This window comes from Sander lucioperca, chromosome 6 (assembly GCF_008315115.2).
Source record: "Sander lucioperca isolate FBNREF2018 chromosome 6, SLUC_FBN_1.2, whole genome shotgun sequence".
NCBI lineage: Eukaryota > Metazoa > Chordata > Actinopteri > Perciformes > Percidae > Sander > Sander lucioperca.
The window spans coordinates 3,074,614-3,195,450 of NC_050178.1; the positions used below are offsets into that span (position 1 = coordinate 3,074,614).

Genomic DNA, 120,837 nt, shown 5'->3' on the forward strand with positions numbered 1-120,837 from the left:
CTGTGCCAAGAAATGCAGCTATGCCATGCGAAGGGAGGAGAGAAGACAGTAAGCTAGACTGCAACATGGATGTAAATAATGCTAGATTTAAAATGCTTTGTTTTACTGTATTAGACCTCAAGGATACACACAATGTGTTTTGGTGAGTAAAAAGAAAAATCCAGAGATGAACCATTAAGTATAATCTCACAGAGCCGCTAGCATGGATGTAGACTCTCATGCTACGTCATATGGGATGGATAGTAGATGGGGCAAGATTCCCATTAGGGTTAAAATACTTTAATGTGATTACATTGAACGACAGTCTTCAGCTGATGTTAGGCATCTATATTTGTTTTTTCTTTTCAGGGACTGCTGTATTAGTAAATGCCAAGTCGAATATATCTGAGCTTTCAGATTAATCCGTTTTCCAAAGTATGTTTTTATATTCCCAAATAGAAGGTGTATTTCAAATTTGTCAATAATCTATTGATTATATTATATATTTGTCAATATGTTGCATTATTTGGCTCTCTGTTAAAAAACAGACACAACACAAACTCACCCGTACACATTCACACATGCCCAGTCTCACAAACACAGACATGTTATGTTTGCCCATACAAACATGAAGAGAAAGCTGCCTAGACAAATTCCTCTTAATGGAAAATTCCAGTTTTTCATTTTACCAGGATGACTGGTGATGCCACAGGCTCAGACATGCACCACAGACAGCGGATGAGTATGGAGATGGAAGGAAGGCTCCATCCTTATGAATCTGTCCTTTGAGTGAATCCCTCTAATCAATACACGTAAGTGATCTGTGTATTGTGTTTCCCTGCTTTTACAAGGGAGACGTTTTGGTTCAAAGCCGGCCTTGAGGGTTTTTCTCTGCCACCAACGTTCAAACTAAGCAACACTGAGCTAAAGTGCTCACTCCACTTTTCAAAGATAGTGTTAATAATGAAAGCATTGAGTCTTAAAGGGAAATAGGTTACCACTTAATTATTGTCCTGTGTGGTCAATATTATTGTATCACTGTACTGTTGTGATAACAAACCCTGTTAATTTGTGCAGCAGAGGCAGAGACCTGACGGCCCATTAATCTGGAAGTTAATCAGCTGGACTCCTCAGCAGAGGCAGAGCTCATCAACATGGAGTTAATAAAATGGCTTTTTAATAGCACATCTCCCTTCTCTGTACACAACCAGGCCATGCTTTTTTTGACACTGTGAAGAATTAAGTGCTGGTAGTTTGTTAATCATGTACTGTACGTCTTCATGCTGCATGCCCAGCAGAAATTATAATACTGCTTATGCAGTCTTCTTATACATTAATTGAGTTGGGAACATGATCAAATGAACACACACACATAAGCAGTGGGAGTTAATGCCTCGCTTATTATACACATAAGCATGGAAATCAAAATCAATCTGTTTCAAGACGAAGCAAAGAAATACATGTATCACATTAAGAGTTACAATAGCAAGCTGCTATGGAAAAGAGAACACATCAGTTTGCATGTGCTGCATCTGAAGTTTTAGACCTTCGTATACTATATCTGAGTATAGAGCTGGAAAAATTGTGAAAACTTCATAATAACAAGCTGTGTCCCAAATCCATACTACATGCAATTCTATACTACAAACTAATCGTCATAGTACACAATTTTAGCAGTTAGTATCCTACAAAATATCACTACACTTTACCATTTTATACCAGCAGGAGATGATACAACATGTGACATCAGTTTTCAACTGTGATTTTGGAAAGCTACTGCCAGTTAAAGGTACATTATGTAATATGCATTAAAATGTCTTAAAACGACTATACCTGTGTTATATATTTTGTTGACTTGTGTACTTACACTATCCCAAATGTTTCCAACAATTTTCAAAGCCAGAGAAATGTGTAAATTTATTTCAATGACACGGGATGTTTTGTTTAGTCACCTTTCAGTGGCGTCATATAACCTTTGACCCCTCTAGTTACTCTAACTTCAAACAAATCCAATCAAGAAAAACGTAATTATGTTGGGGGAAACCGCAACTATTTCATTAGAATGACATGAATAAACGTTGCTAAACGTTACTAAACGTAACGTGAATAAAACTTGAATGGGTAAACATGTCCGTGAACAGATGCTTTCTAATCTGCGATGGTGTTTAACAATGAAAACTAAAACTCCCATAATTCCACGCAACTTTACAACGTCATCAAAAGTCCATGTTTACCATTCATTGTTTTGATTGCAGCCAGCAGCTGGTCAGTTTAGCTTAGCATAAAAACTGAAAACAGGGCTAAACAGCTAGCATGGTTCCTTCAGAAGGTAACAAAATCCACCTACGCAGCACCTCTAAAACTCACTAATTAACACGTTATATCGTGTTTGTGTAATTCATAAAAAAAAAAAAAAAAGCTTCCCCTTGTTTTCAGTATTTATGCTAGGCTAAGCTAACAGTCTGCTGACAGCAGCTTCATTTTTAGTATAGACAGGATAGTGGTATCTTTCTTCTAATCTAACTCTCCGCAATAAGACAAATAAGTGTGTTTCCTTAAAATGTTGAACTGTTCCTTTAAAGTGTGCTGCTTTGAGACAATCAAAGCAAATCACAAAATGTCTTCCGAGCATCATTTTGAGACAAGCAGATGTGTTATTTATCTAGAAGACATCTAGAAGACTTCAGGATTCATGAACCTGCAGGTTGTTTGTCTACTTGAACCCACTGAACTTCTATACTGTCCAGAGATGCCAGCCTGGTATGTAGGCCTAAGCAAAAGTGTTTTAAATCAGAAGCAGAATCCAAATATGTCCTCTTTAAAACGTTATCTGTCTGTCTCCAACTTACCATTTCACCTCTGTCCCATCCTGCACCCTTCCCTCTCTGAAACACTGGCAAAAATTTAACAAATAAAAAATGCAGTCTCATCCAAGCAAATTCTGATTTTACAAATTATTTCCAGTGAAGTAAGCCTAACAGATGTTCACACACACACACACACACACACACACACACACACACACACACACACACACACACACACAGACATATATAGACACACACGGGGGGAGGTAGGGGCGTGGGTCCTATTATAGTCGACTGCATAAATGCACTTGATGCAAGTTATCTTTCTGATAAGTGGCAGCTGTGGCATTGACTCTAATCCTGTCTAATGGACTGGCTGAATGGGTTTCTTTGCCACTCTGTCATATATTTGGGTGCCCTGTTTCTGTTTCCCAAAGTGGGTTCCAGTTTTGTGGTCAGCCCAAGGGTTTTCCAGGGTGTCCCCAGAGAAAATGAAGACCGGTTCAGTTTCACTGTTGTTCCTCCAGCACAAGATAATGTAGAGGGGAAAAAAGATGAGATCATTTTTCTTGTAACCACAGCAGACATTTAATTCAGGCATGCTTGTGATGAGATTTTCTTGGGGTCTCTGACTGGGACATGTAGTCAGGTGCCTGTCTGTTTGTATAAATAAGTGTGATGACACCCGGACAGAGGAAATTACAGTGCAGGAGAAAACAGCAATCATCAAGAAAGCATCTGTCCTAACAGTCCCATCAAAGACCACACTCCAGCAAAAAGTGACAATGATTGTATGTCCTGGCTCAGAAGCTAGGGGAGGAGGAGTAATCTGGACTAGAAAGTGGAACAGTTAAGCGGACTATGAGAGAAGTTATGTTCCATAAGAAGTAGGCTACTCTAATGTCACATTACAGGAAATAACTGCACCGTGCAAACATTGCAGTAGGCTACGCATGACGCAGGTGTTTGCTGAAGAAAAGTTTGAATGATCCGTAGCAAAACTCTGCGGAAGCGGCGACAGAGGTGCAAAATAACACAGACTGGATCATCTGTGACAGTGATCTGTGCGATGGAAACTGGTGAAGGGAGAATCGGTGTTGGTTACTTCACCTGCCTGTGTTGTTTCTGATCAAATTCATATTTTTCCAATGCTGTTTGGAAAGGATGAATGTTTTTTTACTTCGGGGTGTTCTTCTCTGCGCGATGTTGCAGCGGAGCAACATGCAAATTGCTGTACCTGCCACAGGTGAGTTGATAACATAAGCTACAATACAGACATGAAATAGAGCAGGTACCTGGCCGAATAAAACATGAACAATAAACAGACCTGATAAATAGGCAGGTTGCGATATCTTGCTTCTTCAGGGTTACGTTAGTCAAATTTGATGTTTTGTAAATGGAGTCTGGGTTGAAAGTTAAACCTTCAGAAATAACGTGTTTTCCCCTTAATGGTAATAGTCACCTTTTACAAAGTCACTATTTTACAAAAACTTACAAGTTTTTTGTAAAATATTTAGACATTGATGTTAATAAATGTTTGATAAAGGATGAAGAAATGTTGGTTATAACGAGCAATGGCATTTAGCAACAAGCCAGACTCATTGCCGGTTTAAACAAGTTGACACATGGGCAGTGTTGTCACGGAGAGCTATTGTGTGGTGGTGCATTGCAGAACAATGTTTCATTAGGCCTGTGTCTTTCTATATGGCAACAGTTTATGATCTAATCAATATAATGGTCTGTAATAATAATCATAATGAGTGTAATCACCGTTATAGGCTACAATATGAAAAGTCACAAGAAACACACGGTTCTATTTGTCTTTATTGGATCACATATTTATAGATACTGCACTGCAGTAGTTTTTTTTTTTAAGTAGGCTACTTGAGTATAAATAATGCTACTTTATACTTATTTTAGGCTACTTATTGTATTGTACTTGTTACTCGACTACATTTATCTGACAGCTGCAGTTACTAGTTACATGATTTTACATACAAAACACATAATCACTGTATAAAATATGATGCTGTGAAAAAGACTATCACGCCATCATGCAACCATTTTTTCAATGCAGTTATAGATGAAACTACCTAACAGTATATAAAGTAGCCTACTTAAATCTTGCTTCAACTAGCTAACATATTAAAGCAGCATCAATAATCCAATAATAATATAGTGTATAACACTCAAAGGGGGCATGTTTCTGCTGTTAATAGTTCTGTGCTTTTATTTACCATTTTGAATGCTGGACTTTTACTTCTAATGGTCTATTTAAAAAAAAAAAAAAAAAGAAGTAAAAAGTAAAGGATCTGTGTACTTCTTCCACCACTGCAGGTAATGGGTTTAAACTGAAAAGAAGCCAGTTGGCTGAAGTTGTTTTTGTGACTTACTATGGAACAAATGATCAGTGTGTATTAACTGAAACAAGCTACGGAAAATGTCATCTCGTCCAAATTATGACACCACTGGAGATATTACAGCCAAATTGGACCTCAACCAGTTTATAGAAACATATGCAAGTAAACAGTGTGTCCACCAGCACTAGTCCGCCATAAAACATTTTCAGCTGAGTGTGACTGCCTGAGTGAAATGTTTTAAATAAGGTTTCAAAATTATTGTTATGATATCCTATATCTATGATGTTATAAGGTCCTAGTATGGGTTAAGCTCCAAACCCCTGAATCATACATTTCCCAGCATCTTTTTGTTAGACCCTCCCTGCCTGATAAACACCCATGTCTTTCTGACTCCATGACCCCAGTTTGTAACACAGGGTTTCTGTTATAATTATGTCAGCCTAAGATGAGATAACTCTGATGACATCACTGTGACATCATCAGGGTTATTTTCTCAGAGTGACATGGTCCCGCAGAGCCACTGAAGAAAAGACTAGTTTTACAAACATGTAGTGCCCCTTTAAAGGTGCACTATGAGTTCCAGCACAATTTCATTTTTGTCTCAAATCGTAGGCATCTCTCCTTGATCCACTAGCTGCCAGCCCCCTGAATACACTGTGAAAAAGCCCGGTCTCGTGAGACAACACAGGGGTCGTGAACGTCAAACAAACACTAGAGGCACAGGCTGTGCACCAAAATACAACAAACCACATTCCAGCCAATCACGACAAGATGGTTGGGGGAGGGGGTGGGGGTTAGTGACAGTTAAGGCCGTTTTACACGACCAGAGGGCGCCACTCCGACAAAGCGGAAACAGGAAGCATGAACGAGCTTGAGAGCAACCGGATGCCAGGACTCTCAGAGTGACTGCAAGTCTCTCTTGTAAAATTACTGGGTTAAGATGAGTTATTTTATGGCGAATGAAAGGCTTGATCGACCAAGTAGGTCATCGAATCAAATCGAAACATTGACGTGAGGGGGCGAGCTTGCTCTGTTTTGTTTGAAATTGACTTTGACATAGAGGAAGTTGAGGTACTTCAGGTGGCCACAGCTAATTAAAAGTAAATATTTTACTTAATAGCTAAGTTAGACACCCCCCAAAAAAAACTTTTAATTAATTTCAGTTTCACTTTTCTGCAGAATATCTGTAAAAGTTTAAAAGGCAGCAGAGCAACATACAGTTTATGTGTAAAATGTTTTAGATCAGCAAGAGTTTAGAAGTAGCCTGCATTGATTTTGATCCAACACAGGCTGGGTAGTCTGTCTGTTTGATGTTGGCACATTTTAATATTGCACTCAGTAAACTTCACAGAAAGCATTAACATATTTTCATTCATCTGTGCAACTCTGCAGTGTGGCATATGGCCTTGGCACAGCTTAAAACCAATTAAATGACAGATGACATGCTCAAATCTCTCTCCCTCTCTCTCTCTCTCTCTCTCTCTCTCTCACTCACACACACACACACACACACACACACACACACACACAAATACATATTCCCATGTATTCTTCTTTTGAGGAATGCAAAGATGAAGTAGTTCCTCTACATCTCCATCAACAACTCTAATCTAACCATCTCCCCTCATCTTTCTGTCTCGTTTCTCTGTTCTCTGTCTCATTTTCCCCTTTCAGCTTCTCCCCTTTGTCACCATGTATATATTCCTCGTTTCCCCAGCACAGCTTCTCTTGTTCTCTTAGTAGGTTATCTGTTTTATTAAGACGTTGGCTAACACCTCTTCGTCTGATTGCGCTGTTCTCCCTCATTTCCTCCCTGCCTGTTTATTTTCCTACAGCTTTATTTTCTGCCTACCAATAAAAGTTTAAGGATTATGGACCACTGCTGCAATAAAATAATGGGTGTCTTCTGTGGAAGAACTGCAAATGGAAAAGAGTGTGAAGGATATGGAAGGAGTGAAGCAATAAATCAGATGTGTACATTATGTAGGCCTTGTAGGGAACAATTAAGGACTCTATTTGTGTTGAATTTATTCTCATATAGCACACACATTTAGTCTGATCCTTAGTCAAGAATCAGATTAAATTATTCTAAAAACGAATGTCAGTGTAGTCATATAGATTACCGGCGATATAAGACCAATATTTCATGAATGACAGGCACCAAATGTACCAAAAGTCAAATGCAGTGAGCAAGATTATTAGGAAACACTCAGTGGTCTCCAGGTATGTGTGTGCAGGATGGTGCTGTGGGTAGAGTTGATTCTTGTCATCGAAAAGGATTCCGTAAAGGGGACTTTTTGATGACGAAATGGAGCATAATGGCTTCTGAGAAATGAAAGTTTAACATGGGGAAACCAGTATGTGTTCATTCAAGTGGAGAGATCCCAATATGTGGGATGTGCTTTCTCTTCTTCTCTCTGCACTGCTGTTTTTTGTCACTGATTTATCCACAATGTAAATCTCACTCTGGTTTCATATGATAAATTGACTCCGGTGATCCAATTCTCTTTATTCCTGGCTATCATAAATACTCTACTATAGCGGCATTTAAAGTATTTCTCAAGGCAATATTTTTCGGACATGTTTTGAAAATGTTTGAGCAGATTGTTCTCTGGATTTCAGCGTTATGCATGAAACAAGACAGCTCCTATATCTGTTATTGCCTTTCATTCTTATTCCAAGGACAGCAATAGCATATGTGAAAATAAGATGAGTCTTGCCTAAGATACCATAAATCAGTGTCCCTTTTTTATATGGCTGAGATAATATGGTCATGATGGGATGATTCACCACTGGAAATGTTACGCTTAAAGATGTTTCTAGTATCTTTAAGCGAAGGCACCTAATAAGTCACCACATTTTATGAAAATTCCATGTTAACCATTAACTAAAAACTTGCTCGTCTGTGCCTTGATCAAATGTCTTAAAATGGGGGAATAGAAGCTCTACTTTAAAGCTGCGATTACCAATATATTAATGGATCAAATACATTTTTCACATACACAAAAGTGTATGCAAAACGTGTTTGCTTGTAGTGACGAACTCAAAGAGAATTATCACCTGACTGCAGTTTTAGCATCTTTCAGCTCATTGTTTTGGTTTTCTGGCCCATTATTTTATTGCCTGATATCAGACAAAATCTTCAACTCATTATACTCTGTTTCCATCTTCAGTCTGAAATTGCGTCCACTCTAACCAATTTCTGTGGGGGGAGGGGGATTTGATTTTTCCTAACCAATAGAGACTACCGTATCTGCCTGAATCTAACCTCATTTTAAGTCGACACTGACACTGAGCCATGCCAACATCCTGATTTAGTGAAGTAAAAGCAAACTAAGATGTGGGGCGATGTTGAGAAGATGCTTGACAACAGCTTGACAACAGCTTGACTACGTCATTAGTTCCGCCCGTGGCACTCATTGGCTAATCATTAATCCCCCCGCAGCGCTTATTGGATCGATTGCTGTTTCAACCGAGGAAACCGCTTTTTTATGTCATGATGTCCAGAAGAATCAATCAACTTGGTGGAGTGGGCGGATTCAAAGGTCTGGACCCAGGCAAGCTACTTTAATGTTTTGATTCACTCTCCCCACTCTCATCAGCGCCATTCTCAGTCCCTTTCAGCAGCTGTACTAAAAGCTCTAAAAAATGTTGTAGCCAAAGACCTAAAACGAGAATGAATATTGGACTTACATTAGCTAGTTGGCCAGAAACAAGACTCCAAATGAATCCTTATGTTACTCTAGATATGCAAATAATATCAAGTACACCATATCAACATAAAGGTGATAATATGTCAATTTTGTGTCGACAGCTTTGTTCTGCTGCCCCCAAGTGGCCAAAAAATATTGAAACAACATTAACAACCTTCCTTTTTTTCCTTCTGTTGTGCACAGTGTTAAACTGCTGTGAAGGGCATATTCTCCTTCTGCTGGACTCTTCAGGAAGTATAGCAAACTACGAGTTCTCACGCCTGTTGCACTTCGTCACCGAGCTGCTTCGCCCCTTCTCATTGGGACGTGGGCACGTAAGAGTCGGACTGCTGCAGGTGGGCACAAACCCTAACCTGGAGTTTGGCCTGGACGTCCACAGCAATCAGAAAGGTCTGCAGAAAGCTCTGCGGAGTGTCAGCCAGCTGCAGGGAGACACCAACACTGAGGCAGCGCTCAGGGTGGCACAGCAGCTTCTGACAGAGACAGATGAGAACGTGCCAAAGATTCTGCTGTGGCTGACGGATGGTGTGCAGCCTGGAGACGTGGACAAACCGATGTCGGAGCTGAAGGCGCAGGGAGTTTCTGTACTAGCTGTGTCTACAGTACATGGCAACTACCAGGTGTTACAACGTGCAGTGACACCTCCACTGGAGTCTCACCTCTATTCTGTGGACATAGATAACATGGACATCATCACTGAGGACCTGAGGGAGGCCATTATCAGTATGTGTGTGTGTGTGTGTGTGTGTGTGTGTGTCCGTGGTTGAAATATGAGGTTTAGCACAGTAGAAGCAGTAGTTCCATGTCAGATTTTAGAAAGTTATTTTTAGACAGAAACAGTGATTTTTACATGTTTTCTCACCCTGCCTCTCTATCTCTCCTCTCCCCTCGTTCTTTCCTCTCGTCTTATGTTATCTAAAGAAATTATTCGTGCAGAACGGCTGCGCGTGGTGCACTTGACTTCCCACAGTGCTGTGCTGCAGTGGCGTCCTGTTCTGAGCGCTGACAACGGTCACTATGAGCTCTCGTACGAATCTAGGTGGAAAACGGACACTGAAACTAGACGCATTCTCCCAGGCGACTCCAGCTGGGTAGAGCTGACCAAACTGCAGCCTGAAACCACCTACACAGCTGCCCTCCGCCCAGAGTCCAACCAGAGGCTGTTTAACACACTCTCTGTTAACTTCACTACACTTCCTGGTGAGAGGATTTAAATACTTTTATTATCCTGTAATGCACTTAAAAAAACATACTGGATTCATGACACAAAAAAATGGAGAAGAAAAAAAACACTTGCTGTTATTGTTCATTTTGCATAATCTTCCTCAGTTTCCTGGAGTTTTCATAGTTGTCATCAAATTGTAGATGTTAGAATTTTCTCTTTTTTTACAGAAACATAGCACAAAACTGGAGTCATTCGAGTTTGTGTCAAAGAGGGATGATGGTTTGTTTCTAGACAACCGATATCCATGCCATGAAAGAGCGTTTTACCTAATTTCTTACTGTTAAAGTTTGTATTAAATGTATTATTATTTAATTTGTTGCAGCTAGTCATCGTCTCACCTGTGTCTCTTGTCACCCCTCTGCCTCATCTCCCCTCAGATGTTTTAAGCCCGACAGTCGTCTCTGTGTCAGACTCTGGGCCTCGTCAGATCCGTGTGAGCTGGGGTCCCCTGCAGCTGGCTCGAGTCCAGAGATATACTGTTGAGTATGGAGCTATTCCAAGCGGACACGTCCACACCGTTACATTACCAAACCAGCAGAACTCTACCTTGCTGCTCGGCCTGGAGCCGGGCACTTTGTACCTGGTCACAGTCAGTGCTCTGCATGTGAATGGAAAAGAAAGAGCCATGTCTGTAAGAGCATGCACTCAAGAGGGTACGTATTCAGTTATTGTATTTGTATACCATGTTTTTATGTCTGTTTGTGTCTTTCAGATGTTCTTCCTTTTACATAATTTTGTTGCCTTTGGTTAAAAGCATTTTTTCTGTTTATTTGTCTTTATTTAAGGTTGACCTTTAGAGTTCATTTGTGAATCATTCCTACTTTTTGAGGCTGCATTAGCTTTACTTGACCAGGATGTTTAAATCTTTCGATCGCCTTCCTCTATGTTTTTTTATCCTGCAGCAGCTCTGCCAGCTCTGGCCGACCTTCAGTTGACCACAGTGGAGCGTCAGGAGGTAAAGGTAACGTGGAAGGCCCATCAGGAAGGTTTGAAAGGCTACTGGCTGAGCTCCCACAGCTCCTCCTCGAAGCCCTTCATCGCCTCCGCGTACCTGCCTCCTACCTCTCGTTCAACGCGTCTCACGCGCCTCGCACCGAGCAGTCGAGTGTGTGTGTCCCCGGTCTATGGCTGGGGCCGAGGAGACGGGTTATGCTGCACTGCAGAGAGGCACACACGTTGGCTGAGCTGAATATTATTAACTGTTTTTTTTTCTTAATTCCTGCAATTATGCTCATACATAGCAGGTTTGGTTCATTAAAGGGAATCGTAATTTCTCATTTGTCTTTCTCTTCGGTCTAATAGAATCCAGCCAGTGGGGTTAACAACCAGAGTCTGCAGCAATCAGGCTGCTGGAGCAAAACAGTTTGTGAAATTGAGCATTTTAAGTGCTGGATGCACCAGATATCTTGAGCAGGACTGAATTATAAATAATAGTATTATCAAGTTAAAATGTTCATCTTAAAATGAATTTAAGTGACAGAAAAGGCTTTATCACATAACACCAGCCCTCTGTCCTCACAGTGGTTAAGCAAAATTGGGCATTCACTTGTATTACCAACTTAGCAGGAAGGTTTCCCACCACAGCATCACACATTTGTTCCAACACATCAGTTAGTCAGACACATAAACAACTGCAGAGTGTGCAGGTAGGCAGCATTCACAGTTTGTGTGAGGAACTATTGTACTATTGTTATTAGCAATTATTAGTTATCATAATGATTATCAGTTTGTAATACCAGCCTACCCTTAAATTACCCTGTTACATAATTACAGGTGTAATTACTTGAAATTATATGTAAAAGGTTCTCTTCTCTATGCAAGTATTCAAAGTTCTTATAATGCGATAAATGTAAAGTTTTGGTTACAACGCCTGAAATAAGATAAGCATGAGAAAATGAATTGAGGCACAATAAACCACAAAACACTGTGTAGAGCTAAAGCTATAAAAATACAAGTGCCCTGATAAGCTGAGAAGCTGAATCAGAACCCTGATAATCAGGCAGAATTGCTTTTCATTTTCACTTCATTATTCATTTTAAATTGGTGAAAAGAAGATGATATGTGACCATTAATTCAGAGGTCTGGAACCAAACAGGTCATCTTAACCCTCAAACAAATGTACTTATTTTTCTTCTACTAGTTTTCACGTGAATGTTGAATGAACTTATAACAGCCTGAAGCTGAAGACGCTTTGAATGCCAAGTTAGAGGACTACGACCTTGTCTGTTAATGTTTTGCTCAGACTAGCAGCGCTTTGAAACTTATAAAAGCAGTGTTCTCTTGTGAAAACAATCCAAATGTATTACCATAAAAAAGGTTGTGTTACACACAGTGGACACACAAATTGAACTCATCAGTGCAAAGTTATATATATCCATTTTTCTCTTGGTTTCACTAAGGGATGGACATTTAGCAGTTACATCATGTGTCACACTGGCAGCGCACAGTAAAATCAGACAGGTGTGTTTCTGCGTTGCCATCAGCAATAAAACACAGAGACAATGTGGTGCTTGTGAAGCATGAAGATGATTGTTGTATTTTATGTTATCGGCTCTTCAGATCAGAGTGAATTCTATACTGTATCTGCATCCTGTTTCTGTACTTTCTGTGTTTAGTGCTTATAGTGAATATGTACTGTGAATACATTTTTAATTATTTGTATTGTATTGAACTTTATATGCTACTGAATTTGGGGTCATGTATATCTGGTAAAATGTTTCTTTGGTAAAAGAGAAAAAAGATTCTATTAAATCTTCTATTATATTTGCACACTGTCCATAAGCATTTTGATTTTTTTTAATTGGGGGAGAGAGATAGAAAGAGAGAGAGAGAGAGAGAGAGAGAGAGAGAGCGAGAGAGAGAGAGAGAGAGAGAGAGAGAGAGAGAGATATTCTGTATGAAAACACAACATTTTGTCTTCTCTGGAATTTAGTTGTTTATGGGACCATCTTGTGGCTGTTGGCTGCAATCAAAAACTGCCAACAGAGGCTTTTGCCTTTATTCATTTTTGATAGGGGCGTATTTAGCCTTAGTGGAAATTAGGCCAAATTGGATTGCTGATAACCCACCCACAAGCAAGCTCGTACATGCACATAAACAAAAAGGCTTCCACTTCCCAGAGGATGATGGCGAAACGAATCAAGTTACAAAGACAGCACATTTCATTAAGGGAAGCTGATTAATCTCCTGTGTTTCATTACCATGCACCTCGAGCTCCCCAAGGCATAAAACATTGTGTTGCTTCTTGGTTTTCTGACGGCCTAACAGAGATTGTCTCATCAGATTGGAGCACAAATACACCTCAGCTGTCAGTTTTTTGTTGTGATGACCCACACAGTAGGATAATCTTCTTTCATTAGCCCCATGAGGTAGTGTCCTAGGTTAGTGACTGCACCTGCAAAGATCCAGAAGCTACCAGTGGGGTGATGTGCATAATATGTTGGCAACATGCTGGATGAAGAAAGCTGATTTATATTTGTCTGACATACATTAAAATGAAGATGGAACATGCTTTAAGACTTTACTCCAGCTGTTAAAACTTCATAGACAAGGTTGTTGAGACAATGGCTTCAAAGAACAACACTATAAAGGAGGCTGGAGACACCAAGCTTGTGGGGATGGGACTTCCTGTCTCTGCGCCCTCTGTGCAAAATGCCTTATACACAATCCTGGTGATGCTGGGCATCCTGGGTAATGCCACCGTTTTTGTGGTGATTGGTAAGAGTGTAATAATGGACCGTGGTGGGGGACGTACCTCGGACATCATTATCATTAACATGACACTGTCTAACCTGCTTGTGTCTCTAATGAGGAACACGCTGCTTGTCATATCAGACATGGGAGTCAAGGTATGTGGTCTTTAAGATTAATAGTTTTTAAGATTGACAGTGAGTCACAATTTCGTTGTTTCAAAGGGTATGTTGATTTGACTTCTTTTGCACTAATGATGCCCTTTGAAGGGAGCCGGATCTTATGGTTCAGTTCCTTTCCGGCTCATCGTTCTTTTTTTCTTTTCTTTTTTAGGGGGCCGGGGTTACTAGGTTTATCTAAAAAATAATCACTCTGATAATGATAGGGTAAGATTTGGATCAGATTCAAACTTACACATCCCACTAATATAATTTCACTTCAAATGTGTGGACTAGATTTAGCAGCACTAAATTACTCGTATTGTCAGATCTAACATTAATGATCTGCATTTTAAACATTACACAAGCACCATATCCCTCTGCTTTGTCAGTGAATTTATTACTTTGAATTTGAAGTTTGTGTTTGCCACAACAAACCATAGTTGAAAACTGTAGTAGACACAAGGTGACCTCTTTGTGTGTGCGGGAGATAAGTGTGAGTACAGGATATTAGTCTGGAAAAGTTCAAAATTTGTGAATATGCATCCTTCTTTTCTTTTACAGATTTACTTATCCAAAGGTTGGTGTCAGTACTTCATGGGTTTCTGGGTGTGGCTGCGATCGGTCAATGTTTGGTCAACACTCTTCCTCAGTGCGTTCCACTTCCGGACACTGAGGCGTGTGGCTCCTACTATTGCGTGCCAGGGCATTCCTAAGACACTACTGCTGAGTCTGGCGCTCATCTGGTTTCTCAACTTTATTTACTCCATTCCTGCTCATATATTTTCCACTAATGGGGGCATTAACACCACAGAGGTGAGAGTTTGCTGCAACAGGAGGCTACATTATCTTAAGTTAAAGGACCACACCTGTGGTTTTTAATGTTTCAGCCTATTTTCTACAAATCATGTAGCCTACACTTTACATCACAGCTCATTTTGCACACCATGCTAGGAAATGTGCATGTTTCGAGGCTGGTTCCATTCATTTCTGTACGGGATGAAAATCAACTTTGCTTTCATTGTGTGACCCATCCCATTATCATGACATTACCTTAGTAATGTAATGTAATGCTGACTATAAAAGTAAGCTGCATTACCACACAATGATAATGTAAAATTGACAAAAAAATAGTGCAGACTTGATGTTAAATTAGACAACTATTATGTCTATATGTCTGTATAGCATGCGTAAAAATGTAACATTGTAAAGGAGTTTGGTGTTAAAACACTGGTATGGTCCTTCAAAGTTTAGAAATGTTTTGTGATAAGGAAAATACAAGTAAAATTGCTTAAACAACAAAGATTTGATGTAGAACAAATAGGGTTACACTTCAAAAAAGTTTAATTTGTGGATAGTTTAGTTTAGTTTATTAGTAATACCAACGGAACTTAAGCCGCAGCATCAATCTCTCCCTTTATAAGTTCAGTTCAGTCACTTTATTATCCCAAATGGGAAACTTGATATGCAGTCAGGAGTGAAAGATAACAATAAACACATTCAAGCAACATACAAATAGAGGCAACAATACAAGACATGAGTACAAAAAAGGTTTCCTGTATGTAATACACACAACACAATTTATCACCACTGGAACAATCTCTAAAAACCAAACAAAGTACTACATTACATGTGCAAATTAAGCTGAGTTATTGCACATGGGACAAAGGAGTTTTTACCCTTATTGCTCTTGAACTGAGGTACTGAGGGGAGTATTTCAAACTGAGAGTGAAGGGGGTGGTTTGTACAGTCTAAAATAGACCGGGCCTTGCGAAGAACTTGCTGGTCAAAGATAACCATCAAGGGGGACTGTGGAAAACCATCACCACAAATCATCACCTTACCAGCCACCTTTACAATATGGCTGAGGTGGTTTTTGTCCCTGATATTCAGGTTACCGTACCAAGCAATCAAGGCAAACATAAGAGCTGATTCAATAAAAGATTTATAAAATAAGGACATCATTTTCCTATCTACATTAAAAGTGTTTAACTTCCTAAGGAAGTACAAACGTTGCCGTCCCTTCTTACAGGCTGCATCACAATTCACATCAAACTTCACGTTTTTATCGATGACAGTTCCCAGATACTTGTACTCTTCAACAAACTCAATTCCAGTTCCCTTAATGAAAGTCTTAGATGGTGGGAGGGATACTTTCCTAAAATCAATGACCATATCCTTGGTTTTTGTGGCGTTTAATTGGAGAAAGGCCTCATCACACCATTGGACAAACTCATCCACCACTGGCCCATGCTCAGATTCATCTTTACGGAGCAGGCTAATGATGACCGTGAGGTTGAAGAGGTGCGCTGTTCTGACAGAAAGCCATTAACCCTAACCCTCTGAGATCTACATGTTAAAAAAATCTACAACCCAGCCAACAAAATTTACATCAACATTAAAATAGGTACGCAGTTTCCGAGCTAAAATATGTGGTTCGATAGTATTAAAAGCTGAGTGGTACAGAAAGTACTGAAATCGGCCTTTTGTAGACTAGCAATACCACGGTGTATTCATCTGAAGCAAGAGGCCTGCATTTATGCTTGACTTCAAACAGATCAGCAATAAAATATTTGTCGTTGTCCCTTTTCTATTGATAGAATTCCTCTCCATTAATAGCTGTGTGTATCTATGGCTGTGTGTATGTTCCACCCTTTTTCCTCCAGCCTCACTCATCTTTCTTCCTCTTCTTCTCTCAGACCCTGATGCTGGTGAGCAGCACAACTCGCCCCCTGCTGGGCTGTGTTTGGAAATTTCCCTCCAGTGCCCATGGCCTGGCCTATGCCACCACATCTATTATCATTAATGAAGCAATTCCCATAATCCTTATGGTCTTTACCAACCTGGGCTCCTTTTTCACACTCTATACCTATGGCAGGACGCAGAGTTCGGGAAAGGATGCACCTTTAATAAAACGGGTGCCTGCTGAGAGACGAGCAGCCAAGGTGAGGAAGAGGAGGGTGGAAGGGGGAGGCTTTGTGGTTGTGAAAAGCTCACTGAAGCCATGTTTATCATGTAGATGAGCTGTGGATAGGTAAATGAAAATGTTAAATCTACAGCAGACCTGAGAATTAATTTATGGAACAGCCATCAATTGTTTCCATTTTTTTGGAGAAACAAAAAAATAAAAACTTACAGTTGCACTTTCACATGGCTCTTTGTAGTTTGGCTTATTTAAAGCTAATGTACTCACACTTCTTGCTGTCCGGATATTGCATCGTCAAGGTTGAAATCAGCTAAATGACATGTAATGTAATGTAATGAGTCAATTTGAGAATATTTTATCAGTTTCATCTCCCTCCCATTCTTTGCGTTGTGTGTTTCAGGTGATTCTCGCTCTCATAATGCTCTTCATTGCATCCTGGGGAACCAGCGTTATTTCTGTCAACTATTTCAACTACAGCCGTGGATCATCTGTGGAGTTTCTTCTGGTCATTGCTCGTTTTTCCAACACTACCTTCATTGCCATGTCACCTGTTTTTCTGGCAGTTGGCCACCGTCGTCTGCGTGCTTTCATCAAGTCTTTGCTCTCTCACTGACAGAAGCTCTGTGCAGCTCACACAATACTGCTAATCATAACTGCTATTTGCATCAACTCCCCTAAAAAAACATTTAAAGGAGGTTCATGGTTAAAGGTATCAATATGTGATGTTTCTAAACTTCAACATTGTGATGTGTGACTGGAGTTGGACTGATCGACTCAATAGAGAGGCAAAGTGCTAAAAAGCAATTAAGGTTACAAGGATTTGTGCAACATTGCCTCATTTATTCAATATGTAGACAGGGCTGACAGATGATGTGATGGCTTTATTTAACAGTCTAAACAAATGGTCAAAATAAAAAAAATTTAAAAAAATCTACCAAAAGCACTTCATTTAGCGCTACATTTTATTTGGAAGCGTTCACTTGGAAAGTTTTTTTTGTAGGCTCCTAAAGCCTAGTGATACATTGGATGTGATGCTAGCTTAAACTCAAAGGATTAGAATAGGATCTTCTCAGTTCAAAAGAAACAACAAAGAATCAATGATACATTGGATTGGATGAAATTGTTTCAACAATAAAACAAAATCAAATCACCTGCTTGATTGCACTGTAATTATTTCTGAATTATAACATACTGTGTTTCAGTTTGACTTGCATTAAATAGCTTGACATATCTCAAAATAAGCATAAATAAACAGTTCTGTCCAGAGGAAACATGCAGTATGGTGCCTCTGGATTCAAATGAATGATACATCCGTGCTAATTTGGGTATACATTTTAGTATTTTTTCAGTACTTTAGTATCAATGCAGTCACACTTTCCATCATTTGTTTGCCTTAACTTTGTCCTTCACTTTTATGACCTTATTCCTCTCTTTTTGAACACTAAAAACAGTTAGTTTCCCTTTCTTTCTTTTAGTCTTTGGGGATTTACCCACTTCTTCAGTGTCTTCCCTGTGACATTTAAGAACTTTAAACCGCATCAGGATCATACTCATGATTCTCCTCCTTAGCTTGCCATGTCCCAGGGCCACCACCATGGGACTGAATCCTACAAACAGCGAAGCAGAGAATTGAGCCACAGCTAGTAACCCTTTAGCGTGTTGTCCCCTATCATAGTTGTAGTATGTCACTGCAGCAACCTGTAACGCCCAGCAGATCACGAAGAGCAACACCAGCGTCATGATTACATGAACTGCTTTGCGTTCAGTGGACACATGTTTGTCCAGCTCCCCATGGATTCCTCCTGACTCTGCCCCTGAGGTAACAGCTCGGATGTGTTTTGCCAGAGCATGAAGTGTGGCTAAATTGGTGCAAACCATCAGCACCAGTGGCAACACCTCATTAATTGCAAGCGAAGAGGAGGCGAAGGCTGAGCCCTGTTGGTTGGAGGGGAACTCCCAGACGCAGCCCAGTAGAGGCCTAGTGGCGCAGCTGATCACCATCAGCTCCACAGTGATGTTGCCCTGAACCTGAGTGCTATATACCAGAGCTGGTATTGAGAAGGCCAGGTTTGCCCCCCACACAAGCCCCAGAATGATCCAGACCCGCCGCCTCTCCCTCTGCTGTGTGAGAGGTCCAAAGGCCATGTGCTGTCTCCTCAGGGTGGTGTAGTGGAAGACGCTAAGTGTTAGAGTCACCCAACAGCTCACGCCTCGCCACCACACCCACAGCAGCATGAAGATTCGGCACCAGCCTGGAGACAGAGACACATCCAAGCCCAGGTCTGACACAAAGATAGGTACTGTGCGGAAAATAGAGGTCAGCAGGTTGGCCAGAGACAGGTGCACCAAAATTGTGTCAGAGGGAGGGAGTCTCTGAGACGGAGTCTCAACAGCTGACTGAAACACCTGAGAGAATAAGCAAGACAGACTGAGAATAATCCTACCCTGAACATTCAGCTCAATCAACAAATACTATTCTCCATTTCAACTCACCACATGGATGACCAGGATGTTTCCCAGGATGCCAGAAAAGACCAAGAGCCCAAACAAAATAGCATCTAAAGTGAGGACCTCTGACATAGCATCACCCTTTGCATGGCGACATAGTTAGCTTCTTCTTGTTGACAAGCATGTGTGTAAACATCAGGGCTTCACGTGCACCACTACCGCTGCTGATGCTCCTCATGGCATTTTATATATGCACACAGATAAACAAATAGATTTGTCACACAGAAGGTTTCATCTTTGCTGACCAGGCTTAAGGTCAATTTAACCTAATATGTTGATGCTTTGAGTGCACATGCAGAGGCAAGCATTTTCATGTTTTCTTTCCACATCACTGACCAACTGCAAATGCAACGCTGCCTCTTGACTTGAACAATCGCATCAACAGGTGTGGGTCGCTGTTATTTATTGTGTTTATAACAGCCTGTTGCCATTACATTTTTCATTCTAAATCATCACTTAACTATATGGAAATGCATGTTATGAAGGACCAGCAATCTGCTCTTTTTCTTTTGTTCAGTAGTAATTCTCAATGTTAATAGTTTAGCTAAATGAAAATATAGCTTTCAGACCATCAGATATAATATAAACTGCAGATTTACGCAATGGATTTAACTAATTACCCTGTTCGACCTTTAAGGGCCCAGTGGAGCTTAGTCAATCCCAGTGAAGCAGCATTTGTTTCTCCTATTAGTCAGCTGTTCATTCTCTCCCTTGGTACTCATTGTTTACTGAGTTGCCAAGTTTCTGTCTTGGCACAAGGCAATTATTGCTCATACATGTTTTCCATTGTGCTTGAGATTAAACTTGTTTTTTTATGATCATTATAGGTGCTATTTGTTCATGAGGATTTTATACAGAGAACATGGCTATAATTTCATTCAACAGAAATTACAGTTGGGCCCAGAGAGGTCTTGGTATAATTTAACTTTTGAGGCTGTAGAGTTTCTGTTATCACCATCAGAGGGCTGGATAAAATGACCTGATGATCTCCCATTACAATTCCATACAACAACACAAGCTATCCTCACCCCTTTCTATGTAGCCTATACAACACATTTACTAAAATAAGTTGAACCCATGAAAAACCAGCAGCAACAACCTTCTGTCTCGCAATTGTACAGTACTTAATGCCCCTGTTGTGAAAATTAAAGAATAAAGTGTATTTCTTTGTCTTGTCCATTTCTACCATTTGCACAAAAAAAACATAATATACCGTTCATATATTGGACATGTAAACTCTATTAAATGCCATTCAACCAAAAGTAGGGAGGCATCAGATTCAACTATCAAAACTCGTTGGTTCTTGCAGTGTAACTTCACTACCAGCCATATGAGTACGAATTGTGTTTTTGGAATTTGAACTGTATTTAAAAGCACCACGGCAACTCTAGTTTACAGCAAGCATAATACAATCTAAGGTCAGAAAAAGACATGGCACCAAGATTAAACATTTAAGTGTATTTTAAAAGTCCAATCAGAAAATGTTAGATGTGCTTCTATATTAAAAGGCAATTTTGAGTCAGTTTTGATCTGAATAAAGACTGATTCTGTTCATTTTTTCATGTTAGCAAAACAATGAGTAAAATTGATGATTATAGCCTAGAAGATTAATATTGCTTTACATCTGTTAAAGCTATAAATGATTTATTCATCTAAGCAACATTTTTTCAAACACATTTGTCTCTCTGGGACCCTACTATAAAAGTGAAACTAATACAAGATTAGGAGAAACATGACACACTTTTTAGGAGACGGGTTCTGTGTTTGTCTGTAGGTGTTTTTTGGACAGGTAGGCGTAGCAGCTCTGATCTGCTACTCTTCCTGGATGCGAGAGACCTGCAGGTAAGCAGCATGTGGGATGCAAGTTTTGGTTAAAACCCTCCATCTGTCAGCGTTGTCGGGACCCTGGTTGTTTTCTCCGTTATTGACAGAGACCTGAAGCACTGTGTGGGATGATGACTCACAAACCGACTGTTGATGACTACAACTATCTATTTTGTGCACGCACCCACGCTCCCAAGCACACCGCGGCGCGCGCTCCTCCACGTGCACTCTCGCACAGCAGGAATCAAACCCTTTACGTCAAGCCAGACAGGAAGACGAAAGCGAATCTCATGGCACGATAGCCTGGTCCTCTCTTCCAACCGAAACAAGTAAGTGTTATTTTTTTTAAATGTCTGTGAGTGGAGAGCTGCACGGAGGTGGCATTTATCATCGTTTAGGCTTTATTAACTTTATCCTGCAAGCTTATCATATGCAAGGTCACACTCAAATTTCTTGCTGGCATGGAGCCGCATGACTAAATGTAGGCTAGTCCTAAATGTTGTTTCTGTCTTTCTCTCGCAGATGCATACCCGCTCCTCTCGCCCATGGACGAGCTATCCTTTTTCACACGGATTTTGTCGTGTGCACTGAGGCAGAGCTGATCTTATGGCAGACATCAGCCCGTCTTGTACCATCGCCCATCTGATCCACTGTGAGAGAAAATAATTCGACGAGAGGACGTGAGATGAAAAGCCAAAAACGACCATCACTGCTCGCCTTATCGGCACTCCTGCTCTGCACATTACACCAGACAGCTGGGTCCAGCAGATCTCATCGCAGCAGCACAGCATCATCAACAACAACATCCTCATCAGAGGCTAGAGGCAGGAATAATTTGGGGACCCAAAACTGGCTAAAAACGACAAAGATCAGTTCTAATGGCAATCACAGCCACGAAAGTAGGCCAAATAAGCTAAAAGAGGCAACGGGCCGAGTGAATAGCCTCTCTTTCAACACCAGCAGAGGCAATATGACTACTGTGATAATGGAAAGGTCTGGCAGGGCACCAAACTGGAGCCCGGAAGAAGGGGTGTCACCACTGTGTGCCTACCGAGTGATTGAGGGAGGTATTGGGGGCCAGCTGTGTTTTCGACATACACTGTTTGGGTACAAGTGTCACAAGGGAGACTGCAGGACAGTGGTGTCTTTCAGGAATCTGGTGGCAAATATTCTCATCAATGGCAGTGTACTGTTACAGTGGACCCATGAGGGAGAATCCACAATGACTGGCCGAGACGTAAAGACAAAAGAGACTGTCGCTGGTCAGAAGGGCGATGGGGATCCAGGGACAAATTTAACAAGAAAGGAAAGCTCAAACACTGCTTTCAGTGGCCGACGACACAAGCGTGGAGGCTATGAGTTAAGCTGCTGGTGGAATGGAAGCTATACTCAATTTGAGTGTGCTGGTGTCCATCTTGGATCTGGCTGCAGGGACTTTCTCCTGATTGAGCTGCATGAGAACATCCCCTACCGCATCTGCCTGCGCTCCCTGGCCCGCTTCGATCCAGCTCAGAAAGCAGACCAACGGGACTGTGTAGAGTTTACTTTGCCGCCATCTGGGATGCAGGACATTGTGATCGCCATGACAACGGTTGGGGGAGCTATTTGCGTGATGCTGGTCATCATCTGCTTGCTGGTGGCATACATCACAGAAAATATCATGAGCCCCACGACACAGCACACATACTCCTACCGCACTCACACGCATCACTGATGTGACACTGAATCCAAGATGCACTGTTAATAAATAAAATGGCTTACATTTAACTTCCATGATGACCATATCTAATCTCACAATCGTAGCCACTCACTGTCAATAATACTTACTTTTCAATCAGCCACATAATGATATAAACATTCTGTTACAACTGAATTGAAGCACAAACTACTGTGGGTCTGCAAATAACATGCCTTTCTCAACCTCTGCAAGGATGCACTGAACCAAAAGTACTGATAACCTAATGTACATTTACTATTATAGTTTACTGTGTTGTGTTTTTGTTTAAAGTTGTCTGTGATTGAGTCTGTCAATCTGTATGCTGGCAGCTTATACAGCAATACAATTAATGAAATGGCTTGAGCGCATCAGAAACAGCAGTTTTTGCTAAGTGTGCAGCCTGTGAAAGTGTCCAGACTTGTTCTGTCCTTGCTGCGACAATGGAAAATAAAACTTTACTGAATTAAATTTTTCCACTTGACTAAACCATCAAACTGTCTAGTTTTGCTTTTGGTTCCGCATACAGTATTTGTACCATTTTGTGAAAGGCAATACAATCTGGTGTACAATCTCCAAATATCATGCCAAACATCTTTAGTTAGAATGCCTTTATGTCCTGCTGTCAGTGAATAAAGTACCATGAGGTCATTTGTAATACTTTACAGCTGTCCTGTTTTTTTCTCCTTGTGTGTGATAAAGTGTGTGCATGTGTTCGTCCTCACATCCCTGGACAATTTACAAGAATAAAGAACAGACAGGAATTAAAAATATATTGGTATAAACAGACACTAGGTGTCTGATGCAGGTTAATCACTGGGGCTTGATCCCATTATTAAGCTCTTTTTGTTTATGTCTTTCTGGATGGTTAAACAGTATATCGCAATATTGAATGTGTTTTTATTTGAAAATGATGTCATCTCAGGGTATGCATCATCAGATCAGATGAAACAAATAAGTCCAGTGGGAAGAATGTACACAGCAAAGTACAATATGATATAGTAAAACAATACAATTTTGCTGCTAATATACACTGTACAGATGCAGTTAACATCCATATGTATGGTGGGAAACCTTAAATTTATGCATACAAACACAAACTAAACACAAAAATATTGGTATTGAACACAAATTAAAGGGAAAAATATATCATCAAAATACGTTTACGCACTGTGTCTGCTAACACAAACACGATGTCAACTTGTAGGCAATATCAAGGTTATTTTTGTATTTTGCGTTTTTCACGCAGCATAGGCCTATTTACTTACTCATTTGTATCACAAGTGTGCCCCTATTTTTGGAAAATGCCCCGGGTGCCCTCATGGCCAAATTTAATGTAGGCCTAGTAAATAGCCTACCTACCGTATATGTCTTTCAAGGAAAGTCACATTTTTGTTTATTGACGTCACGTCGCCACATTTTTTTCAGCGTGACTAGTAGGAAACCCCGCCCTCAAATGACATCACTGGATAAAGCCGTAGTCGCTAACGGGGCGCCGCCATTTTAACTTCCTGCATCAAAAGAAAGCGAGCCAGTCGCACAGTATTTGTACTCGAAACGTTTTCTTAGTTAGCGTAACAAAAGGGGTCTGTCTTGTTTTTTTTTTCAGGGAGCAAACTAACTACCTCTGTATAGTTTCTGACAGCTTGTGTCGGTTAGTTTCAGCCGGAGAGACGCAATGCCGAGCCACCCGCTGCGTGTAGCGGTTGTGTGCTCGAGCAACCAGAACCGCAGTATGGAAGCGCACAGTATCCTCAGGTAAAGATGAGACGCCGGGAGGAGAACAAAAGGAAAACCACAATGAAGTGAACAAAATCTGCGCGGTATCGAGCCGTTTCCTGAGCCGGTCACGAGTCAAGCCGACACGGTGGCTTGACAGTCCGTCAGGCCTCAACGCAGTTAACAATGGACTCGCTCCTTTTGAGTGTCACACCGGGGCTATGGCGTACTTTCAACGCTTATTACTGACTAGGTTTCAGGTTTGCGTTTGCCTAAAGTAAATATCCACACAGATTTTGTTTTCAAACAGATTCAGGGTTTTCAAAATACCGACCCAAGTTGGTTTTTTTTTTTTTTTTTTTTAATTCTCCCCACATGCTGACTAGAGCGCCCCCCCTGGAGGGAATATTCCGGAAGGGAGCAACTGCAGTCTGTGCAACATTGGGTGGCTTAGCCGCTCTGACCAGTCCCCTTATTCTCACACCATTTAGAAAGGTTGTCTATATTTATTTTTAAACCAAAGGTGTGTGCTGGTCAGGGACTGTCAGACATGTCACACTTGATCTCATTCCCTAAGGCTGTTCTTTTGTCATTGGGAAGCAGTGCACTTCTGTCTAGTACATTATTTACAGACCAAGATAGCCTTGTGGTTAGCTGAAATAAAAAAAATATTTTTTTTAATTGAATGTTTCTGTATTAAGAAAAGGTTAATCTCTTATGTAGCAGGAGACAAGGTGGAATGGGCCTATGCACTTTAGTGTCCAGTGGTGTCCTAATTCAGCCTGTGACATAAAACGGGACCATATTATACATTATGTTTATTACTTGTATGTGAGAAGGCAATTTCAATAGCTGACTTCATTGGGTACATTTTTACTTAAGTTGTGGAAAGACGCTGATAACTGCATTTGGCTCTTTTGTAATGTTTTCTTGTGTCTAGTGTTGATGTCAGAAATGGTATGTAATTTACTGTCTTGTCCTTTTTCGTCTTTGCAGCAAACGTGGATTTGATGTGCGTTCATTTGGGACAGGGTCTCATGTGAAGCTACCCGGTCCTGCCCCGGATAAGCCAAATGTGTATGACTTCAAAACGACATATGTACAGATGTACAACGACTTGGTCCGCAAGGACAAGGAACTGTATCCCCTTCTCACTCACTTTTCCAAACACACTCGCACACGTTTATACTGTATACTGGAAGCCAGATAAGTAGACATGACGTATGTACATGTATCGTGTTTAGATATTTATCTTTTTAGGGGAATTTATGCAAGTGTGATGGCGTTTGAACGGCACAGCAGATGGGACTGCACCGATGGGTAAATCACATGCAGGGATTTTAAAATGTGTTAGATATATTTTGTTATTAAACCTATAATATACAGTGGGTGGAAAAACATCTTGCAATACAACAGTAAGTGCAATTTGGTGAAGATCATAAGTTTTTGCTGAGACCATCAGATTTGAATCTATATTCACTTCTAAAACCCTAGCTTATATTAAGTGTATTTGCAAGGGTCATGTTACCACTGTTGTTCCTCGCTAGTGCAGTTTCCCTATGTTTTTAATATATGAATGTTCCTTTTCTCAATTGATATTTTTGCAGTTTGAGTAACACCAGCAAGTTAGACAAAAATATTGTCTTTTTTCTGATATTCCGGTAGTTAATTGCTGTAACGCTTACACTAAAACTAAAAGGCGAAAGTATCAAACCGCTGGAGAACTCCATTAGCAAAGAAAAACAGTGGAGACAAGTAGAAAACACTGACTGAAAAAACCTAGTGGAACATTTAACAAAAGTTAACAAAAAAGTTTTCCTGGTCAAAGAACTGGCTTTCTGAGTTGCATCTTAAATTTTGAGTAAGATATTGACTATAGTACCCCGAAGTTTAATAAAGTAAATTCAACAAATGAAGATTAATTACTTGTGTTGGTCCTCATTAGTGAGACTATACATGCACATGCCACCAAACAGGATACTCAAAAATCCTTGGACTCCATTACAAAAGCCTGTAATGTCTTGGAGCTGGAGCCTTAAAACCTGTAATAATTTCCATCGTGTTTTCTTTGCACATTTGACAACTGTCAAACTTTGAGTTCATCAAAATTATGGGTTTTATTGTTCCTGTCAATAAGTACTGAGTTGTATTTTTTGGTCTTCATTGATAAACTTCAAGTAATCCATGTCTCCGCTGTCAGTTAGCAGTTTAAAGGTAAACCCGCCCCCTTGGTCGGTATATTTTAAGGCTTAATTTATTCCTGTAATATCTCCAATTTTTCTTTAGATAATTGCTTTGTTTAATTAAAGACTAGGCTAAATATAGGCATATTTTTAGAAGATAAGCATGTCCAAGGGCATCTTGAGTTATTCTCTTTAAATAGGCTTCCTTTGAAAGTCTAGGCTTAAAAGTAGTAGACATGTGCTTCACCAAATTTTTACCTGCTAATATTACTGTATTGCAGGTGTAAATTTTGCCACCCCACGGTAGGTTGTCTGTATTCCTGCATGTCAAAGGTGCTGTGTTACAAATTGTAAACTAGCTGCCCTGTAAATCCCAATGTATTGTGAATAGAATATGTACATACTTGCCTCTTACAAAAGTATTTGTTGTATTCTTGCAACTTTGCATGGATTTCTTAAAAATATAGTCCACTATTATCGACAATTCACCATGGTGGTTGGTCTTTTTTTATTTATAGCCTATATTTGGCAATGTCTTTTAGGGTGGCCATGTAGTGACAGCAAGATGGACTACTTTGGTTACATTTTATAAACATGGAGTAATATAATATATGTATTAAGGACAACAAATGCCGGCTGTGCAGTATCAGAATTGCTTGTTGATAATAATGTTTCACGTTTTACTGTTAGCCCTGAAATGCCATTCTTCTATTTATTTTATTTTTTTCCTTTTCACCAGACCACTTGTATGGTAGTTTTTTCAGACACCACTAGAGGGTGCTGTAGTTTGTCTACTACAAACACTTGATACCGTTCAAGGGTATACCCCACATTGCAAACAAAACATGCAGTCTCATTCAGACTAATGAATATCTTACTGTATCACACAGTCTTGGCAGGCATTGAAATCCTGTCTCTGATAGTGTGATGGGTGTGTTGTATTATCTTGAAGTGTGTCTCTCGCTCCTGCTGTGCTCCTTGACTTCCCAACTCTTTAGATACACACAGAATGGCATCCTGCACATGCTGGACCGCAACAAGCGCATCAAATCAAAGCCAGAGCGCTTTCAAAGCTGCAAGGAGAAGTTTGACCTGGTCATCACATGTGAAGAGAGAGTCTATGACCAAGTTCTGGAGGGTAAGGCTTCTCATAATGAATGTATAATCACTGAAGGGATATAGTTGGTAATTCAGAGACCCTTGCAAGAACACTGCTTTGATACTGCATACTTAACATTTATACCCCACAATAGTTTGTATGCAGACCCAAGTTTTTACTTTTTACTTCACTCTCTCTTTCATCTGTTGTTGCTCCCCAGATCTGAATTCAAGAGAGCAGGAGACTCTACAGCCTGTGCATGTTATCAATGTAGACATTCAGGATAACCACGAGGAAGCCACGCTGGGCGCCTTCCTCATCTGTGAGCTGTGTCAATGTGTGAGTTTCTCCTACTGGGATTCTTAAATGCTGTTGTACAGGCACACTGAGGGCATAGTACAACAAACACTGTTATGACATTGTGGTTTAATGATGAAAAAGTATTCAGTATATCTATCTACTTCAGTAGTATGAATAAAATGTTCTTTAAGCCAACCTAATCTGCCATCCAGTTTATTTCCAAAATGGGGGATTTAGTGGTCTCCTAATGAAAATGCTGCCAATTCTAAAAAGGTGCTATAGGTTCATATATGGTGTGCAGATTGATTTGCGTTTATGCAAGTGAGTTGTGTGGATTCAGGCTGTTTAATGTGCTTCCTCCTCCTTCGCCCCTGCAGATCCAGCACACTGAGGACATGGAGGATGAAATGGATGAGCTCATACAAGAGTTTGAGGAGAAGAGCAACAGGCCTTTTCTTCACACTGTCTGTTTCTACTGATACACAATAGAAATTTGCAATAAACACAGACCCGGATCACAAGCAATCAAACAATATGGACACACACACACACACACACACACACACACACACACACACACACACAAACACTTCTTACTCCTCAGTCATCTACAACACTCTTTATATACAGTCTAAGCCACAACACAATACATGCACATTGTGTGCCTACACACACACATACACACACACACCTTTGGGTCAGGACCTAAAAAATGGCTGCTGGTGATGATGGGTCTTTCCTCTATGCAGAGGACGGACTCGCTGCTCTCGCTCTGCCTTTATTTCTCCGGATCAAGGTCAGGCCAAGGAGGTCCTCCCTCAATCCCAGTCCAGTGAAATCGCTCGACCATGTCTCCTCAGGGAGAGCCATTAACACCCACACCCCTGATCCAACAACTCCTTTACCAGTCCCTTTTGATTTTGTTCAGTACAGCATATTAATGCTGTTTTTTGTTTTTGGCAAATTATATATAATTGTAATTCATTTAAGTCAGATTTTTATTTTTGACCTGGGGCAGTGTAATTGTGTAACTTGGGGTCAGACAGGAAGGGGAGAATGAATTGAACTGAATGCATGTGTATGTGCGACCATGTGTTGTAGATTAGTTTGGATTAAGTTTAAGTGGGTGGGCTAATAATGAATAACCAAACCTAGACCTCTCTAAGGCTCTCCTCCAGTGTGTTTCCAATATAATGTGTTGATTCATATTTAAACTTGGATATGCTGTTTTTCAGGGCGTAGTATTTTTTTTTCTTTTGTAAATGTTAAAGAATTGAAGCATTGTAATTATTTGCAAACTGCGAGCTCAGCTCAGAGTGCCTGATTTTTCTGTATGTACATATGAATCCTCTAAAGAAAGAAACATCTCTAAAAAAACATGTCATAGCTCTTTATTTGCTTTGTGATATTTAGTTCATGATGGTTTCATGCAAAATGGGTATTGTTATAAAAAACTATTAGCATTCTGTTACATCAATTAACCACTATCAAGCTATAACTTGTTCTTTCGGCGGATCCTGTTAGTGGTCGCCACAGCGGATCATCCGTTCCCACCTAACGTACTGTATATGGAAAGATCTGACTATCAAGCGAACCATGTTAACGTTAGCTGGTAGAGCTGTCATGTTATTTTTACGTCTAATTTAATGTTATAGACCTATTTGTGGACAAGCAGGGGCAACTTCGATTATTTTAAAAATATTTTACAGTAACGTGTCCAAAGCAAAGCCAAACATGAGAACTTGGTTTAAATATGTTTGCCTGTTGAAATCATAGACTATTAACAATATATATTTTTTATAATCGAAGTTGCCCTTACTTGTCCATATTCACCAACTTGTAGTTAACTAACTGAAAACCCCAAATTCAACAGTAAATGTTTATCTTGATAGCTTTTATTGTCATTGTACAGAAAAAAATAGGAGGCTACTGTGGTGTCTTAAATAGTAATGCTGTGATGCTGTATGAAGAGGAATCCGCTGACACTGATCTTGATTATAAAAAGGTTTATTACAAGCAAAGATTCAGCATCAATTTTACAAACTCCTGCAGGAAGCTTGGAGAACGACCAACTCAAATTCTTCCAAAAGTCGTTCTGCCTTTCCTTTGTGTGAGCAACGTATATATCTTATGCATTGTATGACCTAACGTGGGAGGGTGTATGTGTTAGTATATGAACTGGCCAATCGTAGCCTGTTATCTGGCACAACTCCAAAAAAGGTATCTTCTGTCTTGGGGGAAACTCTGCTCATGTTAACAGTTTCCAGATGTTCTCAGTAAGTGTAAAGCAAAGTTCATAGGACTCCCTTATAACAAACATTTAAGCAAAGTTTATAGAAAGTTATAGAATGGTCATATACTACACTACTCCTAATCAGTGCAATAAAAGGACAGGGGACAGGAAAATACCACAGAAACAAAAACTTCAGCAAACAAACATCTACAGCCTGCAACAAAGGTTCAAAAATATAAAGTAAAATAAATACAATGTAATTTTGCACTAGGATAAGTGTAATTATTGTATATAACAAATAATTTAGTTTGTTACCTAGGGTTGCGGTATTTCTTTTCCTAGGATGGCGAAGGCATGGCCCGCCCTACTCTGCCTCTGATTGGCGGCTCAATTGGCCTCCGCCATCCTAGGAAACGCTCATTTGCTGCCCGGATGTAGCTACCTCAGCTTTAATCTGCATACATTAACAGTACGTAAATAATGAGCTATAATAGCTGGCCTGGCTTACATATTAACTACTATGAAGTAAGACTTGTAGGCTTTCTTACCTTAACAAACTATTCTGAAAAAAAATATAAACGTTAACGTTACCCAAGCACGTCAGTTTATAAAAAAAAAAAAATGACATTTTCGAATTGAAATAGTTGTGCTGTTCTGCTAACACGTTGCGGTAGCTGATAGTTACCATGGTAACCTATTTTGTTTATTATAAGCAAAACAACAATGATTTCTTAATACCTGACTGGTAAAATCCATCACCGACTCTTCCCCAGTGGTGTTGGACAGCTGAGCACGTCGGACAGAGAAGGCAGGACAGCCAGTCTCGGGGAGCCCCGTTTTCTTATCTTGGATCGAAAGCACTAACTGTAACGGTAGTAAGTAACGCTAACGATATTACGCTAAAGATTTTAACGCTTTTCTGTCGACAGTTATAAATCGATAACAATTAAGCAGTGTAACGTGTCTTTTTCCCCTATTGTTTTTGGAATATTAGCTGCAGTGTTGTGGTGTGTAGCGATATCTCAGCTGACTTTTGTTATTGTTTTGTTCCAGACCGACTTTTCTGACAGAATAATGAACGCGCTTTTTTGCCGCTTTCACAACTTCATCCTCCCGTTAGTGCGAGGGGCGGACGGTGTCTGCGCATGCACCTGTGGAAGGTAAGATACAATCCAGCTGAAACGTTACTGAATGAGTCCTTATAATGTGGTGTGAGACACACTCGCCGCTTATATTCCTAAACTTGCTTTAATGGCGGCTGTGAGTTGCTAAGCTAAGTGGACAGTGAGCTCCAAAAAGGCTACTGCAGTTCAAGAAGCCCTAAGTCACATTTAGCGTTTATTATGACTTAATTCTCACCATGAAGCCTGAGTATTTATCTCATGGCTTTCAGCTCAGTATATGGATTTTCAGTGAGTTACTCACTCTCTGTGTGTTGGTGGGAGATGTTCAGACTGTGTGCTGCTGATGCAGAGGGATCATGGAGAACACCCACACCTGTTCCCTCTGGTTTCTGTGACTTTAGGTGGTGTGTGGTTGTGTTTAACCCATGACCTGTCAAACCCCAGGGGTCATAGAGGCCAGCTGTTGATGATGTGTCTGTGCTGCTGTTATAGACAATGTAATGAAGTTGCACTTACATTGTGGTATTATGGTGGAAACCTTTACTTAAAGATGCACCAATATATCAGCAATGATATTAGCCGCAGTCAGCATGAGTTGTTTTCCCAATATTTGTAAGACTGTGATAGATGATGATGAAGATATTTTTGATATTTTTGGGAGATTATCAATAGTTCAACTGTTAGATTATCTTCAGCATTAAAAGTGTGTTAACAAAGTATTTCAAAGTTTGCTGATTGTTTGTATTTTCAGGTAACATTGTTTCCCTCAGTGCTTTCTAGGAGAGGTCGGTCAGAAAACATGAATCACGGGAAAGGCAAATGTCATATTTTCAATTATTGTGGCTTTTGTTTAGGCTGTCATTTACTAATTTATTTGATCACAAGACAAGATGTGTCAAGATCAGGCTGGTCTACCACCTCTGCTAATCAATTTCCTCTGGGACATCCTAGTTAAGATGAAAGATTACACACATTATTATGGATCAAGAAAACCCTTATACCTCTTAGGTTCCTAAAACTCATGTAAAATGCATCTGTATCAAAAAAAATCCATTATTTTGCAAACAATGTTTTTTTTTTATTCTGAAAACTTGACATTTTGGAAATACATAATATTCAAATGCATATTCCTATACTGGTATTGTACAACAGGGGTGGGAAGATATCAGATGTTGGTATAAGCTATATATATATATATATATATATAAAAAAAAATATCTTTCAGAATTATGGGTCCATTTTTGTCTTTACTTTTCTGTGTGCAAATCTCCCACCACTAGCTTCTGCTTTGTCTGTTGCAGGCATCAAGTCTATCATGTTGTTTCATATAATGGGGCCCAGCCCATGATGGATTCCAGCGAAAACTACGTTGTAAGTGACATCATGGCCCGGCAGGAGATGAATCTGATCGTTGGACTGCTCTTGGGCCTCTGCATCAGCTTGTTCTTGCAGTGGCTGCTCGGAGTTTGCCACTCACGGCTCAAATACTGGATTTCAAACCAAATAAATGGTGAGTAAGAAGATGTCAACTGAAACTGAACTTGCATGTGGGAAAGTTTGTGTTTCTATAGAAAGGCCCTTTGCAGTGATTATACAGTATATGAAACATTTATACTGTATATTTAAGCTATAGTTTTCTTGTAAGTGAAAGTTTCCAGCCTGATGTCACAGCAAACTCATTCTTTGCTGGACAAAAACGGTTGTGTTTCTGGTCTGTGATGTATAGAAAATAGCACACAAAAACCTTACCCCTAACTTGACCAAAAATAATTTTACATACCCTCCTCCACCTCCTAACTTATTTTCACTGTTCCTGTGATAATAGCTCTGAGTAACTGTCAGGAACCAAACAAGAAAGGCAGAAGGACAAATGTGTAAAAAAGAAACATTTCTTTAACAAAGTTCCACATTTTGGTAACAAATGACAAAAATGAATAAATGTAAAGAAACTAAAGCTTCAAACACAACCTAACCCTAACCAATCGGACCTCTCTTCTAAATGACACACAAGGGGGTTATAGTGCATTCCATTTACCTCGGAACGCGGAGCTGGGAATGACGTCACAGCCGAGTTGACAAGTCAGAAGAAGATTTTCACTGTGGTGCAAGCTCTAGCCAGGTAGGCTATTGTTAGCGATACAAGTTGATAACAAATGATTACGCTGTTTTTTGATAGAAGTTGGACAGGACTGTGTGTACAACTGATTTAGTGAGACACAAATAAGACAGAAGCGCTAATAAACTCTATGTTACTACAGCTTTCACTACTGTTGATGCACGGCGCAGCCATGTTGGATTTTGAGCTTGGGGTATTGTCAGGTTGTCTGAGTTCCCAACTCGGATATCCGAGTTCAGGGGGTGTTTCCGACTTTGACCTCAAAAAAATCTGACTTCCGAGTACAAATGGAACGCACTATTCTATACACACACGACCGGGCTTCACATGTGGAGCCTAACTACATCCATATATTTCTTGCTAATGTTTTCCCCCTCTCCTTACTATCCATGTAATTTATCCCTCCCCCTTGCACACACACAAAGACAAATTTAAGAGCTTTTCATCAGCCCAATTTCCCTGTCTTTCTTTCCAGATGGGGATTTCTGGTCATGGATGCCCAAATTCAGTAAAACAACGGAGTTGTTCAGGCAGTTACATCCAAAACACACAGAGGACTTCGGGGGAAACATGTTGCATCTCGACCAAGATGTGCACCATGATGTTAATGACCTATCAAGATAAAACTGTGGATTAAATTCAGTAGTTACCGTGTGTGCTTTCTTTCCAATAACTTTTTCGTTTTCAATCTTGTAGTCTTCAGCCCCAACCAACACTGACTCAAGTGACATCACTTGAAGCAATTTGTCAGATTTTGAGCAGCTCCCTCTGGAGCCACAAAGGCAGCCGTACTTCCCAAGACCTGAAATCAGACTTTAATGTTTAATATCGGTGGAGTTCCCCTTTAACCATCTAATCAGGTGACCTTGTTGCATTGTTGTGAGAACACTGGAAATAACCCTTTTGCACCTCCAGTGCATACCATTTTCAGGTTTTTCATTAAAAGGAGTATTTCTTGCAGTCAACTGCTTCTCAATGCAGCGGTTTGATGTTTTATAAATCAAGCTTAAATGGAATTACCAGATAGCTTGTTTTTTTTTTTTTATGTGAAGCCATACATCATAATATATGAAGGAATCCTATAATGTCTGACAGGGAGATTTATCATCGGGCCTATTCTATACCAAGGACAACTTCATGCCCTTGATTTTGCTTTGTAGAAGAAGCTTCCTAAAGCCCTTGGCCATTACTGTGAAACATTGGAATCCCATGTGGATCCCTATAGGACGGGATCACTGCCTCATCCAATCTTAACCCCTCATCTCTGCTGCTATGTATATTGTTGCTATACCCTGTCTTTCTTATTTAATACATACATACATATAGTATGTTATAAGGGTTTTGTAGGGTTATACAACATTTTTGCCCCAAAACATCAGAACTTCTATTGTACAAAACACAGATCCATTTAATCATTTCAACAGACATTCCACTGTGCACAACACTTATATACTTACAGACACACAGTCTGGTTTCCATGTAAAGTACACTTACAATGTATACATTATATATTAGAATCAAAGAGTCTTTTGTGTTTTGTAAAGTTAATTGATTACCTGCTGAACTCATCTTCTGTCACAGACAGTCAGCAGACTTTTAGACATAAACTGACAGACTAGTTTAAGAGGCAGGACAGGACATTTATCTTTCTAATCCAGGCTGCCCCACTGAGCAAATCTACGACTCAAACTGGAGTTCCGTCCTTTGGAGGAGAAGATCCAGTTTTGTCTTCCTTTTCCATCTTGCTCTCACTGTCAGTGGGGACAGCAGGCTGGGCTAAACTCTCTGCCTCTGTTGCAGCTTCTGCTTTGACAGCATCTTTACAGTCCTGTCCAGCTGGGGTGGCACTTTTGCCTTCTGCTGATTGGTCGTTGTCTGAAGGAGGTGTTATATTTTCACCTGCTTGTTTCGAATTTATCTCAAGAACTGGAGCGATCACCTCCTGAGCCTCAGGTGCCTCACTGAGGGGCAGAGTAAAGCCCATTTTTCCCCCGCTGCCTGTCCCTCCAGCTGTGGGAGGTGTAAGGCTCTTGGCCTGAGCCTCATCCTCTCCATGCAGCCAGTCCATCTTCTGAAGGTGTTGCTTGACAGCGTCCTTAACTCGAGCATCAATCATAGCCTCTGTCAGGACGCCATCTTCAGAGGAATATGCTGCCGCCTACAAGAGAAAATGAGTCATCAACACACGTGTTTTGTAGATTCATTTACCTCCAGAAAATCAAAATCTTGTAGCATTTTTTTTTTTAAGTAAAAGGACGGTGAAATATAGCTTTTTATTCAAAATGACTACAGGAAACGTACCTGCCAAGCCACACCCAGCTTAGAGATCTCTCTTCCTGACATGCCCTCTGTCCATTTTGCTATTTCAGAGCACTTTTGACCATAGTCAAACTGTGCAAGCTTCATCCTCCTGCACAAGGACGGACATATGAGATGGGGACAAAGGTAAGTGAAGGTACGGGAGTCTTGTGTGAGGTTTTTTTGAACACGTGGATGAGGTAATGTATGCTTATGTTTTATGTATGTTTATGTGCAATGCGTTGCCATTTTTGTCCTCTCGACTGCCCAAGACAAATTTCTCCTATAGGAGACAATAAAGGCTCCAGATGCCCAGCAGGATGTTTAATGGCCTTCATCTCAAAAGAGTCTGAATCTAATACTCCTGTCACAGCCATGACTCAGCCCTCACTCTATCAAAATCTCTAAGAATGAATACATTTACATGTGAGTGTAAGGCCTAATTACTGGTTTCAGTATGCATCCGTAGTGTGCAGTGGCTTGGTGCCCGATTCTAAGTGCTGTGTTGCTGTGTGGAGGTTGTACTCACTGCCTCCCTCCTGTGGCGGGCTCCAGCACATATTTGTCAAAGTACAACCGCACCAGCCTCTCTCTCTCGTCGGGACCCGGCAGAGCAAAATTCACTATTTCATCTATACGGTCGTTTATGGCCCAGTCAAACTGCTCTGGTTGGTTACTGGCCAACACCAGCATGAACCTGCCGGAACACAGAAATCAAGCAGCTTAAATATGCGCAGTAGCCGAGGTTGTATAGGCAAGGTCAAATAGAGTGAAGATCATTGTACATTTGTACAGAATGTAAATAATTTTTACTTGTTGCTCTGCTCTCCGGTGCGATACAAGAATGCATTCAAAGTGGCTCTGAGGTCTTCACTGATCTTCTCCTACAAAAAAAGAGTAAAGATTGCACGTTATGTAGTTAAAGATAAGTCAAGGAGAATATAAAGGGTAGAAAAATGTGTTTTGAAACAAAATTATCCATGGTTTCTGGGAAATTGAATTCATGTAGACTTACAGTGGATCTCTTGCGAAGGAATGCATCAGCTTCATCAACAAAAAGCAGAAGTCTGTAACAGGATCAAAATACATGATAGCCTTTATCGGTTGATATTATATCTGGAGTAGACAGTATTGTTGTTTGTATATTTGTCCATCTGATATAATATCAAGTAGCCTACCCGCGTCGACTCGTGCCAGCCCAGTCAAACACTTTGTGCATGGCTGTCACACCATCACGGCCCATGGGTGCCACATCACCACCAGTCATAATTGCGTAGTCCATCCCAGAATGCACTGCCAGCTTCTACTCGAATGAAGAAGAAATGCCTTACAGTTAGACAAAGCATCTTTTTCCATATATGTGAATGTTTACATCAGTCATTGTTCAGTCCTTGGGTATACCTTAGCGAAGAGAGTTTTGCCTGTGCCTGGAGGTCCGTACATGAGGATATTCCTGTACAGGCCATTGTTCTGCCTCGTGTTTCTTGTTGCTATGGCGATGTCACGTACACGCTCTTCCAGGGTAGGCTAAGAGATAGAAAAATGCAACTTTAAAAATGCATGCTGGTTACATGCATTGTAAAAGGCTTTGTTGTCCACTTACACTGAGCACAACTCCCTCGAGGGCATCCTGAGGTTTGCTCTTCAGCCGTTTGGCCATCTAAATAGTTCAGAAGGAGGGAGAGAAAAAGTATAATTAGCACATTCAAATCTGCAGTTAACAAAATAAGCAAAGGATCAATTGCTAATTAGCTACCTTGACTGGATGCTTGATTGCCTCTGCCACGGTGAATCGGGACGTTTCCCGCACCAGGGACGGCTTCCCGAGCCTGGCCTCAATGTAACGTCCCGCCACCGCTGTTGCATTTCGGGCCGAATAAACTCCCACAGCTAAAAGAGTCAGTCCTGCCACCTGGTGATGTGATGGAACGGTTACACTTTATTATAATAACATTAACTAATATTAAAATAACACATACTGTTCACTGGGAGAATGAGGAAAACTCAATCCAAAGACATTTTAAGTTTGCGCAAACCATTTACTTGTAAATGTATGGTTACTCTTTGTCCATAATAGGATGTCATCAATGGTGTAATGTAATAGCAAATGCAAATATATGTGATAGAAGGATTGTAATCTTTTTTTTTTAACAGCAGTATGACGAAAGTGACACTTGCTTTGACCATTTTTTGTAATGGACTGAATTTGTGGGCACTCAAAGATGTGTGATGCGTTTACCCAATCAGACAGAAGGTACCAATCTAAGGCTGCAGACACACTGACCAGATGGCCGACCCTCGGCAGAAAAGGCAGTTGGACTGATCAGTCTCCCTGAGTTGGTCAAAAAAGTGCCTTGGAACACACCAAAGCGACAAGACGTAATACGTCTCCATAACAGCAATCTGTATTGTCGCCCAAAAATGAAAACCGGCAGCTGTTTAGACGAACGCGTCACGTGGGTCTGGTTTCTCCGGAAATTCAAAGCCAGACTGTCGTGGCGGCTTGTTCAGAATACGATCTCATATTGTACTAAAATAGTTCACCGAAACGTGTTTCTGAAAACATTTTAAGCGAGAAATAGGCCGTGCAGTTGCTGAATCTGTCTTCATTTCAGATCAACAAAGGTCAGTTTAAAAGATTTTCGTCAGATTTTGAGAGACTCTAGTCACGCTCATTCCGCTCCCCGTTTCCGGGTTAGCACTCTACCAATCAGATGGGTCATTTGAGTCCGACTGCCGGCAGTGTCCGCCCCACTGATTATACATGTCAAATCAGCCAAAATGAAGGCCGACGGCCCCTCGGACGGACGACGGCACGGAACACACTGAACAGACTCGAGTCACTGACCTCGCTAGACTGTCCGACGGCCGATTATCAGCTCTGTGTGTCTCGGGCTTTAGACACTAGACCTAGACCTTTATGAACAAGCTTCAGTCGGAGTGAACTACAGGCATCTGTATATCTTTAAACTAATTGTCTAATGTCTGTCCTTTCATCAGTGGCAAATTCAGCTCTTATTATGAATTCATAATATAATCATTCAGTAAACTGATTGTGGATGGAAACAGAAATCTCACCGTGGCTGTGACTTTGTCCCAGTCTGAAACAAAGGTCCTGAATCCTTCTCCAAACACAGCGCCTGCAGTCCTAAAAGCAAATACACGTCAACTGTCAGCACGCCTTTTGGACGTTTACAAGATTCAACTGTCAACTGTTATTTAACATACAAAACTGAAAACTTCTATGATAAGATAAAACAGACTATGGATAGAACTTTATTTATCCTGAGGGGGAACTGCTGTTATTTACTGGTATTTATTTCAGTTTCGACTAGTTGCATGATTCAGGACACCAAGAACCATCAATACACTTCATCTAATCCTCACCATCATACATGCTACAGTGTGAAATCTTATTGAGTCAGTGTGTCTTACTTTATGGACTCCAGAACAGTCTGTCTGTGTTCTGCAGCCTTCAGACGGATTTGCTCGCGGATTATATCGGCGTTCTCTCGCTCCACACGGCCCCGTGCTTTAGACTCTGCCTCTATACGCAGAAGCTCGTTCTTGTGCCTCAGCTCCATCTCGTGCTCTATCGTCGCTATTAAAACCATGACACACACAAGTACATCAATCACCGCTCAACATCTTCCAAAAGATCCTGTCATTAGCGTTATATAGTGCTATACCTTTCCTCATGGCCTCCTGTTTCTGTACAGACTCCTCCTGTTTGCGAAGGTTCTCCTCGTTCAGGGCTTGCTGTTGGAGAAAAATCATTATGATTTTAAAGATTATGTTTTGGGCTTTTATTGCCTATAATTGATAGGACATCTGTAGACAGGAAAGGGGGGGGCGTTGGTTGGTATCGAAACCCGGGCCACTTCAGTAAGGACTGAGCCTTGGTACATGGGGCGCACGCTCAACCAAGTGAGCTACCAGGGTGCCCCGCTGTGTCTCATTTTAAAGCATTTTATTTTGAAATATGTAGGAGATAACCTCACCTGTTGTCTTAGTTGGTCCTCATATCGCTGTCTGGCCAGTTTATCTTGATACTGAGCTCTCTGTAGCAGAAAACAACCAATTGTCACTATCCAACTCAAAATGGTTTCGCTCACTGCGGCAGCATACTTCCAATTGTTTTTAATATACTAAAAGAAAAGGAAAAGTATTTCTGTTCTTACCGCTTGATGCTGCTTGGTCTCCTCATTAATAGTTTTCCTCCTCTCCTCTCCCTGGACTCGTATCTGGTCGCCTTTGAGCTGCTCAACTGCTGCTTCGTACTCCTATTACAGAGGCGCACAAAAGGATGCCGAAATCTATTAAACCCTAGTTTTTGGTTTTTTTAAAGGTTATTTTTTGGGGGCATTTTTAGGCCTTTATTTGACAGGACAGCTGAAGACATGAAAGAGGAGAGAGAGGGGGGAATGATATGCAGCAAAGGGCCGCAGGTCGGAGTCGAACCCGGGCCTGCTGCGCCGAGGAGTAAACCTCTATATATGGGCGCGCGCTCTACCAACTGAGCTATCCGGGTGCTCTATTAAACCCAGTTAACACACACTGCTGAACATTTTAATTCATTGCAATCGCACGATCGACTGGGTTGTGCTATGAAAGTCTTCAAAAAAGATACAGAAGTATAAACACATCATCCACATGTCAAAAACATCATCAACAATGCCATGACATTAAACTTTAATAGATCAGTCATTATTTGACCCAGTAAATAACGTGCAAAATTTACTGTTCTCAGTTTTCTACACTGTTTAACTTTCACATTGTAAACTACATACTCGACTGGTCTAATGCTGACAATTCTGATGGACATATTGCAGCACAGACTAAAAATAGAGATGTGAAGTATCCATACTCAATGCAACTCTACTACATCTCTCAGCACCATTATCCATCCAGTAACATGACATGATTAGTATCATATTCTTTAGCTGATGTAGCACTGTCAAAATCAACTTAATTCTCTGGAAAAGCACTGGTGTCCTGCAGCAGATGACGAGAGAAGCAGTAGTTTAGTACGTGTGTGTCTGCTGTACCTTCATTTTACTCTGATGTTCCATCTGAGTGGTCTGCTCCTGCATTCGAGCCAAATCCAGAGCTTCTTTGGCATGTCCTGGATGGGGGTGAGAGGAGAGAGGCAGTGAAAAGATGTGATGGCTTTAAACATGGAGATTTTCAGTTATCAATGTAACATGATGGTCTATCTGTGAATCCTGAAAAATGTGTCACTAGTCTCTCTTTCTACTTCATCTTGCTAAAACGGTAATGGGACATGCTTAAATCATAAGCACAAAACAAGATACACTCGGTGAGTATGTATGTGGAACAAGTAGAATTTGGGATTTGGAAGCCAGATTGCAAGGCGATGACCTTTGAACACGGTCTAGTGTAGATTGAATGAAGGTGATAGAAACACAACTGTTGTTCGCATAAGCAAACAACAATTTCAGAAAGATGAAATTAAATGTATATATGCTGGCCAGGAAGTGTGGGCCTCACTACCTAAGCTGTAGCATCACTGAAGCGACCACCACCATGAACCAGAGAGGAGCTGGATGCTGGAGCATCAAGACTTTGAGTGTGTAGTAATGTTGTTATAATCAGGTGAATCCTCTGCTGAGCTAACGGGGCATGCAGAACAAACTTACGGGACTTGTCGAGCTCCTTGGCCGCTTGAGCAGCTCGCTCCAGCCCGGTGGGATCAAAGTTGCTCCATTTGTCCTTGGCTTTATCTCCTCCGCCGCTGGAGCCTCCGGCCGGCGGCGGCGGCGGTGGAGGCTGAACCGGGAGACCAGCAGGCACTTCAGGCTGCCCCTTGTTCAAGCCGAACAGCCACGACATTTTAACGACAATAAATGAAGCACAGTTAAGCCGGTTCTGTGTGGAGCGAAAGGCAGCTGCTGCTCCAGACCTGTCACTGCACTTCCCCTACACGCGTGTCATGCCGCAATCTTCTGCGCAGGTGCAACGGAGTTTACGGGTTTGTTTGAATAACTGCAACGACGATTGGCTGGTAACAAGTACTTCTTCTTTTCATTGGCTGTTCCAACAACAGTCTTCAGCAGAGGTCATTCATATAGTCCCACCCAAAATCGTACGGTAGCCACAGAGGGTCATAATAGATGCAATTCACAGGAAAAGACTGGTTTTCGTTTGGTTGCATCAGGCTGTTAGTGCAGTGTGTGCTTTATATCTCAGTGTCTAGCAAGGAGCAGCCATCAGGAATAAATGTTGACTGGAGGAAATGTTTAGATTTCGTTCTTGTTCGTTCTTCTGAAATATCACTGCTGGTAGATAATTGTGTCCTTGTGTTCTCTAAGATTGTGAGACTGTGCATAGTGGCTCATATTCTTTTTTTTAATTGATCCCCCATGGGGAAATTACAATTTACACTCTGTTGTTGTTGTTGTTATTACACACACACACACACACAGGTCCTTTTACATGCACTAATGGAGAGATGTCAGAGTGAGTGGGCTGCGACTGCTGAACAGGCACCCTGAGCAGTTCGGTGCCTTGCTCAAGGGCACCTTGGCAGTGCCCAGGAGGTGAACTGGCACCTCTCCTGCTACCAGTCCACCTCTGTATTTTGGTCCGTATGGGGACTTGAACCAGTGACCCTCTGGTTCCCAACCCAACTGCCTATGGACTGAGCTACTGCCACCCTATTTGTGTAGTATTTGTTTGACATAGCAGCCAACATGAAGGCTGCATATGACTAGTCTAGAATAAAGTATCTCTCAAAATCACATCCTTAACATGTTTGAATAGAATCAAGAAAGGAGGACAAATTATATACCAAAAATGTTTAATAAATGAATATTTTAAGAGGACAACCTTGCCACAACAAATGGTAAAATATATATTTACACAAAGACGAAAGCTTGAGGTCACTCTTCTTCTCAACCTCCAAAAAAAACTCACAATCATCAAATCATAAGTTATCAAAAGGTTGCATATGCAAACACAGAGAAGCTTATGGAAATTGATAAATCACATCCTCTATCTTGATACTGGAGGTAACCAGGCTGACTCTACTGAAGTATTTTGTACCCAACACTGTTACCGGAAAAGTCTGGCACACATGATAGAGGTGTTGGATTGAAATCAGTGGCAGAGCAGAAGCAGGGCTGCCTGTGGACAAACCCTTGCGATTATGTTTAATGTCAGCTGCCATCTTGGATTATGATTGTATGCTTGACATAAGAGTGCACAATTTCCAAAAAATATTCTTTAATCTACTATAAACTTTACTTGAAATACGTCACCTGAAAAGAATTTACAACTGGATGTAGGGGTTGCCCATTGCTAGCATTGTCAGCAAGGGAAAAAGCATGAACCTGTCAAATCGGTTTTCGTGGATTGCACTGCTTTTGGACAACACAATCGCAGCATGGGTGCAGGGTAGCATAGTGAGTGGAGAAACCTTCCTTCAAGGTCAGGGATCAAGGCACTACAACAGTAATCATCCGTCCTGCTGGAGTGTCCTTGAGCAAGATATTGCATCCCTTTCTACTTCAGTGACATTGCTCTGTTGGTAACTTTTGTTTAAAAACAGTGTGGGACTAACCCACGTGAGACTCCATGTTGACTTGTTTATACATGGTGCAGGCCAAGAGACACAGGTGTGGCTGTGCATCATGTCATGGTCTTCTCTGATCAGCCCACACTTTTTCAGCCACATATGGTCATCAGACTCTGGTGTCAAGAAAGGTCATTTATGTGGGTCGTTCAGCATGGAGCAGCCCTGGTACTGTGAGCAATGAAGTATCATAGAAATAAATGAAATAATTTAACCTTATATTATGTGAAAGATACTAAGATGAAGTGACAACTGTAAAGCAAGGAGGGGAGTGTGTGCCTGACTGACTCATGAACAGCTCCACAATCCAAAACCACATAACTGTAAATCTGTTACTGCAGCAAGCCCTTCACTGTAGCAAAACAATACGGGAGAAGACACCAGAAGGCTCCTTGCCGTCACCCAACGCTGCACGGAAGCCTTCCTGTTGCCGAGCCTGCGCCAGCTTTGCGAGTGAGAGGAATGTCCGAGGTTCCGTGATCGCCAGATCGCTGATCACACGTCGGTTGAGCTGAACGCTGGTCTGTATGGAAGAAGAGAGGAAATATGTCACATACAGATAAGTGAACAAACATCATAAAGAACGTAGAGAGGACTGGTGCAATACTGTAACATTCAGCACAACTAACCTTGGTGAGGTTGTGCATAAGGGCGGGATACTTCATGCCGTGCTCTCGTGATGCTGCTGCAATGCGTGTGATCCAGAGCTGAAGAAATAAGAGCACATTAAATACAATAAGTTATATTGATTACCTTCCTCAATTAAATACAAAATTATTGTTTGCAAGAAGTCAACATGTCCATACTGTGAACAACCTTTTTGACATTTGTGACCCACTCAAATTAACCAATGTCGACTTGTCATCACTAATCACAGGATATGGCCTTAGTGTGGACATAATTTGTGAGTTCATCCATGGAGTGATTTTTCCTTTATTGTATTATTTAATTAGAATGATTTGTAGGGCCCCAGAAGAGGTAAAAAATATCCAGTAAAAACACAACCTATTGTGCAAGAAATGTGGTTTCCTTTATCATCATTTTAATCATCTTGAGATAAATTTATCTTGAGACACTTGTACACAATATCAACTAACTATTACTACTCTTTGATATGTTTTGGTTGCATTTCTGTACCTTTTCAATATGTATGTAATGTACCCAGGACTCCTTGCAAAGCACTGAGGGGATTATCCTGGTGAAATAAAGTAAATAAGAGAGCAGCACAGGGCTGAAAAAAAACTTGCTGCACAGTGACTGTCTACACTACAGCATTCTGCAGCTGCTTCACATATTGTGGTTTGGTAAAATACAATGCCCCCGTCATTCCCAAAGACTCCCTACAGGTGAGGCATACTTGTTCCTATACTGAGAACGGTAGCATGGATTACATAGTAGCTAGATGCTCTTTTTCGGATATTACAAATTAAATCTCATTGAGAGACTGCAGCCTGTGTGCCAGCCATGTGTTTGTTGTTATAAAGGACATTTGTATTTGACGAGTGTCTCACGGTTCTCATGTAACGTTTCTTGAGCCTCCGAGCTGTAGTGGCGTAGACAAAAGCTCTCCTGACCGCCTTCACAGCCAGACGGTAGCAGCGGTTCTTTCTGCCTCTGAAGTGCTGTTGGAGGAACCGACAGGAAGGATGACTGACACAAAATGATTACCATTGGGTCATTATGCTATTAATATTAGAGTAAAATGATGAGGCATATTTCTAACCGAATCCAACAACATGGACTATCTCTACACAGCAGAACAATATAGCAAATGACACACTGATTTTTTTTAGTTTAAAGATGTAACTACCAGACAGATTTCAACATAAGAATCACAACATTTTGACAGTATGGAACAGCTTAGACTCTTCATTCCAGTAAATAGTCGTGGCCTTACCCGTGCATGTTTGAGAACTTCTTGAACTTTCCAGTATCTGTCAGGTCCACGACTTCTGATCAAACAAGACAACGTCAGAAATACCATGTCTGTTCTTCTAGTGAACGACTTCACCACAATTTCCTTTTTAACAGGATATAAACAGTATTTAAATGACCTTAGCCCAGGTCCACCAGTAAAGAGACTCTGTTATGTGAGTTCAATTCCACACACGCCGTGCTACGAGTACGACTGACAGAGCAGAGGAGAGGAGCACTGGGTTCGCTTGATTTATAAGCCCGGACATCTTGTGACCTCTGCTCCGCCCGGGTTTTGCTGACATAAAAAAAGCCAAGAAAGATATCATGATAGCTAAACTTTAAAAAAAAAAAAAAAAAGAAAGAAAAAAAGTATATGGGGTAAACATACTATGAAATAAAACTCAAAAAGTTAAAATAAATCACAAACATTTCACGCTACTATGTCGCTATTTTGCTGCCTCATTATGTAGCCGAGGGACGCCAGTCAACAAAACACGCGCTCCCACCAGAGCAGTGACGCGGCCACGGTGTTGTATGCTGGGATAGCAGGCGCTGGAGGTCAGAGAAACTCCAAAATGTCGGTTGCTGGTCTCACGTCCTTGAGCCGCTGTGGTGTTTTGGCGTTCCGCTCCCCCGCAGGACTGGTGGTATGTTGAAAAGTCTTTAGGATAATCAAACCGTTTCAATCAGCTGATATTGTCAGTTTCCGTTTCTGTCCTCGCTTTTCTCAGAGTAACATGACAACATAGCAGAGGAAACTAGCTAGCCCTTACTGTTAATTGTAATTGTACTGACACAACAATAACGTTTTAAACGTGTTCATTTCTTCTTATTGGCTGGTGTGTGTTTAGTTAATCTGTAGACAATTCCACGTAAACACCCAATATGGCAGGAAACGAGTTAAATAAGGTGTAAACATTATACTCATCTTAGTAACGTTAACATGACCTAATATATATTATTATAAAACAGCAGTCTGACACACTTTATGTACAGAATTCAGTCAAAATAATCAACCAGACAAAATGTATAATACCTTTTATAATAGTAGAGCCACGTTTAGCAAACACGTCATAAGATCACGAGTGATGGTGACCGACACATAAACAATCAATCATGATTTTTTTTGTAAATTTAAATTGTTTGTGCTGTATTGATTTTTTGATGTTTGAGCTTTATGATCACTGATGGCGCAGTGGTTTAGGGTTAGTGTTAAGCCATGTAGAGTGACAGTAGAGTGCCAACGTGATCATGTATTCTCTCCCCTTGTCCCTGCTGTCAGGCGGTGCGGTATGCTCAAACAGCAGCGGCTCCAGCAGCTCAACCCAGAATAAAGAAGTTCCAGGTGTACAGATGGGACCCAGACACTCCAGGAGACAAACCACGCATGCAGACCTACGACATTGACCTCAACACGTAGGTGCTGCAGCTATTCCCTCCGCCATGAGGAAGCCCAGTGCTGTATGTGCAGCAGTGCGTCAATCTGTGTTATTAATGATTTGCTACTTAAATACGCAACAAGGTGTCCTGATATCCATACATGATGGATGAGTTTAAGCTAAATCCATTTTTTTTTTATCGAGACACCTTGAAGTGTATTATAGCATTTATTCCATTGCCACTTGTTAGAAAAACGGGGAGATTGAGTTTAAAGTGCCCATATTATGAAAAAATCACTTTTTCTGGGATTTAGGGTGTTCTTTTGTGTCTCTGGTGCTTCCACACACATACAAACTTTGAAAAAAATCCATCCATGCTGTTTAGAGTGAGATACAGTTTCTGAATGTGTCCTGACTTCAGTCTCTGGGTGAGCTGTTCAAAATTGGCACGGCTTGTGACGTCACAAGCCGAAACGAGCAGGCTAACCGCAACCATTAGCTAACGCTAGCATGCTACCTCGTTCTCAATAGCAAAGCACTGCTACAACACACACAAGTTCACCATAATCTACAAAAGAACTACTTACATGTGCGCCCTCATTTAGAAGTCTCCCAGCTAATCCTGCCTTGTAACTGACCGAAGTTGTAGAAACAGCCTTTCTTTTACTGTCTGTGGAGCTAGCTAGCTGACATGATCTACATCTGAGCTACTGGGCATGTGCAGTGCAATCAAAGATAGTACAGAAGAAGAAAAGAGGTCTCACTCTGTAGCTAAAACAGAGACCAGCTGAAAAGAGGATCTGCAGCAGTGAGAGAGAGCACTGCAGTACAACAAAAATCTGGTGTTTTTTGAAAATTAAACCATGTAAACCTATTCTGGTACAACCTTAAAATACAATTATGAACCTGAAAATGAGCATAATATGGCTGCTTTAAAATGAATTGACACCTGGCGTCCAGTCAGAAACAACCATTATCTGTGACCATTGTGTATAGATTTTTTAACTTTTATTAGTAAGATGTGAAGTGAACTCTGACTCTGAGGACAAACAAAACTCTGCTAATCTCTTATAATGCATACTTGTAAATGTGGCTATTTTTAATAGCATTGCTATAAGCTAATCATTTGCACTAGTGGAGGCTTATCTTTTAGTGAAGTTCAAAGCAGTACTCAAGCACGTGCAAACAGAGGGCATTATTAATGAACTGTGAACAGCCTTTAAGTAGCGTTAACTCAGGTGGCTCTGACAGCCTGGCATATTTCCAATCCTCTTCCTTTATCTGTTCTCTAATCAGCTTGGGGAAACTCTCAACTCACTTCTGTCAACATGACGCCGCAGCCAAAAGGGTCCAATACTCAAAAATGCTCTTAGGCCGTAACATCTGTCAGGATGTTCTTGTTGGACAAGTCAAACACATCAGAGATGTCCCTTTTTACACTTTCATGTCTTGACATTCTGTCCTCACAGACTTGTTTTGTTCTTCTGCATGTAGTTGTGGCCCAATGGTTCTTGATGCCCTGATCAAGATCAAAAATGAGATGGACTCCACTCTGACCTTCCGTCGCTCCTGCAGAGAAGGTCAGTAACATGGAGGGCAGAGTAAACCAATTTACAAGATAAAACGATAATTAAATGTGTCAAATAATAATTCTGTGTAAATAGTAGGGGTGCACGATTCAGAAAATGCCACAATTCAATATTGATTTTTAATCAAATAATAATTATGTGTAAATAGTAGTAGTTGTTGATGTAGTAGTCAATTAATATATTAGAATCCTCCACAAACAGTCTGAAATGATTCAGTTGTGTTGGTGCAGCCTACATTTAGTGAGGGTCAAGTAGTAGGATTTCTCTTCAGAAGTTGAAGACAGTTTTCAGTTTATTTAAGGCAGTATACCAAAGTTTGCTCTGTAGATTATTTCCATAGTCCATGCCAACTACAGGTCCTTCAACCATGACAGATAATGCTGCACTCTCTCCATCATTTGACTCTTTTTAGGGTCCACATTACTCTTCTTTTCCCAATAAAACATGTTATTACGCTAGAATAACAAAATACTCCTGTCCAGTATTGTGATAGAAAAGTGTTTTTGTCTTCACATTATCCTGTCTCTGATATTCTATAAAACCTCTTATTATTTTGCTTAACTTAAGGTATTTGTGGATCCTGTGCAATGAACATTAATGGAGGAAACACACTTGCCTGTCTTGACAAGATTGACACCAACATTAGCAAGCCAACTAAGATTTACCCTCTACCACATATGTACGTGGTCAAGGACCTGGTACCTGTGAGTAAATATCCATCAATTTCTATTTGTGTGAAAATGTTTTTGACGACTTTTCATTTAATCATTAGTTGCCTCTGTATTTTTATGGAAAATATGCACATGGTAATTTTGGTGTACATGCAACAAACAAACAAGTGTTGCTTCTTAGATTCAATCAGAATCGAGTATTCAAACAAGCCGTGTAATAAAACTGAATATTACAGTGATATCGGGTCGTTCCACTTCTTCTTGGTTGATATATTCCTGGCCTTTTGTGAACTAAGTTAAGTTAATCAGAGAGACATAGATATTGTTCTAACTGGGAATCCCCATTGGAAGCGAGACGTGAGCAGCACGCTAGCATTCTGTCATCCAATACACAACACACAGACTCCACCCCCAGCTTCGGTACAGCTGTCTGTCAGCAGCATCTCCTAGGGAGCTGAGTGGACAGTAAGTAAGTAAAGTTTATTTGTATAGCGCTTATCACAGACAGAGTCACAAAGTGGTTCACAGGCCAAATAAATACATAAATTAAAACAAATTGGTAATCATAAAAAGCACAGTAAGTCACAGTAAATCATAATAAAACACAAAATCATAAGATATTACATATTAATACAGTCAACAATGTGGCTACATAACACCAGCTGCCTTCACCAGGCTGACAGACGGCAGAAATTTACTGAACTAAAATAGTTTTTATGTCGTGCTCATGGGAAGAAATCAACAGTGTTTGAATCGATTGATTCATTGATCTTATTTCACCACCCACCACAGCGAGTGAGGGGAATCTACCTGTAGTAAAACAGACACTCACAGACAGACTGGGAGCCTTTATCAATCAAAGTAGATAAGGTTAGAAACACATATAGAGCAGGATATTTGTGTGATTTAAACGGCTGTCTATGCAGATCACCCTTCACTAAACGCAACAAAAATGCTTTTGACTTCAAGTGTAAAAAACAAACAAATGCCGGGGTCTTTGTGAGACACCCATCTCACAGAGCCAGTGTGTGGGCGGCCGGGTAGCTCAGTTGGTAGAGCAGGTGCCCATATATAAAGGTTTACTCCTCGACGCAGTGGGCCCGGGTTCGACTCCAACCTGTGGCCCTTTGCTGCATGTCATTCCCCCCTCTCTCTCCCCTTTCATTTCTTCAGCTGTCCTGTCAATAAAGGCGTAAAAAGGGCCCAAAAAATAATCTTAAAAAAAAATTTATCTGTTGCGTGAGACGAGTGAGTGATGGGCGTCAAAAAACACTGTTAGTGGGTGTTGGCCGTAAGAGTGTTGACACAAAAATCCAGTTTTCCTTTATGCATTTTCAGGTGCATTTAAAAAAAAGTTTTATTCTGAAATTTGATTGCTGACTGAATCCTTGAATGTACTATTGGTTTGCAGGACATGAGTAACTTCTACGCCCAGTACAAGTCTATTGAACCCTACCTGAAGAAGAAGGATGACTCAAAGGAAGGGAAAGAGCAGTACCTGCAGTCTGTGGAGGACAGACAGAAACTGGTACACCTGTCTTTGTTGTTGTTGTTGTTGTTGTTTTTTGGATCAAACATTGAAGTGCATCATAAAAGTCACATGAAAATAAAAAGCATTCCTTCCTTTTGTCCTGCGTAGGACGGGCTGTATGAATGTATCCTGTGCGCCTGCTGCAGTACCAGCTGCCCCAGCTACTGGTGGAATGGAGACAAATACCTTGGGCCTGCTGTGCTGATGCAGGTGTGTGTCTGAGCACATAAACATTTAGGAATCACTTGATTTGAAATCTTAATCGGCATAAAAAAAAAAGAAAAACCAGACAGATGAAGAGTTTATGGGTTCCATCCTGTTGTCTCTCAGGCGTATCGTTGGATGATTGACTCGCGAGACGAGTTCACAGAGGAGCGTCTGTCCAAGCTGCAGGATCCTTTCTCTCTATATCGCTGCCACACTATCATGAACTGCACCAAGACCTGCCCCAAGGTAACGTGTCGGCACACATCTGCAGCCACTTGCACACCACAGCTTATGTATATACAGACGTGCCGTTTGTGTGCAGTTTCTTACTGCTTTTTCCTCGTCTGTCTGGTCTTCATTTTAGGGCCTGAACCCAGGAAAAGCAATAGCTGAGATCAAGAAGATGATGGCCACATACAAAGAGAAGAAGGTGGCCGCTGTCTGAAACCTCAGTTGTCCTCTTCTACAACTTTTCCCTCCATGATCAAATTAAATATTGATAACATAATTTTTTATTATATTAGTATATTGATGCTTTTTGAGGTCTGAATGGCCAGTACACCAGTCAGCTTCACCACCACCACACTCTGCAGACTGCAGTCAACTGTAATAGAAATGTGTGTGTGGTTGGAGAACTTGGTGTTAAATAAACGCACATGTACAGGATGAATGCACAAGAAAGTGTGTGTGTTTGTGTGTCTTACATGTACCATAACATAGGTATTTATCTTTAACGCTACTGTGTGTATGTTTGTGCAACTGGAAGACATGTCGCTGCATATTAAAGTAAAAAGAAGTTTTCTTGTGTGTAAAAATTTTTTTTAGCTTGCTGCTTTTCAGCGGTTGCTTCATTTAAAGACCTACAGTGTATATGTTCCCTCATATCGTCCAACATACCAGCAGCAGTGGGTTTGTTTTGATTTGGAAATAAATAGTTGAAATACCTGCAGTGATTATTATTTAAAGTCACTAGTGTTGCTACACAGTTCCACGATAGGTAGCAGTTAATGTCCTCTAGATGTCACTATTGTGCAAAGGCTCAAATGAGTCGCACCATCAGCGATTTCATCACGTTACTGAGTTTAGTTGAAGACTGTCACAAAGGCACGTTTTTGTATTTTCTTCTTTTTTTTGTTTTAATCGTGTTTTAGTTCAGGTTGTTGCATTCTTTTAAAGTGTTTATAAAAAGTCACATATAGGCTACTGTAGATGTTGGTGTCTCACAGGCAATACATCTGCTTAGACCCGAAGCAAAGCTTTCAAAGCCTATGTGGGAGAAGACATTTTAGTTTAGCAGTCTGGAGCATAGAAAAAGAATACATCTTATTTTATTTCTAAGGGCTTGTTGATGCATGAGCTTTAAGTTTTATTGTGTGCATAGGTCCATTTGTTGTGTTTATACAATGGAGAAAAACGAATACATTTTATTTATTTTCGGGAAATGTTACGCCAGACACCCCGTTCGTACTGCAATATACGTAAGTGTCTATATCATTGTGTTACCTCCTTCAGATAGTGACTTGCCAGTCATTTATTAAAATATTAGGCTACATTTAATCAATGAAGACAAAAAGAATGACAATAATTATGAAACATAATGGAGAAACCACATAATGACAATACATTAAACAAGACACTGTAGGTTACATAGACTAGGCTACATATGGATTTGCTGTTGTATTTAGATTAGTTCACGCATCTCAGCTCCTACTGGCATGTTGGTATTCACATAGGTCACCCGGTCACCTAGCAACGGTGATAGCAGTGATTCGGCAACCAGCAGCACTAATGTCTGGTCAGTTCATCGATACTTTTGATCCTAGCGTCGAAGGATCTGACGGGTAGCCAGTCTCTGGATAACCATGATGGCGTTGCGGGTCGGTGTTGGGACCGGGGGATGGAGGCTGGGACTGGACGGGGAGGAGACTACAGATGCGGGGTGGTACAATGTGGCGCTGCGAGGTCCTCCTGCACTCAAAGGACGCATGAGAGCTGAGGATAGCCGGAGCAAACTGAAGCAAAGTTGGGTAAGAAAAAAGTCTTGTGTTTGCATTTTCAGTTTTAGTTGGACCTACTTTTTTTGTTTTTATTGTATGCATGCGTGGTCTCACTCAGACAGTTCAAAAGTATTAACTTGAGTTGCATTTATGCTGAGAATTATGGAGGAAAAAAAAACAGGAGATGTGAGGAGATTGTGCACATATTGCATGTAGCCCAGTCTATGTTTCAAGGACATCAAAGCATCCAAAGCGTTTATCAGTTCGCGTAATGTAGACCGAATAATAGTGGGATAATTTGCGTGCATGCTAATGGCTGTTGAGAGCTGACATGTGGTCCTGTGTTTTCACTGGAGAGAAGAAAGAGGAGGGACTTCACAACTCAGCCTGCAGCAATGGCACTACAATGGAGAGAGGGTGCCAAGAGGGAGAAAAAAAAACCCCACAGTTGCTTCATGAGGCTGGGGGTCGATGAGGGCACATGGGAAGATGATTTAGTATTTTTTATTTATTTATATGCCATAGTTGCATAAAAACAAAAGGCGTAAAATAGATGACAGCAGTGCATCTCCTGTTGCTGTCCTCAGAAACTCTTACGTGTGTGTGTGTGTGTGTGTATGTGTGTGTGTGTGTGTGTGGGGGGGGGGGGGTTCTAGCAGGGAAGGGAAGGACTCAATGGGGAGAGGGGGGGGTTAATCGCTCCCAGATGTGTGCTGTGAAAACATATGGTTTCCGAAAGCCACTGTGATGCATAAGAAGTGTGTGTGAGTGAGTGTGTGTGTGTGTGTGTGTGTGTGTGTGTGTGTGTGTGTGTGTGTGTGTGTGTGTGTGATATGCTGGTACACAAACTTCACTTCACAGATTTATTGATACACATGCAGGACTTGCCTAGGACTTTTGTGTTTAGTATGGCCTCAAATTCTCCATGGAGTCACACAGAGAGAGAAAAGTCTACAGTGTAGGATGTAAAAAGCACAAGCAATTAACTGCTTCATGTTGTATGTATGAAACAGCCTACAGTACTGCAGTAGAGGAGGAGCATTCATACTTTCCACAAAGTGGAAAAGTAGTTTAGTGAGTGTTACAGGAAACTAAGGTAATGGATTTTACTGTATGCAACACTTTCCCAGTCTGACTTCCTGAATTTCATTGACAACTTTACAAAAAAGTAATAGTCACTGATGTCTTGATGCTGTCAGTGTTCATGTTTTTTTTTTTTTGTCCACATGTAATTTACACTTAACCTGAGAGGCTCTTGCTCGGTGGAGTGAAGAAGAAAGAAAAGGGGGGGAAAGAGGAGTGTGGGGAGGGTTCAAGGAAATGACCAGTGAGGGCGACAGAAGGGAAATGAAGGATGTGGAGACAGACGGAGAGAGGGAGGGAGGGAGGGATGAAGAAAACTTAGGGAGAGGGGTGGGGATGAGGGGTCCTCTGTTTCTTTTCCTGGAATGCAGCCCCGAGACTCTGCTGCAGCGAGGAAAAGTAGGAAAACAGAGAGATTGTTCCTAGGAAGACAGACGTGCCACATTCTTGCTGTCAGAGTTTTTCTCCCCCTCTTTTTCTTGCCTTGGCTGTTTGGGGCCAGTGGGGTGGGGGGTGGAAGGAGGGCAGGAGAGAGGGGAGAACAGTGGGGGGTTGGAAAGGTGACGGAGGGCAGGGGGAAAGAGAGGAGAGTTCAGGAGACCAAAGGAATATTCAGTACTAAGCACTTTATTCCCCTCTTGTTGTCTCTGTTTTGATTATAAATATTCTCCTCATCTCCCCATCCAGTGTTAAAGTCAGTCTACCTCCCAGAGTGACCATGAGAGTCCTCCTACTCATCTGCATGCCAGGTAACTGCACCAACAGTCTACTGAAGCCGATGACAACTTGGTTTCAAATCTCAAATTTAAATATTTATTACTAAAATGTGCAACCATCAAAGTTTAAGGAATAGTTTCTTGTTTTTAGATACTACTTTTATTCACTCTGTTGCCGAGAGTTAGATGAGAAGATTGATACCACTCTCATTTTTGTACGATAAATATGAAGCTACAGCCAGCAGCCAGTTAGCTTAGCTTAGCATAAAGACCGGAAACGGGGGAAAGGGAAAAGCTAGCAGTTCAATACAGTCAGAGGTTTGTGCTGCTACAGCCTCACTTGGTCTTGGACGACCAGTAGCATATGGTGGCTAATGTTAGCAAACTTAAGCTAGATATTGTGTAACTGAAATTACTGAGTCACTTTACTGACATGATGGCCTCTTCTACACATGTGCTACTGTTACACTAGCATTTTTCTATTATCCCAGTACCAGGCCAACAGCAAAAGTTACATTATAGTTGGTTTTAAGAAACTACTGTGGGTAACATTTCAAAAATAAAATAACATTTTTTAATGTCTTGATAATAAAAACCTATATTTAAAAAGTAATATAACACACCGTGGTTCAATTCAATACACTTGTGGTCTGGTGACTTCATGTAACTTTTGCTAACTGTGGCTGCAAGTGGCAGTTAGAGGATAATGGTAAATGCTGAAAAGTAGTGTAACAATAGCACATAATGCCAGTTACACAATATCAAGTGTGTGTATGCTAACATAAGCTAACAATAGCCACCATAACATTGCCATACCAGACCAAGTGAGACTGTAACAGCAAAACCCCTGAGTATATCGAAGTGAGTATGGGTGCGTTTTATTTCATATGAACTCAACATTTCATTAGTGGCAGAACACTTTTGAGAAAAAGTACAATGTACAAAACTTTAAAAATCCAAAGTAAAAGTAGAATTTAGAAAACACCTGAAAAAAGTACTAGTATAATAATAAGTATAATAATAAATAAGCATTAAATATACTCAGTATTCAGAGTACTTGTAACTACTGACTTTCCCTCCCCTGTTTTTCACTCATTACCCCATCTTTGTGATTACTTTGTTGTTCTGAAATGTCAACAGTTCTGCTGCTCGCCCAGGCTCAGTACCAGGAACCATTTCCTTTTTTGGGTGAGTTCATTAAGAGAATATTGGCCTTGATTGTTCCAGCTCAGCATCTGTTTATATCAGAGCTCTGCACATCTGTTACCTATTTCTTGTTGTCCTCTGATGTGTCACCTAGCCTCGAGGAGTTCTCTCCTCCTTACTTTGTTATTTACCACCCGCATAGCAACTGTTGTCACAGTGTAAATAGCACACTGACCAGTCTGCGTGTTATTATTTTTAAACATCTTGCATATGAAGTCATGCATTACACCCTCACAAACTGCTTGTTTTGTTTAGTTTTGGCGTGCAGGTGGTTTATTTTATATGCTGCAGTGCTTTTTGTTGCGTTTATAATTGGTTTCGCAATGTTGATCTCATGAGACAATTTTCTCTCCTGCTATTTTGTGGCTTAACAGATGAATATGGGCCAGACTATTTTCAAGGTAAAGCATTTTCAGGTTCATAGAAATTTTCCTTGATGTTACTTTCATAGTTTAACATAAGTGTATTTTATAAAAGCGATTCCTCTCTTTCTTGTCCAGTGTCTGAAAATCCTGACTCTCTTCCTGGAACCTACCAGCAGCAGGTTCGACTCGAGCCAGTGGTCCGTCCAGAAGAATCAGGTATATTTGCTGAAGTTTCTTCATCTTTGAGTCATGCTATTTAAGTAGTTTGTGTTGTGTCTAGAACTCATATGAAAATCTGTTTTCCATGTGAATATCAGAGTCTGATTTGGAGACAGAGCCCACAGAGCCTGGCCCTCTTGGTAAGAAAACCTTTAGAGAAGGGAGGACAGATAATCAATTGTTTAGTTTGAGTGGAGAAATTATTTTTGCTGTGTTTGCTTTTCAGATTGCAGAGAGGAGCAGTATCCCTGCACCAGACTCTACTCTGTTCACAAGCCATGCAAGCAGTGCCTGAACAGCCTCTGCTTCTACAGGTAGGCACTGAAATAACTTTTCAACAAGCAGTTCACCCCACAATGAAAACAAGTCATTATCTCTTTGTCCTTTAATTAGTCAAAACCTCTCTGAACTTTGTAGGACAAACAAACCGTGAGTTACTTGCTGTAACTCCATCTCAACATTTCCCTAAACAATTGAAACTACTACTTCTACTACTCTCCAAAAACTCCAAAGAGCCCAACTTGTTTATCAAGCTCCAAAACAAATCTCCTCCAAACAGCTTGTGCTTGCAAACAGAGAGCTCAAAAGTCAGTATTTACCCAATTTATTGGTATACTTTCTTCCTAGACAATGCATGAGTTTTGGTCTATTCTGGTGAGGTAAATACAGAAAATATAGGACTTTGGGAGCTACAATGCATCTATGTGATGTGTATTAATACACATTTGGTGCTCTGAGTATTTACAGCAGGACGGTGTATGTGAGATTGCTTAAAAATAAACTACAGTGCCTGTGTTTATCGTAATGAAGGAACATGTCCGCCAGTGCAACAGTATGACTCATTGATGTGTTTTCAACAGTTTTTGGACAACAATGAAGCTCTGTGGTCACAGAGGAATACAATATATCAGGCTTTGGATACACAGATAACACTTGTTGATCAGTTCATTGTTGGGTTTGATCTTTTCATTGAAATCGTTGACAGAATACAGAATATTTCCAGACTTATTCTTTAAGTAGAGTTTTGACTGATGTGAAGATGACTCTTTTGTAATCTCTACATATGTTTCCATTAAGTTTGCGACGGGTGTACGTCATCAACAAGGAGGTTTGCGTGAGGACCGTGTGTGCACATGAAGAGCTGCTCAGAGGTGCGTTCACTGTACTCTGCATTTGTGTTTTTTGTGCGTTTGTATATTGACTCATTTTGACTGTCTCTGCGTGTTTAGCGGACCTGTGCCGTGATCAGTTCTCTCGCTGCGGCGTTGCAGCGCAGAGCGGCCAGTGTGCATCACTAGGACCAAGCTGTGGGAAGAGCTGTGGTGGCTGCTGATTGACTACAGAGATCACCTGCCCAGATACTGCCGCTTTTTCTACCACTCACCCACATCCTCTTACTGCGTCCTCCTTCTTCCTCCCAGTTTCTCCTCACTTTGTCTTTTTACTCTTCCTGTACAACTTATTACTCCTGTGCGAAAAGCATTTTTTTGTGTGTTTATCTTTGTCTTTTCACATGTATGTTTGCCCAGTAGATCCTGTGTATGGATGAATATCCTCCAAAGAACAATGATGATTGTATTAAATCACTGGTGCTATAAAATCATCACACTGGTGCTATAAAAACTATTAGAGATGCACATAAAACTGTGGAACATCTTTTTTCATTTTTTTTTTGTTTTTGGCATATTGTACCATATTAATCTCATGCTTTGTTGATATGTTACTGTACTTGTGTTGAAAAGCAGTCATTCTCATGATAATTAACTCATCAATGGTGGCCACCGTGCACTGACATCAGACAAAACTAATCAATATCGAGCCATGATAGATCATGAGATGTGTGAAGAAACAGGTGGTGAGTGACCTCAGTTCATGTACTACTGCCACCTGGATCTGTGCTTAGCAACCAAGCAGCAAGCTTATATAAATATATTCCAGTGGCAACAAGTGCTTTAAAAAGGCATCTCACAAACGGCCTCTACTACTGCTTTGTAAAACTGTCACTATAAAGACTGAGAAAAAAAAATAAACTTTTTTTACTACAGCTGTTCAGTGTGTGATTGAGTCGAACGTAAGTCATCACTGTAACATAATCTGAGGCTGCAGCGCAGTACACTGAAAGGTATTTATGAAAGACATGAATTATGGTGCACACAGTGAGTTTATGCTCCTGCAGACATGTGGCTGCCATGTGTATTGTCCATACAAGTCATATTGCTATTATTAATCATCAGTCTGTCAGCGTTTATACAGTAAGTACAAAGTATATACACCTAGTAAAACTAATACTCACTAATAAAAAACACATACTGTAAGTATACCATCATACTACAGTGCCTTATGGTCCCTTTTTCAGTTATAAAACTGTGTATATAACACATAATGAATAAAATCGGTTTCTGAGAGAAAATACAGTGCGCTCATTATGCTCAATTCGTTTGTTTCCTGGCACTCGCACACAGTGAAGACCTTTCTTTCATTCTCTTCACATCCTCGACTGATAATATGTGTGGAGGAATCTGGGCCAAACTGCACAACTGGCAGACTTTCATTCCTGCACAACATCCAGATTCTGTCTGGAGGAACATCCTTGCGGTGATTTGGGTTTTCTTCTTGAATAAGAGCAGAAGGTTTGGGAAGATGTTGAGCAAGGATCAAGTACAGATGGTTGCCAGCAATCAGCAGGCTGATGGTGTTTTCAGCACAGCTGCTGCATCATGTCGCTCCGTTCCTTTGCCTGTCATTGGCTGAGTGTGTGCTGCAGGTCGTTATGTGTTCTTCACTGTACAAAATATCAATGAGACACCCAAATGACAGTGGTTTTCATTTCAGTGTCACAAAGTAAAATAAATCATGTTTTAAACAGTAGAGTATTAATACTTTTAGGAATGTGTCTGTGAGTAAATATTGCTTTCAGACATTCATGATGAGTGGATTTTCCCTGGATTAGACGTGGAGTGCTGGTGCTTCTGGTATTAAGCTGTATCTCACTTTCCTGCCGACAATAAGGAGGATTGAAGAGAAGGTTGCCGCCGTTTCATCTCTTGTTGTAGCTGCTCCTTCAAGGTGGACACCTGCAGTGATACAGTGGGTGACCAAACTACATTTAATTACACCCCAAACCAGCTCATTCATTGCAGGGAATGAAAAGTGTAAAAGGTTTTAACTTGAGAAAGACTTGTGCTAAAGCTTCAATATAGCCATGAGGTGTGTACCTGCTCCTCCAGGCCTTTGACTCTATGTCGATGAGCTCGTTCTCTGGTGCCCAGCGTTCGCTCTACGTCCCTGAAGCTGGTCCTCAGTCTGTCCGCCTCCCGCTGGGCCTCGTCACGCTCCCTCACCAAACTCTCACACAGACTCTGTGACTGCTCCATCTCAGCCAGCTGAGTCTACTCAAAATACACACACACACACACACACACACACACACACACACACACACACACACACACACACAGACATACAGACACACAGACACAGACACAGACACACACACACACACACACGTGGTAAAGAACAAAATGTTAAAAAGAAAAGGACAGATAGTCGGTCAGGATACAACTACTCAGACAATTTATATAGAAAACGTCTAAACGCTGGATAAACTTTGGTTCAGTTCTTTAAAAACCTAGATCAAAAGCAGACAGCTAATCACCCAACAACCATGATGGAGGCTCTGTGGCAACCTGGAGGAAAACCATACTCAAACGTACAAATGCGCTTAACTAAAACCTTTCTGGAACAATGTAAATGCAGCCATGAAAGGCATTATGGGTTCTGCCTTCCAAACAACTGTGCTGTGATGTACCTATAGGGAATATTCAAATGGGCAAACAAAAAAGATGTAGCCTGTCAACTTGTAGCCTGCAAACAGCTTTAACAAGAAATCGGTATAAAGATGATCCTCCAGGGCACAAAAACAATGGTTTGATATTGTTCAGGACATCTTTTTAATGGAAAAATGTACATATCTTTTAAGACCTTAGGCCGTGATCAGACAGAGCGTGTTTGCAGGATGCAAAATGCAGGCGGACTGTACTGCCTTTCTTGTTGAAGACGCCCTGATCAGACCAGTTGCTTCTTTTTGTTATTCTTGCTAAGCAACCATCGAATCACCCCCTCAGCCAACCGTTATTTTGCTGTTAAGTTAATAATGACGTTGGGCGTTGTTTCCGCTCTGAGTTTTTTCAGCTCCAAGGCGCTCAGCAACGCAAAAGCAGCGAGCAAAACGCCTCACTGTCATTGAAAACAATTACAAAAAGCCGCCCCAGACTGCTAAAACGTGCTCTGTCTGATCGGGGCCGAAGGAAACAATTTGGGCAGAAAATGGGAAATATGGACCATCTACATGAAACGAGATGCTGAACAAATAACTCAACTGGTTAAACATAGACTAACTGGAACATTTAGTTAGTCGCATTATTTATAGATGAGTAAACATCACAAATATGATGTTCACGTTTCTGACTACTAACACCTGTGATGTTTATTGGTCTGGAGAAGGTCCTTTAACAAACCTCCAACATGCTTAAAGGTTCTTGTTTTTAGGTTAAATGACACAATGTGCAGATTCTCAACTTTTTTCTTCTTACTTTCAGCTCTAGTAAAGGGGTTTAAACTTTTTTTTTATACACTGTAGACTGGTTACCTCACATGCTGAAGATATACTTTAGTTCAAAATCAGCAATTACAAAAATACCCTTTGAAGTTCGATAAATATTATGGAGCTTTTTGTTTGCCAAATCACAGTAGTTCCCCAGGACCTTAAAGCAAATGCTTGAGGGTTTGTGAATTACTGCTTTAGCTGATTAACACTGCAGCCTGTTAACAGTGAAATAAACAACTTCAATGACTCTTTCAGAGTTTTTTATGAAGCCCACTGTAGCGTCATGTATTTGCTTGTTTATAGCATGTCTGTGGTAAATAAAAAAAAAAAGTTATGACCTTTGTTGAGCATTATAAGAACGGGAAAAAAAAGCCTCCCCAGAAATATCTAAGGGCTTTGGTCAGATCTTTCGTTTTTGAGTGAAGCACTAACAAGAATGAGTGCTGCAGAGATGAAGAATAACTGAAAAACAACTCTTGAATGCTTATTTTTGATGTGTAACAGGAAGAAGATGTATCCAGAGCTGAAGACACCAGGTTTTTTTTTTAAGTTACAATGACCTCACTTGACATTTACGGGACCTTCCAAAATTTAAGGTGTAATCTAATGAATATTTAGGAGGGCTGAATAAACTATTTATTTCACGCAGTAAGACTGTCCTGCTGTGAGTTATTATTTCACTTAATCATTCCAGTGCTACAGTAAGGCACATGCTAGCCTTCTCCTGTAACATTCACCAAAGAAAATGTTTTCTCATGAAACTATTAAAACCCTCGTAACTCAAGTCAGTGAAGACACAGAGTTTCACACAATATAAACAGTCTTTTAACTGGTGGTTGTGTGGTTTAATAATAAATGATGGGAAAATAATTTATACTCCACGAAAAACATATAAAGCTCAAACTATGGAATTAATTTGTCAAGTTAAAGACTGATGTTAAAGGTTTGTCTCACTGCAAAAGGTGTGAGCGGCCCATTAAAGCATTTGTTTGGCTTTGTCCTTTAGTGAAACATGATGGACTGCAGCTGGCTCAGTAACACTCAGAGGTATGAAGCAGCTAAGAAAACAAATTCTGTGTCGCCAGTATTCACTCTGCTAACAGCAGTTTGGTATAGCTTCTAAGAGGTTTTTGCCTTTATTATTCACCATATGCCATAATAAAGGCAGGTAGGATTTCTGACAGATCTGTCAGTGTTGGTTTGCTTCCTACCTGCAGCATCAGTATTTGTTGCTGTGCTTCCTGCAGCTCCTGTTCAGTGGTGTTCAGAGAGCGATCCAAGCGGCTTTTCTCTGCAGACAGCCGCATGCTGCCTTCTTCAGTCTTCAATTTCTGACGTTCAACCTGATGAAATAGACATGTAACCAATAAGAAAGAGTGAGATCCCTTACAAAAAAAGTCACTTCCCCACAGAGTAGCATGGCTGCAGACTCACGTTTTCAAAGATGCAGGTGAAAGATATTATTTTGATGGAGAAATTGGACATTTACACATGGTATGAAAACTAGTGGTGAGCTCAGATGAGGACTAATAGAGTCAACAATTCTTGTCTTTTCTATGTCTTCTGTACAAAAAACCAAAATGTCCTGTATCCATTATTTGACCGAAGAATGAGTGCTCTAAGTGACCCCAGTTCAGACAAAAACACTTCATAGATCAAATCTGTGTGTCATGTTCTAACCCTCTATGACTGTAGTTTCCTTGCACAGCAGCTGGATTCTTACGATATCATGAAAGCACGCGAGAATCGCGGGATCACATATCACACAAAAGTCCATCTTGTCAGGCTTCGAGTAAATGCTTTTGTGTTCCAAAAGCAGCGGACCGAACCAATCAGCGTCCGGTGAGGAGCTACTGGCAGCTACGGGTGTGGTTGAGGTGTGTGTGATGGCCCCGCCTGTTCGTTCAAAACAACAATGGTGGACGTGATAGACAGATGATTAATCCAATCACCTGCTACTCAGATGGTTCTGTGTTAACAAACCATCTGGCACGTCAGGTTATAACTCTGGCGCTCTCTGCTCACTGTGACCTAATAGGGTCACAAAGTTCTTTTGCGCCTACCCAACATGTGTCCATAAAGCACATGAACTTTGAATTTTTTAATTCAGAGAACGAATGAATGAACCAAGGATGAATGAAACAAGATGTGCACAAGCTACAGTGCTGACCTTATCCAGTGTATTCCTCAGTGCATCCTTGTCTTTCTCCAGCCTCACAGCCTGTCTCTCAGCATCTTTTTTCTCAGTCTCAAGCATGGCGACCGCTCGCTGCAGCCCACGCAGTCGCTCCTCTACAGCGGCCCGCTCTGTTTGAGCTGACTGGGCGCTGCGCTGAGCATCTGCGACACTGGCCGAGCGCTGACGCAGAGCCTGGCGGAGGGAAGACAGAGATCACATACAGAAACATGACTCTAGACAAGACAGAAAAGCAACCACATTGAGAAGGTTAATATATATATATATATATATGTGTTATGTACTGGGAAACGTTTTCTTCTGCAGCGTTGAATTTTTTTCTCTTTCCATGGTATGTCTTTTGCTGAAGACCTGATAATGGTAGATGTTTGTCGATTATTTATCTCCCTCACCTCTTGAGTGTTGTTGAGCTCAGCCTCCACTTCCTCTCGTCTCAGCTCACTCTGGTCCAGCTCACTCTGCAAGCTTTGCACGCGCTCAGTGAGGGTGACCACATTCCTTTTCCCCTCCACTAATGACGCTCGGGCTTCATCCATTCGTTCCTTATTGGAACAAAATTATCATCACATCAGTATCCGGGTTTCATCCGCATTGTCCAAGGTATTTTTCCCTCTTCTGTCTCACTCACCTGTAGAAGCCTTTTGTCCTGTTCAGCCACACTCAGCATCTTCTGCAGAGCGGTCAGACGACTCTGTGTGCAGCTGTGAGAAGCCGCTGCCTCCTGAAGGCTCTTTTTGAGGGAAGAGGTCTTCTCTTGGAGTAAAGACTCGCCTTCCTGAGCTTTGAGCAGAGCCTGGCTCAGCCTATCCACCTCTCTCTGGAGCAGAGACACACAGGCTTCTCTTTCTGCCACCTGCAATTTGTAGAAATCAAATTAATGTGCAATCATCTTCGTAACATTGCCAAAATCAGGAACATCCTCTCGCAAAACGATGCAGAAAAACTAGTCCATGCATTCGTTACTTCCCGGCTGGACTACTGTAATTCTTTACTGTCAGACTGCTCAAATAAGTCCCTCAAGACCCTCCAGCTGATCCAGAATGCTGCAGCACGTGTTCTGACAAGAACTAACAAAAGAGATCACATTTCTCCAGTATTAGCTTCTCTGCATTGGCTTCCTGTAAAATCCAGGATTGAATTTAAAATCCTTCTCCTGACCTACAAAGCACTAAATGGTCAAGCACCATCATACATAGAAGAGCTTTTAGTACCTTATTGTCCCACTAGAGCACTGCGCTCCCAGAACTCAGAGTTCCTAGAGTCTCTAAAAGTAGAATGGGAGCCAGAGCCTTCAGCTATCAGGCTCCTCTCCTGTGGAACCAGCTCCCAACTTGGGTTCGGGGGGCTGACACCGTCGCCACATTTAAGAATAAACTGAAAACCATCATCTTTGATAAAGCTTATAGTTAGGGAGTGAGGAGTTGCAGCATAGTAGAGTAGAGTAGAGGGAGGCAGGAAGTACAAGCCCGTTCCGGCAGGGGAGAGTACGAGCCCAGTCCAGGGCCCCTCTCTTTAGCCTGCCTCTCTTAGTTATGCTATTATAACTCTAGACTGCTGTGGGAAGCTCCTTCCAAGGACACAATGAGCCACTCCCTCTTCTCTCTTTTCACTTGTCTCCTTTTGTGTGCATCTTAGTCCCAGAAATGCTTGTTACTAACCTAGCTCTGGGGAGTTTTCTCCCCGGAGTCCCTTTGCTTCTTCTTCACCCAGAACATCGCCTTGGAATTGGGTGGCACCTACACCGGGGTCCTGGGTGCAGCTGACGCTATGGACTTACTACACCCTGCTACGCTCTGCGATTCCCCGCAGTGTCCGACTGCGTCCTGCCGCGTCCAACCGCGTCCACCCAGGCTGCTGTGCCACACTACACCCCGTAACGCCCTGCTGTACCCTACTATGACATGAACTACTACGACTACCATTGTGATCACTGTTTCACTATCTTTATTATGACTATTATTGCCACCATTCACCACTCCCCCAACTGGTGCCGTCAGACACCGCCTACCAAGAGTCTGGGTCTGTCCGAGGTTTCTTCCTAACAAAAAAGGGAGTTTTTCCTTGCCACTGTCGCAATAGCTACTGCTAATGCTTGCTCTTGAGGCAACCACTGTAATAGTTGGGGCTTCGTAAAGTACAGAGTTTGGTCTAGACCTACTCTATCTGTAAAGTGTCTCGAGATAACTCTTGTTATGATTTGATACTATAAATAAAATTGAATTGAATTGAAAATTGAATTGAATTGAATCAAATCAGCAAACCAACAAAGAGAATAGCACTCGCTAAACTAACATGGTGAACATTATACCTGCTAAACATCAGCATGTAAGCATTGGAACTGTGAACATGTTAGCATGTTGACCGTTGGCTGTAGACTCACACTCTTGTTCTTTGACAAGAGTGAGAGTCTACAGCCATTTTACACAGTTCTGTGTAGGAAACTTAAAAAAAAAAAAAAAAAGGTTTATTATGAAGAAATTACGGACCCATAAAATACAGTATTTCTACATTAACCAATGGCTTGGTCAATTCTGAGGAACATTAAATATATCATAAATTTACTTTACTTTACAAAAACTGTGCATTTCAAGCCAGAACAATCAGAAGCACTCTGTATCCGCCTGCTGTACCTGTTTCAGTAGAGAGTCATGGCGCTCCTGGGAGGCCTGGCTGTCAGCCTCCCGGTCTCCCAGACTCAATTTAAGTCTCTGCAGCTCCCCCTCCACACTGCGCCTCCCCAGCTCCACCCTGGTGGCCCGGGCTTCAGCTGCCTCCAGCGCCTCCCGCAGACGCTTCCTCTCCGCCTCCAGACGCATCTCAGCAGCACGCTGCTTATTCAACTGATCCTGCAGAGATGGAGGGTGGACAGAGATGATTTTCGAGACCAGTTGGTGGAGCAAAGTTCTTTGTTGTATAATGGAAACCTGAGTTTTAGACCCATATTACAGAGGCATGCACAGACAGTCCAAAACACGGTTAGGCCAAACAGACACAAAGCACACACAGATGATCCACAGCTGTGTCTAAGCTCCAACTTTACTTTGTCTCTTCATAAATCCTCCTGAGACTTTAAAAAGAAAAACAAATATAAATTTCCTTCAATAGCACCCACACGCTCAAAGCTTTGTCTATTCAGGCTTTTTGCTGCCTTTTTTATTACTTTCACTTCATGTCCCTGCTCCTCCTGTTGTCCAGACGGTGAAATATTTTCAAAGGTGCTGGCATTAAAAACAGACATATGGAGAGCTGACAAAGACACCACAAGAGGTGTGACACTATGTGTGTGGCATCTGTTGTTATTACATATTGCCCTACTGTTGAGCACTGCCATATGGTGATCAAGGCAGATCAGTGGTCACTGCTGTGCAAGCGGCAGTACAAATACATGGTGTTTATATACGTGCACACGAGTACACAAACGTGGTTGTGTACCTGTGTATGTTTTTTATCCATCTCAGAAGCCTGCAGCGCCCGCTCTAAATCCTTCACCCTGTCAGTGAGTACTCTCCTCTCTCTGTCTCCTCTCCTCACAACCTCCTCCTGCTGCTGGAGCAAAATCTGAGTGGTGGTCAGACGCTCGTCCAGTCCACGCTTCCCTACAATCACACACATTAACACACATTAAAGATGGCTTTGTGATTATTATTTAGCATATAGTTGAGTATTATTTTGTCTTTTCGTTAAAGGTTTATCTTCTGAAACTACATGGACAAATGTAAAATGTTTTACCTTCTTGGTATTCCTGTAAGGTGTTTTGTAGGTGAGTGACACGACTCAGAGCAGAGTCTCGTTGCCCCGTCAGCTCCTCCAGCTCCCGCTGCAGGGCCCCCAGCTGGCATCGAGCATCATCCTACAAAATCAGCAATAAACAAAGACTTGAACTATACACACACAAAAATAGCCTTGAATTATTATTCTTATTCACTTTGTGAGTTCCCCCCCCCCATGCTGTGCAGCTCTGTTACCCTCTCTCTCTGTGCCTCACGCAGCTCCTGGAGGAATTCTCTCAGATCACTGCGCAGTGTGTCGGGGTCCAGCTCTGGCTGGGGGAGAGGCAGCGGTGTATCCCCTCTCTCAGGAGACACTGAGCCTAAAGTATTGTCAGGGGTGCTTTCTCGAAATTCTGTAAAAAAAAAATGAAATATAAAGAGTTGCAAGCACCACAGATGAACTGTTTTTATAGAGAGAGGAGGGATCACATTATACTGGATATGAGATATGGCCCACTGGAATAGTTGCTATACTTTATTTCTCAATAATCTAGTAAAAAAAAGACTTTAAGCAGCTAAAAGGAATCTTCTTTGAGACAGTCCTTAATAACAATTACGCTAAATTAGAATTCTTTTTCTGGTTACTGAGCTATCTTTAATGTCTGAATAAATATCAGAATAATGTGTTGCAGAGTTAAAGCTGCTTACCTTTAGGAGGGGACAGCGAGCAGCGCAGGGGCGAAACGCTGTGGTAGCGTGACATAGTGGCAGGTGATGTGGAGCTCCCCCCAGGGCTTCTCCCCCTGCCTCCCCTGCCGCCTGCTCCGATACCCAGCGTTCGCGTCAGTGCCGACTGAAGGCTGCTCAGACGAAACTCCAGGTCCCTCTTCCCGGCCTCGGCCCGGGTCAGCTCTGCCTCTGTGGCGGCCAGTCGGCCCTGGGCCTCGCTCAGCTGCAGGCTGGACTGAGCAGCAGAGTCCTGAGCCACCTGAGCACGCAGGGCCAAGTTCTTGGCTTCATCCTGCATCTTCTTCTCGCAGCCACGCGCCTCCTGCAGCTGAGCGGTCAGTTCTCTTTCGCAGCCCCGCCAGCCCGACTCAGACTCCAGCAGGCGCTTTTGAGTCAAAGAAAGCTACATTGAAAAACAAAAGAATGAGAAATGATGACACAGTGACACAGCAAGGAAGCAAATAATGTCTTTTCACTCTCCTCCATCCTCACCTCTTTCTTGAGGGAGCCTCGAGCTGTTTCAGCCTCAGTTAACTTCTGTTTGAGGGTGAAAACCTCTTTCCCTCTCTCCTCCTCTCTTTGCTCCTCAAGCGACAGGCGAGTCTGCAGCTCCACCACCTCCCTCTCTCTCTGCTCCTTCTCTCCATCCAGAACCTTCAGCTGGAGCCAAAGAAGGCACAAAATCACAACACAGTCGCAAATGTGAAGCCTAGACTGAAAACAAAGTTTCTTTCTAAATGTCACAGAGGTGTGAAGGAGGAAATGCAGCATGTCTGACCTGTCTGCGGAGCTCCTGGAGTTCTCGTCGAGCTTCGAGTCGTGACCTTTCAACTTCTCTCAGGCAGCTGCGCAGCTCTGCCACCTCCTTCTGATTAGACGACAGATTCTCCTCCAGCACAGCCAGCCTCTGCTCCTTCTCCTCACACTGTCGTTTCACACTGAAAACCCCAACACACACACTTAATGAATCTGATTTTTTTTTTTCACTCTGAACATTGAATTTCGGTCAACGGATACTTTCTCATTCATTGAAGTGTTTACCTGATTCTCTCCGTTTCTGCACTTCGTAGAGTTTCTCTCAGCTGAGTATTCGACTGGCTGAGAGTGTCTCTCTCCTTGGTGACGTCAGCGAGGCTGCGTCGCAGCTCCGTCCCCTCTCTTCTGTTGTTTTCTGCTGCGTCCTGAGTTTGGTTGAGACGTCGTTCACTGTCCAACAGGTCCCGCCTCAGCTGGTCTCGACTCTCCTCGTTAGCTGAGAGAGAAGCTCTGCACTGATCCAGCTGGAGGGTGAAAGTCATGTGTGGTACAAGGTGATGTAACCCTACAGACTCAAAATTTGGTGACTTATCTCATGGCGCCCACTAGGAAGGTCTGTTTGCTCGTTCACAGGATATCTCAACACATTTTTCACTAACATTTGGTGGAAGGTGACATCATCCAAACTTCATTCACCACGCAAGATAAGGCATGTTTGTGCATTTTATTGTTTTGATCGTCTATCACTACATGTATGTTGATCCAAGATAGATATGCAGCCTGAATTTCTTTTCTTTTTTTAAATATTATTAAAATATTTATTTTTTTAAGGATTGACAACTGAGTTGCTTTAAACTCCCTTCAATACTTTAACTTTACAAACCTTTTGAGGTCCTCTGAATAACTAAGCACAGCTTTCACTGTTCACGCACAATTGATTTCAACTGCTTTCAGTGCTTACACTTCAGCTTATACTTCAGCTGATATTGTGTTTTAGTTTGTACACTTGTACACACATGTTAACGGACTCTTCCACCTACAGTATATTATATGCACTTCACCTGCATTTCAGACCAACTTAAGCCTTGCAAGAAAAAGCGCTGCCCTCCTAAACACATTTACTTGTTACTCAAACTGGGCTTTTTGGATAGTATTTTGTATCTAAAAATACGCCCCCATCAACACAGCCCCCTGCATTGTTTTATCCCAGGGCTTTTTTTGTTAGCCTGGCATCGCCAGATTAATTTACAAATGCTTGTCACTATGTGTATGTTGATGTATAAATGCCTACAAAAATTGTGTTTTATATTATTAAAACAAAAAATGAAAGAATGTGCAGCCTTGGTGGAGGTATGTGCTCTCTGATATGTACGGTATCACTCTCATATTCCTATTTGTACAGCCACACTTACCTCTTTGAGAGCAACATCAGCCCGTGACTGAAGATCAGTACAAGTCTCCCGTAGACTCTGGAGTTCCCTTTCATGAACAGAAGCTGCATCCTCCAGGTGAGAGCGAAGCTCCAGCAGCTCGCTGGTCAGAGCCCCAACTCTGATCTGTGTAAAAACAATATGTCAACAAAAAAAGTCTATTTAGAAACTCTACCTTATACGTTTGTGTTAGAGAAGATAATTCAACAACAACAGAAGATAACTTCACATCACCTGCTCCTGCTCTTTGTAATGAGCTGCTTCTCTCGACATCCGCTCGGCCTCCAGGGCTCTAGCTGACAGCTCAGCCTGCAGGGTGGACAACCTGTCAGACAAAACGGTTTTCTCTGCCTCCTTCAGAGAAAGGGCCTGGGATGAAAGACAAGGTCTAGTTAACAAAAAGACGTACCGGAACTGAGCCACACTGTCTCTATACTGTATCTACTGAAATACCATGACAGAAAGGACAATAAGGTTGAAACTATTATTATTATTATTATTATTATTAGCAGGATTTTTCACAGTTTCTCAGAGACTTGAACTCTGATCAGACCTGTTGTTTCTCAGTCTCTGCCTGCAGCAGACTCTGATCTCTGTCATGCTGGAGACTCCTCAGTTCATCCTGCAGCTCCTCTCTTTCTCTCCCGGCTCTGTGGAGCTGATCCTCCGCCTCCTGCCGGAGCCTCCTCAGAGTGCCCTCATGCTCCATCAACAGGCTGTGCCGCACCACTTCCTGTGAAAACGAGCAGCCAAGAGCACAAACACTGATTGAAGATCATCAGCCTAATCCGAAAAGTACAAATAGGTCTACAGACAGTGCATTGAGTAACACTGAACCACTGAACCTTCTGACCTTTTCTGAGACCAGCCTCTCCACCTCCTCCTGATGTTCGGAGATGGCCTTGCGTAAAGCCTGCTGGGCCTCTAGCTGTACAGCATTTAGAGTCTGAGTCAGAGCCTGTTTCTCTCTCTCAGCCTGGGCCAACACATTCTCCCCATCCGAGCGTACACGCCTCAGTTCAGCTGGAAATCCCATCCAGGACAACATCCAGGAGAGGCAAACAAAGGACTCAATCATTGGGTTCTTCACATCATATTCTGTCATATTAACCGTCTTTCCCATTACACCAAACAGCTTCACTTTAGCTTTTAAAAAGGCATATTTGTGTCTAATTCTAGACTCAAAATCCTCTTCCCTCTTTGCGTTTGTATACTTCGTCACTCACCTGCTGCAGTCTCACAGCGGACTCGAAGGTTTTGGTTCTCCGTCTCCAGCTGCTCCCTACGAGACTCCACCTGAACAAGCTGCTGCTGCACCTCGAACAGACTGGTTTCCAGGGACTCCCGCTCCGACCTGCACAGTTACAAACACAGGTTACACACACACACACACACACACACACACACACACACACACACACACACACCTGAAAGCAGCCAGTTCCTCTGACAGAACGGCGTTTTCTCTCTCAGACGCCGTCAGCTGGACCACCAGCGCTGCTTTGTCCCGGGCCAGGTCTGCCCGACCGCGACCGGCTTCCTCTAATGCCACCTCGTTTCTCTGGCCATCTCCTTTGGCAAGACTCAACTCTGATCCCAGAGAGGTCACCTCACCACAAAGCTATCAACAAAAGCCAAAAAAGAAAACATGAGTGACAAGAAACAATCAAGAAATAAAAAAAAGCGTGTAAACAGTAAAACGTCTTCCCATGTTACTGACAGTTTCCATGGCTGTTTTAGCCAAATAAAAATCTAGGTTGGAACCTTTAAATGATGATGTAATATATATATATATATATATTTTTATGCACCTGGGTGACTTTCTCCTGCAGCTTAAATCTCTCAGCCCTGAGACTCTGGAGCTCTGTCTCCATCCCCACCCGGCTAAGCTCGGCGTCCTGCAGTGACTGGTGAAGCGTGATGCGGGCAGAGTCCAGCTCCAGCCGGTCCTGCTCCAACCGGACCAGCTCATCTCTTATGGTCAACTTCTCTTTCTCCGCCTCCCGTTTCTGAGCCTGCAGGAGGGCCTTCTCTTCCTCCAGCTAAGAGAAAGAGTAAAGGGTGAGACTTGGAGAGGAAGCTGAGACGTTCCAATTCATTTACTTTAGCTCTTTGTTTTCATTCTTCACAAAACTACTGTTGTAACTTGTTGTGTGTGTAACCAAGGGCAACATCATGAATGTGCTCTTATCCCCGTTTGTTTGATTCGTTGTATCGAGACTACAAGACACACGAAATAGGGATAAATGGAGACAGATACGGGGTGTAGTGTAGTGTTGCTCCAACACGTAAAAACACTTTAGCCAACTTTAGCAGCAACCACTCAGTGAAGTTTGCTGACGACACAACGTGGTGAGACCCTCTACAGGAAGGAGGTCAGCCAACTGGTGCAGGGATAACAACCTCTTCCTAAATGTCGACAAGACCAAGGAAGTTGTTGATTGATTTCCAGAGAGGCCACACCCCTAAACCCCCACTGACCATCAACGGTGCTGCTGTGGAGAGTGAGCAGCACCAAATTCCTGGGGATGCACATCAGGACCTCTCCTGGACAACGAACACTGCATCACTGGCCAAGAAGTCCCAGCGGCGCCTCTACTTCCTATGCAAGCTGAAGAGAGCAAGATTCCCCCCCCACTCATCATGTGCTCCTTCTACCGGGGCACCATCGGCAGTACGCTCTGCTGTCAGGACGCTCAACACCCTCCCATCTGCCCTTGGTTTTGCCTTCCACTTACCTGGAGAATGTAGTTGTTAAGTTCAGTTTTGTCCTGGGCCATTCCCTCATTCATGCTTCCCATTTTGACCAGAGAGTCCCTGAGAGCTGCATCCTCAGACTGCAGCTTGTTGAGCAGCATAGAGAGCTCTGCGTTACTGCCCTCAGCCTGGAGGGGAAAGGTCACACACAACATGAGAACACAGAATATTAAATCTGCAAAATGTTAAATGAGCAAAAGTTTATTTCTCTTACCCGAGCAAGTGCTTCAGCGAGTTGGACTCTCTCTCGCTCCAGCAGCTGCCGCTCAATCTCCCACTGCTGGTGAGTCTCCCTCACTGCAGACAGCTCTCCACGCTGAGCCGAGGCTCGACTCTCACTCTGATCCCACTGCTTTTGTCTGTAGCAAAACAATATGCATGTGGTACTTTAACAATACATTTTTGGGCTACTAATGAGAGGCTCAGTAGGGGAATAATCGTAGGTACTATTTGAGCAGCACAGAGTCCTAAGGGCCCAGTAAAAGGTGAAATACAGTGTATTTTTTTTAGAAGATGAAACATACAGCAGAAGTCATAAGCTTTATAAAGCTATCAAATCTGTTGGGCATATACATACTGGACATAAAAGTAGTGGGGCTCAGTGAACTGAGTCAGCTGGTTTGTCTGATATGTGAAAAATTCATTTCAAGGTGTGAAGGTGTCAGGGCAGCTCCGCTCTGATTTGCATGAAGAGCTGGCATCAGATCTGTTGACCAGTGTTTGGGGTTGTGTTGGTAAAGGAAGTCAGGAGGGGTTTGTAAATGAAGATCTCTCTGTATAGGAAGCTAATACAGATATAATAAATGGCTTCCTGTGGGCGTTTGCTTCCTTGGCTGCACAAGGCTTTGTGGATTAGCGTCCACATCGCATGCACTTAATCACCATCAATCAGCCTACTTACATCCTCTGAGTCTCTGCCTTTGCCCGCCCTCTCTCCTGAATGGCGGCCTCCTTCTCCTCCCTCTCGTGATCTCGCTCTCGCTGTGTGGACGCCACGGTCAGCTGGAGCTTCTCACAGTCCATCTGTAGGATCTGGTTGCTGCTCTGTGCTGCCTGCACTGTCTTCTCCAAGCTCACCTTCTCACTGCAATGTTCATAAAAGAACAGTTATAGTTATACACACAAAAATATTTAATGATTAGAAGCAGATTGTAAAAAGGTAATGTACTGTAATTGTCTGTAAACCTGGCCAGTGTGTCTCTCTCCTGCTTCAGACGGTCCTTCTCTCGCTGTGTTGTCTCCCTTTCTCTCTGAGCAGCATCCTTTTCTCTCTGCAGAGCTTGGTTTCGCTGTTCTGCATCTCTTTTAGCCAAATCAGTCTCTGAAAGCTGCTTGCGCAACTGTTGAAGCGAGGACTGGGCAGAAAGCAGACGCCCTCGAACATCCTGCAAACAACACAAGTGGGGTCACTTACCTCTAGTGAGTAGTAGTAGTAGATAGCTGCTTAGGTTAGAGCAGTGGTTCCAAACTTTTTCACATGAAGGACCCCTAAACTGACACAAATTAGACCATGGACCTACTATTTGATAAGATTTAGTCCCAGATTCCCCCATCTGATAGAATTTTTGTTTTTAGATGTTTTATTACAGAAAGTGTATGAAACCCATGTTCAAAGTAGTTATACATTCTGTTATTGTGTTACTTATGGTTGGAAATATTTTGAACATTTTGGTGAAAAAAGGATTCCCTTTTTTGCTGGGGACCCCCTGGAACACCCTCAAGGACCCCTGGGGGCTCCCCGGACCCCACTTTGGGAATCACTGAGTTAGAGGACTGCTGTAATGTTGTTACTGACTGTTTCCAGGCGGGAAGTAAACAATCGTAGTCCCCTCTGTCTCTGTAATTATTGTCTAAAATATGTGAACATTTATATTCTCTCAATACATGTGCATCATAATAACCTGGGAAAGTATTATTATGAAAACACACAGTTCTTACAAAATCAGCATTATTTTTAGTTGTCTCTTTGTCCTCAGCACATTAAACACAAAATTAAAGCACAATATCGCCAGTGTGCATTCTTCCTGAGACAATACTGTAATCATTTGAAATGAATGAATTGAAATGTCACCTGCAGCTGGAGCGTCTTGTTTGTGACTGCAGAGCGCAGAGCTGACAGCTCAGGGAGAGGAGCCAGCGAGGAGGGCCGAGGGGGAGAGGACGACCTGCGAGGAGAGGAGGAGCGGTGAGGGGAGAAGCCACGGATCAATGCTAGCAGCGGAGCCCCGGTGCTGTCCTGGTCTGCCTCGGATGACGACTCTCCATCGGACAAAACAGTCTACAAAAGAAAACTAAAATGAAGAACTCCCATACTTGTGATATAAAACCGTGTGCATATGTGTAGTTGTTTACCTGAGCGATGTCCCGCAGAGTGTCCAACAATGTCTCAGTGTGAGCTCTCATCACCTGCATGTCAGTCTCATCGTTGTCACTCTGCTCCTGAAGGAAAACATAATGAAGAACAGACACCTCAGTCACTTCGAGGAGGAAGATTAATGCAACTGAAAAAGCATTACAGCCTTCTTGTCAACAAATCCATGAAAAGACCAAAAGCAACAATGTGTTAGTCCTTCCCTCAATACTTTCTGACTTCCCTGTCTGTGGTTCTCCGCTACAAGTCCATTTGTTCCTAAAGAAGACATGTAACCCTGACTTTTTTTAAAATACAGTTGGGCACTGTAGTTTTTGGCAAATGTTACTCAAACAGGAGTAAATACTGTATTTGTAAGGGACTACTTTCAGCTGCAGATTGATACACATTTGGAGGAATAGTGAGTGTGTGTGGTGTCAGTCAGTCCAAAAGTGTTGCTCATTTCATTTTTGACAATTAGAAAAAAAGGACTACCCTCTCACCTCAGCCCTCCTCATCAGTATGACAATTTCTCTGTCTCTCTCTTCAATTTGGCCCTTTAGTCTCTCAGCCTCTCGCACTGAATCTGACAACCTGAAAGTCAACACAATGGGAACCGTTAAAAAGGCCTTCATACAAATGTTTAATTTATAACAAACCTGTAAGAGAGCTAAACCCAGTCACTGACCTGACGTTGAGCTCACTTCTCTCTGCGTCTGTTCTGGTCTGAAGATTCATCATCTCTGCCACTCGTTCTCTCAGCTTCTGCTCGAGCTGAACCCGCAGAGCTTTCTCCTGCTCCAGGGCCAGAGCTGCTCCTCCCTCCCGGGTATGCAGGGTGGCAGACAGACCTGCACAAGACACCTGAGCAGAGTGGGACGTCCGAGCCAGCTCATTACGCATATCTGACAGGTCCCTGAGATTGGAGAGAGATTGACACAGAGAGGAAACTGTTATTACCATCAAAGATTCAAATTACAACCCAGAAAATGGCATCATGTGGCAAACAGTTAACACATTGTTGACCTTTCAGTGGCGCTCTTCAGTTCACAGACATGCCGCCGAAACCCGACTACTTGCCGCCATAGCATCAGCAGTCGACTGTGCTCAGTACTGAAGTAACTGTTGAAAGACTGAAATGGGAGCCAAAGACAGAAATAACATGTCAATTATCTTTAAATTGTTCTCCATTTAAATTGTTTTACTGTTTTGTAAGCATCCCTCTATCACCTCCTCTTCTCTCCTCCAGTCAGACTCCTTTTGTTCCAATTCCTCCCTGGCCTTCGTCCAATCAGCAGTGAGCCTGCGGATGTCCTGACTGAGAGCCTCATTGGCAAAACTGGCCTGCTCTAGCTGCTCTCTCAGCATGGCATTCACCGCAGACAAACTGCTGCTCCTGAAAACACACGAGGGACAAACTAATTATGTTGACGGAGCAAGAAGGCAAAAACAAGTGATATTGTGTGACATTGTGTAATCAGTCACCTCTGCTGTTCTTCCTCCAGACGGATTAAAGCGTCCTCCAGGTTGCTGCTTGATTCTTCTTGATGACAACCATTTGAGGATTCACTGTGGCTCTGAAGGAGAAGATAGTTGATGGTTTAAGTGTTACTTGTGGAAAGTTAATGTCGTCTTTCCGAGAGTCAAAATCAATAAACGCCACTCACACTTAACCTGTGTTTCTCCAACTCTGAGGACCGCTCCTGCACCATCTGCTCTAGATCCCCACACCTCTTTTTGTACTGAAGTACCTAAAGTAGCAAGAAAACTATTACTGACTTGTAACATCCCCGAAGACTACATCTCAGCTGAAGACAGAGTCAAACAATCATACCTTGGCCTGCAACTTCTGCACGAGCTGCGCCTGCCTCTGCTGACCCTCCTGGTACGCAGTGAGTTTACGCTTGTAGGCCGCCTGCTCCTCATCCAGTCGCCGGCGTAAATCCAGGTTCTGCTGCGCCAGGCTGCGTGACTCCGGTGAATCATGGTCCCCGTCTCCCGTCTCAAAACGTAGCGCCTGCTCCAGCTGTGGGTTTAATACAAAGTAAGAGGCAGGGGGGTGATGTTTGTTTCACAGATCTACACAGTGCTGTCATGCTGTGAATTTAAAATACCTACACGTACAGTTAATTCCAACGTACTTAGTATTTGAGATTGAAAGATCATTCGTGACCTTGAAAACTGGAGCTGGATCGAACAGATACTGAGGGCAACCTGGTTATTCTTCCAGTAAATGCTCTAAGTCAGTGCTCTATTTTATGTAACAATTATGTGTTCTTTTCTATTTTCAAGAGAAATTACCTCAGTCTTTAAAAAATATTCCCCACTACCGCCCTGATATTTAACATATGCCCAAACCTGTGAATATTCAGTAGTATCATGCTTACTTTAGGACCTAAAAGCCCCTGACTCAGTCTTTTTTTTTATATGGATCTATAAGGAATGTTGTAAATGTTTAACACTCAAATGTAGTATGTGTATTATAATTAATAAAATAGAGGACAGCGATAGCAGAGATTTTACACTTTCACACTGTAGAGGCTAAACCCAAGCTTTAAGCCCCTGAGGTGCTCTTCTACGGGTAGAGTAATTGACGCACTTTTTACCTTTTTGATCAATGAAAATCCAAGTCATACTTGCAGTTAACACCATTGGTTCAATTTATTTCCATGAGATAATCGTTGGGTTTCCAGACAAAATACTGCTTGTGTATGCTTGTGTGGTGTTGGTGTGCGTGTGTCTGTGTGTCCGTGTGGTCAAAAACTGTATGTACTTCCCGGTTGCACCTGAGGAACCAAAGATTGGTTCCTATTTATACCAAGAGCACTAATTGGCTCTTACACACACTATATTGTTTTCAGGATCATTGTTTTGCTGCACTCATACTGTAGTTGTAGCCCCAGTATTGTTAACTGTTGCTCTGTATCCCACATTATTTGTGTTTTTATGCATATTGAACTACTAATTAGGACTACAGGTATAATAAGTATTTCTGATTCCAACAGGAGAAAACAAAGTTGCAGCATCCCAGTGTGACCACCATAAATATCTGCCTGTACTGTATAAAAGATGCAACTGGAACTGAGAATTTGACATCTATAGACAACAGAATTACATGTTGATGTATTTGAAATTGAACTGCAATCTTCAGAAGTGGCTTTAAGGATAAGGATGATGATATCTTTAATTACAATAAATGCAATTACTTGAAAGAGAATAAAGGCCTAAAGCCACTCACTTACTAAGGTAAGTCATATTTGGTACAAGGATAGAAAAGCAGTTATCTCAACAATCTACAAGACTGTTTAATATTATTTTACAGTAGCCTAATATATGGAGTTTTATAAACTACCTTATTTACCTAAAGGAACTTCATCCGAGTTGTCTTTTGTTTTTGCATGCAGTCTTGCATGTTTCCTTCAGTAATGTTCAACCCAAAATGAGATGTGTGGAGCCCACCCACCACTACACATACTCCCGTCTCCACTGAAGCCCCTGTTTACAGTCGCCCAGGGTGACAGACGCCATGGCAACATTCCACTTCAGCTCATTCCAGCCCCATCACCTGGGAGACCAGCAAATCTCAGACAAAGAAGGGCCAGGAAAATAATGAAATGGGAAAAAAGCAAAGTGCCACAGCATTCCCTTTAGGTGTATGTAACCTTGAGGATTTTGAACGTCTTGAGATTGTATTTTGAATACAAAGAGGGGGGATGAGGGTCAGTCATTTGTAGAAACCATGATACTTGATCTATCTAGTTTCTCTCATCCAATTCTCAAATCACTGCTCCTATTCTGCCCACCTTACTATCAGTGCCAGTTGCTGTTGTCCTGGCGTCTTACCCTCTCGCTAATTGCACTGTACTTGATGGCGAGCTCGTCTCGGTCGGCTCTGCTGTGTGCCAGCAGGTCCTCCAGCCTCGCCAGCTCTCCCTGCAGCATCCGGTTCTCCTCCTGGAGGGACATAACAGAGGACATGGCCCCGGCTGCTGAGAGAGAGGGCAGACGGAGACAACGGTCAGGCAAAGAAAAGTGTCAAAACATACATTTGATATGATGGGAGAGCAGATTGTTGCCACTTACAGCTATCGTTGAGGTTCTTTGTAACAATCTCTCGTACTCGTGCAGGTAGACATGTAGGGGGGGCGTCTGCTGAAGAACCCCGGACGGTTAGCCTCTTCTCCTCAGACAGAACGCTCTCCTCCAGCCTCTGATGTACACAACACAAACATTTGATGCTTTACCTTTGAGGCATTTAGAGAGAAAATAAACCACGAGAGACAAAAATGACCCAGCAATTATAGAGTATTATAATATATTATACAGGCAATATAACAATAAATAATAATCTGGATGATGATGATTTGTTTGATAAGTGCCACAAGTATACCCCCCTTTTTCTATTATCATTTTATTTGGTCTTATGTGTCTGTTTGTTTTTCACTACCATTGCCCATCTGTAAAATGCAATGTTAAAGCTTCCCATGTTCAGGTAGTCAAGCCGTTAAGCATAAAAATATGTGGAAGAGCTAGACAGTAAAATGAAAATTCAATGTAGGCTACTGCAAATCCCTTGCCCACCATACCTATGGACAATGATAGACAGTATGTATCTACTTGCAGTAACACTGATATGTCCAACCTACACTGTGAAAGGAATGCTTTTCCAAATTAAAAAAGAAAAGAAAAGAAATAAATAAAAGAAAAGTGCCAAAAGACTAGGTGCCATAGTAGTTACAACAAAACTGCTGATGCATGACAACACAATATCAACACAAACAAGCACTCACATAAATCAGCAGCTTTATTCATCACATCACACAGCAGTACTGTATGTTAAGCGATGGGGGATGGAGGAAGGCCCGGTGCACCTCACCTGTATCACAGACTCCAGTTTGTCGGAGTCGGTGTCTGGGTTTTCCGCAGCACTCATCGTAGCGGCAGCAGATATTTAAAACCCTCCAGTGAACAGGATTAACTCCGAGTGAATACGACGTCTTCACAAACTCAACTGTCGATCTGTTGCTTTCCAGCAGGTGCGATAAAGAAGAAAAACTCCCAGCCTGAAGCCGGTTGTGTGTTTGATGCTGTTGGAGCCGACAAAGTTTGGTCGCAGAGCAGAGTGTACCCGTCCTTTCGCTTCCTCCGGTAGACAGGCACAGATTGAGGACAGCGGGATTAACAGGGTTTAAAGATTCACACCCCTCCACCTCCTCCACTACTCCACGCTCACTGCTCGCATTTAACAACCCTCCGGACCAGACCACTGCTATTCAACTGCACAACAAAGATAAGCCCAAATCAAACTGTAATAGCCCTATAAGACACTCTACAAGGGAGAAGGGAGAAGCTACAAGGGGGAAAAAAAACACTAAAAATATTTTGACCATCGTTTTAGTATGTTGCAAAGTAAAATATATCGATTTTCAAAACAGAAATTTAGAGTAGGCTAGGGGAGGTTGGGGTCAAAGTTTTTAGAGCAAATAACTAGGCTACAAAGATCCTTTTCTTCATAATTTATAACGGTAGGGGTTCTCAATGTGCAGTAGATAGAAATTACTAAATCATTTTAACTTTGCATCAAGTCATCAGTAATGTGAGGGTTGCAAATACTGCCAATTCCATTAAGAATCAACAGCCCACTTTGTAGCTTGAGCTTAAAGCTGCAGGGCCCCATTAACCGGCTAGCGGGCCAAGGGCAAAAGCGCTCCCCAACTTAATCCAGTTATAACATGACTTAAAATAGTAATGTATAAGTCGGTCTTAGTGATGAATCTACAGAGAATTATTACAGACTAAGTGGCTCCCCTCGGCTTCATGCACCTTTATAGTGAGTTTTAGTTGTTGTTTAGGTGTCTGTCTCGCAACTTTATTGTTATTGTCTCACCACTTTCATAGTGTCGTTTTCAGCCACAGCAGGCAGCTGTTTTCAGAGAAAAAGCTCTAAAAAAAAGTACCTGCTCAGCACCAAACAGCAGACAGACATAGTTAGAGATTAAATTTAGCAGCAAAAGAGCCAGATTGGTAGAGACCAAAAACAGAGCTAAAACTTGAAGGGCACTCACATGCCCTATTTCACATTGTTAATTCAGTGTGAATTTTCCATGAACTGATTTTTCCAATTATTCCGACACCACATGAATGAATGTTAACGAAAGTGAAAATAGTTTGTGTATCGCTAACTATATCTAGGTGGGCGGTGGTTGTTCATGGGACGGTTGGCTTGTCGGGGGTGAACGTAACAAACCGCACCCCTCTGTTAAAAATGTAAGGCCCGGACACACAGAGCCGACGGCCAAACGTCGGCAGAAAAGGCAGTTGGGCTGATCAGTCTCCCCAAATTGGTCAAAAAAGTGCCTTGGAACACACCAAAGCGACGAGACGTAATACGTCTCCATAACAGCAGGCGGTGCTAATCTGTATTGTTGCCCAAAAATGAAAACTGGCAGCTGATTGGACGACCGCATCAAATGGGTCTTGTTTCTCCAGAAATTCAAAGACAGACTGTCATGGCAGCTTGTTCAGAATCAAGGGGGTAAGCTTCGCTTCAGAACGCGAACCTCCTATGGCGCCATTTTGATGCTACCAAACGATCACCCGACGTTAGCATCCCATTAACTGCCATTCATTTTGACGTCATTTTGACGTCACTTTGACAGCGAATAACTTTACATCTGAAGCGTTTAAAGACTTTTTTTGTCCATTGTTTATTTCTAAAGAAACACGACAATGTATAAAAGGCTCCATTACCTTGTATCTCACGTTATGGCTCCGTAGCAGACGTTTTTATAAAAATAGGCTAACGATTATGTCATAACCACACGACTTACTGTCGCACAGTAGAGGAATTACCGTATAGTACAGGAGAAGCTCACAGGCAGTTTCGACTTACATTCGCTGTTTAAGTTTAATTACTGTTAATGTTAACTAGCATTTTAGTTAGCAATAATTAGCCTGTGCCTATGTTATCTCCTTACATATATCTACGCTCTCCGTCTCTGTAAGAATGGGAATGATTGAGATTTCTCTTGGCACAGCTACCAGAAGACTTTCAGACACGTTGCTCACGTCACATTTATGTCGTCTCTCTCAGTTAGAGTCTGCGCATTAACGCTCAGCCATCACCGGAAAAGTGCTATCCTTCACTGGTCTCCGTCCAGAGCAACGGGATCTGTTGGTCCAGTTTATATACTGTCTATGTTCAGAATACGATTTCATATTGTACAAAAATAGTTCACTGAAACGTGTTTCTGAAAACATTTTAAGCGAGAAATAGGCCGTGCAGTTGCTGAATCTGTCTTCATTTCAGATCAACAAAGGTCAGTTTAAAATATTTTCGTCAGATTTTGAGAGACTGTAGTCCGCTGTAGTCACGCTCATTCCGCTCCCCGTTTCTGGGTTAGCACTCTACCAATCAGATGGGTCATTTGAGTCCGACTGCCGGCAGTGCCCGCTCCGCCGATTATACATGTCAAATCGGCCAAAATTAAGGACGACGGCCCCTCGGACGGACGACGGCACGGAACACACCGAACAGACTCGAGTCACTGACCTCGCCAGACTGTCCAACGGCCGATTATCAGCTCGGTGTGTCCGAGCCTTTACAGATCGCCTTCTGATGTTAGGTGATGGCTACCCATCACAAAGAAGACGGAGGTTTAGTTTTGGTTTGGGTTACAGGGTCAACACAGGCAAACAGACTAAAACATTGGCTTGTATAAAACTGTAGGCGGCAGCTCAGACAGCTAACAAAACATAGGGGTGATGAAAATATTATGAATGATGATATTTATTTATTTATTTATTTAATTATTGTATTTATCAGGGACATTACTTATAACATTATCACAACCAAATGTGAGAGATGCAAGGTTTTTTAGGATGTCCAGCCTCTAGCTTTTACAAAAACAATCACAGCAACAAACACAGCACACCAAACAGTTATCAAACGCACCTTTGTCTATAGTGAACAAAAATGTGTAAAGTTAAGATAAACAATTTATCGTTTAATCAATTTGTCGATTGACAGAAAATTAATTGGCAACTGTTTTGAAAATATATTAAATAAATTTTTCTGAGAAAAAAAAGCCAAACAGTTTGCAGGTTTGCTTCTTTTCTCTGTCTTTTGTGATAGTAAATTGAATATATTTGGGTTTGGAGTGTTAGTTGGACAAATCAAGACATTCAAAGACGTCGCCATAGGTTATAGAAAATGTGGCAGGCATTTTTCACTTTTGTCTGACATTTCACAGACCAAAAGAGCAATTGAGAAAATATGCTGCAGATTAATCAAAAATGAAAATAATCATTGTGGCTTTACCATGGTGTGCACTCAGTTGTTTTTGATTGGAGGAAAGGCTTCCAGATGACCCTGTTCTACCCTAAAACATAATTGCAACACTATCCATGCAGCATGTTTAAAATATATCAGAATAATGTCACAGCTGCCTAAACCATAAGGCTTTAAAACACTTTTCGAAACAATAAACTCATAATAAAAACTGAGTTATCTACAGATGTAAAACTATGACACAAACATTAAACATGAGGGGGTCTGCACTGTTTGGATTGTCATAGTTACCGACAAGAGGGTCATTGTGTCAATACCAGACCCCCAGTACAGCCTTACACACAAAACACACACACACACACACACACAAACAGAACGTTGTCACAACACAACTCACAGTAGGTTTAGTAACTAGGTGCATCTATAATAAGAAATGACAGACATAGGCTAGGTTACTGTCGGTATTGGCGGTTTCCCTTCAAATGTTTAAGCATTTAACATTTTGTAACATGTCCACAAAAGTTACTGCTTGTGATGATTACAAACCAACTGCTGAACTTGTATTTGTCCATGTGATGTGAGTGACAAGGCTGCATGAATTTAACCATAACCATATGAGACACTTTTAATGGCTTAACATCTGTGGCGCCCTCAGCTGGCCTGTTAGTAGAAGACTGGCATTGATTCCACAGTGTGCGAGATGTGAGCCTTATATTGTACAACTAGTGAAATACACACCTGTTGCTATTTTATCTTTCATCTTCCACAGACCCAACCCTAGTGCAGCCCAACTGATGACTTCTTACTCCAGCTCTTATGTTTACAACCAGCTACATGCAGCCAAACATTAACTGAATAAACAGGAATCATCCACAACTGCTTCCTCTTCTGGTGTAGGCCTATATTTTAACACTTCATTTGGTATACACATAAAACGAACATAGCATCCTCTTTATCATAACATTAAGGAAACACATCCAAAAAGACACGCCCAAGTTTTCAAAAGTCTGTCAGGAGTTGGAGGCGAGAGGAAGAGGAGAAGGAGGGGGGGGGGGGTTGCACGTTAAACTGTGCAGCATCCGAGCATATTATTAAATTGATTATGAATTGTTTCATAGCAGCAGAGACGGAGATCCAAACACAAACGCGCTGCTATGGAAACAACCGCCTGATTATAAAATACTTTATGGAGCGATATTCATCCACACTATGTTGTGGTGTACGCGGTGAAAATATCCACTTCCCTGTTTGATTAATATTCTCACCTCGACAGATCGGTCTGATGAGAGTTATCCTGTCGTCCCTCCATTTGTGTGAGCGGGCTGTAACATTACAGAAGCAGAAACAAACCTCATCCACAACAGTTATAGATGTAGGTTACCATCATCAGCTGCTGGCAGCGTCGCCTTCCTCCCAAATCCTCCCCATGCTTTTTCCGGGGAGGGACTTCCAGTTCAGCTGCAGCCTGCAGTCTGTTTACAGCACTGTCTGTTACATGTCTGTTTTGCTCATCTCATTTCTGTTAAAACAGTTTGAATGAAATCCATCCATACACATTTTTTTATTACAACTGATTGAGATCAATTTACAAAAATACCCTGAGCCTCAGCAAGTCTTACTATCCAGACAAAATTACTCATTTTTAGTTAGTTAAATATCTTAAATGAAGCTCGCAATAACATGGATCCCAGAATGTCTGTAACCTACTAAATATGGCTATAAGTGTTCTTACATAATTCCAATTGCCTCATTACCTTAGCTGAGATATGTTGATTTCTGAAGTCTTCAAAAACTTACACCATGTAGGCTTTTTAAAGTTTGTTTTTAGACAATAAGGGTCTTATTTTCCTCAAATAACCAAAGTTAAGTCTCTATTGTAAAAAACAACGATTGCTACTGATCTGGTAAACCGTGATCAAATTTATATTAGGTCGACAGATTGATGTGACAAAAATCGCTCCACAGTCAGAAGAATCAGAGAAATCCTATTCGCCTAATAGTCTGTATTACTTGATGAATTTGAAATACTGTTCAACACAATAAACTCAACAAACCCACATTTAAATGGTTTAAATGTATTTAATAAGTTAGTTATTTAAAACGAGAGAACATATTGCAGCTGTGAACTCTACACTCTCACAAGCCTACTAGTTCACTAATAAAAACAAATCAAGAGTCAATGAAATATATTGTTTATTTACAAGAAGACATAGGTTTATATTTTATACATTTTAGATCATTTTCAGAAAGGCACTTAATCAAATACTCGATGCAAATTAGCGACAAGATTGAGGAAATTTCTATTTGGTAAAAGGCACATTTTTAAAAGCAACAAGACACGAAGCAAAGACATATGAAGGGCATACACAAAAACAATCATGAACGAAACATGTTCAAACTTTGAATGACAGACAAATGGCCATCAGGACTTTTTTTCCCCAACACCATGATTAAAAACAATCTGGGTATTTTTTAAGGAAGGCTTAAGAGGTTTAATGTAAAACTAATAATCAAATATCAATATAGCTTTGATCTCTAGGAAATAATGCAACTGAAAACAAAACACACACACATACTGGTTAAAGCTTAACAAAACATTGATACTTTAATGGGTAAACTAACTTTCCCAAAATGGTAAAAACAACTTTGAGATGAGTGGTGCTGGTGTAATGAGAACGGTATGATGGGAGCACGATGTTGTAAATCACAATCAAATCTGATTCTGGACAGACTAACAGTGACAAGGAATAGATAATAGAAATAAAATAAGGGAACATTTGATTTTAGGCAATGGATAGACGTTCTCATCTGGCTATTGTAACGAGACAACCTGTCCTTTCAACCATCAACATGCACATTTGTCTTGAGGAGAGCACATTCTTCAACAATGATGATTTAGGGATCTCTCCTGGCTTCTAAAATCAAACAAAGAGCCCACTTCAAAAGCCGAGTGTGACACAAATATGAGATTGTAAAAAAACATGTACATGTTTACTGTTTCTTTCTCCAGAGTGTGTTGTCTCTGCGGGCTATAGTTTATGTGAACATATTCTTTAAGTGCAGCCAGAACAAATGAGCCAGTCAAGTTTGCCAACAGTTCCTCTCTTTTAGTTTCTTTTTGCCACAATCGTCCGGTCCATGGAATGTATGGAACCTGAGTATTTCTCACCACTCAACTAAACTGCACCCATCCTGATTTGACAGCATCTTTACTGGAGCTGTTGGAGGAGAGGGGTGGGGGGTGGAAGATGAGTGTGATGAGTGTGATGATGATAATGATGATGATGATGATGATGATGATGAGGATGATGATGAGTGCGAAAGAATCAAAAAATAAACATGTTAAACAAAGAACTGTGACAGATGGACAAGATGGACTGTGACAGATGGATAACATGGATTAGTACACAGACAAAAAATACAGGTGACATTTTGTGAAAAACTTACTTGGAGCCTGCAGATGTGAAATCTCCCCACATGTCGGAGCTGGGTGGGGTTGCGGGGCCAGGGGACCCAAAGTCAAAAAGAGAGGCTGGATCTGGAGAATAACAATTATTGAAAGCATGAATACAGTTTAAATCATGTTAAGACGTTTAAAAAAAAAAAATAAAAAATTGATTTGATACAATAGCACGGTGATCACCAGTGTTCGCCTGTACAGCTGAGACTGTCTGCTCTCCCACAGTCGGCAGTATGACACCTCCAACCTTCGCACCTGGTGGAGGTGGGAGTAGACCCCCACCCATTGGCCGGGCTTTGGCTCCACCTGCATCCTTCTTCTTGATGTTCTGTGATTGACAGAGTTATGAGAATGTCTGAAGATCTTTATTGTTTAATTAGTGGCTCTTTTCTTCATAGAATCTGTCAATGTTCAATGTAGTATTTATTCCTTTTGGTAATTCCTTTACATCTGTGATGTTGGAGTGACTCACCCCAATGCTGATCTTGATGGTCTGACCCTCTTTGAAGCGAAGGTCCAGCTTAGGTGCTGTGCTCTCAGAAGCTTCCTGTTTTGCGAGCTCACCTTCTTGCTTTACCCACCTTTAGAAATATTTGAAAGCATGAAAATTATCATTAAAATAATGTTGATAGAGTGGGTCACTGCAGTAGCAAGATACAGATGAGAACACATCAGTATTGTAAACACAACCATCTAAAAAGGTTTCATGTGTGTGGACTTGTGTTACACTCATTTAGGATGAAAACAAATTATGTATATACACAATGGACAAATGTGCACCACACAAAGCAAATGTGCAAGTATTAATGTTGTATCACATTTAAAGATTCATGTAAATGTAGCAAGATGGGCTTATAAACACATGTACCAGGTCATATAAACAGAGGTGTTCATTTTCAGGTCGTATGTATTAACAAAGATCAGATAGTAAAACGGCTATGTAAGATAACTTACTTAAAATGGTCTTGCAAAGCTACGTTGAAGTCAAATGAGTCTCCACGATCAGCAAAACCCAGACCGATAAAAGCATGACGTCCTTTATAAAAAGTAATTGTAAAGACACAAGAACATTAGGGTACCTCATGCATCACATGATAAAAGCTATACAGTATATAATACATATTCCTGCAGTAAGGGAGAGTATGGGCCTGTGACTTACACCGTTTAGCCTGAATGTAAGACTTTTCCCCCTGAAAATTACAGAAGTGAGGTTGTCTTACACTTAAGACTAGATAAATGCTATAAATAGCAATAAATGGCGCCTTGATGTAAGGGAAAAAAAATCCCTTTTAACTTCCATCTACTGACACTTGATAACTGCAGTATAAGACAGAGTTCCTGTGATTGTCTTGAGAAAAGTTAACCTTAAGACTTGTGTCACTATGATATCACATTAAGGATCATGGTGATCAATGAAGCAGACTCAAAATAATTTTAAGTAGCCAAGAAATACACTTTTTAAAATGTAGAAACAGACACAATCCTTGTCTGTGAAAGGCTAATGCAATATTTCACTTCCACAATTCAATCTGAATACAGATTCTCTTGAAAAAGAAAAAATGTACTATTAATCTAGTTAAGACCAGTTGGACACAGTCTGTCATGTTTTTCTTATATAATTTAAGATAAATTTCTACATTTATATTTAAACTGATATAATGTATTTTTCTATAAATGTGACATAACATTTGAGATGTCTTTAGTACAGTATATCCACCTACTTCTTATTTCCAAAAGTCTCTGATGAAAATGTCTTACCATTGCCATCTTCTATCCGGATCACAAAATACCTGCTGGAGTCTGTGACTGATTCAACTACACACCCTGGATACTGTTCGACTGGAGCTTGGGCAAACAATTCCCCTGCAAAAAACAAATATAGAGAAAATGATGCCTTAGGGTTATTTTCTGCATTGGGAGTAATCAAGTAGGAAGGTTGGTTGCAAAGGACAAAGAAAGATTGCAAGTTTGTTGAAAGGCTCTTTGATCACACTGTGACAAACAAACACATTTTCTCAATGATAAATGTGACTGGAACTGTATAATTGGCAAGTCTTTCCAGGGATTATTTTGAATTGTTAACTCTGAAAAGGGCAGCAGCACTACTTGCAGCCTCTACTCTGCTGCAAATTCACCAGAGGAGATACTCACCTGTACAACTACAACCCAAAACGAACCACGCATTTGTAACTTGAGCACATGCTTAGCAAACATGGCAGAAAAACTAGAATTACCGCCTCGCGGGTTGTATGCCTCCGTCAACCATTCAAGTGGCAGTTTACATCCATGTCTAGGACTCATATTATATATGTAGTCCCACCCACACCCACACCCACACCCACCCACACCCACACACACACACACACACACACACACACACACACACACACACACACACACACACACACACACACACACACACACACACACACACACACACACACACACACACACACACACACACACACACACACACACACACAACCCAGCAGCATAGAAGATCTATACAATCACCAAAGTTCAAGGTGGGCACCCAAGACAACTGCCAAGAAAACGTTTTTCTTGATTTATGATCAAACCAGTCCCATTTTTCTTGGTACACCAGCAGGGTGGTTTACCAAGCTTGGGTAACTTTTAATCCAGATCAGAGAATACTACCGCAGTCAGGTTCACTCATGCTGTGTACCAGTGTTTTAGTACTAGAGATCAGTCTTGGTCTCAGGACGATTTTTTGAGGTCTCGGAATCAACCACATTTTTACTCGGTCTTGTCCCAGTCTCAGATAAAGAGGACTCTGGATTTTATTTTAAGACCGGTCAAGACCACAACTGCCTTTTTTTTTTTTAAAATCAAGGCACACTTATGGCAATAAAAGAGGAAAATGAAGAATAATCTTTATTTTTTATGGGAATGTGGCTCTCTCAGATAAATTTGAGGAGTGCCTATGGTTAGCATTTTCCACATTTTATTGTGTCATGCAGTGTGGGACTTGCCCTGTCTTGGTCTTGACTCAGTCTCAAGCCCTCAAAGTCTTGGTCGTGTCTCAGTCTCGATACACTCTGGTCTTGGTGATGACCTGGTCTCGGTTTAGGTGGTCTTGACTACAACACTGCTGTGTACCATACGTTTCAAGTCTCAAACATTTTTGAACCACCATCTTGTGCCACCTAATTGTGAACACATTTGATCCATGTAACACTAACAAAGCTAGACAGAGCAGACAGGGCAATGAGGCAGTCTCATTGTTTCATGGCTAAACTGGTGAGGATTTCTCACTATCTTTCTGGCTACACTGTCAAGTCTGCTCTAAAGTTCATTGGAAATGATGGCTCACTTTACAGTTACTTAAACAGTCAGTGTTTTACTTACACTTAAGTACTTTGGTGAAAGGTTGCGTAAAAACTTAACTGTAAGCAATTTATCTTGGCGACATTAGTTAAAAGACATACAAAGAATTCATGTGGTGAATTATGGACACATAACATTTATCTTCAAGAAGATGTCAGTTTGTTTACCTGTGTTTTTGTCCTCTAACTTAATGTAGGCCATCTTGTCTTTAGCAGTGATTTTCATCCTACCACTCCATGCAGGTTCATCCAGCTTCCAGTCAGCAGCACTAGAAAAACAGGAAGCACACATCTGAACATGAAAGTGGCTGACTTGATCACTGTTTATACACAGGCAGCTGCAGCTTTTCACAGCAGGAGGATGTGAAACTAAAAGTTTTCAGGAAGACTAAAATGAGGCATTCGTGTGACAAAAGAAAAAGCAAACCTCAAGGTCCACTTAGAAACTTTTTCAGGGGCTTTCAACCACAACTTGCGGTCTTCTTTTTTCATCATGAGATCTGAGCAAATCCGATCCATGGAAGAAGACCGTGAGATAAAGTGGAAAGCACCGGAAAAGGCTAGTAAGTGGACCATGAGTTAAGTGTTGTGGTTTGTCCAACTACTGTTTCCAATAATTAGACTCAACCTGACAACAACTTAATTTATTTTAAGAGAGTATAAAGAAGAGGCCGTCAGTTAGGTAGAAAGGTATCCCCTCTAGCTAACGTCAGATAATGTTTTCATAAATGTATTTTTGATAATTTTGTCAGCAAAACAAACACACATTGCACTGAACTGGCTACAGTTTAGCAATAGTCCATGCATTTATTGTTGAATTAATCATAACGCAAACTCAATTTACTGACACTTCGTGGACACTTAGCTAAAGTTAGTTAACCGCTAGCATTAACTACACACCTCTACATCCATTATCGGACATAGACTGAGCCCTGCCATTTTTAAACTTTCAACGCTTAACATTATCAGCAATGTCATAATTTCTAATGTCTTTCACAACTAACGTTAACTTTTTAAATGACAGCAGATGTAAGTCGCAGTCAAGGAACTTTTTGTTGACCAAGTCGGGATGATTGTGTCCGATGTCAGTGAGCAGATCACAGTTAACGTTACAGCAGCGAGGTGCGTTTGGAAACAATGCTAACGTTATATGCGCATCTAGTACATGTATCAGCTAGCTAGCTGTGTCTGTTTATCTAAGTCCTTAGTAGATACTGGCTATGTTGGCTGCAACCGTCACTTTGCAAGGAAATAAAGAAAAGTTGAAAGACATCCTAACAATTGCTTGTCCGATAATGGATGTATTGTCGTTAAATTAGCTTGGCGACGGACACTTGTCTAGCAGCCAGTGAGACTCGTCAGCTCATTGCTTTAAAAACGTTTTACTCTCTTAGCTCATCTTACCGATATCCACGGTTAGAAGCCCGAGGCGGGATCCGGTAAACATGAACCTCTGGCTTTACGCAGAGCATTGACTCATAACTGTTGTCTTCTGCCATTTTGTCCAGTTTTACTAACTATCAGAACCAACTTCCGAGTCCGACTTTCACACCTCTCCTGGACCAGACAAGATCCCAAAACGAGCCGCGGTGCTCGATTCAAACAGCGCCGCGTCTGGTCAGGATGATTTGAGCAGTGGTGGAGGAAGTTCTTCTTCTTCTTTGAGGTTTTACGGCAGTTGGCACCCATTACTGCCTCCTTCAGGTTTTATATATAATACATCCATGGTTTTACCCTCACTCATGTTCCATTCATCTTAAAACCGACTTTCCAGTCCTGTCACTCTTAAAAAACTAACTAACATTTTCCTTCCTTGACCACTCTCTAATATACTTTTAACATTGTAATCTGTTCTCCCTGTTTACTGTAATTGTGTCACCATTTCTTGCCTTTCCTGTGTACATTTTCTGCATGACAGAAGGACATGCTCAACTGTTCCAGCCTCCTGGCACAAATCACAAAGACCCTTTGGGTGTTTTCCCATAATGAAAAGTGTAAGCTACTGTTAAGGTTACTGTTCCCAATTCTCAGCCTGCTTATTGTTACTTGCCCTTTCCTTGTAGTTCCCCCTACCCTTCCCCTACTTCTTAACATGCCTACTCTTTTTTGGATTGAGTGTTAATGCCTTCCTTTTATTGTGTTATCCCAATGCTCCTGCCACTGCTGATTTACCTTTCTCTACACTATACCTTTTCCCTCTGCTTTTGATAATTTAATATTGACTTCAACAATTCTTTTTTTGACTGCCTCTTTTGCCAACTTGTCTGCTCTCTCATTTCTGGGGATGAGCTGGGAGCCACATGAACGTTATATTTTTCCCCTATCTAACCGTTCTGAAGTTTGTAAACAAGACTTGTGGTGGAGGAAGTATTCATATCCTTTACTATTGAATACAACTACTAATGCCACTGTAAACATACTAGTCTACAAGTTAAACTCCTACATTAAAAATGTTACTTTATTAAAAGTATGTAAGTATAATCAGGAAAATGTATGTCTAATAATCTGAGTCAAAGTGGGGAATAATTCTTTAAAAAAAAGTATTTATATGAACCATTTTCAGTTTATTCCTATCTGTATCACAATACGTAATTTAGAAACAATATATGCTTCAAAGTCATCCAACTTTCTGCTCAAGAACCAACAAGTTTGAAGTGTGTTTATTAAAGGGTATTCAAATTTCATTTGTTTTTCAAGTTTCAAAAAATAACAATGACATCAAAACAGCCTCAAAGTAGCAAGTGGCTGTGAATGACAAAGCTTCATCTGTGTGGATCACATACGGGATGGGCGTTTGCTTTTAATTATCAATTTAAAATGATTACAAATCTATTTTATTTCAATCATTGAAGCTGATCCTTCGGTAATACTATATTAAGTAAACCATGTATATTTTATAACAATAATATTGAGATGTTAGAGCTGCAATAGGCAACTTATATTAGTTTAAGCCATATTTAGCTAAGTATGCTGTAAGTGTAGAAGCAAGTTGTTTAATTTACCATTAATCATACTTTAAATCCATCACTTTCCTTGTGAATATTTCCAATCAATGGTTTGGACACTGGAAAAGATTTGGATAAATTATGGTCAAAGCAGTCATGCAACCCTTCGGTAAGAAAAACATTATTGCACCCTTACTGAGTGTGATTTTTGAATTTATAAACTGTGCCTCAATGACATAGGATGTATTCAATAAAATAATTAACCTATCACAAGGGCCAAAAAGCTTAAGATTAACAAGCACTACCCATTGGAAAGTGTACGTAAGTAACCAGGGATCATTTGTCATTTAAGGCATACAAGTGTCAAAGGGCTCAAAAATTGCTGCAGTAACTGTCAGTACTGGTAACTCATCAGTATTTGATGAGATTATTGATTTCATGGTTTGCAAACTTTTATTTTCAATCAGTGGCAAACAATGGTGCAAAGTCCTTTTGTGTGAAAAACACCCAATGAAAGACATTCATCAAACCAGGGAGCGGAATTTGGCTTCGTTCTAATATTTTTTGTGATCATTTATGTAGTTTTCACCACAAATTTCCATGACCCTTTTCAAAATTAACACAATTCTCATGTGGCTATATCATCCTCCATGCTGAGCATCAAATAGTTTTTTCTGAAGACCAAAGATCTTAATAACGCAATCAGTCAATATACTACTTCAACTGGTGTCAAAACAGATCAAAGTCCTCTGTCCTAGGCAGATGCAGTGCAGTTAGCCGTAAAAGAAGTTCCAATTTAGCCATTCTGATTAGAAACAGCAAGGCAACACACACATGGAAATGTATGCACGATAACATAAGATTTTCAATTCATGAATAGGTCTGACTTTTTCCACTTTGATAAAATTTTATATGACACTACCAATAAAGTTTCCTAAGCAGGCTACATCATCTAATCTCTGATACACTACTGATCTCCTGACTTAAACATACTATGTCTCGGCAAAACAACCCACAAACATGAAGAAACATCAGCGGTTTGAAACAAAAGCTAATTTAAAACATAACACAGCACCGGTAATTAGGCAATATGTAAAAAATAATCCAGGGAGTAAATTCATCTTTATTGCTTGAATAAACTTAGATTTAGTGACATTCTGTCCTTCCGATCTATAATCTTTGGCCACAGGCTGTGTGCCCACCAGGCATTTCTTCCAAACCGAGGCCTGTGGACTGTGTAAAGTGCTGGCTGGGCCTCTGCCATTGCTATGCAACTACAGTATTAAAACGCACTTTTAAAGTACAGTGCACTCTTACATTAGTGTTGGATCAGTTTGACTTTCTCTCACCTTGCACTTATGATGCTGAGCACACAGTAAAACCCCAACACTGTCAAGCACCTAATTTCCACTGAACCCAACAAACCAGCTTCCCGGGCCAGCTTCCCGGTGGACACCCAGCCATGATCCAAGCTCCATCAGTGGAAAGGCCAGCTTGTTCGCTTGTACCTCTCCGGGGAATTCCCAGATTTACGAGCTCTCGTTATTCTCCCTGAAGAGACAGACACCTGATGCCCTGGCACACGGGCGGCCAATCATGCTTAAAATCATAGGGCACCTCATGGTACATCAAAGTATCACAGTGTGTAGGGATGTGAGGCAAAAGCCTGTTCACAGTGTGGAACAGAAGGGGTTTCAGATCTTTGGCTGATCTCTGCCAGCCCCTTGCAGCGTTCCACAGAGGGAAAAGACAAGGTGAAAGGCAAAGACCATGCCAGTAAGCAGAGTAGAGAGAGGGTGGAGAAGTTCATTTCATTCCATGCTACGTCATCATATTTCTAAAGTCTGTCAAATTTTGTGTCATCCCACCACTCTGCTCTTTATACCACACACAACCCCCTTAACTGCCACCCTTTATGCCCTCTCAGGGAGACAGCTGACTCCTTGCAGCAGGTAGCTCCTGCTTATCTGCAGAGTCGGAAGCCTGAGGTGCCATCTGGACCGGTGGGCTGGCGGATCACATTATTGTTTGGACGAACTGGTTCTGATGGTTGCTGCACGCTCATACGAGCTGGCCTAATGATATGAGGAGAAATAAAAAATAAATAAATTACAGTGTTTTTCACATCTAGGCGTTTTAACTACTGTGAGAATTAATTGTTGTAATTTCTTACCTGTCCTGACATGGATTGTCCTGAGGTGTATCATCTGAAGACGCACTACCTAAGATCCTTCTTCGGGCCTCCGCGTACTCTGCCTCCCGCTGGGCCAAAGACTTCATCTGCTGCGAGGGACGGGTCGAGGATGCAAGGTTTCCTGCAGTACCGTTATTTGAAGGACGTTTCAAAATTCGAATTTGTGGTGGGGGTGCTGCTGGCAGAGAGTCATCCTGGATTACAATAGCAGTTCGAACAGGTGAGCCACCTGAACCCAAGCTGGACTTCCTGTACAGGTTAAAAAAAAAAAAAACAGGTAATAGGAATACAATTACTGGAAAAAACTTCTATGAAATCTTACCATGTATTGAACATTTTTGATAAATTGTCTCTTTGCTTACTTTGCCTCCTGGTTTATTTTCAGTTTAGCCTCAAGCCTTCTCTCTATTTCCTGAGGAGAAAACATACTTACACATTATAACATTTGTATTACTGCCCAACAACTTCATTATCTGTTCATGAGATCCCGATTTCTAAATTGATGACTGGTTGCTGGAATATAAGAAAACATGCTTTTGAAAGATATGACATATTTCAATCATTACAAATCAATATACATATGTTATATACATTTTCAGACAGAAGTTGGAATTTATATTTAGTGTTAAACCAATTCAAAGTCAACATCTTAAACTGTAAACATATCCCAGTATCAGATCATATCAACACGTTGCCAGCTGGTGGATTTCAGTTTGCTCATCAGAATAAAAAACAAAAATGGAGAACCTCAACCATTACATTAATATCCATAATAATAATAATAATAATAATAATAACATCATGTACTGTCACAAAAGTGACATGGACATGTTTTTGCAGCCAATCAAAATGTAACAGATCATTTTATCACAAATCAAACTGGTTCATCTACCAACACACGCTAATCAATGGTTTTACTGACACTGGAAATGATAAATTATGTTCAAAGCAGTCATGGAACTAGGGCTGTTCGATTATGGAAAAAAATATAATCACGATTATTTTGGTCAATACTGAAATCACGATAATTTAACACAATTACTCGTTTACTTCTGGAAAGATGTTGCAACTTAAAAAAACAGTAAAAACTGTGGAATTTGCCTTAATACTTTTCCTATTTAAACTTTATTTTTTTCATTCAGAACACAAGAGAAAATAGGAGTTTATTTGCAAAACGTAATGAGCTAAATAATTGTTTTTCTCGATTATTCAGTTTTTGTGATCATTGGGAGCCGAAATCATAATCACGATTACATTTCGATTAACATGGAACACTTCTGCAAGAAAAGCTTTATTGCACCCCCCTAACTGAGTGTGATTTTGTATTTGCCCAACACTCAGCTATAAACTGTGCCTCAATGACAGGAGTCATTCAAAAAAAATAATTAACCTATCACAAGTGCACAAAATGCGTAAGATTAACATGCACTAACGATACCATTTGGAAAGTCAATAAAATCAAACTGGTTCGATCTACCAAAACACGCTACTTCTACACTACGCGAACCTGCTAGATCTATTTGCATGTACTCAAAATATACTATTTCAAAAGCCCTAAACATAGAGCAATGATTCAGTGCCGCCTGTCATTTCCGCAATGGGCGGGTCTAAAAAAAACTGGGGGAATCATAGGAAAAAGTCGACTTTGTAAAAATTAAGTTTTTTTATGGATATTATTCGGGATTTCCACAGATCATAAAATCATTTTGTTGCGTAAATAAAATGACATAACGCCAGGCTCAGTCCCGTGTCGTTATGGGACAGCGAGGCCTGCAAGACTCAGTCAGGAAAACAAGCTGCATTTCTTTGATGAGAAAACATGCCGGAAAAAAAAACAAAAAAACATGTTTACATCAGGTATTCAGGCGCCACAAACATCTAGCGTATCGCGGTCGCGGATCCTTGCTAGGTGACTGGCATCTGAAATAAAGTTATAATCTTGTTTATAAGAATATTTCCACAATTAATGTTTCTCACCCCGCTGTCCGCTGCCTCTTCCCAGCTCTCTGCAACCTCTTCATCCTCCATGTTTAACAGATCTGCTGGCTGGTTACCTCTTCGGCTCCACCGGCTAACTATCTCCCATCCACGCAGAGGACATGGGACGGTGGGCAGAGTTCACGCAGACCCGCAGGCACAATCTCACGTTTTTTTGTGTTCGGATGAAGGCTGAATAAATAAGTTCGCAAACCGGAGCTTGGCCGCGTGTTGGCCTGCTAGCGTAATGTTAATGCTCTACTGAGGACAACCCCCCTGGCTGCCTGCTACTTTAATTTTGGCCTAAATTAACGTCCACCTCGGTAAATCAACCGGCTATCGGTGTAATCCACACGCATCTCAGACGGAAAAACAAGTTTTGGATTGTTGACAGTTGTGTTACCTAGCTAGGGTTTACCACTTAAGCAGCGCCTCTTAACACAGAAAGGGAAATGACGTTATATTAACGTTAGGAAAGGTAACGTTAGAGTCACATTGCTAGCTTCCAACATGACAGTCAACCGGCAAGATTAAGTAATTTAAATATGACAAAGCCAATTTAATTGCGTAACGCTTTATGTTTGACACTTAGCTAAAAGTGAGCGATACGCTCACTCCACCACACTAGCTACATGTTTTTTGGTAGAGAACACAGAGTTGGATCGTGAGGTTAGCCCATTGATGTTAGCCTCGCACAACAAGAATTAAACGCAGCACTTCCCTTCAACACCACGGTCAGTGACCACTGGACAAAATTACAATAGGCTAGCTACATAGCTAAAGGCCCAAAGTGAAATATTGTATCACCCGTCCGTTAAAAAATACAAAACACAACACAACACAAAACACAAATACAAAATACAAAACTTTATAGTATCTAATTAGCAGTTGAATGTGGAAATGTACGGTAGTGACTTGAACGCATCATCAGAATCAGAAATCATAAACATTTATTGCCAAGTGGTTGGTTTGGCAACTATTAACTGTGCATGATATTACAAAACGACACCTGTTAAATAAATAACAAAGTGTTTTTAATTTGCATTTATAATATTTACCACCAAAGACCATTATTATTATTATTATTATTATTATTATAACTATTGTTATTATTATTTTATCCTTCCCTTACAAAAATAACCAGGACGAAAGTCCTGGAGGAAAGAGGATACAAATGAAAGTCTTCAAAATATTGAGCATCAGAGTGGTCAAAACTCTTACATTTTGCAGGCCTAAATAGACCTTTCCAATAGCTTTGCACCTGTGCTTTTTCTACTAATACAAATGAACTGTTATGAAAAATCCTTTTGTAAAATGTACAACCTCAAACACAGCCAGTGGCCACAAAACACTGCAGATGTAACACTTTGCCTGCCTCACAAATGTCAAAATAGCAGCAGTATTGTTTTTTGTTTTTTTTGTGTACAGACAGAGTAGGCATCTCTCCACCTGCACGGCTAAATCACTGCTCCTTGTACATTTTTCTAAACAAAGGAGTGGGGCATGTTGGACTGAAACTACAGGTCTGATGATGAAATTGTCTAAGCCTGTTTTGGGTTCATATGGATGACATAGTGTGTCCAATATTGTTAATGTCGCTGCCTACATAATAAAACATGATTTCTGACACTATATTTAATCATAAGTAATTTATTGTATTAGGTTAATATTTAATTCTTTGTATGGTGTTTGTGTGTACACTTTTATACATTATTTACAACATCGTCAGTGTAGAAATTAGAAGAATTTGTTCATTATGCAACAGCAAAGAAACCAGTTATACATGCAGGGTACATTAAACATATATAACTTTATTTCAACAACTTGGTACATTGCATGAAAAAAAGTATGGGAGAAACTATGAATGTTAGCTGGCCAACACTGGAGTACAAAATTACAGCAGTAATAAATATACATCTTAGCCCTATAACCCACCAAAAACAGGCACACTAAATACAGACATTTCATTCCAAGGTGCACAGATCTATATGAGATGTACTTCTTGTAACAAACCAATTATGAAAACTGTTAACATTTTAATTTTTTAAATCAAGGTCAGATGAAAGTGGAGGAGACATGTCCAAAATCCTGGAGATTTTCTTTTTTTCTTTTAGGTATTAATGAAATCTTAATTAAAAAAAAAACACTTACATTCTCAGCAGTCATGATTTACTACCGGAATGAGGTTGATAGCCCACATTTCTTTAAGACCATGGGCTTATGCACAAATGGTGTTTTGACAGTTGAAGTAATTTCGATGTTTCCAGTTTCTGTTCTATCAGTGTCTGTGGTATCACTCATTCTCATTTACTGATTTCCTAATATAACAATTATAATTGATTGGTATTATGGTATTATGCTAATTTGCTACATTTTAAAATTGGGTAATTATATAGGGTAATTCCAACTTTCCCCTGAGCAACACATTTGCCCACAGCAGCTGGGGGCGCAGTGTTTTGTTACAGCGGTCCATAATAACGCGTCCCACCCTGGTACGTGGGTACCACCATATACCACAGAAAGTCAGCGGCTGCTACAGCGTCGCTGTGCTGCGGAGGACGCTGTTCGCGGAAGATGGCGACTATTTGGCTGCAGAGGAACCTCCGGAGCTGATACCGGGGGTAAGAAGAGGAAAGACACACACTCAGAGCCCTCAACGTCTACAACAACGGTATGAATAATGCTGCAACAGTTAAGGAGTGAAATTGACAACCTTTATCTGACATTAGCTAGCTAGATGAGCTAGTTAATGACTGCTCGAGCTAACGTTAGCATAGCTAGGTTATCAGCAGAAGACTGAATATAACCGCTAGCTAACGTTAGTTAGTTAGTTAGTTAGTTAGTTGGGTGTATCGTCAGCCGAGAATGCTGCCCTTAAAGGTTGCCGTGTCTTACTTAATAAGTGTGCGGATTCCACATTTTATCAAGCAAAGCTATTTCTCGTTGACGTTTTAAGAAAACGCGTACGCTGTTGCTAGTACCGTTAGCTAGCTAAATATTCATTAATGTTCGCTACCGTTAGCTTGGATGCTCATGATCAGTTAGCTAGCGTTAGCCAGTGCAATCATATATTGTCTAAGGATCAAACGTTAAATCCAATAACATGTAGCTACACGCCGGTGTTTTGTAGCATTCGCCGTTCCTCGTTTAGCCGTATGACATATCACACGTTTCATGTATTTTCCCAGGTGGTTCGTTAGCTAGCAATCCAATATTTCATTTGTTATGCGATGGCTAACGACAGCTAACGTTAGTTAGATGAACGATACAAGGGGGACGTGCTATATGGAGGGGCCAGGCCAGCTGCTTAGTCTAAAGAAAGGGCACCACCCGTTTCAGACAATGGGTGAGACAATTAACTGTTAGGACTGATGAGTACTAAATGCCACTAACATGTTAAGTGGGTATAGCTTTGCTGTGTCATTGTTTATTGGGGGTAAGACCAAATTCAAATTTGAGTTGCAGAAATTCAATAAATAAGTTATAGGGCAGGTGTGAAATCAGAAATGGCTGAGTCAACTAGAATAAATGGCGAATTTTAACTGCTGTTACAGTGTAGCTAATTGTAGCTGATGGCAAACATGCTCCTGAACATAGCTACATCACTAGCATGTCTACCCATGTCTCAACAGACTATAATGTCCCGCTCCCCGGATAATGAGGATGGATGTTTTGTTGCCATGGATACAGAGGATGATGGTGCAGACCCTGCTGGAATAACAGAGGAAGAAGAGGCAAACATGGGGTCTTGCCGACAAGAAGGGAACATGGACAGTAGTGCCAAAGGAGGTGGGAGAACAATGGTGGAGTTGCCAGAGGAAGTTCTTGAATATATTCTGTCCTTCCTCTCACCGTACCAGGAGCACAAGACTGCTGCACTTGTATGTAAGCAGTGGTATCGCCTCATTAAAGGTATGCCTCTCATATTTACATAGTCTTGTATAAAACTGAATCATAAGGTAGACTGGTTAACCTTACAGTGGGTCAGAGTGGGCATAACACTATGAGCAGAGCAGTAACATTTTACTTTAAACACTGGAGATGTAACGTTTAAAAAGTAATACTCATTTAAATGCGCTCTTTGTCAACTTAAACCATTTTTATGTTCATGTTGCTTACTAATATTTTATCTGAACTAGGTGTTGCTTATCAGTGCTACCACGGTTTCTTGAGAGCTGTCCAGGAGGGAAATATCCAGTGGGAAAGTCGCACATACCCATATCCAGGAACCCCAATCACCCAGCGCTTCTCACACAGTCAGTATATGCTGCTTTACAACATTTCATGTCAAAATGAGTTGCACGTAATGTATACACTTTTTTTTTACCATAAGTCAAGAATACAGAACTTTCGGTTATGCATCTATCATTTGAACATTTTTCTGTGAATTCTGAGCTGTGGATTAGATCAGAGCTCTTCTCTCTTCCTTTAAGTTTTTAAAAAAAATTTAAATGTCTTAACATAAATCCAACATATTATTAGCAAATATAAATCAGCCTATTTGTGAAGAAAAATAATTGAGGGTAGGCTTACTGGCCTGTAGGTAATGTAGTCACTAAGGTAGCCATCCACAGATACAGTTAATCCTAAGGTTTCACTGTTCCACATGTATGTTTAACATTAAAACATTATTTAGAAGTTATTGTAGACCCAGTTTAATATGCTACCTTATTATATACAATATATGTAGTAGGGGGTCCCTGATCCGTCGTCCTTGGCTGAAAAAAAACATTAAAGACCCCTGGATTAGATTATGAGTCCAGTGTGTAGCATATAAACGCACTGATTTATGATAAACATTGAATTGTGCCCATGTCCAATGTCAAATGCTGTAGCGTAATTCACATAAAAGGCCACTTTCTGGAAGTTTATGTAGAATAATTCACCATTTTACTGAATGACAAGCTTAACTGTGCAATTTTGAAGAATGATTATATTTTAAATTGAATTAATCTGTCAATACAACTGCACTGTAAACAACTATGTACAAAGATATGTAGATGTCTTCCATTTACCATTTTATTAGAAAGGCTGGGCACTGATTATACTGTTCAAGGCACACAACGAAAAACATATCTAAAAGGCTCACTGTTTTCTCTGGTTAATTGGTTTTTTTTTTCGGTTGCAGGTGCATGTTATTATGACTCAAACCAGTCCATGTATGTGTTTGGGGGTTGCACTCAGAGTAGCTGTAATGCTGCCTTCAATGATCTGTGGAGACTTGACCTCAACAGCAAGGAGTGGATCCGCCCTTTAGCCTCAGGTACGAGTAGGTTACAAAGTAGTAAAGGCCAACAGGAAACAGAAATTTGGGCTCTTTTTTTACGATATGTTAAAAAAAACTGCACATGGGGCTTATGTAAGGGGAACTGTGGGAGGGCAAACCACATTACGTAAATGTAGTAGTCAGATGCTCAGCAGCAGCAGCAGCTGAGTGCACAGTATTTGAGGTGGTAATAAAAACAAAAACAAAGAAGCACTGATGAAATGAGATTGTAGTAAAATTATTTTACTAGAGCATTTGCATTATATTGCTGTAAATGTTAGAGCTTATTGTGCCTTTTATGAAATTGCACGTTAAGGATTAAGAGCTAGACTTTTGTAAAGACCATTTACTGTGAGAGATTAGGCCTACTGCATCATGAAAAAAATTGCGTAGTCTTACTGTGTGCCATGCTTTCCTTTTCTGTTCAGCCATGTTAATTTAAGGCACTAAGAGTTAAGTTAAATGTAATTGGTCAGATACATTTTTTTTCTCCACTAATATATTTTTTGGCTATATTTTTTAATTTAATTCATACATATAACATCATGCTTATTTAGCTAAAATGTGAATATCTTTGCTCTTCTCTTTTCCAGGCTCTTATCCATCTCCTAAAGCTGGGGCGACTCTAGTAATGCACAAAGATCTGTTGGTGCTGTTTGGGGGATGGACACGCCCCAGCCCATATCCACTGCACCAACCAGAAAGGTTTTTTGATGAAATCCACACCTACTCGCCTTCAAAGAACTGGTGAGAGAGACTTCAGTACTGGGAGTTTAAGGATGTAGTTGTGACAAGTGATGGACAAACATTGTAAAGTTAGCTTTTCTTCATAATTCTTTTTCTCCCTTTTTTGTGATTCACTTTTTCTTCTATCATCTCAGGTGGAACTGTATAGTGACAACACATGGACCTCCCCCTATGGCTGGCCACTCCTCCTCTGTGATTGGAAACACCATGGTGGTGTTTGGGGGATCACTAGGAGCACGGCAAATGTATGAACATATTACTTATTATATTACGTTATACAAAACTGAGCTGCACAAATTAAAGGTGAAATCTGTAACTTTTTGTACATTAAAATTACAGATAAGACATAAGACGGGACATGTTTGCAAAGGTGTTTCACCTCATTGTTCATCGACAGTAAACATGTTATTGACTCCTCAGGTGTCAGGTGACTGTGAGAATGTGATTTACATCCCTTAAGTAAATCATATACAATGTATAGTTGTAGTAGTTATACAGGTAAAACGGGGGAAAAAAACAAGTGACAGAGGAGCTGTTACAGAGCCTGTGTAGACGGGCTGTTGGAAGACCTAGACCAGTCTAATTTGACATATAAATCAACATTTCTCAAAAGCGAGTCCCCAAACGTACTCCACCATATAAATTGATGTAATGATATTTTAATGTAAAGCCTTACACATTTCAGCTTTTAAGTCTTAAACTTTGTTAATTGGACTGTATTTAAAGTGAATAGTGAATAAAATCTTTGGCTGTCACACCTCACCATGTTGTCGTTCCCTCTGATGGTTCTGATCAGGAGTAATGAAGTCTGGGTTCTGGATCTGGAGCAGTGGTCCTGGTCTAAACCACCCATATCTGGCCCATCACCCCACCCGAGAGGAGGTCAATCACAAGTAAGAAGGCTTTAATGTTCAAGAAATCTTGAATATTATTTAGTAGTAAAAGTAAAGTAAAAGTAAATGATACCATTTTAAATGTTTTTTTTTTTATTAGATTGTGATTGACGATCAGACATTGCTCATCTTGGGAGGCTGTGGCGGCCCTAATGCAGTAAGTATTTTTTTTTTATTTTAACCACTCTAGTATCAGAACAACATATCTGTCTATCATAGCAAATATTCCATGTGACTATAAGTGACTACAGTTTTGACTGATCCTGTTGTCTTGTGTGTTAAAGCTCCTTAAAGATGCCTGGCTCCTCCACATGGACGCACCACCATGGAGGTGGCAGCAGCTGCAGGTGGAAAACGAGGACCATGGGGCCCCGGAGCTGTGGTGTCACCCAGCTTGTAGAGTAAGTGTCTGTCTGAACTGTCAGTCCTATTCTGAATGTCTGTGCCTAATCATTAGATTAATCACTAATGTGCCTTTTTTTTTTCCTCATCTTGTTCATTTTCCTCAAGGTGGGCCAGTGTGTGGTGGTTTTCTCACAGGCTCCATCTGGCCGTGCACCACTCAGCCCAAGTCTTAACTCTCGGCCCTCCCCCATAAGTGCCACACCTGCCCCTCTGGGTCCCGAACCGCCTTCCCTGCGCTCTCAGTCTCCTGTTCGGAGTGGGGCCGCCGGTGTTGTCCTGGGAGCTATTGAGGAGGCTCCATGTGTAAACGGCCGATGGGGCACGCTGAGACCTCGGCCTTCAGCTAGAGGAGGTGCAAGAGAAGGGAGCCCATCCTCATCCCAACAGCCGTCTCCTTCACAAGGCCCAGACAGCCCGCCTCTTCCTCCACTTCCCCCGTTATTAAATGGATCCTCCCCTTCACCAAGGACCAGCCCAGCCCAGGCTGCATCTCCTTCCTCTCGCCCTCTCCCACTTGCCTCCACAGACTATGGCTGGGAGTCTCCCCCTTCTGCCGCTCACCACCATGAGGTGCCCTGCACCAACGGCCTGCATACACCTCCTGCAGGCTCCCCACACACTCCCCCAGGTGCCGTGTCCCCTGCTGCCTTACGACGAAGTCTGGAGGCAGTGAAAAACAAATCTTCCTCATCTTTACCGTCTTCATCGTCATCGTCTTCCCTTCAGACACAGGGGGCTTCTCCTGGAGGAGGAAGTGGTGGAGGAGGAGGAGCGGGTCCACCTGGAACCCCTCCGTCATCATCCTCCAGCCCTCCACAGGCTGCTGGAGCTGATGGACATGCTATCCCACCTATTGCACGGCGTCTTGGCCATCACCCACCCCAAAGCCTGAACGTAGGGAAACCTCTGTACCAGTCTCTCAACTGCAAGCCCATGCAGATGTACGTGTTGGATGTGTCCAGGGCCAAGTCTGCTGGCGTGGTGTCCTGGAGAGTTTATGGGAACGGGACTCCCGCTGCGGTTACAGGGCCTCCTGAGACCAGCCTTCACACCGTGGTACAGGGCAGGGGAGAGCTCATCATATTTGGGGGCCTCATGGACAAGAAACAGAATGTGAAGTACTACCCTAAAACAAACGCCTTGTACTTTGTACGAGCTAAAAGGTAATGCAGCTCCAGGTGTGATTGGGAAGACTGACGCTCCACCCTGTGACCACACAAGGGAACTGACACACAAGGCCTTTTTCCTATAAAGAGAATTATGGGAAAAGAACATAAGCATTGTTAGATGTTCCACTTCATAAATTCACTATTCTCTTCTGCCTACTGCAAGCATTCAAAATAAAACACTTTAACTACACTTTGATAAAAACATTTGGTTCAATGAAAATCCTGACTGTGTGTGTGTGCGGGTGCGCGTGCGTGCTTGTGACTGCAGTGATTAGAGAGAACAGGACTTTTTTTTTTTTTGTCATTACCCAAAAGATGATCAACCAAACAGTAACGCTTTTGTTTTTCTGTGTCGTCCTCCTGTTAACTCTTGAAAGAGGAACTCTGGAAGAAAGGACGCAGAAACGGTTGACGACTACCTTGCTTTTTGTATTACTCTTTAAGCCTATAATGTTTATATTAAAAACAGTGCGAGTGTGTGTGTGTGTGGTGGTGGTTAAAAGTTGTTGACTAATGTGTGTCAGGGGCCATGGAGGGTGAGAGATGTGGCACTGTACTATAAACATAGTTAAACAATAAAGGCCTCCATGTCTGCTCTGTCACAGTCTGAATATTCATGCTGTGTGTGTGGGCTATAAAACTTTTCTTGTTGACAAAAAGATCTCACCATAAGGTTTAATTCAATTAGCTGTTCTGCGGCTTTCAAAGACATGCAATCTTCCTCAGTAGATGGAGGTTGCAGAGTTGTCATCTAGGTATTCAAATGTCCATTTTTTCTGAGCATGAATTTTTAATCTCAATGCCTAAACCAATGTGGATTAGAGGTATGGAAGCAAAGAAAGGCCATAGTAATTTTATTTTTTATATTTATAGCGATCCCAGTTTTCCAATATTGATTTAAAAATGGTCCTCCAGACTGTGGAATCAAAACTCCGTCAATGGCAATGGTCAGCAACGGTCTAAAAAACAGACCATACACTGCGGTGCTTGACCAATCACAATCCAGTATTCAACGAGGCCGTGTAATAACCATAGACTTTTACAGTCTATGGTTATTAGTAAAGGTTCTAAACTGTCTCTGGTAATAATCATAGGCTGTATACAACTATGTTTTACAGTATATGGTAATAATATAAGATTAAAAGTATAGCTGCTCTGCAACAATGGTCAGGGCTGAGCATTTTGAAGAGGAAAAGGAAAATGCGGGGGATGGAGAAGAGGAAGAGGAGGAAAAATGGCAAATACACAAGGGTTCTGTCAGCAGAATTGCCAAACAGGCGAGACATTGTTGCTCATTACGTTGAGTATGCCCAAGGAGCTTCTCAAATTAAAATCTGATTTTATGTGTCTCCATTCCCCACAGCATAATGCCAGAGTACACTATGTTAACCTAGGACACAAACTAATGAGCTGATCATTTCAGACAGGTGTGTTAATGCAGAAACACATCTAAATCATGCAGGGAAGGTGTCCACAGCACAATGCCTGATTTGGCGTGTGTGCAATACTGCATGAAAATGCAGGATTTTAAATGGTCAAAAATTAATCACTAACATTCTGAGAATTTGTGTACTTTGTCTAGACAACATAGAGATGCCTGCAATTTATTTTAATAAGTCAAGCCGGGGTGACTTAATAACATGATGTTACTTAACTGGAACTGAATGTTAATTTGAATCAGGTGTGTTGATGGAGAAGCACATCTAAAACATGCAGGGCAGTTGTCTGCAGCACAATGCCTGATTAGATATAAACTTAGCACAAAAAGTAAGGAAATTTGTGTTTGGTAGATTATTTCTCTGTGGTAACAATGCTTTTTGGCAATACATCTTATACCGTTGGAAAGCCTGTTTAGTTTCCTTTCAAATGGTGCTCCATTTGTAAGGAATATGTATTTGTGGGATGAGCAGCAGCGCTGACTATGTGGGTTGCGCCCATGAAAAATTTGCCAAATCTTCTCTGCCACTGCCAAACAGGTTATTTTGCTTTTGCTATTGACACTTGTTTTGAGGCTTGTCATCATTGGAGGCAATCTCAATGCAGAGAGATATAGAGATGAGATTCTGCAACCAGTGGCAATCCCATATCTCCACAGTCTGGGACCGAACTCTATCCTCCAAGATGACAACGCTCGCCCCCACAGGGCGGGGTTTATCAGCGACTACCTCCAGAATGTGGGAGTGGAGAGGATGGAATGGCCTGCCAGCAGTCCTGACCTCAACCCCATTGAACACTTGTGGGATCAGCTTGGGCATGCGGTTAGTACCAGAGTAACTAACACAACCACGTTGGCTGACTTGCGACAAATGCTGGTTGAAGAAGGGGATGCCATCCCACAGCAGTGTGTGACCAGGCTGGTGACCAGCATGAGGAGGAGGTGTCAGGCTGTTGTGGCTGTGTATGGTTTTTCAACACGCTCCTGTTTGTGAAATGAATAAATTGTTAAATTGCCAATATGTCTTGTTTCTTCAGACTTCAATCATCCAATCCACCAAACAACAAACGAGTCAATGGCAGAATAAGCTGTTTGGCATTGGCAGAGTAGATTTGGCAAATTTTTCATGGGCACAACCCACATACTCAGCGCTGCTGCTTATCCCACAAATGCATGTTCCTTACAAATGGGGCACCATTTGAAAGGGAACTAAACAGGCTTTCCAACGGCATAAGACGTATTGCCAAAAAGCACTGTTACCACAAAGAAATAGTCTACCAAACACACGTTTCCTTACTTTTTGTGCTAAGTTTAGTATGATCATCTTGCAACACGTTCAAACTCAGAACTTTTGTCACTGTAGGCAGGTAGCCTACTGATCTCAGAGAGCTATTATCTGGGTGATGACGCAACTGGCTTCATGACATTACAAAAAGTGGACAATGGGCACGACGGCATATATGCAGAATTTAAAACTACTACTCACTTGAAAATTCTGAGAATTTGTGCACTTTGTTTAGACAACATAGAGGTGCCTTTGATTTATTTTCACAAAGATCAATTAATGACAAATGTTTAAAGATGCTCTATTTTGCAATGACTGCAATGGCATAGATGAGGATACGATTTACACTTTTTTTTTAAATTCACCTTTTGAGATATTCTGAAATGTTGCACACTAAATCTACAGTGACCTCACAATGTTTTTCCATACATCATAGATTTAGTTTTCAAGAAATTACAGTATTTGTTTACACTACTGTATGAAGTAAAAGGTTTTAATGCACTGTGGGCTCAATTTTTGATATATAAAATCTGGATGGGACATTTGTGGAAGATAGTCTGGAGATGAAGTTCCCGAAGTTTGGTGTCAATAGAGCCAGAAACGTCGGAGGGTCGCTGCTCTTCTTCCAAGTGCTCAACAACTCCATCTGCTGAGGAACATTGTGTAAAACTATCAAGAGCTCCTGAATTGCTTCATATTTACCGTTGTAGTGAGATTGTTTTTGTACGCTGTTGTTTTCAATATCAAGAATGAACTCTTATTGTTGAATTTGATTGATTCATTAAGAGGCATCGGGAGTCATATCTAAGGGTTTGTACTTTGAAGAGCTGTAGAAGATCTCCCTCTAGTGGCCCCTTTGCATACAGCACATAAAGAAAAGGCCACATTAGATGAGTCACCTCAAAAAGTAGCATCAGTTTTTCCAAATCTAATTTATAGCTAACACATTACACAACAGATGATTTTAACCGATCTACCAAATAGTTTTTCCCTGTTTAATCTATATGTATGTTCAAAATGTCTCTAAAACAGTCGTTCCTATGAGAACATAATTAATTTAATCAGGGTGCAGAAGGTAAAACAGAGCTCATGTTTGTTTGTTTTCTTTCTGAGATCATCAACACTATCTTCAGCAGATTAACCTTGTTAAAACACCGTTCTTAGTCAGCATGTGTATCTTTGCTCTCCTTTGCCTCAGACATTCCACCCCCCTCTTTGACCAACAATAACCTTTTACCCAGACAGCTCCTATAGGACCAGAGCTGGGGGCAGTTTAGAGTTTAGAGCCATTTGATTGGCGATGTGGTAGAGAGGACTCAAACTGTATTGGCTCTGGTGAGAGTCAATGGGAGGAGACTTTGACAATGAATGTGCTGAGGACACATGTTTGCAATGATGGGCAAGAGAGGAAAAATGGAGCTGTACATGATCACCAAACACTGTGAGTTTATGAATGAAATAACCACATTCAAGATAGATTTTCTAACTTTTCAAAAGGCACATGAGAGGAGTTTTCTTTTTGAGTGTGTTTGCCTCTGGTACTTGTACTGTGCTTGTTTGTGTAGTTGCATGTTGGTTTGAATGAATGTGACTCAGGTGTGTGTCTTGTTAGTGTCAGATTATCTTGTGTGTGTGTGTGTGTGTGTGTGTGTGTGAATGTCTGCTCTTAAAGGTGTTCTATCTGTGTTTTTTCATGTGTAGTATTTAACATGCTGCACGTTTAGAGAGTTAAACCGCAGGTTTGGTTTGTAATATGTCTTATTATGTGAGCTAAAACCTGAAGGTTTCCATTCCAAGAGGACTCCTCGCAGTCTTTCTCTTGACTCACAAACACCCTCTGTCCTCATATGTATGGCTGAGGCTTTGTAAACACACCTGAACCTCACAATGTAAAAGTTAACTTCAAAATGAATACATTCTCTTGCAGATGGTGCCTCTTTTGAACAGACTGACAGAAAATAAATGCAGAAGGACACCAAAGAGGCGCATTGACCTGCAGTGTCACAGGAAAAACATGACAAAAAGATATTAGATGAGTTATCACAACAGCTGATAGCATTTGTTTCTGACTTCACTGTTCTGTACCAAGTACAACACACTCTTCTTGTTCCCTAACAAACTAACACAAGGGGGACAAGTCATCACAAGGACTAACAAACACTCCTCAGGGATGACCAGTGCTCAGCTGTTGAAGACTTCACCAGAAGAGTCTGCGTTTGGTGTCCAGCCTTCCAGGATGGCATCCACTGGCAGTGTCCTCGGCACCTCACCTCCCCCTGCAGCTGTCTGGCCTCCTCTGGACTTTGCCCTGGGCGCTCTTTCCTGCTGCGCGGCCTGCGTGTTCACCAATCCCTTGGAGGTTGTAAAGACCCGTCTGCAGCTTCAGGGAGAGCTGCGTGCACGGGGGTCCTACCAGAGACACTATCATGGAGTTCTGCAGGCCCTCTGGGTGGTGGGCCGCACAGATGGGCTCCGGGGCCTGCAGAAGGGGCTCTCAGTCGGGCTGATTTACCAGGGTGTGATGAACAGTGTGAGGCTGGGCTCCTACTCCTACTGTGAAGCCCTGGGTATCACCTCGTTCCACGGGGGGAGTCTGCTGTCAGGGGCAGGGGTCGGGGCGCTGGGTGCCTTAATTGCCTCTCCTGCCTACCTGGTAGGTTTACCAAAGTTTCTCATTATTTTTTAAATTTTTTATCACAGTGGCTCCCCATATTGTTTTGCTTGTGAGCCTTCATCACTGGGTACATGTATATGAGCAGTTCAATTTTACCCAAGTGATTTTTACCCTCTTCAGACTGTTTAACGTTTAATAGTTTTTAGAGGCCTGAAGAGGTAAAGATGCACAGTATTTGGCATGAAAAGAGCAAAGTATATATATATATATATATATATAGCGACTGCTTGATGGGTTCCTAGCCTGTATTGGTCATTATAGGTCAGCTTTATATTTTTTTTTTTTTGATTAAATCAGTAGGTGTTACAAGCCATTTGTAGTTGCCAGTTACTGTATATGTCCAAAAGATCACAGTCACAACTATGTGTTTTGTGTCATAATTTATTCTGTTATGTTACTGTTTGAGCATAATGTTGCCTCACACACACACGTTAAATAAAACCAAGAAAGTTAATAATTAATAGCCAAACAGCTGACATAAAGAAGACAAGGGAAAGATGATATGGGTAATCGTTTTCTGTGGCAAGCTTCAGATGTATAATGCAAAAGGTTTCAGAGTAACACTAACAGACCACACTGTTTGAATAACGCCAACACACTGGTCATCATCTGTCTGATGACCAGAAATTAGATCATGTTTGCACATGGTGTGTCTGTATCTGCAGCAACATAATACATAGGTCGGCTTTGTAAACAGATTGGCGACAGGCACTATTGAATCCTTAGATTACATTGTTAATTTACACACTACAAAGCTTGTGCAACATTGTAAAGTAAGAGGTGTTCATAGTTAGCGTTAGTTAGCGGACATACCTACGGTACGTTTCTACAGTTCACATTCACTCACACACTCACTTACCCATATGTTCATTAAAATAGTTTTTGGATGCTGTAAAAAAGACTGTAAATATGGAAGATGCTAACTTGATTTGTGTTTTTAAATCGCCTTAGAAGGGATCTTTTCAAGACCAGTATGGACAGGTGGAAACATTACAGCGACCAATAATTATTCAATGTACATATGGACATGTGTTGTCCACATTGTTAGAAGATAAAAAATGTCAGCCTATTCTTTAACAATAACTCTTTAGCATCACTAAAGGGAAATATAAACAGGAACGTTTCTAAAGGGAGTTTAAAGGGAAAGGATGGAAGGCAGCAACTTCCTAACTGTGTGAAATAAATGGGGGGGGAGTCACACTTCTAATGAAATAAAAGTAACTAAATTGGAAAACTTAAATTTAAACGTGACATTTCCAACCCATAGCATTTGGCTTGAATAACAGTATTGTAATTCATCACAATCAGAAGCAGGAAAGTGAACCAGCTCAGTTTCAAAGGCTATTTTTATCCAGCACGCAAAGTGACATTACATGGGTGGGTGTGGTAGAGTCAGGTGAGTCACAGATGACGTCTAATTTGATGGCATCTAGTTTTGAAAGAACACAAGATAAAACAATGATCTTAAGCTGTCTTAACCACATCCCACATGGATGAGTAATACATCTTTTCATTATCCACCTGCCCCCCAACCTGTCCACATCCAGGTCCCAAACAACCACCAGACGAGATTCATGTTTTGACATTCACACCTGTCTCAAATGTCACCGTCTCTTGATTTACAGCACAATTTATTTAGTTTTATCTTATTTTATTTAACCTTTATTTATACATGTAATCTCATTGAAATACAAGGTCTCATTCTCAAGAGAGTCCTGTTTGGGACAATACACATCGGTTAGTGACAGACAGATTACAATAATATATACAAGATTTACCAAATAGTATATACAAGATTTACCAAATAGTATATACAATATTTAATTGAAAGTATTAATGTCCTCTACATGTCATGCCAGGAGTAGTGTTGTTGTTTTTCTGCCTCAGCTGTCAGTCAATGCATTTAAAACCATCTAACCGTGTTTGTCTATATCTAGGTCACTAAAAATACCCTGAACTTTACTTCAACCTACCCACTGCTGCCAAAAATATACAGTATCTTGTGGCTCCTTGCTGTGTACTGTACTGTTGGCAGTGTGAGTGAAGGAAGGTTTGCTGAAGGTTATTTTATTGTCACTCTGTATGAGATTGACCAGAGAGGCTTCTTGGTTTTGTGCATGCTCTCGCTGCTGTTTGATCCTTAAGGTTTGGTGCAAATGAATCACTGAGGAATTTGTTAAGACAAGTTCCTGGTAACAAGTTTGTGTAATGTGACTCATACCTGGTCAACATTAGTAGAGTTACCTGTCATTGTTTCATAACTCATCCTGGCATCTGGCTCAGACATTATCCCACTTAGTAACAACAAGTCTGGTTTTGTCTGTACTTAGATTAACTTTTGGCACAGTATCTAGTGCAGGTTGAATGCACATTAAACCTTGTGTGCTGCATTTTCTCTCTATAGGTGAAGACCCACCTGCAGGCTCAGACTGTGGAAGCCATAGCAGTAGGCCACCAGCATAACCATCTGGTAAGACAGACATGTTCAAAGTAAGACACGTTAATAACTTTTTATAAGTTGTTTTATCTGGAATTAGGTCATAGTAAATATGTATTCAGATGCTTTACTTAAGTAAAAGCAGTGATGGAAGAAGTACTTAGAGCTTTTACTTGGGTAAAAGTAGCAATACCACAGAGTGAACATACTTCAATATAAGTAAGTCATTCATTCAAAATTCAAAGTAAAAGTATGTACAGTATAACCAGAAAAGGTATCAAAAGTAAAAGCCCTCATTACGCAGAGTGAAGTGTTTTATTCTTGTTTTACTTATTATTATATACTTTTTATATAATATATTTATACATTATTTTATATACTTTTTTATTGATTTAGTCACTACTGATAAATTAAAGTATAAGCAGCAAGGCAGAGCAAACTCTAAGTACTAATTATACTGTTTGGTAGTTTATTCATAATAACCTATAAGCAGACTACTTTGCGCTGGTAACCCTATCCATCAGAAATACATTTCTATCCCTATATACTACCAACACATGATAGAAAACATACTCTGAGCCATTAGCTGCTACTTCCAACACACCAATGCCTTTGCTTTCTTCCATTTCAGGGAGTGTCTGACGCCTTTGTTACCATCTACAGAAGAGACGGTTTAATTGGTCTTTGGAGGGGTGTGAACGGGGCCGTGCCTCGAGTCATGGTGGGATCAGCTGCTCAACTGGCAACATTCACCTCGGCCAAGGACTGGGTGTCACATTCCCAGGTAGATGGGATAAACAGCTGACATTTTTTTCCGCACATGGAACCGAACAGTTGCCATCACGCTGTCAGTCAAAAGTCAAACCTCAGTCAATAATCAGTTTATTTCTTTCCTTGCAGTGGTTTAGTCCAAACAGCTGTCTTACGGCTTTGATAGCCGCCATGATCAGTGGAGTCGCTGTGGCGATTAGCATGACACCATTTGACGTCATTAGTACACGGCTCTACAACCAGCCAGTGGATGAGTTTCGTAAAGTGAGTTTAAGTGACCTCTGTTCTTGCTTTCAGTAATGGCACAAAAGACTCTTGTAAGAAGTGTTCTAGCTACTGTAAATACGTACTATGACTTACTGTTTTCCTTATGTGTCTTTTAGGGGCGTCTGTACCATGGATTTTCTGATTGTATGCTGAAGGTGTGCCAAGCTGAGGGCCTGCTGGGGTTGTATAAAGGCATGGGCCCTGTCTTTGTGCGCTTGGCCCCACACACAGTGCTCAGCATGCTGTTCTGGGATCTGATGAGGCAACAGACAGTGAAGAACACCCAGAGCCAGGGAAGGAGCTAAAACATCCCTGCGCTGCTGCGCATGATTGACTGGACTCAGTCACAACTATTGAAGTTGTCCACCAATTAATGAAACACTGAATTCAAAGCAAATGTTTGGGAAATGCACTTATTCGTTTCCTAGCAGAACATTAGATAAGAAGATTGATACCACTCTCATGTCTGTACAGTAAATATGAAGCTACAACCAGCACCTAGCTTAGCATAAATACTGGAAACAGGAGAAACAGCTAGCCTGGCTTTGTCCAACTGTAATACAATCCACATAACAGCACCTCTGAAACTCACTAATTAACACAAAAAATGTTTGTTGCTTTACAGGAGTTAATCATGAGAGTAACTTCCTGGAGGCTCCGCTGTCAACTGCTAAAGGCCAAGAAACATAACATAACTCCTGTCCATAAAACGGAACATTGTCGTTTTCACACTTTTTTTAGTGGGCTGTACAGGTGTTGGTAGGTGGATTTTAGAATAGATCTTTATTGTCATTGTTTCACAACAACGAAACACAGTTTAGCAGCTCTCAGTTTAAATAACAAACAAATAGAAATATAAAATGTAAATTGTAAAATATAAAATGACAAACAAACAAATATAAAATAGCAAATCTATCACAATTTAGATATAAAAAATCAAGATAAATAAACATGATGAGGTGGCACTATATTTCTGTACTTTTGGACAGAGCCAGGCTAACTGTTTCGCCGTTTCCAGTTTTTGTGCTAAGCTAGGCTAACCAGCCGCTGGCTGTAGCTTCTTATTTACTGTAAAGACATTAGTGGTTGATCTTCTCATCTAACTCTCCGTCAGAAAGTGAATAAGCGTATTTAGAACAATTAAGAGACTCACTCTGTCTCAAGCAAAGCAGATCGATGAGCATTAAAGCACTTGATGAAGATGGGCACATGTTGCACAGGCTCTAATTTCAATATCAGGAGTTCCTATCAAATACCAAATGCATGAAAATGCTGTTGAACTATCAGGTTTTACCTTTAATACCTCAACTGATCAATTTACAAGCAATGTCTTGGGCTTTCATATGTCCTCTCACAGCAAAGCTGAAATGAACAAAGTAAGATCCACGTGGCTTGCAGCCATATCAATGGATGCCAACACACGCAGATGCAGATGAGATGAGATGAGATGAAGAAGTCTGGATTATTAAAACATAAACTTTGTATTCCATGTTTGTAGCCCTGTGTGGCTGCTGTGATTTTTCACACCTTAAAACAATTTACTGACTTATTGATCTAAGGTTTTTATGTACAGACATTTTTGAACAGCAGTGGATAATAATAAATATTTCTTTTTGTATAAAAAGCATTTAATACATGTGTTTTGTATCCTCTTGGACACAAGTGCTGCATCTTTGAAATACATGATTGTGATCTAGACGCATTGTAAGCAAAGTGTGATTTTATTTAGAGACAGTTAAAAGGTGTCTGATTGCTCTGTAAGCCTAATCATTTTTAGAGGACTTTCAGCCTCTTTCATCAGGAAATGATTAGACTGACAACCACACTCCAATCACATTTGACCTTTGGACCTTAAACATGGAGCTCACACAGACCTAAGCAGCAGGAGAAAATAAAGGCAACGTGACGGTTTGGCTCACAGTAAAACATTAACTGACTTGTAGTTTCTGATCAGGTTCTTAAATTGAAGTATGAGTGAGAGATCATAGCACCTTTTTGTATGTGTCCTTGAGATATTACAAGGAAAATGTTTTTTTCCTTCTCCTGCATCCTGGGAACTTCTGAATGGACGTCTTTTGATTCAAACCCAACAGATCATTTTTTTAAAGGTGAGTTCTTCATGGCAATAAAAAAAAAAATCTAAATTCTTAGAAACTGTTTCTTTACATACTTGTTTTTTTGGCTGTGTTATTTGTGCTTCAAAGGTCTTGTGGGTGCATGTGGAATATCAGTGCTGTACAATTTGATGAGAGTTTACCATTTCATTCAAACATGCAGGTGAGTTTATTCTACTGTATAAAAAGAGGAGAAAATATATCGTATCATATCATATTTTATGCGCGGTCGTTTTCATTTTCTATTTTCCCCTTCACACAGTGATTCCGAGACTGAAACTGAAAGCAAACTGAGGACATCCTCACTTGGCAATCTGAGAGGGAACTGGACAACAGCTCTCCAGTTCTGGACCCTGACGGTCCTCCTGTCTCTGGTAAACTCGAGGGTTTCCTCTCTGATAGTGCTGGAGTTTTCTCTCAGAGCTGTTTCTGTCTGGGCATCAGCAGGACTGGTGAGTTTCTCATCAATCAATGTGTTATCACGGATAACACATTATCACAGATAGCACATTGATTTAGACTTGTTTTATGTCTATACTGAAAGTGGGTATACTTTCAGTGTTAAACGTATAGCTCTTTCGAACACTGACCTGACCTATTTTTATCCATGCTCCTGCAACCTATCTGAACCAAGGATGCCAATGGCAGAGGCTTAGACCTACTCCTGATCCAGTGCCAGTTTCCCCTGGGTTGCGGCCTCACCTGTACTCTTGACTTCCTCCATAAGGGGGCTCCACACAGTTCCCTCAGCTTGTTTCTGGCAGCTGCTCTCAGCTGGGCACTGGCAAGTGTTGGCCACAATCTGTGGAGCCATGTGGCCAGACTTTACCCACTACATAGCAGAGAGCGTTACTGTGGGAAGTGCATCACCCTCCTGGCCTCTGGACACACCATACTGGCTTCACTGCAAAGAGCGGTTGTCTTGGCCTTTGCTCTAGCAACTGTGGCTTACACCAGTACAATTTATGACCAATTCCTGTCCCAGAAGGATGCTCTAAAGTTTTGGATTCCACTGACACTCTGCTACACCATGTTGGTGGTCTACATTCAAGGTGATTGTCTATCAACTATTTGGGGAATGAAATGGTCCTTTAGGAAAACTTTTAAATGAGATTAGATAACCTGAATAACTAGTTTGATCACCCATATACAGTACAGAGGTGGAAAAAGTACTAAAATATTGTACTCAAGTAAAAATACCAATACTTTGATAAAATATTACTCAAGTACAAGTGAAATTACCTATCTGAAAAATGACTCAAGTAAAAGTAATAAGTAGTTAATTTAAGTTATGTACTTTAAGTAAAAAAAAACAATTATAAAACGGGACGGGGGGATTTAGCCAGTGTCCTACATACGTTGTCCTACGGGTTGCTAGTGCTAGACAAAAATTAGCAATGCCATGAAACATGTTGTTTTGCTAATTGGCAATTTGCTATTAGTCATGAAAACTTCGTTTGAAGTACCAATGCACAAATACTTACCAAAACATGCTTCTGCAGATTAGATGTGGAGTTATTGAATGCTGCCAGTTCAGTCACCTTTGGCAGGCGCATCTGGCATTGCATGATGATACTATTGGCCCTTTTGAATTTAAATGAAAATGTGGCCAAGGATTTTCGTCGTTTTGGGCAGCAGAATTCAATGTTTCAACTAGCATTTCTACTGAAACAGTCTCTGAACCGTTGTCGCTCACCTGATCCACCTCCATCTCGTTCTCAATCTCCTACAGAAAGATTTGGCGCCTGGTAGCAGCCTAGATGCTGATCATTTGTCACTGCAGTGGTTCTGGGCGCGATTTTTTTTCTTCCTTTCGGTTTTTGTTAGTCAAAGTTTTTTTTTTTTTACTCAGTAGCGGATGGGATTTGTAATGTAGCGAAATACAAGTATTTTAAATTACCGATTTTAAAAAGTACTTAAAAATACAAAATACACAACAAAACTACTCAATACAGTAACGTGAGTAAATGTATTTCGTTACTTTCCACCTCTGCCCATATAGTGTGGTAACACTAGTCTATATCTACAACGTTCCACTTCCGGGATTGCCCCGTTGCGTCGGAAATTCCACCGGATTTCACTCTTTTCAGCCGGACGTCCGGTTACCTTCCTCTTTCTTTGTGTTGACATTCTAAACTTCGGTGGATTTATGAGGACTATGGTTAACTACTCCTCAGATCTCTGCAGGGTAAATCCAGACAGCTAGCTAGACTATCTGTCCAATCTGAGGTTTCTGTTGCACGACTAAAACAACTTTTAAACGTCCACGTTCTACCAAAACAAGTTCCTTCCTGAGGCTATTTTGCAGCGGCACCGTGTCTTTTCCTGGTCCTTAGGGCTGCCCATGACGATTGTGATTAGTTTAAAGAAATGCCATTAAACCAGAGCACGTTTTTCTCCCATCCAGGAATGCTGTGTGGACTAGCCAGACCCTCCTCCGCAGCGCTGTGGAGGAAGGTCTGGCAAAGCGAGACAGGCCATAGGTGATGCACCTAAGAATGGGAACAATAAAACAACAAATATAAAATAAGAAAATACATGTGAGACAATGCCATTACAAATGATTGTCTCAATGATGAAAAAAACAAAAACACACACAACCCATATCTCAGAAAACAAGCAGGTATCACATTATTATACTGCTCTGGGCACAAAAGATCTTTTAGCATTACTGGGTCACTTTTTGTTTTTCATTTTGCACAGATAATCAGCAGCAGCAGCCTGGCATAGATGTCCTGCTGCACACTGTCTTGCTGCGAATGGGGGCCTTACTGGTGCTCATGCTGATGGTGGGCGACTGGTCTGATGTCCTCCACGTCCTCATCTCTTTCCTGGGTGAAGCAGTCTGCCTGCTGCCCTCTCAGGACCTGCTGAAAGCCGCGTTAAAAGTCTGTGTGAATTATCTCTTCCACTCACAGTGATTTGACAGTTGCATTTAAGCTGCAATTTCTACAACATTACTTTTTTGTATTTAGTATAAAACTGTTACTTGTTAGTAATGTTGAGATATGTGAAAATTACATTTAATTGTCATCCTTCATTTTAGGAAGAAGAAGACACAAGCCTGAGGAAATATGAACAGAGCTCCAGTTACAAAACAATGAAAACATCATCAGCTGACAGCTGATGTTGAACCCAAAATCTACGTCAAATACCAGAGACTACCTCAAATGTCAAGATGTGATGATAAAACAATAAAAGGATTACTGTGGCCACACTTGATGGCATACATTTTGGGCTTAATTTTTGTTACTGAGTCTTTTTTTTTTTAAACAGAAGGAAAGAATGAGGAGTTTGTATGTTTCGATGCTTCATGTAATGGAAGACAAAATATGAAAAGAGATTGTCAAGCTGTTTATAAAATATATTGTATTGCAGATTATGTTTTTTGTAGTAGCACAGCATACTTATACCAAGCCCAATTTAATAAAGTCATGATGAGTAGAATACAGATGAGCAGAAAGCTGATAAAAGGTACACAGTGTAAACAGACCCCCACCAGGAGGGGATGAAAGCTTGTCAAAAAATGCATTTTAAAATATATAAAACAATATTCGATGGCATAAAGAATTTAATTACACATTGCTGTAATTGAGACGCTTTTATGCACTGTTTACACATCAATTCTACTATTGCTACACAACAACTACACATTTTTGAAGAGGTATTCTTTGGCAAACCTTCCTTCATGAATAACACTCAAAATGCATTAATGAATAGCAGAGAAATTGGTCAGGAGGGTGTGTGTACATTTTAAGATGCTAATCATCAGGATGTCACAGTGGCACCAATGGCCAACTGACAATAATTAAAGGCATACTATGTAACTTTTCCCATATGTGGTTCCTGAAGAGGGAAAAGTTACATAGTATGCCTTTAAAGTGGCTATATGTAAATTTCAGTTTGTGTCGATTATAGCGGCCGCTTTGGACAAAAGCGGTAGTGTTTTTACCACACCCGTCGTAAAGATCTTTTCTTTAAAATGCTGTATTACCCACTGTAAATTACTGAGTAAGCGTTACCGGGAGGTTATATAGTCGCAATGAATATTTTGCTCAGTCAGAAAATCATTAATTTACAATAACATAAGTTACAGATGCATCGTTGCATTAAAAGTGTGTTGTACGGTAACTAGGCCTACTCTGGATGTATCGTGAGCTAAACCGGGTATCACTG

General features: G+C 41.1%; 16 protein-coding genes across 32 annotated transcripts; 10 read left to right on the forward strand and 6 right to left on the reverse strand.

Moving 5' to 3' along the window:
* Nucleotides 1–3,643: 3,643 nt before the first annotated feature.
* LOC116041579 (von Willebrand factor A domain-containing protein 1) lies at nt 3,644–12,853 on the forward strand. Of its 2 annotated transcripts, none has more exons than XM_031287536.2 (5): nt 3,644–4,032; nt 9,043–9,582; nt 9,781–10,059; nt 10,462–10,737; nt 10,990–12,853. In XM_031287536.2, the coding sequence occupies exons 1-5, from the start codon at nt 3,951–3,953 to the stop codon at nt 11,271–11,273; spliced, it is 1,461 nt and encodes a 486-aa protein (XP_031143396.1). In that variant the 5' UTR covers nt 3,644–3,950; the 3' UTR covers nt 11,274–12,853. The 2 variants fall into 2 exon arrangements, with proteins under 2 accessions (XP_031143396.1, XP_031143395.1); XM_031287535.2 differs by having other exon boundaries at nt 3,647–4,032; nt 10,987–12,853.
* Nucleotides 12,854–13,647: 794 nt separating this feature from the next.
* LOC116041602 (olfactory receptor class A-like protein 4) lies at nt 13,648–17,779 on the forward strand. Its single transcript, XM_031287579.2, has 4 exons — nt 13,648–13,932; nt 14,497–14,748; nt 16,632–16,877; nt 17,259–17,779. Exons 1-4 carry the CDS (start codon nt 13,648–13,650, stop codon nt 17,469–17,471), a joined length of 996 nt encoding a protein of 331 aa, XP_031143439.1. The 3' UTR covers nt 17,472–17,779.
* Nucleotides 17,749–19,605, reverse strand: LOC116041595 (olfactory receptor class A-like protein 4). The gene is made up of 2 exons (XM_031287570.2): nt 19,352–19,605; nt 17,749–19,264 (listed from the first exon to the last, which is right to left on the reverse strand). Exons 1-2 carry the CDS (start codon nt 19,436–19,438, stop codon nt 18,239–18,241), a joined length of 1,113 nt encoding a protein of 370 aa, XP_031143430.1. The 5' UTR covers nt 19,439–19,605; the 3' UTR covers nt 17,749–18,238.
* Nucleotides 19,606–21,215: 1,610 nt separating this feature from the next.
* On the forward strand, nt 21,216–23,569 carry fndc10 (fibronectin type III domain containing 10). Its single transcript, XM_031287574.2, has 2 exons — nt 21,216–21,519; nt 21,713–23,569. Exon 2 carries the CDS (start codon nt 21,876–21,878, stop codon nt 22,902–22,904), a length of 1,029 nt encoding a protein of 342 aa, XP_031143434.1. The 5' UTR covers nt 21,216–21,519; nt 21,713–21,875; the 3' UTR covers nt 22,905–23,569.
* An 813-nt stretch (nt 23,570–24,382) lies between these two features.
* Nucleotides 24,383–29,582, forward strand: ssu72 (SSU72 homolog, RNA polymerase II CTD phosphatase). 2 transcript variants are annotated; one of them, XR_004897740.1, is made up of 6 exons: nt 24,383–24,662; nt 25,620–25,763; nt 27,805–27,944; nt 28,126–28,244; nt 28,583–28,754; nt 28,798–29,582. XR_004897740.1 is itself a non-coding variant. In XM_031287612.2 (5 exons), the coding sequence occupies exons 1-5, from the start codon at nt 24,583–24,585 to the stop codon at nt 28,682–28,684; spliced, it is 585 nt and encodes a 194-aa protein (XP_031143472.1). In that variant the 5' UTR covers nt 24,383–24,582; the 3' UTR covers nt 28,685–29,582. The 2 variants fall into 2 exon arrangements, 1 of the variants encoding a protein (XP_031143472.1); XM_031287612.2 differs by having other exon boundaries at nt 28,583–29,582.
* A 1,424-nt stretch (nt 29,583–31,006) lies between these two features.
* LOC116041638 (transmembrane protein 240-like) lies at nt 31,007–34,323 on the forward strand. 6 transcript variants are annotated; one of them, XM_036002627.1, is made up of 4 exons: nt 31,007–31,304; nt 31,492–31,598; nt 32,864–33,072; nt 34,154–34,323. In XM_036002627.1, exons 2-4 carry the CDS (start codon nt 31,513–31,515, stop codon nt 34,300–34,302), a joined length of 444 nt encoding a protein of 147 aa, XP_035858520.1. In that variant the 5' UTR covers nt 31,007–31,304; nt 31,492–31,512; the 3' UTR covers nt 34,303–34,323. The 6 variants fall into 6 exon arrangements, with proteins under 6 accessions (XP_035858520.1, XP_031143494.1, XP_031143495.1 ...); XM_031287634.2 differs by having other exon boundaries at nt 31,040–31,310; XM_031287635.2 differs by having other exon boundaries at nt 31,042–31,313; nt 31,509–31,598.
* A 733-nt stretch (nt 34,324–35,056) lies between these two features.
* On the reverse strand, nt 35,057–41,829 carry atad3 (ATPase family AAA domain containing 3). The gene is made up of 16 exons (XM_031287514.1): nt 41,637–41,829; nt 41,025–41,101; nt 40,158–40,259; nt 39,978–40,037; nt 39,666–39,735; nt 39,412–39,577; nt 39,055–39,124; nt 37,733–37,888; nt 37,580–37,636; nt 37,378–37,503; nt 37,155–37,279; nt 36,992–37,043; nt 36,790–36,860; nt 36,506–36,673; nt 35,980–36,088; nt 35,057–35,836 (listed from the first exon to the last, which is right to left on the reverse strand). The coding sequence occupies exons 1-16, from the start codon at nt 41,827–41,829 to the stop codon at nt 35,363–35,365; spliced, it is 2,076 nt and encodes a 691-aa protein (XP_031143374.1). The 3' UTR covers nt 35,057–35,362.
* A 1,298-nt stretch (nt 41,830–43,127) lies between these two features.
* Nucleotides 43,128–45,721, reverse strand: mrpl20 (mitochondrial ribosomal protein L20). Its single transcript, XM_031287630.2, has 4 exons — nt 45,468–45,721; nt 45,082–45,192; nt 44,200–44,277; nt 43,128–44,093 (listed from the first exon to the last, which is right to left on the reverse strand). Exons 1-4 carry the CDS (start codon nt 45,552–45,554, stop codon nt 43,920–43,922), a joined length of 450 nt encoding a protein of 149 aa, XP_031143490.1. The 5' UTR covers nt 45,555–45,721; the 3' UTR covers nt 43,128–43,919.
* A 257-nt stretch (nt 45,722–45,978) lies between these two features.
* sdhb (succinate dehydrogenase complex, subunit B, iron sulfur (Ip)) lies at nt 45,979–51,809 on the forward strand. Its single transcript, XM_031287587.2, has 8 exons — nt 45,979–46,134; nt 46,770–46,903; nt 48,361–48,446; nt 49,023–49,159; nt 50,538–50,654; nt 50,766–50,867; nt 50,988–51,110; nt 51,229–51,809. The coding sequence occupies exons 1-8, from the start codon at nt 46,063–46,065 to the stop codon at nt 51,307–51,309; spliced, it is 852 nt and encodes a 283-aa protein (XP_031143447.1). The 5' UTR covers nt 45,979–46,062; the 3' UTR covers nt 51,310–51,809.
* A 760-nt stretch (nt 51,810–52,569) lies between these two features.
* mfap2 (microfibril associated protein 2) lies at nt 52,570–58,494 on the forward strand. 2 transcript variants are annotated; one of them, XM_031287620.2, is made up of 9 exons: nt 52,570–52,891; nt 54,632–54,693; nt 55,801–55,848; nt 56,241–56,267; nt 56,373–56,447; nt 56,549–56,590; nt 56,677–56,764; nt 57,528–57,601; nt 57,680–58,494. In XM_031287620.2, the coding sequence occupies exons 2-9, from the start codon at nt 54,663–54,665 to the stop codon at nt 57,781–57,783; spliced, it is 489 nt and encodes a 162-aa protein (XP_031143480.1). In that variant the 5' UTR covers nt 52,570–52,891; nt 54,632–54,662; the 3' UTR covers nt 57,784–58,494. The 2 variants fall into 2 exon arrangements, with proteins under 2 accessions (XP_031143480.1, XP_031143479.1); XM_031287619.2 differs by having other exon boundaries at nt 52,584–52,891; nt 56,367–56,447.
* Nucleotides 56,821–84,754, reverse strand: LOC116041540 (rootletin). 7 transcript variants are annotated; one of them, XM_036002611.1, is made up of 37 exons: nt 84,541–84,754; nt 79,069–79,195; nt 78,829–78,971; nt 76,820–77,011; nt 76,653–76,736; nt 76,471–76,562; nt 76,216–76,381; nt 76,012–76,118; nt 75,674–75,901; nt 75,489–75,579; nt 74,988–75,074; nt 74,707–74,913; nt 73,821–74,020; nt 73,537–73,719; nt 72,850–72,994; nt 72,617–72,763; nt 71,690–71,920; nt 71,306–71,499; nt 71,105–71,232; nt 70,732–70,901; nt 70,432–70,611; nt 70,113–70,247; nt 69,861–70,004; nt 68,734–68,972; nt 68,471–68,630; nt 68,185–68,352; nt 67,672–68,095; nt 67,219–67,376; nt 66,983–67,103; nt 66,686–66,849; nt 65,884–66,099; nt 63,882–64,106; nt 63,637–63,795; nt 63,227–63,427; nt 62,268–62,399; nt 59,666–59,839; nt 56,821–59,524 (listed from the first exon to the last, which is right to left on the reverse strand). In XM_036002611.1, the coding sequence occupies exons 3-37, from the start codon at nt 78,961–78,963 to the stop codon at nt 59,438–59,440; spliced, it is 5,874 nt and encodes a 1,957-aa protein (XP_035858504.1). In that variant the 5' UTR covers nt 78,964–78,971; nt 79,069–79,195; nt 84,541–84,754; the 3' UTR covers nt 56,821–59,437. The 7 variants fall into 7 exon arrangements, with proteins under 7 accessions (XP_035858504.1, XP_035858503.1, XP_035858502.1 ...); XM_036002610.1 differs by having other exon boundaries at nt 78,829–78,974; XM_036002609.1 differs by lacking the exon at nt 84,541–84,754 and adding an exon at nt 79,862–80,189.
* Nucleotides 84,755–85,451: 697 nt separating this feature from the next.
* Nucleotides 85,452–91,742, reverse strand: necap2 (NECAP endocytosis associated 2). The gene is made up of 8 exons (XM_031287597.2): nt 91,487–91,742; nt 90,251–90,351; nt 88,494–88,598; nt 87,690–87,771; nt 87,208–87,316; nt 86,919–87,063; nt 86,723–86,813; nt 85,452–86,493 (listed from the first exon to the last, which is right to left on the reverse strand). The coding sequence occupies exons 1-8, from the start codon at nt 91,579–91,581 to the stop codon at nt 86,448–86,450; spliced, it is 774 nt and encodes a 257-aa protein (XP_031143457.1). The 5' UTR covers nt 91,582–91,742; the 3' UTR covers nt 85,452–86,447.
* Nucleotides 91,743–92,726: 984 nt separating this feature from the next.
* On the reverse strand, nt 92,727–97,898 carry LOC116041635 (SUZ domain-containing protein 1). Its single transcript, XM_031287629.2, has 4 exons — nt 97,199–97,898; nt 95,584–95,633; nt 95,201–95,470; nt 92,727–95,102 (listed from the first exon to the last, which is right to left on the reverse strand). The coding sequence occupies exons 1-4, from the start codon at nt 97,247–97,249 to the stop codon at nt 94,991–94,993; spliced, it is 483 nt and encodes a 160-aa protein (XP_031143489.1). The 5' UTR covers nt 97,250–97,898; the 3' UTR covers nt 92,727–94,990.
* A 1,684-nt stretch (nt 97,899–99,582) lies between these two features.
* On the forward strand, nt 99,583–106,282 carry fbxo42 (F-box protein 42). Of its 2 annotated transcripts, none has more exons than XM_031287508.2 (10): nt 99,583–99,869; nt 100,831–101,110; nt 101,338–101,454; nt 102,327–102,461; nt 103,058–103,211; nt 103,346–103,456; nt 104,008–104,104; nt 104,205–104,261; nt 104,389–104,505; nt 104,615–106,275. In XM_031287508.2, exons 2-10 carry the CDS (start codon nt 100,837–100,839, stop codon nt 105,674–105,676), a joined length of 2,124 nt encoding a protein of 707 aa, XP_031143368.1. In that variant the 5' UTR covers nt 99,583–99,869; nt 100,831–100,836; the 3' UTR covers nt 105,677–106,275. The 2 variants fall into 2 exon arrangements, with proteins under 2 accessions (XP_031143368.1, XP_031143369.1); XM_031287509.2 differs by having other exon boundaries at nt 99,684–99,869; nt 100,889–101,110; nt 104,615–106,282.
* A 3,315-nt stretch (nt 106,283–109,597) lies between these two features.
* Nucleotides 109,598–116,174, forward strand: slc25a34 (solute carrier family 25 member 34). 2 transcript variants are annotated; one of them, XM_031287575.2, is made up of 6 exons: nt 109,598–109,839; nt 110,326–111,051; nt 113,477–113,542; nt 114,141–114,293; nt 114,410–114,544; nt 114,664–116,174. In XM_031287575.2, exons 2-6 carry the CDS (start codon nt 110,569–110,571, stop codon nt 114,850–114,852), a joined length of 1,026 nt encoding a protein of 341 aa, XP_031143435.1. In that variant the 5' UTR covers nt 109,598–109,839; nt 110,326–110,568; the 3' UTR covers nt 114,853–116,174. The 2 variants fall into 2 exon arrangements, with proteins under 2 accessions (XP_031143435.1, XP_031143436.1); XM_031287576.2 differs by lacking the exon at nt 109,598–109,839 and adding an exon at nt 109,916–109,936.
* Nucleotides 116,175–116,248: 74 nt separating this feature from the next.
* Nucleotides 116,249–119,890, forward strand: LOC116041598 (transmembrane protein 82-like). Its single transcript, XM_031287573.2, has 6 exons — nt 116,249–116,655; nt 116,752–116,824; nt 116,924–117,113; nt 117,296–117,713; nt 119,365–119,549; nt 119,708–119,890. Exons 1-6 carry the CDS (start codon nt 116,574–116,576, stop codon nt 119,786–119,788), a joined length of 1,029 nt encoding a protein of 342 aa, XP_031143433.1. The 5' UTR covers nt 116,249–116,573; the 3' UTR covers nt 119,789–119,890.
* The last annotated feature ends 947 nt before the right edge of the window (nt 119,891–120,837 follow it).

Bases quoted from the DNA above. Each gene is read 5' to 3' on its own strand.
- fbxo42 (XM_031287508.2), top strand. From the start codon at position 100,837: ATGTCCCGCTCCCCGGATAATGAGGATGGATGTTTTGTTGCCATGGAT. The intron at 101,111-101,337 runs GTATGCCTCTCA...TATCTGAACTAG, and splicing joins GTGGTATCGCCTCATTAAAG to GTGTTGCTTATCAGTGCTAC. The intron at 101,455-102,326 runs GTCAGTATATGC...TTTCGGTTGCAG, and splicing joins CACCCAGCGCTTCTCACACA to GTGCATGTTATTATGACTCA.
- atad3 (XM_031287514.1), bottom strand. From the start codon at position 41,829: ATGTCGTGGCTGTTCGGCTTGAACAAGGGGCAGCCTGAAGTGCCTGCT. The intron at 41,102-41,636 runs GTAAGTTTGTTC...ACCCCCATCCAG, and splicing joins CAAGGAGCTCGACAAGTCCC to GACATGCCAAAGAAGCTCTG. The intron at 37,637-37,732 runs GTAGCTAATTAG...TGAACTATTTAG, and splicing joins CAATCAAGCATCCAGTCAAG to ATGGCCAAACGGCTGAAGAG.
- LOC116041635 (XM_031287629.2), bottom strand. From the start codon at position 97,249: ATGGAGGATGAAGAGGTTGCAGAGAGCTGGGAAGAGGCAGCGGACAGC. The intron at 95,634-97,198 runs GTGAGAAACATT...TTTTCTCCTCAG, and splicing joins AAGAGGCAGCGGACAGCGGG to GAAATAGAGAGAAGGCTTGA. The intron at 95,103-95,200 runs GTAAGAAATTAC...TCATATCATTAG, and splicing joins GACAATCCATGTCAGGACAG to GCCAGCTCGTATGAGCGTGC.
- LOC116041602 (XM_031287579.2), top strand. From the start codon at position 13,648: ATGGCTTCAAAGAACAACACTATAAAGGAGGCTGGAGACACCAAGCTT. The intron at 13,933-14,496 runs GTATGTGGTCTT...TTTCTTTTACAG, and splicing joins TATCAGACATGGGAGTCAAG to ATTTACTTATCCAAAGGTTG. The intron at 16,878-17,258 runs GTGAGGAAGAGG...TGTGTGTTTCAG, and splicing joins CTGAGAGACGAGCAGCCAAG to GTGATTCTCGCTCTCATAAT.
- mfap2 (XM_031287619.2), top strand. From the start codon at position 54,663: ATGAGAGTCCTCCTACTCATCTGCATGCCAG. The intron at 55,849-56,240 runs GTGAGTTCATTA...GTGGCTTAACAG, and splicing joins GGAACCATTTCCTTTTTTGG to ATGAATATGGGCCAGACTAT. The intron at 56,765-57,527 runs GTAGGCACTGAA...GTTTCCATTAAG, and splicing joins AACAGCCTCTGCTTCTACAG to TTTGCGACGGGTGTACGTCA.
- slc25a34 (XM_031287575.2), top strand. From the start codon at position 110,569: ATGACCAGTGCTCAGCTGTTGAAGACTTCACCAGAAGAGTCTGCGTTT. The intron at 111,052-113,476 runs GTAGGTTTACCA...TTCTCTCTATAG, and splicing joins TTGCCTCTCCTGCCTACCTG to GTGAAGACCCACCTGCAGGC. The intron at 113,543-114,140 runs GTAAGACAGACA...CTTCCATTTCAG, and splicing joins GCCACCAGCATAACCATCTG to GGAGTGTCTGACGCCTTTGT.
- LOC116041579 (XM_031287535.2), top strand. From the start codon at position 3,951: ATGAATGTTTTTTTACTTCGGGGTGTTCTTCTCTGCGCGATGTTGCAG. The intron at 9,583-9,780 runs GTATGTGTGTGT...TGTTATCTAAAG, and splicing joins CCTGAGGGAGGCCATTATCA to AAATTATTCGTGCAGAACGG. The intron at 10,738-10,986 runs GTACGTATTCAG...TTTATCCTGCAG, and splicing joins AAGAGCATGCACTCAAGAGG to CAGCTCTGCCAGCTCTGGCC.
- LOC116041595 (XM_031287570.2), bottom strand. From the start codon at position 19,438: ATGTCAGAGGTCCTCACTTTAGATGCTATTTTGTTTGGGCTCTTGGTC. The intron at 19,265-19,351 runs GTGAGTTGAAAT...TTATTCTCTCAG, and splicing joins ACATCCTGGTCATCCATGTG to GTGTTTCAGTCAGCTGTTGA.
- fndc10 (XM_031287574.2), top strand. From the start codon at position 21,876: ATGAAAAGCCAAAAACGACCATCACTGCTCGCCTTATCGGCACTCCTG.
- LOC116041540 (XM_036002608.1), bottom strand. From the start codon at position 79,918: ATGAGTGCTGCGGAAAACCCAGACACCGACTCCGACAAACTGGAGTCT. The intron at 75,075-75,488 runs GTGAGAGGGTAG...GTTTTCCTTCAG, and splicing joins TACTGATGAGGAGGGCTGAG to GAGCAGAGTGACAACGATGA. The intron at 71,500-71,689 runs GTGCATAAAAAT...TTTTGTTGATAG, and splicing joins TGCAGGAGAAAGTCACCCAG to CTTTGTGGTGAGGTGACCTC.
- LOC116041598 (XM_031287573.2), top strand. From the start codon at position 116,574: ATGTTTTTTTCCTTCTCCTGCATCCTGGGAACTTCTGAATGGACGTCT. The intron at 117,714-119,364 runs GTGATTGTCTAT...CATTTTGCACAG, and splicing joins GTTGGTGGTCTACATTCAAG to ATAATCAGCAGCAGCAGCCT. The intron at 119,550-119,707 runs GTCTGTGTGAAT...CCTTCATTTTAG, and splicing joins TGCTGAAAGCCGCGTTAAAA to GAAGAAGAAGACACAAGCCT.
- necap2 (XM_031287597.2), bottom strand. From the start codon at position 91,581: ATGGCAGAAGACAACAGTTATGAGTCAATGCTCTGCGTAAAGCCAGAG. The intron at 87,772-88,493 runs GTAAGACATTTT...CTTTTTATAAAG, and splicing joins CCGGATAGAAGATGGCAATG to GACGTCATGCTTTTATCGGT. The intron at 87,317-87,689 runs GTAAGTTATCTT...ATATTTCTAAAG, and splicing joins GCTTTGCAAGACCATTTTAA to GTGGGTAAAGCAAGAAGGTG.
- LOC116041638 (XM_036002627.1), top strand. From the start codon at position 31,513: ATGAACGCGCTTTTTTGCCGCTTTCACAACTTCATCCTCCCGTTAGTG. The intron at 31,599-32,863 runs GTAAGATACAAT...TGTCTGTTGCAG, and splicing joins TGCGCATGCACCTGTGGAAG to GCATCAAGTCTATCATGTTG. The intron at 33,073-34,153 runs GTGAGTAAGAAG...CTTTCTTTCCAG, and splicing joins GATTTCAAACCAAATAAATG to ATGGGGATTTCTGGTCATGG.
- sdhb (XM_031287587.2), top strand. From the start codon at position 46,063: ATGTCGGTTGCTGGTCTCACGTCCTTGAGCCGCTGTGGTGTTTTGGCG. The intron at 49,160-50,537 runs GTGAGTAAATAT...ATTGGTTTGCAG, and splicing joins TGGTCAAGGACCTGGTACCT to GACATGAGTAACTTCTACGC. The intron at 50,655-50,765 runs GTACACCTGTCT...TGTCCTGCGTAG, and splicing joins TGGAGGACAGACAGAAACTG to GACGGGCTGTATGAATGTAT.
- mrpl20 (XM_031287630.2), bottom strand. From the start codon at position 45,554: ATGGTATTTCTGACGTTGTCTTGTTTGATCAGAAGTCGTGGACCTGAC. The intron at 44,278-45,081 runs GTGAGACACTCG...TTATTTCTTCAG, and splicing joins AGAAACGTTACATGAGAACC to CTCTGGATCACACGCATTGC. The intron at 44,094-44,199 runs GTTAGTTGTGCT...TCTTCCATACAG, and splicing joins TTATGCACAACCTCACCAAG to ACCAGCGTTCAGCTCAACCG.
- ssu72 (XM_031287612.2), top strand. From the start codon at position 24,583: ATGCCGAGCCACCCGCTGCGTGTAGCGGTTGTGTGCTCGAGCAACCAG. The intron at 24,663-25,619 runs GTAAAGATGAGA...TCGTCTTTGCAG, and splicing joins GAAGCGCACAGTATCCTCAG to CAAACGTGGATTTGATGTGC. The intron at 28,245-28,582 runs GTGAGTTTCTCC...TCGCCCCTGCAG, and splicing joins TCTGTGAGCTGTGTCAATGT to ATCCAGCACACTGAGGACAT.